This window comes from Nymphaea colorata, chromosome 6 (genome assembly GCF_008831285.2).
Source record: "Nymphaea colorata isolate Beijing-Zhang1983 chromosome 6, ASM883128v2, whole genome shotgun sequence".
NCBI classification, from domain to species: Eukaryota; Viridiplantae; Streptophyta; class Magnoliopsida; order Nymphaeales; family Nymphaeaceae; genus Nymphaea; species Nymphaea colorata.
Window position 1 is genome coordinate 4,589,055 of NC_045143.1, and position 142,522 is coordinate 4,731,576.

The window sequence follows — 142,522 nt, forward strand, 5'->3', positions numbered from 1 at the left end:
GCATAAATTTGTAGAGATCAGATAAAAGGCATAACTGTTTCTGGAAATGCGCCTACAAGACACGGATTGTTATATATGAAAAATCGCCCTCTCTCACTTTTGACAATGAGATCAATTTCGTTGGAAGCCAGCTTAGGCTCTTTTTCATGGGCTTGGAAAGTCAAGTGCCAAGTATGCACCAAAACCTGATTATTATTCAAAGAAACGTCTGTTTTAACATTAGATGATTACTTGATGTATAGTATGATTTGTAGGCGTATTGAGGCATGCCACAGAAAAATTAACCTTGTTTCTTATGAACGCAACTTATTTGAGAAAATAGCTTAATTTCATGACGAACTGACAAGTGTGTCAAATATAATAGGTGGCTTCATTACCCACCAAGATGGGATTTACGACGGGAGAAAGAAAATCAAGAGGTCGAAAAAAGGAAATTAAATGATTAAGAAGGTAGTATGCATAGTTATAACGAGAAAACGAATGGTATTCTTCACTTTGATAAAAACTACAGTGCACGCTGCACACTTATTCTAAGAAGGCATCACAACTACTGCACCATATGTGTGCAATTACATTCACATCGTTATGCAGTTTTAGTTCATGCACAGCATTTATTCTCGAAAGAAATTATGCATATAAAACAGTAGGACAGCAAAGTTAATTAATCTAGAGGCGATTGAAGTATCCCAAATTGAGGACTGCTGGCTGGCCTGGTGCGGACAGGTCTTGGAACACTTCGATCTTGTATGTTTCCACCTTGTAGCCGTCGGAAACCTGAATGGTGAAATGGTAGGTGAAATGCTCAGTGCCGCGATCCAGCATTTGTCCATACACCACCTTCAAGAGCCTGAGAGAAGCATGGTTCTGGCTGTTGTATCTCTTCACAGCAAAGGAACACAAGTTCCAGGCACGTCCATCGTTAGGGATGGTGATCCAGTTAGGGTTTGGTTTAGGCCAGTAGGAGGTAGGGTTGAAGGAAGCTATGTTGAGCACCGGTGGCTGGTTGGGTGCCCCAAGGTCCTGCAGGATTTCGCTGGAGTAATATGTAGTGCGGGTTCCTTCTACAAGGCAAATGACCAGCTTGTAGGTATAGTGCTCAGTGCCACGGTCCAACATCTCTGCATACACAACCTTTATGAATTTGAGGTATGGGTTGTTCTGTTTTTCCACTGCATACCTACCCAAGCTCTGGACATGGCTGTCTTGTTCAACATTTGGGACGACGACCCAGTTGGTGGCTGCAGCCATGGCGGCCATTGAGGTCAGGACGACTAGAAGAAGAGGAAGGAAACGTCCTCCACCCATGGCTGCTTCACAAAATGGTAATGGCTCTCTTCTGGAAGGGAAAAATAAGAGGCAAGGTAAGGAACTTATGAAGCAGAAGGAGCTGAAAGGATGGATGAACGATTGTGGTGTTGACTCCGAATTTTTGATCAGGTATTTATAGGATGGGCGGGGTTGAATGGGTCTGAGATGGATGGTTGAATTAGCGTGCATTGATGTAACCTTTGTGCCCCAAGTTGTGTAGTTCATCCGATACGGAATGTTTACTTATTCAAATGCGTTCCTATAATTAATAAAGATAACGCGTTGAGTGTACCCACCGCATGCTTCTTATTCCCGTCTCAAGCTACACTTTGGGAAACTGTTTCATACATCAACTTCATTCACCCAAATAGTAAAAGTAAGAGATTCCTCGACTCTCTCTCTCCCTCTGTCACGATCAGTCTCTGAATTTGAAACCCATATTTGTTAAATATCCCAGGTGTTTACGTTCTCTATAGCAGGGAACGAAGCAACTTCTTTGAGTGCAGCTGACTTTTTCGTAAATTCTGTTGGCAGACGTGATCGCTATCATAACATGTAAAGGGTCGATAGGTACCTTCTTGACCATGGGGTATATAGTCTAAATATGATACCACCCGGACCGGTAGAATTCCGATCAAGAAGGTACCTATCGACCCTTTACATGGTAAGATAGCGATAACCTCTGCCAATAGAATTTCTGAAAGCCATGGTCAGTCGCCTTTTACGAAAAAGTCAGCCGCACTCAAAGAAGTTGCTTCGTTCCCTGCTTTAGAGAACGTAAACACCTGGGATATTTAACAAATATGGGTTTCAAATTCAGAGACTGATCGTGACAGAGGGAGAGAGAGAGTCGAGGAATCTCTTACTTTTACTATTTGGGTGAATGAAGTTGAGGTATGAAACAGTTTCCCAAAGTGTAGCTTGAGACGGGAATAGGAAGCATGCGGTGGGTACACTCAACGCGTTATCTTTATTAATTATAGGAACGCATTTGAATAAGTAAACATTCCGTATCCGATGAACTACACAACTTGGGGCACGAAGGTTACATCAATGCACGCTAATTCTACCATCTATCTCAGACCCATTCAACCCCTCCCATCCTATAAATACCCGATCAAAAATTCGGAGTCCACACCACAATCGTTCATCCATCCTTTCAGCTCCTTCTGCTTCATAAGTTCCTTAGGTTGCATCTTATTTTCCCCTTCCAGAAGAGAGCCATTACCATTTTGTGAAGCAGCCATGGGTGGAGGACGTTTCCTTCCTCTTTTTCTAGTCGTCCTGACCTCAATGGCCGCCATGGCTGCAGCCACCAACTGGGTCGTCGTCCCAAATGTTGAACAAGACAGCCATGTCCAGAGCTTGGGTAGGTATGCAGTGGAAAAACAGAACAACCCATACCTCAAATTCATAAAGGTTGTGTATGCAGAGATGTTGGACCGTGGCACTGAGCACTATACCTACAAGCTGGTCATTTGCCTTGTAGAAGGAACCCGCACTACATATTACTCCAGCGAAATCCTGCAGGACCTTGGGGCACCCAACCAGCCACCGGTGCTCAACATAGCTTCCTTCAACCCTACCTCCTACTGGCCTAAACCAAACCCTAACTGGATCACCATCCCTAACGATGGACGTGCCTGGAACTTGTGTTCCTTTGCTGTGAAGAGGTACAACAGCCAGAACCATGCTTCTCTCAGGCTCTCGAAGGTGGTGTTTGGACAGATGCTGGATCGTGGCACTGAGCATTTCACATACCACTTCACCGTTAGGGTTTCCGATCGATATTACATGGAAAAGACATACAAGATCGAAGTGTTCCAAGACTTGTCGGCACCTGGCCAGCCACCAGTCCTCAACTTGGGATACTTCCAAGCCCTCTAGATTAATTACTGTTGCCTAGAACAGTTCTATATGTGTCTGTTTCAAGAATAAATGCTGCGGCATAAACTAAAAATGTAATAAGTGATTGTAATTGCACATATACAGTGCAAGTTGTGATGCCTTCTTAGAATAAGTGTGCTGCGTGCACTTGGATTTACTTGAAAGTGAAGAATACCCTGCGTTTTTCTCGTGGTAATTGTGCGTACTGCCTTATTAATCATTTATTTATTTTTTCTCTCTTTGTTTTTACTTTCTCCCTCGATGTTGATGGGTAACAAAGCTACTTATTATATTTGACGCAATTGCCAATCTGTCGCGCACACTACTGGAATAAACTGTCTCCATGTGAAACGAACTCGTTGTTGGGAGCAGTAATCAAATAGATTGAGAGAAAAAAGAAAAGAATTTTAATCTATGTCTTGTGTCATTTTAAACTGGGCATTATCCATGATAATGCTCATTATGTCGTGTCTTTAATAAATAAGATTCATGCAGGATGTCAATATATCCAGTTTGGATCACATATTAGACCGGATCCTTCATAAAACGTCGGATATGAAAAAAGAAAAAAGATTAAGCAGTCTGGTCATATTCAGATTTGAGAAACAACATCCGATTGAATTTAGATTCAAATATACATAAATATCCAGTCTGGTGCGGATCAAATTTAATTTCAAATTAAATTTCTATGTCCAATGCCCTTACATTTTGAGCGTAAGCCATATTCGGTTTAAAATATGCATCCGGGTTCGGATGTGAATTCAAATATCATATTCGGGTCAGATTCAGATTGTGAATCAAATTTTGTTTTCAAATTTGGATATGACTTTTCCTTCATTCACATTTGAATCTGTATTCGAATCTGAATATGTGAACATTAAAAAAAAAAAAACCGAAATGCTTAATAGTGAATCCAATATGTATCCATCCGGTGGACATCCGTATATTTGTATACTTCTTTTCTGTGCCTTCCAAGCTAAGTCTTTGTTAGGTGTGTGTAGTGTTGCTAGAATTAAGCTTTCTCTACCACTCTCTATGTTCAGGTCCTTTACGCGTCCCTATCCACGTTTTCATCTTTTCCCTTTTTAATTAGTTAGCAACTAAAAAATAATTTCTATTGACTACTTTAGTATACTACTCTTATGAAAAGAAAGTGAAAATGATCAATAAATAGTTGCCTATCTTATTTCTTGTATGATATGCTGAAGATAACAGCACATAAACAAAAAAAGCGAAGCTAACAATGAAAACAACATTTTTAGTCTTGCATCCCTTATTGCTATATTTTCGACAATAGATATAGAAATATTCTTGTATATATAGTTTAAAAAGCGTTAGTGAGCAACACTAACCTAACCAAATTGGTTGCAAGATTAAATTAAAAGTAACGACGACATTAGTTTTTCACAAGAAAATAGTCATAAACATTTAGAAATGAGGTTATTAAGTTCCACAAAATATTCAAGAAAATCAATAAAAATGCATCTCTCGGTAACAAGATTTGAAAGTGATGTTATTTCTCTTTTTCTAAACCATGCCAATCTTTGATTTTTGGTTTCTATGCATAATATCTAACATTGACTTATTCATATCTACTGAAAAATTTATATTTCCCAAGGCAAAGAGATGAGCTTCAAAGACGCGGCCGTAAAGCGTGTCAACTAAACTGCAAACGGTAGAATTCCCACCCGCCAAGAAGCTGTATCTGCCAATAGAATTTGTGAGAGGACGGCTCTCAGCTCGTCAGCCGCCACTACTTTCTATCATCGTTCCCATTTTGTGGACTTCAGCAGCACACGGAACATTACTAAATTATGGTTGAGAACTCATCAAGAGGGAGAGAGACAGGGAGTCAAGAAATCACAAAACACGCTTCCTTCATCAAGAGTCCCTTTGAAGATATGCATATGACCGGCGCACATCATCAACTACATACAACTTAGAGCACACGATATCTACGGTCTTTAATATTTTATAGACATCCATTTCAGACCCATTCAACCCTCCCATCCTATAAATACCATATCAAAACTTTGCATTCGACACTACAAACATTAATCCGACTTCCCTTCAGCTCCTCCTGCTTCAGAAGTTCCTTCGTTTGCCTTTTATTTTCTCATTAGAGAAGAGAACCAATACCATTTTTTAAAGCAGCCAGCAGCCATGGGTCGACGCTTCCTTCCTGTGCTTCTCGTCGTCCTGACCTCAATGGCAGCCATGGCTGCAGCCACAAACTGGGTCGTTGTTCCAAATGTTGAGAAAGACAGCCATGTTCAAAGCTTGGGCAAGTATGTTGTAGACACACAGAACAACCCGTACCTCAAATTCATAAAGGTGGTGTATGCAGAGGTGTTGAACCGTGGCACTGAGCACTATACCTACAAGCTGGTCATTTGCCTGGTAGAAGGAACCCGCACTGCATATTACTCCAGCGAAATCCTGCAGGACCTTGGGGCACCCAACCAGCCACCAGTGCTCAACATAGCCTCCTTCAACCCTACCTCCTACTCGCCTAAGCCAAACCCCAACTGGATCACCATCCCTAACGATGGACGTGCCTGGAACTTGTGTTCCTTTGCTGTGAAGAGGTACAACAGCCAGAACCACGCTTCTCTCAGGATCTCGAAGGTGGTGTTTGGGCAGATGCTGGATCGTGGCACTGAGCATTTCACCTACCACTTCACCGTTAAAGTTTTCGACCGATATTACATAGAGAAGACATACAAGATCGAAGTGTTCCAAGACTTGTCGGCACCTGGCCAGCCACCAGTCCTCAACTTGGGATACTTCCAAGCCCTCTAAATTAATTACTGTTGCCTCAAACAGTTTTATATGTATTTGTTTCAAGAATAAATGCTGTGGCATAAAACTTAAAATGTAATAAGTGAATGTAATTGCACATGTATAGTGCAATGGTTGTAATGTCTCCTTTGAATAAGTGTGCTGTGGGTGTATTACTTATCCGACCTCTTTGTTGCCGTTATAATTATCCCAACTGATTTGAATTTTTTATTGGTTACTTTCATTTTCTATCTCCTTTTTATTTTCAATCCCGTTGTAGAATCATTAATGTTGATGGGTAATCAAGCCGCTTGCTCCATTAGGCCGACTTGTCAATGTCGATCAGTTGATCGAGTGGGAGAGAGGTTATTCTAAACAGATGAGCATAGTTGGTGGTTGGTGGTTTTTCTACTGATAACAGTAGAGGTGAAACCCACAATCAACTGAGTATATTTGGCTTATTTTCTGACAATAACAGTAAAGGTGAAACGCACCATGTATAACTTTTTCTAGAAAACGAGTACATAAGACTAAAACCTCTCAAAAAGTCGTCAAAATTGTAATCTTGCCAAAGATTTGTCATTTAAGAAGACAAATTTACATCGAAAAGATATCAAATTTTAACACTACTCCAATTCCGCATATGTAGCAACACGTTTTCCTTTTTTTTTTTCAAGTTCTTTCCATTGTAGTACTTTTTATGTGGTCAAATTTCCCGAAACTGCTTCTTTCAATTATTTTTCATGTCAATTCTTACCTATTTTTTACGCAGGCAGGCCAATGGGAGCATGACGCGGAGCATAGCTCCTACGTGTTCCCTCCTTAGATGCAAGTCATCCTCAAGACCCCAACATTTAGATCTTTGGGTTATAAAGTTAATAAAAATGCTAAATTAATGTGTAAAAGATCCTCCGTCTTACACTTTGTAAAGGATGGGTTTGCGTAAAAGACAAAAGATAAGTTTGATTTTGGAAACCAAAAGACAATGGCAAGAAAGACCATGTGGGATTTGAAATGGACAAAAGAATAATTTGGTTAACTTGCATCCGTCTGAACTATATGTATTATTAAATGGACATGGTCTTAGAGGAAAAAAATATTAAAATTTTGCCACCAAGAGAAGGGATACGCACCTTTCGTTTGCTTACTTTATGAATAATATTTTTCGAATAAACTTGATAACCTCACATTTAAATCATTAGGAATGTTAACGTTGTTGTCATTTTATCAGATCTTACTATTATATATTCACAATTTTTATCAGATCTTACTACTCTTATATATTCACCCTTAGAAAGAGCTAATAAAAATGCTAAACTAGTGTGTAAAAAGTACTTTGTCTTACACTTTGTAAAGTATGGGTTTGGGTAAAAGACAAAAGATAAGTTTGATTTTGGAAACCAAAGACAATAGCAAGAAAGACCATGTCGGATTTGAAACGGACAAAAGAATGATTTGGTTAACTTGCATCCGTCTCAACTATATGTATTATGAACCAAAGTTATTAGATGGTCATGGTCGTAAGGGAAAAAAAAATTAAAATTTTGCAACCAAGAAAAGAGATACGCACCTTTCGTTTGCTTACTTTGTGAATAATATTTTTCGAACAAACTTGATAACCTCACATTTAACTGATTAGGAATGTTAACGATGTTGTCGTTTTTATCAGATCTTACTAATGCTCATTAGCTTATATACTACTCTTGCTAGCTAACTGATATTATTTAAACTGTACGTATTAGGAAATGTGAGTATACCACCGGAAATCTAGCTTAGAGTCGTCATTCGTGAACTGACTGAGATGCCGAAAGCACTTCTATACAGGCCAAAGTTGTCATATGGTTCTCCTGGAAAGCTTTCCGTGTTAGCTGGCTAACATGTTCTACCATTTTATCAGAGGGGCATTTTCACATTAATTTTATCAGGGGACATTTTCTAAGATCCCATTTTTGCCCTTATAAAGGGCGATCTTCCATTTGAGAATGAAGGGCATTTTCCTCATTTGTGGCCCCTAACTCTTCACATGCATGCACTGTGAAGCTATCTGAGGTAATCATGCATAAGTTGTGGCCACACATAGTTTTGTGCTCTTATTTAGTTCAAAAGATCGGACGATACTTATAAACGTGTAACTGCACTTTGTCACTTTTCTTCTGCTACAACATGAGCAAGTAAGACCGCAGCTATGAGCAAACATAACTTTACGGTGGCAGCTTCTTGTTTATAGGGTTGTTCAACGAGTTGAACTAACTCGAGCTTGACTCGAACTCATTCGATAAACTTGACTCAAGTTTGAGTTAAGAAATGAACTCAACAACCTAAACGAGTCGAGCTCGAGTTAAGTGAGCTCAGCTTGGTTAAACTCGGTTAATCTTGAGAAAGAAAATATACAAAGTACGTCTCATAAAATTATAAAAAAAAGTAGATTGCTTAAATGGGTATACACGTGAGTGATAAGCCGATTGCGGTCAGCCACGTTAGTAAATGAACTATTGAGCTTTACAAATAAAATCAGCAAGCGGCACGCGAGACTGGATATTTCAACAGTCTCAGGCCCTACCTGATCGATTTGATGCATACATGTCGGCTTCTACTTGAATTGATTAATATAATTATGAAGATTTTTTTTAGCAATATCAAAAGTAGGTACGATATGCTGCACAATATTATAAGATATAAACACTTTCTAGCTACCCTTTACTTTCTGGTTTCCTAAACCTGACTTTATGGTTCTACACTGGAACTCATACCGACCATGAAGCTGCCTAACTTGTTTTATATATCTTGACCAGGAAAACCGCTCTCCAGCATAAATAGATTGCTTGACGCCATATTCCGTTCTTTCCTTCCTCTTCTAGGTAGAGGTAGAGGAAAATGTCTGACTTTTTGAACTGAACTTGGTAGTATGTAGAATGAGAGGGCGGAGGGGCTACAGATGATGATCAGAAAGTCAAAATCAAAGAGTAATATGCTTAGCTCTACTATGGGTGTGGAAGAGGATTCGTTTCTGAATTTGAATAAAAAATTCAAGTGATACTTTATTATAATGCAGACAAGATAATATATCCGAACAGCCCATGCATTGTTTTTTTTCTTTCTTTTGAGTTAAATATTATATCCCGTTCATTGCCAACTCTGCAACTTGTAGAGGACAGCAAAATATGTGAGGCGAGCAGATTCTTCACGGAAAGCAAAGCATAAAATCCCGCACTACAAATAGTGGCCAATATCCATGCATGTACACCATCGCCATTCATATCCCTTCTCCTTCTGCATCATAAACTCCATCGTCTTTCCTCCATTAATCACAATACCCAACTTATAAGCATCCCCATACCGCCATGGGGCTCTTTCTTCCTATCCTTCAGCTCGTTCTTACCTCAATGGCAGCCATGGCCGCAGTCACCATGTATACCATATTGCTAACATTACTACATAAATATGTTTAATCCTAACCCAGCTTAATTTAGTTACACCATACGAATTTTAGCCATTCAAAGCGTTTTGAGAAAAACCATTCAGACGAATGAAGTGACTAAAACGCCTCAAACACAAGAAAAAAAAAGTGAAATAACTAAAGGCATGGTACCTAAGGATGAAAACTAAGGTGAAAAATAACTTTCTACAAATATTAAAATGTCCCAACGTAGTCACTTGTGAGGATCGAACAAATGAAGTATATTCAAACCTTGAACACTCCACCACCTTTCATGGAAAAAAGATCTAAACTTGACTTATTCATATTTGTTGAAAATTTCATTATTGTTTGGGTAAAGAAATGAGTTTTAAGAAGCCTAACATAATTGGTTAGACTAACAGATTAATAGAAGTTTGGTCATCAGTTTGATACTTATAGGTGTTACTTCTCTATACTATAAACGATGGTTATGTGATGTTTAATTGATAGGTGTTCCACCTTCCACCCAAACCTCTTTCTAAACTTTTTTGATGAGGAAAACGGGAAGAAACTACGGCTTTCCTAAGGTATTCTCTCCAGCAAGTAGATGAGGTTTCTAAGAGTTGACCATTAAGCTTGTCAACTAAACAAAAAAGGGCGGAATTCCCCACCACCAAGAAGCTATACAATTTACTGCCAACAGAATTTGAGAGAGATGCTTCTAAGCAACCACTACTTTTTATCATTGTCAGCGCCACTTGGAAAGTTATCTTGTGGACTGCAACAACACAAGGCTAAATTATGGCTCGGAACTCATGAAGTAGGAGAGAAAGGGGAGCAAGTTCTATATGCCACTTCATGTATATAATGAGCATATGCTGGATGTGGACCTTAATATCAATATATATATTTACTTTGATACTTAAACATTAAATATGCATGTGCCTGATATAACAAATATGTATAAAATAACTAATAAGAATGAGATAATGTTTATGAGATAACAAAAGATTTACAAGATAACAAGATAAGAACATATATATAAAATAACTCCAAATGTAAGTATGATATAATGTTTGTTAGATAACAAATGATTTACGTGATAACGAGATAGCAGACAAATATATGAGATAACGTTAAACATAAGTATGAGACAATGTGTATGAGTTAATAAAATAATTATGAGTTAATTAGATAAGTGACAGATGTATAAGATAACGCTAAGCATAAGTATGAGATAACGTTTATGAGATATTAAAATAATTATGAGATATTAAAATATTTATAAGATAATGAGATAAATCTATGAGTAAGACAAAAAAAATGAAAATGTTTTTTACTGCTTAAATGAGTATGTTGGTTCATTATGTATATAAAAACTGATCAATTTTACTTTTATCGAATTCTCAATTTTTTTGGTTTCTTTTTTGTCCCTACAAAAAATTTATTTTTGTATTCAATATGAGCATTTTTTATTATTATTAAAATGATGTATGTAATTTCATACACGAGTTCAAAGTGTGAGAACAACAAATCAAAAGAGGAGGCTACAATCAACACGCTTCCTTCACGAAGAGTCCCCTTGAATATATGTACATGACTGCCGTACATGGTTAACTACTTAGAACTTAGAGCACACAGTATCTACAGACTTTAAATATTATAGATATCCATTTCAGACCAATGCAACCCCTCCCATCCTACAAATACCCGATCAAAACTTTGCATTCCACACCACACAGTCATCCCTCCATCCTTTCGGCTCCTAGTTTTGCTTCATAATTTCCTTAGCTTGCCTTCTATTTCCCCTTCAAGAAGAGAGCCAGTACCATTTGTTAAGCAGCCATGGGTCGACGCTTCCTTCCTCTGCTTTTGGTTGTCCTGACCTCAATGGCAGCCATGGCTGCAGCCACCAACTGGGTTGTCGTCCCAAATGTTGAGAGTGACGGCCACGTCCAGAGCTTGGGTAGGTATGCAGTGGCTAAACAGAATAACCCATACCTCAAATTCATAAAGGTGGTGCACGCAGAGGTGCTCGACCGTGGCACCCAGCACTACACCTTCAAGCTCATCATTTACCTTGTGGAAGGACGCAGCAACACATATTACTCCAGCGAAATCCTGCAGGACCTTGGGGTACACAACCAGCCACCAGTGCTCAACATAGCCTCCTTCAACCCTACCTCATACTGGCCTCAACCAAGCCTCAACTGGATCACCATCCCTAACGATGGACGTGCCCGGAGCTTGTGTTTCTTTGCTGTGAAGAGGTACAACAGCCAGAACCATGCTTCTCTCAGGCTCTCGGAGGTGGTGTTTGGGCAGATGCTAGATCGTGGCACTGAGCATTTCACCTACCACTTCACCATTAGGGTTTTGGACCGATATTACATGGAGAAGACATACAAGATCGAAGTGTTCCAAGACCTGTCGGCACCAGGCCAGCCACCAGTCCTCAACTTGGGATACTTCCAAGCCCTCTAGATTAATTACTATTGCGTAGCACAGATTCATATGTATCTGTTTCGCTGCGGCATAAACTTTAAAAGTATAGTCAAGTACATGTAATTGCACATATAGAGTGCAATAGTTGTAATGCCTTCTTAGAATAAGTGTGCTGCGTGCACTTGCATTTATGCGAGAATGAAGAATCCCCTATTGTTTGTCGTGGTAATCATTTACTCTTTTCTCTCTCTCTCTCTTCTCTCTTTGTTTTTCCTTTTCTCGTTTTCAATTCGATGTTGATGGGTAATGAAGCCATTGATTATATTTGACGCACATTCCAATCTGTTGCTCACACTACGGGAATAAGTTGTCATCATGTCAAACACGGATAATTTTCTGTAGCATTACATACGTTCTAGAGATCGCATATGTCAAGTTACTTTCTCATCAAGTTGGGACGTGGCAGTTCGTCCTTTGAAGCCCCTGAAAATAGAATATGACTCGCCCATTACTCAAAAAGAGTGAGGAAAAAAAAATTCTGTGCATTGGAATCTCAGTCATATGGGCATCCATATTTCCAGAAACAGATCTGTTGTGTCTTCCAAACTTATCCCTCCTTTTTCAAACTTTAGGATAGCTTCATCCTTCCATATGTTTTGAAGGGTCCATTTCATAATTGCGAAGGCTCAGTGATCATATTTTTTGTAGAATGACATTATCAATAATGTCCCTCTTATCTCTTTTTCTGTCCATGTTTTTCGTTTTCACATTACAAACGCAGTGTGATGAACCGGTTGAAATTCCAAACTTCTTAATAGATGTGAACTTTGTTGTGTGATGAAGAAGACACCATAACTTTGTTGCATAATGAAGAAGAGACCATCGATCATCTGTTTTATTACTGATCATTTATGCAGCAGTTACATGCAAGTCTGGTTTTCACCTCTAATGAAGACCACCTATGGAAAATTTGGCCTTTCACAACCTAGGTCGTGTCACTCGGGTGCTTAATCTTCAGTTGTTCATCACAATTTTGGTGGCAATCCCAAAAATACCATTAATATGAAATTTGTTAATATGAAATTTGTGTAGGGATGTCAATAATTTTGATTTGTATCCCATATCAGTCCAAACACTTCTAAAAAAATCAACTATGAAAAAATTGTTAGTAAATCATAACAGATTCAGACTTGAGAAATGACATCCACTGGAATTCAGATATACATAAATATTCAATCTGATTTGGACAAAATATTGTTTTCCCTTACATTTTGAAAGTCTGCCATATTTGGTTTAAAATTGAGATCTGAATTTGGATATGAATTCAAGTATCAGATTCGGGTCGGATTTAGATTGTGAAATTGAATTTTGGATTCAAATTTTGGATTCGGGTCTAAACATACGAACGCCCAAATTAAAAACCAGATATGGTTAAAAGTAGTATAGATCCGTTGTCAGCCCTAGATTTGTATACTTCTTTTCTTTGCGTTTACATTTTGTTAGTTAGGTGTGGGTAATGTTATTAGAATTCAGCTCTCTCCCTCCCTCTATGTCCACGTTTTCATCTTTTCCCTTATTATGAAAAGAAAGTAAAAACGATCAATAAATATTAGCCGGTTTTATAATATGACATGGTGTAGATAACAGCGCAAACACAAAAAACCGAAGCTGTCAATCAAAACTACGTTTTTAGACATGCATCCCTTAGTTTTTTTTTTCTTTTACAATGAAGATAAAAATATTCCATCCCGGCTACATTCTCTTATATATGGTTTAAATTACGTTAATGAGCAACACCAAGATAATTGGTAGCAAGATAAATTAAAAGTAACGACGACATTAAGCTTTCACAATAAGCTATTCAAAATCATTTAGAAACAAGATCATTAAGTTCAACAAAATATTCAGGAAAATCAATAGAAGATGCATCTCTCGGTAGCGAGATTTTAAAATTCATGTCACAAAAAAAAACTATGCATATCAGGTTGTCGCAATTGTGTTCTCGCTATAAAAGTAAGAACAAAAACTAACACATGAAAAAAAGAGCAAGTAAGTGAAGACACTCTATGTAAGAATAAAATGCCCCCGACACAATAGCGTGGTCAGTTCTGAGGGTCAAACAGATGAATAGTGTTTTCAAAATCTGAACACCGCACCAGACAGAAAGGGAAAATACCTAACCTTGACTTGTTCAAATCTATTCTAAAATTTTATTATTCTCAAGGCAATGAGCTGAGGTTGTAAGGGGTGTCCACTAAACTGCAAACGGTGGACATACCACCCACCAAGAAGCTATTTAATTTTTTCTGCCAACAGAATTTGAGAGAGGATGGTTCTCACGCTGCGACACTCGGCAAGCTCTAATCTTCGTTCCGAACACCACAAGAAATACTAGTAAATTATGCTTCCTAACCAATCAAGAGAAAGAGAGAGATGGTCATGAAATCACAGAACAACTTTTGCAGATAAGGCTACAATCAACACGTTTTCTTTATCAACAGTCCCCCTTCAAAAATATGTATGTGGTTTGCATTTATACCTGAAGATCCATTCAAGTACTTTTTCCCATCCTATAAATACCTCATCAAAACTTTGCATTCCACACCACAACCATCCCTCCTTCTGCTTCAGAAGTTCCTTCGTTTGCCTTTTATTTTCTCACTAGAGAAGAGAAACACTACCATTACCATTTGTTAAAGCAGTCATGGGTCGACGCTTCCTTCCTCTGCTTTTGGTCGTCCTGGCCTCAATGGCAGCCATGGCTGCAGCCACCAACTGGGTTGTCGTCCCAAATGTTGAGAAGGACGGCCATGTTCAAAGCTTGGGAAAGTATGCAGTGGACAAACAGAACAATTGTACCACAAATTCATAAAGGTGGTGTATGCAGAGGTGTTGGACCGTGGCACTGAGCGCTATACCTACAAGCTTGTCATTTACCTGGGAGAAGGAAGCTGCAACGCATATTACTTAAGCGAAATCCTGCAGGACCTTGGGGCACCCAACCAGCCACCAGTGCTCAACATAGCCTCCTTCAACCCTACTACTTACTGGCCTAAACCAAACCCCAACTGGATCACCATCCCTAACGATGGACGTGCCTGGAGCTTGAGTTCCTTTGCTGTGAAGAGGTACAACAGCCAGAACCATGCTTCTCTCAGGCTCTTGGCAGTGGTGTTCGGGCAGATGCTGGATCGCGGCATTGATCATTTCACTTACCACTGAGATACTTCCAAGCTCTTTAGATTAATTACTATTGCGTCCAACAGTTTTATATGTACTTGTTTCAAGAATAAATGCTGCGACATAAACTTAAATTGTAATAAGTGAATGTAATTCCACATATACAGTGCAATGGTTGTAATGCCTCCTTTGAATAAATGTGCTGCCGCATGAAGTACTATTGGTGTATCAGTTATTCGACCTGTTAAATATCTCTACTGATTTGAATTTTTTATTGGTTACTTTTATTTTCTCTCTCCTTTTTATTTCCAATCCCGTTGTAGAATCATTAATGTTGATGGGTAATCAAGCCGCTTGCTCCATTAGGCGGACTTGTCAATGTGGGTCTGTTGATCAAGTCGGAGAGAGATTAACCCACAATCAACTGAGTATATTTGGCTTCTTTTCTGACAATAACGGTAAAGGTGAAACGCATCATGGTCTGTATAATTTTTTCTGGAAAACGAGCACATAAGACTAAAACCTCTCAAAAAGTCTTCAAAATTGTAATATTGACAAAGTTTTGTCATTTAAGTAACACAATCAAATTTTAACATTAGTCCAGTTCCGTGTATGTAGCAACACATTTTTTTTTTTCGAGTTTTTTTCCCTTGTAGTACTCATTGTGGGATCAAATTTCCTGAAACTGCTCTTTTTCAAATCATCCTCCTTAGATGCAAGTCATCCTCAAAGCCCCAACATGTAGATCTTTGGCTTTAATATATATATCCACCCTTAGAAAGAGCTGATAAAAATGCTAAATCAATGAGTAAAAAGTACTCTGTCTTACAGTTTGTAAAGGATGGGTTTGGGTAAAAGACAAAAAATAAGTTTGACTTTGGAAACCAAAGACAATAGCAAGAAAGACCAGGTGGTATTTGAAATGGACAAAAGAATGATTTGGTTAACTTGCATCCGTCTGAACTATATGTTTTATGAGCCAAAGTTATTGCAATCGAGTCAAGCTCGAGCTACCTTTGTAAAGCTCGACTCGAGTTCGAGCTCGAGCTGACCAAAACAAGAGTCGAGCAGAGATCGAGCTGGCTGAGTTGGGGCTCGACTCGGCTCGCGTTCAGCCCTAGCTGGGTGCCACAGTCCAACACCTCTCCATGAACCACCCTTATGAATTTGAGGTATGGGTGGTTTTGTTTAGCCACGGCATACCCACCCAAGCTCTGAACATGGCTGTCTCTCAACATTTGGGATGACCACCCAGTTGCTGACTGCGGCCATGGCTGAAGGAGAGGAAGAAAGCGCCCCATGGCAGTATGAGGATGTTTATAAGTTGGGTATTGTGATTAATGGAGGAAAGACGATGGAGTTTATGATGCAGAAGGAGAAAGGATGAATGGCGATGGTGTCCATGCAAGGATTTCAGCCACCATTTATAGTGCCGGATTTGCTGCTTTGCTTTAGGGGAAGAATCTGCCTGCCCCACATATTTTGCTGTGTTTTACAAGTTGCAGAGTTGGCAGCTAACGAGATATAATATTCATCTCAGAAAAAAAATAACGAAAAACAAAGCATGTGCTGTTGGGATATATTATCTTGTCCACATTGTAATAAAGTATCAGTCAAATTTTTTATTTGAATTCAACAACGAATCCTTATCCACGCCCATAGTAAAACTAAGCCTATACGTAAAAAAAGATATTTCACGATTACTCGTTGATTTTGACTTTCTAATAATCGTCCATAGCTCCCCGTCCCACTCAATTCTATGTACTACCAAATTCAATTCAAAAGTCGACCTTTTCCTCCACCCGAAGGAGGAAGGAAAGACTGGAAGATGATTTCCAACCATGATCTGATGGTACACGTTAGGCAGTACTCTATATATGGAAGGAACAACAGTTTTCCTCGTGAAAATACAAAACGTTAGGCAGTACTCTATATATGGAAGGAACAACAGTTTTCCTCGTGAAAATACAAAACAAGGTAGGTAGCTTCTTGACTAGTTGACTAGTATGAGTTCCAGTGCAGAACCATAAAGTCATAAGTCAGGATTAGGGACCTAGAAATTAAGGCTGGCTAAAAAGTAGAAAGCAATAGCTTGTATAGCATATCGTAAGTACTTTTAATATTGCATGTGCAATTGAAACTTCTTTATAATTATATTAATCAATTGAAGTGGACGCCGACACGCATACATCTAATCGATTGGTTACGCCTGAGACCGTTGAACTGTCCCGTCAGATCATTGCGTGCTGCATGCCGATTTTGTAAAGGTCAAAACAAGACGCTGCCATGGTAAAGTGAGGTTTGCTTGTGGACCTTGCCTTACTTACTCGTGTTGTAGCAGGAGAGAAGTGACGAAGTGAAGTTACTTGTTTATAAGTATCGTCTGATCTTTTGAACTAAGAGAACAAAAACCATGTGTAACGTTCAGTTATGCAAGATTACCTCATATAGCTTCACAGTGCAGCTATGTGAAGAGGGCGTCGCCATCATTTAAATTTAGTTTGGAAGGAGAACAGCATATGAACGTCCGTGTGCCGAGAACCACGAAACGGTCTGTGTTATGGCCCATAACAAGAGTTAGCGGTCATAAGTGAGAAAAATGCCTTTGATGTTCAAATGGAAGAAAAGTGAGATCTTAAAAAATGTTCCCTTATAAAATTAATGACGAAAATGCCCCTCTGTTAAAATTGTGGAACATGAAAAGCATTCTCCGAGAACCATGTGCTGAATTTGGTCATGCTTTCAGCATCTAAGTCAGGCACAAATCGGTGATGAGCCAGGCTAACCTTAACTCGTAGCCAGGTTTCTGAGCGATCCGAGAACTCGGGTGATTCTTAAGCCAACTGAGCGAGTCAACTAACTAAGCCTCAGGATTTTATTATAGGCTGAACATAAGCCCAAAAAAATTTCTAACGCCAACCTTCCTTGTCCCTTGACCATAAAAATTAGGTCTTCCTGAACGGTGAATTCCCACCGAGCAAAAAGGTATCTATGGACCCTTCAATTTAAGAGAGCGACAAAACTGGATGAATCTGAAGTTACTTTGTATCGTCGTGATTAGTCGCCTTCTACGAAAAAGTCGGCCACACTCAAAGTAGTTGCCACCGTTCCGTGTTTGAAAGAACGTAGACGACTAGATCAACACGCGGAATAATATTATTTAACATGGGTTTCCAATTCAGAGAGTGACCATGACAGAGGAAGAAGACTCGAGAATAGGAAGCATAATGTGGGTACAGTACTCGACTCCTTATCTTTAATAATTTTAACAACGCATCCGATCAACTAGACAACTTGGGGCACACTGGTTACATCAATGCACACTAATTCAACCATCCCTGTCAGACCCATTCAGGCCCTCCCATCCTATAAATACCTGACCAAAACCTTGCATTCCACACCACAACCGTTCATCGATCGTTTCAGCTCCTTGTGCTTCGTAAGATCTTTAGCTTGCCTTTTATTTTCCCCTTCCAGAAAAGAGCCATTACCATTTGTTAAGCAGCCATGGGTAGAAGTCGATTCCTTCCTCTGCTTCTGGTCGTCCTGACCTCAATGGCAGCCATGGCTGCAGCCACCAACTGGGTTCTCGTTCCAAATGTTGAGAAAGACAGCCATGTCCAGAGCTTGGGTAGGTACGCAGTGGAAAAACAGAGCAACCCATACCTCAAATTCATAGAGGTGGTGCATGCAGAGGTGCTCGACCGTGGCACCGAGCACTACACTTTCAAGCTCATCATTTACCTTGTAGAAGGAACCCGCAACGCATATTACTCCAGCGAAATCCTGCAGGACCTTGGTGCACCCAACCAGCCACCAGTGCTCAACATAGCCTCCTTCAACCCTACCTCCTACTGGCCTAAACCAAACCCCAATTGGATCACCATCCCTAATGACGGACGTGCCTGGAACTTGTGTTCCTTTGCTGTGAAGAGGTACAACAGCCAGAACCATGCTTCTCTCAAGCTCTTAAAGGTGGTGTTTGGGCAGATGCTGGATCGTGGCACTGAGCATTTCACCTACCACTTCACCATTACGGTTTCCAACGGATATTACATGGAGAAGACATACAAGATTGAAGTGTTTCAAGACTTGTCGGCACCAGGCCAGCCACCAGTCCTCAACTTGGGATACTTCCAAGCCCTCTAGATTAATTACTGTTGCCTAGCACAGTTTTATATGTATCTCAAGAATAAATGCTGCGGCATAAACTTAAAATGTAATAAGTGAATGTAATTGCACATATACAGTGCAATAGTTGTGATGCCTTCTTAGAATAAGTGTGCTGCGTGCACTTGGATTTATGTGAAAGTGAAGAATACCCTACGTTTTTCTCGTGGTAATTGTGCGTACTAGCCTTATTAACCATTTATTTATTTATTCTCTCTTTGTTTTACTTCATTTCTGTGCCTTCCAAGCTAAGTCTTTGTTAGGTGTGTGGTGTTAATAGAATTAAGCCCTCTCTCCCACAATCTATGTCCACGCCCTTTACGCGTCCCAATCCACCTTTCCATATTTGCCCCTTTTGGTTAGTTAGCAAGTTAAAAATATTCAAAAGCATTTAGAAATAAGGTTATTAAGTTCCACAAGATATATTCATCTCTCGGTAACAAGATTTTAAAAATCATGTTATTTTTCTTTTTCTGAAACCATGCCACTCTATTGGTTTAGGGTTACTATGAATAACATCTAACATTGACTTATTCATATCTACTGAAAATTTTATTCTTCCCAATGCAAAGAGATGAGCTTCAAAGAGGTGGACCGTAAAGCTTGTCAACTAAACTGCAAATTGTCAACTAAACTGCAAACGGTAGAATTTCCACCCACCAAGAAGCTGTATCTGCCAATAGAATTTGTGAGAGGATGGCTCTCAGCCCGTCAGCCGTCACTACTTTTTATCATCGTTCCCATTTTGTGGACTTCAGCAACACATGGAACATTACTAAATTATCGTTCAGAACTCATCAAGAGGGAGAGAGAGGCTGTCAAGAAATCACATGACAGCTTTACAGAAGAGGCGACGATCAACACGCTTCCTTCATCAAGAGTCCCTTTGAAGATATGTATATGACCGGCGTACATCATCAACTACATACAACTACGTATCTATGGACTTTAATATTTTATAGACATCCATTTCAGACCCATTCAACCCTCCCATCCTATAAATACGTGATCAAAACTTTGCATTCGACACCACAAACATTCCTCCTTCCTTTCGGCTCCTTCTGCTTCATAAGTTCCTTAGTTTGCCTTTTGTTTTCTCCCTCAAGAAGAGAGCCACTACCATTTCTTAAGCTGCCATGGGTCGACGCTTCCTTCCTATGCTTCTGGTCGTCCTAACCTCAATGGCAGCCATGGCTGCAGCCACAAACTGGGTCGTCGTTCCAAATGTTGAGAAAGATAGCCATGTTCAAAGCTTGGGCAAGTATGCAGTGGACAAACAGAACAACCCATACCTCAAATTCATAAAGGTGGTGCATGCAGAGGTGCTCGACCGTGGCACCGAGCACTACACCTACAAGCTCATCATTTACATTGTAGAAGGAACCCGCAACGCATATTACTCCAGCGAAATCCTGCAGGACCTTGGGGCACCCAACCAGCCACCAATGCTCAACATAGCCTCCTTCAACCCTACCTCCTATTGGCCTAAACCAAACCCAAACTGGATCACCATCCCTAACGATGGACGTTCCTGGAGCTTGTGTTCCTTTGCTGTGAAGAGGTACAACAGCCAGAACCATGCTTCTCTCAGGCTCTCGGAGGTGGTGTTTGGGCAGATGTTGGATCGCGGCACTGAGCATTTCACCTACCACTTCACCATTAGGGTTTCCGATCGATATTACGTGGAGAAGACATACAAGATCGAAGTGTTCCAAGAGCTGTCAGCACCAGGCCAGCCACTAGTCCTCAACTTGGGATACTTCCAAGCCCTTTAGATTAATTACTATTGCGTCCAACAGTTTGGTATGTATTTGTTTCAAGAATAAATGCTGCGGCATAAACTTAAATTGTAATAAGTGAATGTAATTCCACATATACAGTGCAATGGTTGTAATGGCTCTTTGAATAAATGTGCTGCCCGCATGCAGTACTATTTAGCATTTTTATGAGCTCGTTTCAACTTATGGTGATCCACTCGATCAACTGACCCACATTGACAAGTCGGCCTAATGGAGGAAGAGGCTTGATTACCCATCAACATTAATGATTCTACAACGGGATTGAAAATAAAAAGGAGAGAGAAATAAAAGTAACCAATCAAAAATTCAAATCAGTAGAGGTGAAACCTACAATCAACTGAGTTTATTTGGCTTCTTTTCTACTGATAACAGTAGAGTTGAAACCCACAATCAACTGAGTATATTTGGCTTCTTTTCTGACAATAACAGTGAAGGTGAAACGCATCATGGTGTGTATAATTTTTTCTAGAAAACCAGCACATAAGACTAAAACCTCTCAAAAAGTTTTCAAAATTGTAATCTTGACAAAGTTTTGACATTTAAGTAACATAAATTTAAGTCGAAAAGATACCAAATTTTAACATTAGTCCAGTTCCGTGTATGTAGCAACACATTTTTCTTTTTTCGAGTTTTTTCCCATTGTAGTACTCATTGTGGGATCAAATTTCCCAAAACCGCTCTTTTTCAAATCGTCCTCCTTTGATGCAAGTCTTCCTCAAGGCCTCAACATGTAGATCTTTGTGTTTAATATATATATCCACCCTTAGAAAGAGCTCATAAAAATGCTAAATTAATGTGTAAAAAATATTCTGCCTTACACTTTGTAAAGGATGGGTTCGGCTAAAAGACAAAAGTTAAGTCTGTTTTTTGAAACCAAAGACAATAGCAAGAAAGACCATGTGGGACTTGAAATGGACAAAAGAATAATTTGGTTAACTTGCATCCGTCTGAAATATATGTATTATCAGCCAAAGTTATTAGATGGTGATTAAGATTTTGCCACCAAGAGAAGAGATACGCTCCTTTAGTTTGCATACTTTATGAATAATATTTTTCAAACAAACTTGATAACCTCATATTTAAAAGATTAGGATTGTTAACGAAGTTGTCGTTTTTTTAAGAATTTTGTAAAGCTCATTAGATTATATACTACTCTTGCTAGCTAACTGATGTTATTTATATACTACTCTTGGGCTTTACAAATAAAATCGGCAAGCAACACGCGAGACTGGAGATTTCAACAGAGTCTCGGGGCCTACCTGATCAATTTGATGCACGCGTGTCGGCTTTCTTCTACTTCAATTGATTAATGTAATTATGAGGATTTTTTTAGCAATATCAAAAGTAGCTACGATATGCTGCACAATATTATAAGATATAAGTACTTTATGGCGACCCTTTGCTTTCTAGTTTCCTGATCTTGACTTTATGGTTCTACACTGGAACTCATAACGACCATGAAGCTACCTACCTTGTTTTATATATCTTGACCAGGAAAACCGCTGTCTCCTGCATGTATAGACTTAAAGTGCAGCGTATTGTGTACCATCAAATCATCCCTTGGCGCCATCTTCCAGTCTTTCCTTCCTCCTCTACGTAGAGGAAAATGTCGACTTTTTTAATTAAATTTGGTAGTATGTAGAATCGAGAGAGCCGAGAGATACATATGATCAGAAAGTCAAAATCAACGGTAATCGTATAATTGATCTCTTTTATTATGTATATGCTTAGCTCGACTATGTGTGTGGAAGAGGATTCGTTTTTTAACTTGAATAAAAAATTCAAGTGTTACTTTATCATAATGCAGACAAGATTTTTTTTTTTTTTTTTTTTGGAGATAAATATTATATCTCGTTCGTTGCCAACTCTGCAACTTGTAGAACACAGCAAAATATGTGAGGCGAGCAGGTTCTTCACGGAAGGCAAAGCATAACATCCACGCACTACAAATAGTGGCTAATATCCATGCATGTACTCCATCCCCATTCATTCTTTCTCCTTCTGCATCATAAACTCCATCGTATTTCCTCCATTAATCACAATACCCAACTTAAAAGCATCTCCATACTGCCATGGCGGGCTTTCTTCCTCTCCTTCTGCTTGTGCTGACCTCAATGGCAGCCATGGCTGCAGCCACCAACTGGGTGGTCATCGACAGCCATGGCCGCAGCCACCATGTATACCATATTGCTAACATTACTACATAAATATGTTTAATCCTCACCCAGCATAATTTAGTTACACCTATACGAATTTTAGCCATTCAAAGCGTTTTGAGAAAAATCGAAGCAGGTAGGTTTAGCGTTGGCACCTCAAACACGACCATTCAGACGAATGAAATGACTAACACGCTTCAAACACGGGAAAAAAAAGTGAAAATAAGTAAAGGCACGGTACCTAAGGATAAAAATTAAGGTGGAAAATAACTTTCTACAAATATTAAAATGCCCCCGACAAAATAGCGTAGTCACTTGTGAGGATCGAACACATGAAGTATATTCAAACCCTGAACACTGCACCACTTTTAACGGAAAAAATATCTAAACTTGACTTATTCATATTTATCGAAAATTTTATTATTGTTTAGGTAAAGAGATGAGATTTGAGAAGCCTAACATAGTTGGTAAGATGGATAGGCTAATAAAAATTTGGTCTATCAGTTTGATTCTTATAGGTGTTACTTCTCTATACAGTAAACAATGGGTATGTGATGTTTAATTGATAGGTGTTCCACCCTCCACCCAAACCTCTTCCTAAACTTTTTTGATGAGGAAAAAGGGAAGAAACTATAGCTTTCATAAGGTATTCTCTCAAGAAAGTAGATGAGGTCTCCAAGAGTTGACCATTAAGCTTGTCAACTAAACAGAAAAGGGCAGAATTGCCACCAAGAAGCTATAAAATTTACTGCCAATAGAATTTGAGAGAGATGCTTCTAAGCCGCTACTACTTTTTGTCATTGTCAGCGCTACTTGGAAAGTTATCTTGTGGACTGCACCAACACAAGGCTAAATTATGGTTCGAAACTCATCAAGTAGAAGAGAAAGGGGAGCATGTTATGTATTGTATGTCACTCCATGTATATAACGAGCATATGCTGGATGTAGATCTTATTACTATCAATATGTATGTTTACTTTCATGCTCAAACATTGAATATGCATGTGCATGATATAACAAATATGTACAAAATAACAAATAAGAATGAGATAATGTATATGATATAACAAAAGATTTATAAGATCACAAAATAAGAACATATGTATAAAATAAATTCAAACATAAGTATGATATAATGTTTGTTAGATAACAAATGATTTATGTGATAATGAGATAGCAGACGGATGTATGAGATAATGCTAAACATAAACATAAGACAATGTTTATGAGTTAATAAAATATTTATGAGTTAATTAGATAAGTGACAAATGCATAAGATAATGTTAAACATAAGTATGAGATAATGTTTATGAGATATTAAATGTTTATGAGATAATGAGATAAATATATGAGTAAGACAAAAAAAATGAAAATGTTTTTTTACTGTTTAAATGAGTAAATCATATGTATATAAGAACTCACAAATTTTACCTTTATCGAATTCTCAATTTTTTTGGTTTCTTTTTTGTCCCTACAAAAAGATTATTTTTTGTATTAAATATGAACTTTTTATTATTATGAAAATGATGCTTGAAATTTCATACACGAGTTCAAAGAGGGAGAACAACAAATCAAAACAAGAGGCTACAATCAACACGCTTCCTTCATCCTTGAATATATGTATATGACGGCCGTACATGGTTAACTACTTACAACTTAGAGCACACAGTAACTAGAAACTTTAAATATTTTATATATCCATTACAGACCCATTCAACCCCTCCCATCCTATAAATACCCGATCAATACTTTGCATTCCACACCACACAGTCATCCCTCCATCCTTTCGGCTCCTAATTTTGCTTCGTAATTTTCTTAGCTTGCCTTCTATTTTCCCCTTCAAGAAGACAGCCATTACCATTTGTTAAGCAGCCATGGGTGGAGGACGATTCCTTCCTCTTCTTCTGGTCGTTTTGACTTCAATGGCAGCCATGGCTGCAGCCACCAACTGGGTCGTCGTTCCAAATGTTGAGAAAGACAGCCATGTTCAAAGCTTGGTCAAGTATGCTGTGGACAAATAAAACAACTCATACCTCAAATTCATAAAGGTGGTGTATTTTCATAAAGGTGGTGTATGCAGAGGTGTTGGACGGTGACACTGAGCACTATACCTACAAGCTAGTCATTTACCTCGTAGAAGGAAGCCGCAACACATATTACTCCAACGAAATCCTGCACGACCTTGGGGCACCCAACCAGCCACCAGTGCTCAACATTGCCTCCTTCAACCCTACCTCCTACTGGCCTAAACCAAACCCCAAGTGGATCACCATCCCTAACGATGGACGTGCCTGGAACTTGTGTTCCTTTGCTGTGAGGAGGTACAACAGCCAGAACCATGCTTCTCTCAGGCTCTCGGATGTTGGCGTTCTCCCGCGATTCACACTCAATCCCTCTCTTTTGGTAATGGCACAATGAAGAGAGGGGACCGTAGGCTGCAACACACCAACGAGGGAAAGGGCAGAGAGAGGGAGCAGCTGTACACGGGCAGAGAGAGAAGCAAGCTGCGTCTAGGGCAGCGTGAGAGAGAGAAGGAAGCTGAGTCTAGGGCAGCGTGAGAGAGAGAGTCAAGGACGGCAGGAGAGAGAGAGTAAAGAGCGAGAGAGGGAGGGAGAGAAAGATGGAAACTTTCTTTTCCTCTTTTGGCGTTAACTTCTCAACATCTCATTTTAGTAAAAAAGGCTAACATTTAAAGAGAATAAAAAAAAACTGAAAAACTTAACGAGTAAGTTTAGCAACTCGTAGATCGTGCTTTCTCACGATCCCTCCGCTTCAACTTTTTCAGCTTCCACCATTTTCTCTACTCCTTATTAACTGCCCACGATTTGAAACCACACACACTTTCTCTTGTTTCCACTTTTCACTCCTTCACGCACTCATGCTTTTCCCATGAGCTCCACACGTTCTCATGAGCTCCTCCACTTCAGGAGTTAGAGCAACAATCTCCCCCTTAATCCTGATGTGGCCCGAGCTCTCAAACACCAAGTACGTGTCGCATTGTTGCCAACTTTGCCGCTGATAATGCCTTTGTCATAAGATCCGCTCGTTGTTCATCTGTGCGTACAAAATCCACAATAATATGTCCTCTTTCGACACATTCTCGAATGAAATGGAACTTTGTATCAATGTGTTTACTACGTCCATGAAAAACTGGGTTTTTCATCAGTGCGATTGCAGACTTGTTGTCCACATACAACTTCACCACTTGCGGCTCTCTCCCAATCAGTTCGGCCAAGAGTCCTCTAAGCCAAAGTGCTTGACATGCCGCCGCAGTTGCTGCCATGAACTCATTCTCACATGAAGACAGAGCAACGGTCTTCTGCTTTTGCGAGTTCCATGAGACTAGGCTTTCATTTACATAGAACGCCATGCCTCCGGTGCTTTTCCGATCATCGACGTCGCCCGCCAGGTCACTATCCGTGAACCCGACAATCACTTCTTCTCCTTTTCCTCTGGTGTATACAAGACCGAAGTTGATTGTGCCTTTCAAATAACGCAAAATCTGCTTCACTGCTTTGTGGTGCATCACTGTCGGTCTCTCCATGAATCTACTAGCTATACCGACAGCATACGAAAGATCTGGTCTTGTGTGGAGAAGATACCTTAGACATCCGATGACTCGTCGATACTCAGTTGCATCCACCGGTTGTCCTTCGGGATCCTTGTTCAACTGTGACCTTGGTTCCATAGGGATTTTAGTAGGATTGCAATCAAACATGCCAAATTGAATTAGTACCTTTTTGGCATAGGCTGCTTGTTTGATCCAGATACCGTCTTCACCTTTTTCCACCTCAATCCCAAGGTAATAGGTGAGCAGGCCGAGGTCGCTCATCTCGAACTCCGCCATCATCTGCTGCTTGAATGATGCGATTGCCTCCGAATCCTCCCCTGTTACAATTAGATCATCAACATAAACTCCGACGATGATACCGGTACGGTCTTTTCTCCTCGTATACATGGCTTGTTCAAGCGCACACTTTGAGAACCCAAGGTGCTTCAGGCTTCGATCCAGCCGCATGTTCCAAGCACGAGGTGCTTGTCGGAGGCCGTACAATGCCTTGCTTAGTTTGAGCACCATATGCTCCTTGTTCTTCACCGTGAAACCTTCTGGCTGAGATACATAAACCTCCTCCTCAAGTTCGCCATTGAGGAATGCTGATTTGACGTCGAGGTGATGAACTTGCCACCCACGGTTGGCTGCGACGGCAAGGATGACTCGCACGGTGTCGAGCCTGGCGACTGGTGCAAACACCTCATCGAAATCGATCCCTTGCCGTTGAACATAGCCTTTTGCGACTAGTCTGGCCTTGTGCTTGATCACCTCTCCGTCTGAGTTTTTCTTTAATTTGAACACCCATTTGAGTCCAATTGCTTTGGTTCCAACCGGTAGGGTTGTCAGCGTCCAGGTCAAATTTTTTTCAATGGACTCAATTTCCTTGGCCATCGCATCCACCCATGCCGGTTGGCCCATTGCCTCTTGGTAACACGATGGCTCCTCTATTGCCGCAAGCATGGCCTCTTCTTCGACGTCTTCATCATCGAGCTCAACATGCCGAGCGTCTCGCATGATATCATCGATATGTCTATACCGAACAGGTCCGTCATTACTGTCCTCCATCTCCGAGGTTGCGGCAGTTTCATCCGCCAGCAATCTCTGAGCCGGCGTCACCACCGGCGTTGCTTCGCCACCCATCGGTGTCGATGAAGAAGTAGGGTAGCCTAGATCCATGGATAGCAACCTTCCTGCTTGTCTACTTGCAACTGAGTTGTCCACTGTTAATTCATCCTCAACAATGAAATTCAACGAATCACTGCCTCCTGCATCCATGTTCCAATTCCACTTTAATTTTTCTTCAAATTTAACATCACGACTTACATGGATTCTCCCGCGCCACGGATCGAATAATCGGTGTGCCTTGCAGCCATCCTCGACGCCGAGATACACCATTGGTTGGCTGCGATCATCAAGCTTTTTGAGGTGTGGTGTTGTCACCATGGCATGCGCCGTGCAGCCGAACAATCGAAGATGTGCAAGATCCGGCTTCCTATGACTCCAAGCTTCATACGGGGTGCGCTCGCCCATGGCCTTCGTAGGCAAGCGGTTCAACAGGTAGACTGCGTGTCGTACCGCCTCTCCCCAAAATCTTCCCGGCATGCTCATGCTCTTGAGGAGAGATCTTGCCATCGCCATCACCGTCCTGTTCCTCCTCTCCACCAGACCGTTTTGTTGTGGTGAGTATGGCGCAGTGAGGTGTCGCGCAATGTCCGCCTGTTCACACACATTGGCGAGCTCAAGAGAGAGGAACTCGCCTCCACGATCGGTCCTGAGCATCTTGACGCGATGCCCGCACGCGTTCTCGGCCAGCGCCTTGATCTTCATAAACGCTGAGCATGCCTGGTCTTTTGTTCTGATCACGCACAACCACATCCAACGAGTGAAGTCATCAACTATTAGTAAGAAATAGCTATTACCGGCAGGGGTGGGTGGCATGATCGGGCCGCAAAGATCAGCGTGCAAGAGTTCGAGTGGCTCCTTCGCTCGATAGATGGCTGCCGACGGGAACGACTGTCTCGTCTGCTTCGCCACCAAACACTCCCGGCATAACTGAGCGGGATGAGAGATAGGCGGTACCCCGGTTGCCATCTTCTTGTTTACAAGCATCTTCAATGCTTGAAAGTTGACGTGGCCGAGACGAGCATGCCACAACCATGCCGGATCCTCGAGGTTTGCCAAGAGACACACTGGCCTTGCAATCTGCAGCTCGATGCGATAGAGACGATTTGGCGTGCGTCTCACCTTCATGATCAACTGCCCTTGATTTTTGACAAATACATCTAGTTTGTCTTCATCCATAACCACCTTGTGGCCCACCTCAGTGAGTTGCCCGAGACTCACGATGTTGCTGCGAAGCCTTGGAATGTAGTATACTTCCTGTGATCATCATTTTTGCATTTAAAAAGAATTGAACCTTTACCCATGATCTGCACCGATGAGCCGTCGCCGAACTTCACCTTGCCGGTGATTGCCTCGTTCAACTCCCGAAACTTGACATTGTCTCCGATCATGTGGTTGCTGGCACCGTTATGCAGGTACCAGGTGTCGGTAGTTTCTTTACCGTGTTCGGTCCCATGCAGTTCGGGCCATACTTGCTCTTCATTCAGCAGGACGGCTTCCTGTCGTTCCTGCCATTCTTGTCTCTCAGGTGCAGCGGGCACTGCTTCTTCCAACTCTGCAAGCAACAGAGTTGGTTCGGCGTCGCCAGTTTGTGTGAGATGCGCCTCTTCCTTCTTTTTGGGAGCCTTGCACCGGTTCGCATAATGCCCCAATTCGTTGCAATTGAAGCAACGGATGTGACTCTTGTCACGACCATCGCCTCCAGAGCCACCTGCTCTGTCTTTCAGTGGGAAGTCGCCTCGTCCGCCTCTCCCGCGCCCCCGACAACCCCGGTTGCGAGCACCTCCTTCCCTGTGACCCGTCTCCCTTCGGGTCGACGACGTGTCGCTGTCGCTTCTCTTCTGTCGTGCCTCCCACTCAGCCTGAGTGAGAAGCAGTTGTGCATCGCCATTGCCACCGGTACCGAATGCTCGGGGACGAGAGCGTTCTTCGTACGTCTTGAGTCGTCCCACAGCCTCTTCAAACAACATTGTGTCGAGGTCGCAAAATTGCTCTATGCCCGCGATTACGCTAAGAAACCTATTTGGAACGGTGTCAAATAGCTTCTTGACTAAGGCGGCATCGCTTAGGGTGCCCCCTAAGTTGGCATACCTGACGGACATTCTGGTGAGTCTGCCCGCATATTGATCCAACGACTCTCCTTCTTGCATCCTCATGGCGTCAAAGTCACTCTTCAACGTCTGTAGGCGTGCATTCTTCACGCGATCTGCCCCGACAAATCTCGTCTTGAGGCAATCCCAGACCTCCTTCGTCGTCGCCTTCTTTGCCACTTGAATCAGGAGATCCTCTGGGAGGGCTTGGAGAAGATGCGACCTCGCCTTCTTGTCCTTCCTCGTGTCGACAGCCACACCGGCCGTCGGCTCGACTGCCTCCCAGACGCCTTGATCTTCCATCATGGCTTGGACCCTAATCACCCAGCTGGTGTAGTTGGTCGCCGTGAGCAGCGGATATTGGAACGTACCGCTGGCAATCTCCCGCACTGCCTCGTTTGTGATGATCGACATCGGCTTGAATCGAGGGAGCTTTGGCATACAACCTGGCTCTGATACCAAATGTTGGCGTTCTCCCGCGATTCACACTCAATCCCTCTCTTTTGGTAATGGCAAAATGAAGAGAGGGGACCGTAGGCTGCAACACACCAACGAGGGAAAGGGCAGAGAGAGGGAGCAGCTGTACACGGGCAGAGAGAGAAGCAAGCTGCGTCTAGGGCAGCGTGAGAGAGAGAAGGAAGCTGAGTCTAGGGCAGCGTGAGAGAGAGAGTCAAGGACGGCAGGAGAGAGAGAGTAAAGAGCGAGAGAGGGAGGGAGAGAAAGACGGAAGCTTTCTTTTCCTCTTTTGGCGTTAACTTCTCAACATCTCATTTTAGTAAAAAAAGGCTAACATTTAAAGAGAATAAAAAAAAACTGAAAAACTTAACGAGTAAGTTTAGCAACTCGTAGATCGTGCTTTCTCACGATCCCTCCGCTTCAACTTTTTCAGCTTCCACCATTTTCTCTACTCCTTATTAACTGCCCACGATTTGAAACCGCACACACTTTCTCTTGTTTCCACTTTTCACTCCTTCACGCACTCACGCTTTTCCCACGAGCTCCACACGTTCTCATGAGCTCCTCCACTTCAGGAGTTAGAGCAACATCGGAGGTGGTATTTGGGCAGATGCTGGATCGCCGCACTCAGCATTTCACCTACCACTTCACCATTAGGGCTTCTGATCAATATTACATGGAGAAGATATACAAGATCGAAGTGTTCCAAGACCTGTCGGCACCTGGCCAGCCACCAGTCCTCAATTTGGGATACTTCCAAGCCCTCTAGATTAATTACTGTTGCCTAGCACAGTTTTATATGTATCTCAAGAATAAATGCTGCGGCATAAACTTAAAATGTAATAAGTGAATGTAATTGCACATATACAGTGCAATAGTTGTAATGCCTTATTAGAATAAGTGTGCTGCGTGCACTTGCATTTATGCGAAAGTGAAGAATCCCCTACGTTTTCTCGTGGTAATTATGCATACTGCCTTCTTAATCATTTACTTACTCTCTCTCTCTCTCTCTCTCTCTCTCTTCGTTTTTCCATTTCTCGTTTTCAATTCGATGTTGATGGCTAATGAAGCCATTGATTATATTTGATGCACATGCCAATGTGTCGCTCACACTACGGGAATAACTGTTAGGAACAACACAATAAACACTCATCTCGCACTCTCAAGAAGGGGTTAGAAGTAACAAGGAAGAAGACAACGATTTAGTGGTTCGGAGCAATAATCTCCTACGTCCACGGTCGCACAGATCTCTTGTATTCTCTCTTCTTCGAAAAACACACAGAACAGACACTCTCAGCGGCGGTCATCCTCAAAACATAAGGATTAGGGCAAACCCGCATTTGTACAAAATAACCTATATGCCCTTCTGCTCCCCTTCAGTCCTGATAATTTCTCCGACCGATGCAAAAAAGGTCTCCCCTTGAAGGAAGCGTAAGCTCATAATGGTCCATGTACCTCACCTGCTTGGCTTCGACAGTACTGTGGTCCATGTGGCGATCCACTGCAATTAACTTAAAGAGATTAGGCCTCCATCATCTGAATTTGTTCGTTTCTCAAAGCAGTCCGTATCTTCCGATGCCGATTAAATTAACCGTGAACCGATGGTGCGGGGTTCAAGATGGAAAGGCGACAACCATTTTCTTTTCTAAAACACGTCCTGCTTAGTATCACGTTTATTGACAGAAGTCAGTTTTTTAACCCGTTAGTGACGCGCTCAAACGCTTCATTTTCTTAGCCTTTTGCTGCAAGGGTCCTGTTTAAGATGGATGTTTGGTCGAGGTCTCCACCTCTCCACTATTTTTTTCTTCCCGGACTCAAACTTTCACCTACTGATGAGATGTGTGGTCTTCTCTCTTTTTGTGAATGGAACTCACCAAGAAACAAAACCAAGCACCCGAATATGGCTGCTACTTGGGTGCTTTGTGAGGCAACGTTTTGACGGGGAACTTGAATATTTCTTTCAAGGGATGCATGGTTTCTATTGATCCCTGAAGACCGAAACTCTTCATCATCAGGTTTGGGCTAAAACTGATTTAGTATTATTTTAGGGTCTGAGCATCAAGGGTTAGCCCAACTGGGGAAGGGTGCAAACCAGGTGTGCTGCAACCTCTTACAAGCAGCTAGCCCACATTTATGTGCTAAGTCTTTGAGCACCTAAAGATTGATTTCTTGTTCGATTCCTGGATGCACCCTATAGGGGTGGGGTGGGGTACTTAGTTGACAGGGACACCAGTGATGCTGCCGATATAGTGAAGGGAAACAAAAAAAGAAAACAAAAGATCTTTTTTTTAAAAGTAACCCTCGAAGTCCTAGAGGAAGCTTTCAAAGTGCAGCATCGTCTCCCTTCACATCATTTTTTTTAAGGGTATCAGCCAAAGCGATCTCGAGCCTGCGCCGGTTGTCGCTCAATTAATGACGTTTTAAATGTTTGTAGTGAGATGCTTAATAATTTCTGTCTGCAATTGAAGAAGTAAATAAATAATTAATCCTGACAGCAACACATGGTAGGAGTCATAACTCGATTGCACGGCGACCTCTTTATCTTAGCAGCCGTGTTGCTCTTTAGCTATTATCTCTTCCTTCTTTTAGCAGCCACAGTAGGCTTCGTCCGCCTCTACTCTTCATACAAGTTAGTGCTGTAAATATACAGGTTGAAGTGGAGACCAGTGTTGGGAATAACACAATAAACACTCCTCTCGCACTCTCAAGAAGGGGTTAGAAGCAACAAGGAAGAAAACAACGATTTACGTGGTTCGGAGCAATAATCTCCTACGTCCACGGTCGCACAGATCTCTTGTATTCTCTCTCTTAGAAGAACACACAGACAGACACTCTCAGCGGCGGCCATCCTCAAAACATAAGGATTAGTTGGATCCGCGGTATTGCAAATGAGTGTCCAGTATGGATCAACTTCCATACACCAACAATCTCCCACTTGGAATTTGATCCATCCAAGTGCTAGTACATCACATACTCAACCTGTGCAACGTCTCCTCATCAATCAACCTTGGAGACCAACTGAGGTTAAACATAACCTCAACTTCTCAGCAGTCACTGGCTTTGTCAACATGTCTGCAGGATTCTCTGTTCCACGAATCTTTTCAAGAGATAGTATCTTCTCTTCCAACAAATCTCTAATGAAATGATACTTCAATTCAATATGCTTTGTTCTAGCATGGAACACTGGATTCTTGGCTAAATGAATTGCACTTTGACTATCACAAGAAAGAACACTCTTATCTTCCTTTACATGCAATTCTTTTAGAATAGTCTTTAACCAAATCATCTCCTTGCTGGCTTCTGTAACTGCAATATATTCAGCTTCTGTGGTAGACAGTGCAACAACCTTTTGAAGCTGTGAAACCCAACTGACACAGGTTCCTCCTAGGGTATAAATGTACCCGGTAGTACTTCTCCTACTGTCAAGATCACCACCCAAATCTGCATCCACAAAGCCATGCAAAAGTAATTCGTTTTTCTTAAAACAAAGGCTCATACCTGAAGTTCCTTTCAAATAACGTAATATCCACTTCACAGCCTCCCAATGTTTCTTTCCAGGCTCAGCCATGTATCTGCTCACTGCTCCCACTGCTTGTGTTATGTCTGGTCCAGTGCATACCATAGCATACATCAAGCTACCCACTGCTGAAGCATATGGAATCTTTGACATTTCTTCATGTTCTTCATCTGTCTTGGGTGACAAATCCTTGGACAGTTTGAAATGACTAGCAAGAGGCGTACTAACAGGTTTAGCATCTTGCATCTTAAACCTGCACAAGATCTTCTCAATATAATTTTGTTGAGACAAATTTAACGTACCTGTCTTACTGTCCCTACTAATTCTCATCCCAAGGATTTGTTTCGCAGCGCCTAGATCTTTCATTTCAAACTCTTTTGATAGTTGTTCTTTCAGAGAATTAATCTCTTGCAAATTTGAGCCTGCAATAAGCATATCATCCACATATAATAGTAAAGTGATATAACAACTATCAAGGTTCTTAAAATAGCAACAGTGATCCATATCACACTTTTTAAAAGCATTTCTCCCCATGAAGTTATCAAACTTTTTGTACCACTGTCTCGGTGCCTGCTTTAGACCATAGAGACTCTTCTCTAACTTGCATACAAGACTTTCTTTTCCTAATACTTGAAAGCCTTCAGGTTGCACCATATAAATGTCTTCCTCCAAATCCCCATGAAGGAATGCAGCCTTTACATCTAGTTTCTTTAAATATAAATTTTCAGCTGCAACTAAACTCAATACCAATCTTATAGTAGTTAGTTTTACAACAGGAGAAAAAATTTCTGTATAATCTATACCTTCTTTCTGTTGAAATCCTTTCACTACTAACCTTGCTTTATACATTTTCCTTCCATCTGCTTCTTCTTTAATCCTGTATACTCATTTGTTTTGCAATGCCTTCTTCCCACAAGGAAGCTCAGTTAATGTCCACGTTCTGTTAGCATGTAGAGAGTCCATCTCCTCTTTCATAGCTAACTCCCACTTAACCGAATCTGTAACCTGCATTGCTTCATCAAAACACTCGGGTTCTCCAGCATCAGTTAACAACAAGTAATGTAAGTAAGGAGAATACCTTCGATTTGGTTTTGGCCTTCTACTTGATCTCCTTAATGGAGGTTGGGATGTGCTTGCTTCTTGTTCCATCTGACTGTTTCCATCTTGACTCTTAATTGCAACATCATCTTCAGAGACATCTTGAAGTTTTACAATGTCTTCACTTGTGTCATGATGTTCATTCTTCTCAAACATAAGACTATCCTTGTCTTTGTACAGAGCCATCTCATTAAACACTACATCATTATGTCTAATAATCTTCTTCGCTTTATCATCCCAAAAGCGATACCCAAACTCATCATTTCCATAACCAATGAAATAACATTTTCTGGACTTAGGATCTAATTTATCCTTTTTATCTGAGTCTATATGTATGTAAGAAACACAACCGAAGACTCTTAAGTGTGCAAGATTTACCTCCTTGCCAGTCCAGGCTTCTTCAGGTATTCCATAGTCCAAAGGAACAGAAGACCCACGATTTATCAAGTATGCAGCTGTACTGATTGCATCCGCCCAAAACATTTTTGGTAAGCCTGAATGCAGTCTCATGCTTCTTGCTCTTTCACAAAGGGTTCAGTTCATTCTTTCAGCAACCCCATTTTGTCGTGGTTTTTTAGGGACCGTTCTTTGTGTTCGAATCCCATGATCTGCACAAAAATTTTTAAATTATTTACTGTCATACTCACCTCCATTATCTGACCGTAGACATTTAATCTTCTTTCCGGTCTGATTTTCTACTTATGCTTTCCACCTTTTGAAAACAGTAAACACGTCAGATTTATGTTTGAGAAAGTAAACTCATACCTTCCTTGTACAATCATCAATGAATGTGACATAGTATAGGGATCCTCCAAGAGAATGAACTGGAGCTGGTCCCCAAACATCAGTATGCACCAACTCTAGCTTTTCTTTCTTTGGAGGCCGTCCAACTTTGGAGAAAGTGACCATTTTCTGTTTTCCGAAAACACAGTCTTCACATAGCCCAATGTCTACAGATTTCAAGTCATGCAACTTGTTATTTGTTGTCATGATCTTCATTCCCTTCTCACTCATATGCCCAAGCCTGTAATGCCACAACAATGATTTATTCTCACATTTCGCCACAGCCACTGTGTCTTTCACATCTGCAGTCATGTACAAAGTGCCAAGTTTGTGACCTCGTGCTATAACCATAGCACCTTTGGTTATCTTCCAAGATCCGCCAACAAAGGTAGTAACATAGCCTTCGTCGTCTAACTGTCCGACCGAGATGAGATTCCTCTTCAACCCTGGGACATGTCTGACATCTTTTAACTTCCATACATGCCCATTCTGCATTTTAATGTGAACCTCACCTTTCCCTACAATATCCAGAGGTTCATCATCTGCAAGGTATACTCTACCAAATTTTCTTGCAACATAGTTATGCATACTTTCATTAGAATACGTTGAATGGAAAGATGCGCCAGAGTCTAAAATCCAAGACTCTATAGAGCTGTGTACACTCAAGGCAAGTGCATCAGCTATATCTTCTGTTGCTGCATTTGCTGAATCATCTTCACGATTTGGGTTCTTCTTCTTCAACAACCTGCAATCTCTTTTCCGATGTCCTGGCTTACCACAGTTCCAACAGCCATCACTTCGAGGTTTGGATTGACTCCTTCCCTTAGATTTGGACCTTCCACGCTCTTGGTAGCGTTGATTAGTTCTGCCCCTATTTTGAACATTTAGGGCAGAACCGAGGGGCTCTCCTGCCTCTCTTCTGCGAATGTCCTCACTAAGTATTAAATCTCGAACACCACTGAACTTCAATTTGCTTGACCCCGATGAACTACTCACGGCGGTCACAGTGGCACTCCAACTCTCCGGTAGAGATGACAGTAAAATTAAGGCTTGAACCTCATCATCAAACTTAATATTGACTGAACATAATTGAGAAGGAATAACATTGAACTCATTTATGTGATCCGTAACAGAGGCACCTTCAACCATTTTCAAATTAAATAATCGACGCATCAGATATACCTTATTCGAAGCAGAGGGTTTTTCGTACATATCTGTTAGCGTCTTCATCAGACTTGCTGTCGTCTTCTCGTTAACAATGTTGAAGGCGACGTTTCTGGCCAGCGTCAACCGGATGACTCCAAGGGCTTGTCTATCCAGCAACTGCCAATCTGCATCAGCCATTGTTGCAGGTTTCGCTCCCATGAGTGGTTCATGCAGTTTCTTCTGATACAAGTAGTCCTCGATCTGCATCTTCCAGAATCCGAAGTCTTTACCGTCGAACTTCTCGATTCTGACCTTTCCTTCTTCCAGCGCCATTGTTCCTACCTCGAACGAACCTGGCTCTGATACCAGTTGTTAGGAACAACACAATAAACACTCCTCTCGCACTCTCAAGAAGGGGTTAGAAGCAACAAGGAAGAAAACAACGATTTACGTGGTTCGGAGCAATAATCTCCTACGTCCACGGTCGCACAGATCTCTTGTATTCTCTCTTCTTCGAAGAACACACAGAACAGACACTCTCAGCGGCGGCCATCCTCAAAACATAAGGATTAGGGCAAACCCGCATTTGTACAAAATGACCCATATCCTCAGTTGGATCCGCGGTATTGCAAATGAGTGTCCAGTATGGATCAACTTCCATACACCAACAATAACTTGTCTTCAGACTTCAAGGTTAATTTTTTTGGGCATTACATATGTCAAGTTACTTTCTCATCAAGTTAGGTTGTGGCAGTTCGTCCTTTGAAGCCCTTGAAAACAGAATAACTCTTGCTCATTCTTCAACAAGAGTGAGAAAAAAAATAATTTTTTTCTGTGTATTGTAATCCCAGTCATATGGGCATGCATATTTCCATATACAGATCTGCATTTTCTGTCTTCCAAACTTATCCCTCCTTTTTCAAACTTTAGGACAACTTTATCCTTCCATATGTTTTGAAGGGTCCATTTCATAATTGTGACTGCTAAGTGAGCATATTTTTTGTAGAATAACATTATCAATAATGTCCCTCTTATCTCTTTTTCTGTCCATGTTTTTCGTTTTCACATTACAAACGCAGTGTGATGAACCGTTTGAAATTCCAAACTTTAAATAGATGTGAACTTCGTTGTGTGATGAAGAAGACACCATAACCTTGTTTCATAATGAAGCAGAGACCATCGATCATCTGTTTTAGTACTGACCATTTATGCAGCAGTTACATGCAAGTCTGGTTTTCTCCTCTAATGAAGACCACCTATGGAAAATTTGGCCTTTCACAACCTAGGTCTTGTCACTCGGGTGTTGTTCATCACAATTTTGGTGGCAATCCCAGAAATACCATTAATATGAAATTTGTTGTATCGGATATCAGTCCAAACACTTCTAAAAAAATCAACTATGAAAAAAATGTTAGTGTTCAATTAATAAATCATAACGGATTCAGACTTGAGAAATGACATCCACTCGAATTCAGATATACATAAATATTCAATCTGATTTGGACAAAATATTGTTGTATATATGAATCCTTTATATGTCCAACGCCCTTACATTTTGAAGTCTGCCATATTTGGTTTAAAATTTGGGATCTGAATTCCTATATGATATCAAGTATCAGATTCGGATCGGATTTAGATTGTGAAATTGAATTTTGGATACGACTTTTCTTCATTCACATTTGAATCCAAATTCCAATCTGAACATATGAACGTCCAAATTAAAAAACGGATATGGTTAAAAGTAGTATAGATCCGTTGTCAGCCCTAGATTTGTGTACTTCTTTTCTTTGCGTTTATATTTTGTTAGGTGTGTGTAATGTTATTAGAATTCAGCTCTCTCTCCCTCCCTCTATATCCCCCCGTTTTCATCTTTTCCCTTCTTATGAAAAGAAAGTAAAAATGATCAATAAATATTCGCCTGTTTTATAATATGACATGCTGTAGATAACAGCACAAACACGAAAAACTCTGTCAATCAAAACTACATTTTCAGACATGCATTCCTTAGTTTTTTTTTCTTTTACAATGAATATAGAAATATTCCTTCCCGGCTACATTCTCTTGAATATGGTTTAAATTACGTTAATGAGCAACACCAAGACAATTGGTAGCAAGATTAAATTAAAAATAACGATGACACTAGGTTTTCACAATAAACTATTCAAAATCATTTAGAAACAAGATTATTAAGTTCAACAAAATAGTCAAGAAATTCAATAGAAGATACATCTCTCGGTAGCGAGATTTTAAAATTCATGTCACAAAAAAAAAAAATATGCATATCAGATTGTCATAATTTTATTCTCGCTATAAAAGTAAGAACAAAAACTAACACAAGAAAAGAAGAGCAAGTAAGTGAAGGCACTCTACGTAAGAATAAAATGCCCCCGACACAATAGCGTGGTCGGTTGTGAGGGTCAAACAGATTAATAGTGTTTTCAAAATCTGAACGCCGCACCAGACAGAAAGGGAAAATACCTAACCTTGACTTGTTCATATCTATTGTAAATTTTATTATTCTCAAGGCAAAGAGATGAGGCTGTAAGGGTTGTCAACTATTCAATTTTTTCTGCCAACAGAATTTGCGGGAGGATGGTTCTCATCATCATCATCCTCATCCGACCGCGCTGCGGCACTCGGCAAGCTGTAATCTTCGTTCCCAATTTGTGGGCTTCAACACCACAAGAAATACTATTAAATTATGCTTCCCAAGTAATCAAGAGAAAGAGAGACATGGTCAAGAAATCACAGGACAACTTTTGCAGATAAGGCTACAATCAACATCAGCAGTCCCCCTTCAAAAATATGTATGTTACCGCACACAGTATTTATGGACTTTAATATTTTAAACATGCATATCAGACCCATTCAAGCACCCTTTCCCGTCCTATAAATACCTGATCAGAACTTTGCATTCCACACCACAGCCATTCCTCCTGCTTCAGAAGTTCCTTCGTTTGCCTTTTCTTTTCTCATCACTAGAGAAGAGAGCCACTACCATTACCATTTGTTAGAGCAGCCAGCAGCCATGGGTCGAAGCTTCCTTCCTCTGCTGCTTCTGGTCGTCCTGACTTCAATGGCAGCCATGGCTGCAGCCACCAACTGGGTCGTCGTTCCCAATGTTGAGAAAGACAGCCATGTCCAGAGCTTGGGTAGGTATGCAGTGGAAAAACAGAACAACCCCTACCTCAAATTCATAAAGGTGGTGCATGCAGAGGTGTTGGACCGTGGCACTGAACACTATACCTACAAGCTCATCATTTACCTTGTAGAAGGAAGCCGCAACGCATATTACTCCAGCGAAATCCTGCAGGACCTTGGGGCTCCCAACAAGCCACCAGTCCTCAACATTGCCTCCTTCGACCCTACTTCCTACTGGCCTCAACCAAACCCCAACTGGATCACCATCCCTAACGATGGCCGTGCCTGGAACTTGTGTTCCTTTGCTGTGAAGAGGTACAACAGCCAGAACCATGCTTCTCTCAGGCTCTCGGAGGTGGTGTTTGGGCAGATGTTGGATCGCGGCACTGAGCATTTCACCTACCACTTCACCATTAGGGTTTCCGATCGATATTACGTGGAGAAGACATACAAGATCGAAGTGTTCCAAGACCTGTCGGCACCAGGCCAGCCACCGGTCCTCAACTTGGGATACTTCCAAGCCCTCTAGATTAATTACTGTTGCCTCAAAACAGTTTTATATGTATTTGCTTCAAGAATAAATGCTGCGGCATAAACTTAAAATGTAATAAGTGAATGTAATTGCACGTACACAGTGCAATGGTTGTAATGCCTCCTTTGAATAAATTTGTGCTGCCCGCAGTACTGATTTGTTGATTATTTACTTTTTATGTTCTCTCTCTTTTCTTATTTTTATCCCCTTGTAGAATCACTAACGTTCATGGGTGATCAAGCCGCTTGTTCCATTTTCTAAGTATTAGACATCCAATCAAGTGATTTTCTAATGTAAAACCAAAATATTTCTTTAGTAGTAAAAATCAGGCTATGCCACATACTCACAGACGCCGGTTGCGCCACATCTTCTTCTCCATGCACGTCTTTTATGGCTCCCTTCCTCTCCGTTACCTAAAAAATAAAGTGACAGTCGACAAGATTTTGTTAATTTCGACTAATCTTGTATAAATGACATCTACTTGGAAAAAAAAAAATTAAAAATGTTACTCCTGAAAGTACATAAATATTTGAGGTTGCACCCGTTTACGATTAATATCGGAACATCCATGCGGTGAATACATATAGTTTAAATATGATTATTTTGCACGTGTAAGGAAACCGTTAACAAGAATAAAAATTCCTACAGCACCAATTTTGACAACGAACCATTTAAAAGAGTGATTATTAAGTTGTAGAAATAGTAACGAAAGTAAATAAAAGGTAAATCTGTTAGCAACATGCTTAATTAAACATGTTTTTTTTCTAAAACCTTTGCCAATTTATATATCCCATTTTAGCTCATCATGCATATGCTTCATTCTTTTCATTATTTTTCAAAATTAAGGTTGGGCATAGGGCCAAGTTACATCAAATAATGAGCCAAACCCGCCAAACTCATGTACCAAATAACCAACCCAAACCCAGCCCATTACGTTGACGTACCCGGTCCATTTCCCACCCTTATTCAAAATCATTCTTTCGAATTGAATTAATCTAAGTGATGGATGTGCTTCGTGAAACTCAGTATGTCCACGCCACTGTGCATGGAAAATTTATGTACATGGGATGTATAATAATACATAAAGTAGAAGGAAGCTTATGAGGGTAAAAAAGGATTATTAAAAAGTTAAAATTTTAAAAAGTATAATTTTTTATAAAAAATAAAATAAAATGCCCCAAACTTCTCTTTGTTTTTGCTTAAGTGTATGCACGCACCTCAATCTCACTCCCTGGCGGTTTTCTAAATTAAATTAATCTGGTCATTCTAGCACTTATGAAAGGGTAAGCTCTTCAAACTTTATCTATCTTTTAGGTTTTACCCTGACTCACCACGCGAAAAAGTATAAAATATGTTAGCTATTCACAAATTTAGTGAAAATGCATGAAATAAGTTATGACTATGGCTGTAATTATCATGGAAAGTCAATGCTGCCGTGTTCCATGACAAATATGTTATAATTCAATATCATTGTTTGTTACTCGTAGCGTATGTTAACCCCCAGACCTATCTCCTCGGTTAAAGAAAAGGCAAGCGCTGACACGCCTGAAAAATGATAAAAGAAGCTTTGTTTTTATAAATATGACCTTATAATAAGGACTATACAATAGATAGTCAATAGGGAGAAAACTCAAACAGGAAAAAACCTGACGCTAGTAACCTTGGTTTTATGCATGGTTGAAAAATCGATCACCAGGTCTACAAATGCTCGCTATACTGTACTTCTTCCAAGATGAATAGATTGAACTGAAGAAGCCAACGAGGTGCTCGCATGGCTGCCATTGTAGTATACAAATTCATGCATGGCATGCACCTCGCCGATTATGTACTCTTGCATAATTTACGGCTATGAATCATTTTCTTCTCTTAGTTCAGAGGAGACGGTGAACGAGCAAATTGATATTCCTTTTTGAAGCAAATCCAGATAACAAATGACCATGTTAAGAATAATAAAACGCGACCTCTTTCGGGTATGGAACTATATTCATGCTCTAATTTTCTACAGCGGTTTGAATATGTTTTCCAAAATTTTCACAGGAGGCGAATTAAATTTTTTAAAAATTTTAAAAAAATTTCCATGGCTGGCACTATGAGCGAACCTATACCTTTATGGTAGCAGCTTCCTGATTATTCATGACAATTTGCATCTGGGCCGACTAACTCTTGGGGCTTACGAAATGAGCAAACTGCACGCAATGACATATCTCACTGGACATTTCAACAGTCGCCGGATTTATCCGATATATATAATTCGTGTCGGCTTTGCATTTCTATGGATTAGTTGAGGCCTCAGTATAAGAATTCTGCACATTATAAAAAAGCACGATGACTAATCTTAGATATGGTTCTGTGAATATATATATGTATATATGTAACACACCACTAGTTTCCTTGGCAAGAAAAACATGGTCTCTTCCATAGTTCCCGTCTTTCGAAAGAGAGGTCAACTCCTTGAATTCAATTTGGTAGATAGGTAGTACCTGGATTTTGAGAGAGAGACAAAGAGTCAAAATCAACGAGCGATCGATCGGGTGATCTCCTTCATTGTATGCTTACTTTGATCCTGGGTGTGGGCGAGAATTTATCATTGAATTCAAATAAAAAAAAGATGATACTTTATTTCAACGCAAACATGATAGTATATCCATGCGACCATCCAGTAGATTGTTTTTTTTTTTTGCTTTTTGAGATACATATCCAATGCGCTACCAACTCTGCAACTCGTATATCACGCGGCATTAAGAAATGTGAGGCCGATTCTTCCTTCAAATTAAAGCAAAGCAGCAAACACCTCCCTCCCCTACAAATATCGGCTGAAGTCCATGCATGGACACCATCCCCATCCATTCCTTCTCCTGGATCACAAACTTCCTCCTTCGTCTTTCCTTCCCGGCTTCAGACGCAAAGTATACCTAGCATCCCCTACAGCCATGGGCCGCTTTCTTCCTCTCCTTCTGCTCGTCCTGACCTCAATGGCAGCCATGGCCGCAGCCACCAACTGGGTGGTCGTTCCAAACGTTGATAGAGACAGCCATGTTCAGAGCTTGGGTGGGTATGCCGTGGCTAAACAACACAACCCATACCTCAAATTCATAAAGGTGGTTCATGCAGAGGTGCTGGACCGTGGCACCCAGCATTACACCTACAAGCTGGTCATTATCCTTGTAGAAGGAACCCACACCACATATTACTCCTCTGAAATCCTGCAGGATCTTGGGGCACCCAACAAGCCACCAGTTCTCAACATAGCCTCCTTCAAGCCCATCCCCGACCCTACTCCATACCAAAACTGGGTCACCATCCCAGCTGACCAGCACGCCTGGGACCTGTGTGCCTTTGCTGTGAAGAGGTACAACACACAGAACCATGCTTCACTTAGGCTCTTGAGGGTGGTGAACGCACAAGTGCTGGATCGCGGCACACAGCATTTCACCTACCATTTCACCGTTAAGGTTCTGGACAACTATGCAGTGAAGAACTACAAGATTGAGGTGTTCCAGGACCTGTCCGCACCTGGGCAGCCACCGGTTCTCAACTTGGGATACTTCCAAGCCCTCTAGATTGGCTCGCTACCTCCTGCAATTGCATGTCTTCGTTAATATTTGGTTATGTAAACGTATGCCGCAGCAGAATAAGGCCTACCCAAGTGAATGTGATTACACAATGTGGTTATTAAACCAGCTTGTGAGAATAAGTGTGCTTATGAATTTATGTTGTAATGAAAGATAGGCCAAGATTCATGATCAATATTTATGCAACTATCTTTTTTTAAATTTAGTTTTCTCTCCATTTTTCTACTTTTGCTCCTTTCCATTGGATAACACTTTTTTTTATTTAAAGATTAAAAAAAAACATATGAATCAAATTGCACGAGCTGGAATCATTTAAAGATCGATCTGAAACGAGCGACCTCGATCCGAGCCAAGCAATAAATGACTCGAACAAAGCTCGAGCTCAGCTCACTCTAGTATATTCTTAGCTATACGATAAGGTACCAACAAAGATAGGAACTGTTTACATGTAAATTATAAATTTCATTTCTCATGCTGGCTAGTCGGCCCAAAGTCGGTTTTAAAAAATAAGGGACCCCAAGTCCAAATCCAAATCCAATTACATAGTATCCGATCAAATCAAATTTGCTAAAGGCTGGATCCGATCTGAATTGTAACTGGGCCGTGTTAGATCTCCAAAACCGAACTAGTGTTGTATGTTCCCTGATGGCAGAAAGGAACCATAATCCATGTTTTCCTGCAAACAAGATCTGCCTTCCCCTGTGGATCCAGTCCTGCAATTCTAGTGATGAATAGGATTGGATCACAAATATTATTGTGTAAAATAGAAGAAAAGATTGGTGTAATCTAAAGTTTGCCATCAATTTTGTATCCCCATTGTTTAATTTCCAAATGGGACATTGAAGATTAGGTGAATGCGTTGTGGACATAAATTTTCAATTGTTCCCTGGAGAGCTTTTTGTAAAATGCAAAAAAAAAAACAAAAAAAATCCACGAAAATGAACCCCAAGGATGTCTTACTTTTGGATAGGAAGTTTTTAATTTTAAACGTATGGAAGATTTAGGTGACATACTTATTATTAACTCACCGAATATTTTTCTAGAAAAATATAACGTTTCTTGTTTTTATGTAGTTTTTATAATTTTATGTTTTAAACTTTAATAACCTGTTTTCACTCTCGAGGGTTTTCAGAAAAAAACCCGAAGAGTCCCGTTATCTCCCTATCTCTCTGCAATAGTGAAAGTTCCATCTCCTCACCGCCTGCCAGATTGCTGTTGCCTTCAGTTGATCCCCACTGCCGGCGAACCAGCTTCACTACCATAACTCTTACTTTGGAAGAGGGGGCGTATGACAGTCTCTCTCTCTCTCCCTCCCTCCCCAGATTAGCATTCATGTCGCAGCTGTTGCTTTCTAAAACTTGAAATTAAGGGCATGTTTGATTGTCGGGTGAAATTTAACGTAGTAAATTTACTATGGTAAATTTTTCTGGAAAAATTTACAGGATGAAATTTCTCCTTCTTCCAACCTGAGGCTCTGTTTGATGCACAGCAAGAATTTAACGTGTTAAATTTAACCCTGTTTGATACACAGAAAGAATTTAACGTGTTAAATTTAACCCTGTTTGATGCACAAGAAGAATTTAACGTGGTAGATGTTTTTTTTTCTTCTCGTCCCACATGATTTTACTGCAACCACTAGCGAAGATTCTTAATCCATAAATTAGGATTACCAAGGAAAAATACAAGCAATACAAAATTCATTGAGTAAAAGGACAATCCCAAGCTGACTCGGGCAATTTTTGAGTCGACTCATGGAGTATGCCAACAATGATTATATTGCAACTTCTAGCATTTTCTTTGATTTATACAAAGGTTTTCTACTTGAGTTGTGCTTGTGGACTTTATGTTTAGTTCCATACATCTGTCTGGCTCCAGCTTGAAGAACATTCCATTTACAGGTTTCTCCAGGCTATTGTCGAAAGTAGAAAAGTCTCCTACCCAATTGACTGGGCAGATTTCATCTCTTTGCAGTAATTACAACATACTAATGAATGTTTCGCAACTTGGTTTTATGGATGCTACCATGGTATGCATTTTACGAATTTTCTCAAAGCAACGCAAATTTCAGCAACTTGAATGCTTTTGGTACAGATAATTAATGTTTGCTTACCAATAAATCCTCTTTCTCATCCTTCAAGTTATTTCAACTTGAGTGAAAAAAAAAATCCGCGCGGTGAATAGGAATACTCAAGCAGGTGATCTTTGAACTATCCAGTTATTTCAAGTAACTATTGCCGCAGATCATGACAATCAAATAAGAGGAAAAGGCAGAAACTCTCGAAAGTGGCTCTGTTAGGTATCCAAAGGGGCTCTGTTTTTTCCATCCCTCCATTACGCAATATAGCAAAAAATAAAATTGAAACAACAAGATAAACTCAAGGTATAAGAGATGACTACAGAAATCAATCAGCAGAAGCACCAAGAAACGAAGGAATTCAAAACTATGATGAATTAGAAAAATTAAAAACAAAGAGGAATGCCCTAATCGGTGGTTCAGACGTTTGCCCTGACGTGAGAGAGAGGAATTTAACTCGCAGATGTCCCTCCTGCTCGTCCCTGGCAATGAAGGAAGGTTAGAGAGATGGCTGGCTTGCTCGATCTTCTCACGATAAAAGGCTGCAGAACGGTGGCGAAGGCATCAGCAAGAGGGAAAGGGAGAAAGTGAATGCATCAACAAGAGCAAGAGAGAAAGGGAGAAAGCAAACTGGCGGAGGAGCGGAGCAGCGACGGCGGAGTGGCGACGCCTCTGGTGCGATGGTGAGAAGGCACAAGGCCGAACGAAGAAGAAGCTGTGGAGGTGAGGAGGTTTGGGGAGAAATGAGGTAAAACGAAGCATTGTCGAGCGGGTGAAAGTTCACCCGCTCCCTTTTACATTAAACGGGTGAAATTTCACCCTGTTTGATGGTTGTTTAGTCGGGCGGGTGAAATTTCACCCGCCCGTACATTTTTCACCCTCTCCCAGTGATTTACCCTGGCAATCAAACTGGGCATAAGGGGTATGGTTCCTTGGAAGACTCTGAAAATTTGACCCTTCTTTCGTGCAGTCAATTTGGTTCCTTTGTTCATAAGCTTCCATGCAATGGCACAAGTTTTTTTGGGTTGGTCGGCTGAATGGCATTGCCTCTGCGGATGCCCAAAACATGTTTGTGGAAATGAAAATATGGTACAGTTAAAGATAATTTTGTTTTTCTTATATGCCAGACTTGGCAGATCTGCACGGCTCTTTTGAGTGATCGTTCTCTTTCCTCAAACCGGCAAAGGGTGCTATTGCCACTGGTAATTTGACTCTGTCTTAGAACGGGCTGTGAAACTCAAGTAGGCATGTTCAAGCTTAGTTCACTAATTCAATCAGAGTGACTTAAAGCTTGGTTCACGTTCTTGGGCAGGCGAGCACAAGTTTCTTGATAATCATAAACATATACCTTCTCCAAATTTGTTTCATAAACTATTTAAATTAAATACCAGCTTCAACGAGTCATGCTTGAATTTGAGTTAATGCATGTGAACATGACTGACTGAAGTTAGCACGTTAAAAGGTGGAAATGGCTGAGCTGAGAATGATTTAGGGGTTGGAATTGCGCAGATAAAAGAAGAGAGAGAGTTTATAGAGTTGTTTTATCTATAATAGATATGTGTGTTTTTATTGTAACATCTTTTGTCATGACTACCAGATCTGTTCATGATAGTCTTAGCACAATTTAGTCGACTAATCTCTCTATCATGATTTATATTTTTTTCTCTTACAATTTAACGTCCCGTGGTGATCCTGGTGGATCCTTTTGCCTTGAACCATTCTTTTTAGGCTTTTAATGATATTTGAGTGAAATTGGTCCTTATGAATGTATTTTGCTTATAAGAGGGTTTCTCGGTTCTGAAGCTTAGGCTGCACTACGCTTCACAGGCTTTAACTTATGGCTTCGCCTCATTGCTTTTAACAACGTTCGTCAGGTGCTGCGACAACTGGGTTCGAACCGTGGAAGTGTTTTGCTGGCCTTGTCTGCTAAAGTTGCCCTTCCTTTCCCCAGGAAGGCGGGAGGAACCCAGAACCGGTTCGTGGTCTTCAGCGAGGTGTTCGGCGACATCGTTCGATCCTCTCCGACTGTCAGCTTTCTCCGGCTAACATCCTAGTCCAGGAAGCTCCATTCCTCTTGTGAACCAGGTACGTTCTCTCCTCTGCCGCTTACCCTCTCTCTTCTTCCTAAACTTTCCCCCTACCCTTTGTCCAAGTTAAGCTGTTCAGGTTTTGATAATCAATAGTATTTTCTGGGCATACTCTCCCTTTTCCAGAGTGTCTTTCTCTTTCTCTTTCTCTGACAGTTTGTTTGACCCTGCAAGCAGCACGAAAATGTCTAAACATCTCACCGGTTCTGGTTTTTTTCTTTTTGTTTTTTGGCTGAGCTGTCTTGCTGTGCATTGCACATTGTTGCCTGTTGGGTTCGTTAGTTTTGTATGTGTGACTACACCAAAAGTAATTTCTGGATTTCCTATTGCATGTATAGTAGTTATTTTAGATATTATTTCACATATTACATGATTATCGGCAAGTTGTAGTTGTCAATTAGTCACCAATCTGGTTTTGCTTCGTTATGCGTTCTTCTTAATCAAGAAATTTGTTTGTCCTTTCCGAAACAATATCAATGGAATTTATGAATGTTAGTCGTATCTAGTGCCATCCCGCTGCTACTCTTTACCTCTGGCGCATATACAACTAATTTGAAAATGGGTAGGTTAATATGGAAAACACGACTTCTTCCTATCTCCAGTTTGTGGATCACCTTTTATTTATCCTAGTTTTGGACCCTCATTAGATAAGCCATGAAAGGATAGATTGCGGCCAGTTAATTCTGAAATTTGATTTATTATAGTGCTAATTTCCTATTTAGAGTATTTCTTGTTTAGGCGGTTGTAGTCTATTAAGCAACCTTATCCAATCAGGATGCTAGGAGCCACATGACGTTACGTCTGTGTTCTAATGTTATAGGCGGATGTTGGTTTTCACATATCATCTGATTCCTTTATACCAGTAATTTATTGGATAATTACTGATTCGATCATTTTGACATCTGAATGCGTGTAGAAATATATGTATGTACAACTCAACTCATATGACTTATAAATTATAACCAACTGGAAAGTTATACTTGTATCAGCTTTAAACATGGTTGGCAAATCATCCAAGTTGACTTGGTTAACCAATAGCTCTGTTCAAGTAATGAATCAAAATGACTCCACAAATTTGGAACTGCATAAAATCACCTTCTTTTACCACAATGTGATGCACAATAATCTCTGCTGAAGCTAGACTTGCTTATACCATGAATGAAAATGAAAGAAGACATGCCCAGAAATCTCAGTTCTGCTGTTGCGGAAAATCTTTTTTTATGAGATTGAGAAGGTTGCTGCTAGACCATTGTTGCATTATTCATAATTATTATCTATTTAAATGTCCTATAACATGGTGGCACATGCAGTGCGTTATGTAGAGTGAGTTATGGAGTTACAACTTACAGGTAAGTGCAAAACCACTGGGCTTGAATGCACAATGAATCAGGGAATTACAGATAAGTGCAAAAATCTGGACTTTGAAAGGCCACCTACAGACACTTTATGCCCATTATAGCACTTGCCCCCAGAATAAACTTCTTAATGGTTTTCCTTGACATGTAGCCACGGCCTCATATTGATATGAGCCAATTTTTTTTTACAGTGAACAAGAAGCCATACAGGACGATCTTTACCACCATGAGCATGGCAAGATCGTTGTCAAATTTGATCTGGAAGAAAGTTATGAGCTCTGGAGCAACCTATTCTCCAAGAAACCTAGTATAAAATGCTCTCTCTCTCTCTCTCTCTCTCTCACGCACACACACACATACTCACATCCATATATTTATCTTGTTTCTATGCCAAAATGATGTCTTTTTCTCCCTTGTAATTATTCTTAGCTGATTATTTAAATATGCTGCTTATGACATCCATACAAACACATAAGACTAGGTGGAGATGTATATAGGAAATGGACTGTTCCTGACTCTTTTTATCTATTCAACTCTTTGTTTTCTGTTTTCACTTAGAGGTTTCATGATATTCATGTGAATACACAGGTAGAAGCTGGCGTTTTGACTGAATGCAATCGAAAATGGTATGCATCAATGCCTGATGACCCTGATTCCCATGATGATTTTCAGCCAAAAAAGAAGATTGTAGATTCTGCTTCACTAAAGGACATCGTTGAGAACGTAATAATTGTTTCTCTATTATGATAAAGTCAATTCAAACAGCAAGACAAATGCTGATTCACCCTAGTAATGTATTTGCTTCTCATTTTTTTCATTCACATGGTATGTAGGATGTCAAAAGTAATCCTGTGATGATATATATGAAGGGAGTTCCTGATGCTCCACGCTGTGGATTCAGTGCCCTTGCTGTGAGAGTTCTTCAAGAATATGGTAGGTTTCTATCTGGCATTGTGTACATTAAAGGTTTTTATGTTTTTGTCCGCATGTGTTGGCTTGATATGTACGTTAAGTTTCAGTAATTAAAGGTCGGTGTTCTTTAATTGAGGTGTAAGTGTTTAAGTTTTCACTTTGTTCTGATTCTATTATCTACCAGAAAAGCTTTTAACCTCCTTCATGGCAAATGAAATCTGCAAGTTCAGTCCTGATTATCTTTGCTTCTTTTTGGTTGCTATACATCATTTGATTTTTTCACGTTCAAGTTTGATCATTGTTTTCTTGGAAAAGCATATGGTCAGTATCATACTCCAACTTCATCTGTTTCACAAAAATGATAGACTGTATGACACAAACTTTTTAAGGAGGTCACTGAACCCATCTGAAATCTACACTGCATGTAGTGCAGGTGCATATTTTCTTATGAAATAATATGAGTGATGCATTTAGGGTCCATCTAAAACTTTTCTCTCTTTTCTAGCACAAAAGCAGTTATATAGTGATTGGGTGCTAATTGCTCCAGATTTCCATAGAAAGAACTTGTGGCCATGTTAACTCTCTGACCTTTGCTGTTGAAAAAGTTATCCAATTTTGATACAAAGTCTCCAAGCAGCATTACACCTAGGTGAAGAAACACTATCAAATTGGTTTACTTGAAAAAAATTTTGTCGCTTGTTAGGTCCATAAAGCATGGTTCCACGCCTTCAGTTGTGAACGTCTGTTAAACATTGATAATTTTACTTCTTCACTTACAAATAAAGAATATAAATATCCTTTTTTTTCCTGGATTTCCATTTGTTATACTTTATTCTTCATAAGGTTTTGCTTTTATGTTGATGATGCCAATGGAGAAAAAGGTTGTAAATTTTTTTAGTGTCAAGCTCCTTTTTTAGCTTTTGCTCCTTTGATTGTGTAACCATCATTTATGAAGCTCTGTCCTGTCCTTAATGGATGCTTCATGCAGGTATTCCTTTACATGCCAGAAATATTTTAGAAGATTCTGATCTAAAAAACAGTGTAAAAGCTTTTAGGTAAGCCTTAATTTTATCCTATTTTATTTTATTTGTGTTCTGTCTTGTTTATTTGCATGGTGTTATTCCAGTTACAGACATGTAACCTTATCTGTCTTGTATCTACCTGACATTCATGACTCATGAGCATGTTAATTTTTTTGTTGCAAGTGTATTCTTTCTTTTGGAGTGTGCCTGGATGTTGCCCAATTTCGACACCTTGTGTTGCTATTGGGACTCAGATATTGCTTACGAAAGCATTTTGCTTTCTTTGGTTACAAACTTACAATCTATCTTGAACTCCAAATTCCATATAATTGCCAAATACCACTAAATTCTATGTTTCCTTTAATGAGTTTTATACATTTTCATCTACTGTGCTTATCAATGTTATAAAGTGCTTAACATATGTCTATTAGTCAGACCAATAGTGAGATACATAATCTGATCTAAAATAAAACAGCACAACAAATTGTAAATTATTTTTAAAATTTTTAAAGTATGAAAATATTAAGAAAAATCAGAAAAGGTGTAGACAAAAAATCAGAAAATATTTAGATTCCTATGAAAAATAAAAAAATATTATTCATAAATGAATGAAAACAACAAACTGATAAGTATCAGTTTCACATCCACCATCCATCAATTTAAATTAAAGTGTTAAAACATCAGCAAATAAACCTCTCAGTACAAAACATGAACGTGAATTATCATTCATCATCATCATCATCTTCTTCTTCTTTATTTTCTTGTTTAAAATTCTAGATCGTACTGTGAGCATGTACAGGCTGTTCATCATCAGCATCTTGTGCTCAGTGTTAGTTCATTCTACATCTGACCATTGAAATGTCACATCTGGTTATTCTTCAACATCTGCATCAAGTACTTTAAACTTTAAAGTGCTCCAAGCTTATTAGATCAACCCACTCTTTAGTCTTTCCTGTTGGTGTTTTTTCCAATTGCCTAAACATGTGAAAAATATTGAGATATACTATCAAATAAGTATGTATCAGTGCATTAACTCGCAAAATAAATGCATATATTAGTTATTCCTTCTGCCCTAATCACATCTGATATTGAACATAAGCAAGGCCCTTCAACTTCTTATAGGTCATCCAACTATATCCACGTACATAGTTTCTTATCATACTCAATGAATGAACTACTTAATTTCGTCCAACACCATTAGAATATGAACTAGTTTATCTCTCCCCATCATAAATGTTTTCACAGTTCAAGATGCCCTTTTATTGCTCGTCTAGATGATAATATCATGTATTTGTTTATCTTGACATATGGGAAGCATTCAGGTGTACCAGCTGTTTGTAGGATTTCCCCTAAGTACATTGCATGGAATTTTATTTTCTATTTTCCTTTTTTTCTCAACTATGTGAATCACATTTTTTGAATGGTTCAGATAACTTTGCGCAAATTCTAAATCTTGAACTTGGTAAAATTTGTTAGTTCACAAGCCATGAGATGCTGCAAATATCTTTTCCATACTATCTGAAGCTATCATGTCATGCAATTCACAAAAAATAATCTTCCAACAAGCACTCTATCCACCTGGTGAGTTCAGAGTTATGAAATGCAAGTTGGAGGATGTCGGAAGTTCACAACTTAGGCATGTTTCGTCTTCCTTGCACTTGAGCTATGTCGTTAACTCGTTATAACTTATAGTTGTTACTTACCTCAGCCAATACTTAGTTAATCTTTTTTGTCTCAAATCTTTGGTTGATAATACATGAAATTGGTACAACTTTTTCTCTAATGTAGCAAGGAACTAAAATGGAAAATAAAGCAAGTAAGGTGAGGTTGGTTTCTAGTTATGGACTTTAAGAGTTTAAGCTAGTATAACAGGCTTCATTTGCATGACAACATTGAGATGCTTTCTTCTTCTGTTCTTTAAGCTGATCATGTGAAGCAGATTCCCTGCTTAAGCTTGGCATAGATGCTGAACTCGGTTTTGATACTATCTTCTTATGTAACTTTGTTTTTGTTTTTAATGAATGAATAATTCTGGCTTTTGTTGTGTTATTTAAGTTTTGAACATCAAAGTAGAAAGTTGTATTATAACAATCTTAATGTTGAATGCAAAAACTGCAGCAACTGGCCAACATTTCCCCAGATATTCATAAAAGGGGAGTTCATTGGTGGGTCTGACATAATACTGAACATGCATCAGGTAAGTGCTCTTTTGCTGGATTTTTCTTTTCCTTTTTTCTGTTGGTGGTGATGGCTGGTTGATGGGGCTGTCTTTCTGACAGGGAAATTTTCAAATTTGCTCTTAATATTTTGGAAATAATAAAGAATGCACTTACATTTGCAACATTAGGCACGTCTAACATTCTGCATCATTAATCAGAAGAGCATTTTACGCATTTTTATTTAGTTATCCCGGTCTATCATTGGCTTGAGTTAATTGAGTTGCAATGCCCTGAAGGTGAGTTCTCATGTTCTGTTCTTTCCCATGAGATTCTTGCTTAGATGTTCATTCTATTTGGTTAGGTGCTCTCGATGCATCTAAATTAGTTGCGTGTACTCCTTAACAAAGTAAAAAAAAAATTACATGTCTTCTATTTTCACCAAAAATTAAGGTGCATGTCTGGAAGTGTGTTAAGCACTAACTATTTTGGAAATTTATTTAAAAAAATGAGCTACATAAATATGGAAAACAAAACCATGTCTTTTCAGCTGCTGCCTGACCAAAAGAAACTGATGGATCATTTTGAGTTTTTTGTTGATTATCAACAAGTAACACGTCCTATTGATATGGAAATCCAAAGTAGTGGTTTTGTTTATTGCTGAAACTATATGTGCACTTACTGAACATTTCCCTTGACATTGCGAGTGGAACTCGTCTGGAAACCATATTCTCCTGCTGCACTGTCATGAACAAAAAACAACAATGGACTTTGTTACTGATAGATGTCCAAAAAAGTACCTTAAATACTTGTGAATCTCATTTTGCTTATTATTGTTGTAGTCGGGTGAATTAAAGGAAAAGCTTAAGGACCTCAAAGAGCAAAGTGATGCACCAAAAGAAGATTAAAGCGTATGCAAGCAACTTAAGGGATTCGGCAAATTGGTCTCCGAATGTCATCTTTTTTCTGGCTTTGTTTATGCATTTTCTATTGAGATAAATGCAGTACTCAGGGTGGGTTTGTATCACATCTTAACTGTTCTTTCACTTTATCTGAAATTGGTTCCATAAACAGCCAATGGTTTGAGTAATAAACTCTTGGAGTGCAATTGCCCTCCTTGTAAGCCTGTTAAGTCCCGTAAACTCTTCATCTGGGTTTCAATTTCTGAAGGATAAAGTTAAATTATTGCATATGTGCGTCTGTATGTACGCATCAACATCTGCACCATTGCAGTCCTGTTTTGCGAAAACCGAAAAGTTTGATGCACGGAAGATTCTCTATATCTGAAGAAAGTTTTCTTTGGGGGGAAAATCTCTCCAGAAAATATCATTTTTAAAATTAACAAATGAGAGAGAGAGAGAGAGAGAAAGAGAGAGAAATCTGACATGCATTCTGAGTTACGCAGTTATTTTTAAGGAAAAACGTTGCGGATCTTCCAGATTCAAATTTTTATGGACATCGACTTTAATTTTAAGGAACTGGCTTTATGCGCAATTTCTTTTTACTTAATACTTGATCTGTACATATCTTAGATGAACATGGTCCATTTACATTGGATTACCCGTAAAACGTTTCTTTCTCTAGACTCCACTCTTAGTTAGACTTCTGAGAAACTTGTTCATTAGAAAGGCCACGCATCATCTAACAAACAAAAGAGAGACAGAGAGCCAATAAAATGAAAATATATAATAAAATTTAGGGACAAGAAGTCTCCTAACTACAAGAACAAGAGAGAGAGAGAGGAGTAAAACTGGAAAGAGTCTCATTGCTGAACTGCCCTTGCAGAACAGCAAGTAACTACAAGAACAAGAGAGAGAGAGAGGAGTAAAACTGGAAAGAGTCTCCTTGCTGAACTGCCCTTGCAGAACAGCAAGTCAAGAAAAAAGTGAGCAAATGAAATAGAAATGCCAGCAGAAAGCTGTTGCATAACTGTAAAAGAAACAGTTAATGCTAGCATTTCTAAACTATAATCCCTTTGTTAAGGAAAACGATTTAGAGTGCTCTTAGACCCAAATTCAATTGAACGTCTGTCCTACCTTGGTGTACAACCCGCCTTGTGATCAGATCCAGTTGGATATATTTCATTCCGTAGCATATTTTACGCATAAACTTGACAATGGATCGTGTGTCATTTTAGAGTGGAACAAAGTAACCCAGATTAAGGACTGACTGGTCAGGGCCTGACAAGTCTTGGAACACTTCAATCCTGAAGTACCTTAATAGATAGCTATCTAAAACCACAATCATCAAACGGTAAGTGTAATGATCGGTACCACGATCCAGTACCTGCCCATCCACCACCTGCAGTAACTTAAGAACGGCATGGTTCTGTGTGCTGTATATTTCCACAGCGAACAGAGCCAAGTGATGTAATCGCTCGTCATTTGCTGCATCTGGGATGTCGCTCCAAGTCGGAAGCCAGGGAAGGTGAGGTACCGATGCGAACGAGCCTAAGTTCAGTACTGGAGGTTGGCTAGGTGCTGACAGATCTTGTAAGACTTCACTCCAGTAAAGCCTTGTTTCAGTGTCGTCCAGAACCTTAATGGCCAATCTGTACGTGTAATGTTCACTGCCACGATCCAGTTCTTCTCCTTCCACTACTTGTAAGAACTTGAGGTACGCATGGCTCTGTTGGTTATACACATCCACAGCAAAGGCCCCCAAGTCTTGTGCATGGGGATCTTTATCCACATTGGGGATGATAACCCACTTGAGGGAAGTGGCCTTTATGGCCATTAACGTGGCCGCTAAGAAATGGAGAAGAAGGAAATGTTCCATGGCTGGATGATAATCAAGCACTAACTAAGACAAACTCTTTGGAAGTGGAGACTAATTGAGAAGGATGGGGACGAAACTTCTGAAGGAAAAGGTGAAAGCAATGTTGAGTGACTTTGTCCACGCATCTAGAGCCAGATATTTATAGACAGACAGAAGTCTTGACCAATCTAATACATATACCGTAGTATTTCTGGAAGAGGGACAACAAACTGTAACGTTTTGGAACTGAGATCATAGTTGAAATCATAGCCCAAATTCACTTTTCTATTTCTTTTTCTCTATTTGGGAGAAGACCCTTCGATTTATAGGTCAGTAAAAAGACTTATAAAGAAGCAGAGATCGCTGCTCTTGTCGAGTACCCATGTTCAATGGAGGATTCAGTAGCCAATTCACATTGTAAACGACAGCCATGTGTTCAAAATATGGTAGGTTGCAGACTTGCAGTAGCCCTTACAACACATGGTGTTCAATGGGGATCAAACTTGAACGTCCCCAATTTAGAAACTGTGCCTGCAAATGTGTGTTCATTATGCTTCTAAACAGGAAGCGAAGATGCTGCAGCATCTTGTTGGAGTGCAGACAGTCAAACTTCTCCATAATGGCACGACAGTTTCTCTGGTGACTTTGCTTCATTTGTAAGTCAGGAGAGCTAGTTTCTTGGTGTAGAACTCAATGACTGCTACTTCCTAGCTTGGCAATGCTGTCATACCAATCACTGCGCCACTCATAATCAAGAATTTAGTATTGCATCCCGGCTAAGCTTTTCTACTATTCTGCACACACTAGTTGGCTAAGAGAGTCTCGAAATCTTGCGTCCGATGTGCTTGAACCATTAAGCTGCAAGTTTGCCATAAAGATGGATATGGTCATATAGCTCTTCATAAAGCCATTGAAGGTCCATGTGCAGACATCTTTGCAAATTATTGCCAATTATTTTTCCTTCAGACATCATCAAAACCACGTCGACTCACCATACTTTCTGGAAAGCCTATGGCGACCCTATGATGGACGCTAAGGCCATGTTTGATTGCTCGGAATGTGCTTCCTGGGTGTATATTCACCCTAAAATCAGGTGAAAAGAGTTGGAGTTCTCCCCCTCTCATTTTCTTGGCTCAATTTCAAGGCTTCAATCTGGCGTTATGGTGAAAGAAGCACTAAACTTCCTCACTGCATGTTTGGATCGCCTTGTCTGCTACAAATATTATTTTTACCTAAAGTTAAGTTTATGCAGACAATCAAAGACGAAGTTCAAGGAGAGAATAGGATGAAAGAACTATATCTGTGCCGGGAAACTGCAGGTGAGTATTGGGCTGTGCTGTCTCAAAGAAAATTGTCCTATTTGACACATTGCACATTGCCAACATTGGGAACAATCACGAATTTCGTTTGACTGGCCAAGCCGCTGAAGTAGCTAAAGAAGTGATAAATCCTGCCAACAAAATGGGTCCTATAGATCACCGTTTATATCGATTCAGAGTCTCCAGTGAATATCAAAGAGATTTATCCAGTCAATCTAGAACCAGCATGCCCATGATTTTGCTCGTATATAGACATTCTCATGAATGTCACATTTATATGCTTTTATGGCCGCAGTTGGCTGGAACTGAAATTGGGTCACCTGGTGATCATGAAACAGAAGAAACGAAAGGATGACTATGGAGAAGGACAAAAGGATCTTTTCTCTACGAATAAGTGAGGTTCTTAAGTAGAACTTTTCTTGTCAAAATACTTTAAATCTATCAGCTTTTAACACGGTTCTCATCAAATAATATAGCGGGTGCGTTTTCTTTTTCTTTTCTGATGACGAGAAATCCTTCGAAGCCCAGACTGTTCACCTGATCACATGCTTCTTGAGAGGAAACTCTCGGTTGATCTCCCACCACGACGACAACTCATAGATAAAAAGGAAAAAAAACCCACTTGGGTTGCAGAGAAACATAGAAAGGCAATCCAAAACACTTAGAAAGTTGGCTTCATTTTGTTGGCCAAGGGTTTGCGTGATCTACACTTCGCTGCAAACTCACGCTACAACGCCACTGACAGGGTGCTATCTTTAATCATAATGTTGTAAAACGTTATCACTCTGCAACATTTTGCTCATAGGTCCAAATCCAGAATTATCTATAAAAGGTTTACAAGTTGATAAGAGTGCATGTGGTTGAAGTAGTGGGCAATTTGAATCTCATCGTCCACGGTGATGGTATACTCCTACCATCCTTATGGTATGGACTATGTTGATTTCGAATCCGAACATGAAATATGATTAAGGATGAACGGTTTATGTCCCTGCATTAAATGAAGAAATCATATATAATCAAGTTGCAGGAACATGACTAGAGAGAATTGAACCAACAAACGCATATCAAAGTTGCATAATACTCTTGTCATTGGAGGAGCGAATTTTACACCGATAACGCATATCAAGTAAGTTGATCGATGAGTTAAATTTGGCACTAATTGAAGAAGTACACATCTTTAGCGGCACCATTATATATAAAATGAGCAAAAAACTGAATGCAGCAATATAACAATAAAAAACTTTTAAGGGGCTGGTGTGGGCAATTGCTCACCCAGTTGACATCAATGTTGTTAATTAATACCGGTATGGGCACTATATTAGCTTAATCATCCGTAGGGCATTATCTGGGGATGTGCATCCGCATTGCCTTAAGCTTTTTTCTTTTTTCTTTTTTTTTTAAATGTGACGTCTTTTGAATGGATTTAAAGACAAAGAAATAGAAAAATATAAATCTGCATGGGCCATGCATTGTATTTGCTTACTCATACGCGCCAACACTAACAACATGGATCGACATATCATGGATCGTAGCATGATTATGATTTACAAATTTTTGTACTTTCAAGAGAAGTTTATTTTTCCTCTTAATTCAACCAGTATTAGCAATTTACTACGTTATTATAAAAAATTTCTTTTGGAACAAACGTTTTTCAAAACTGATAAAAAAAACTCAAAAAACTTAATTCTCAAAACTAAATGTTTTAGTGTGTCATCCTGAAAAAAGTTATTTTCCAAAAAAAAAACAGAAATGCCCTCATCCACACAGCCCAGCACAGGGCTGGTGTTAGGACCGAAGAGGCGAGCTGCTTTCGTCAAGATTGAGTTAATAATAAGTTAAATGAAAACATACTTAGGATGGATTGTTAAGCTAACATTTTTGTACAACGGCTATTGCCTCATTATAAGTGCTGAAAAGTTAGTGGAAATTTTTCTTTGAACGTACACTGCACTTCATCAATCCAAGGCCGAGAAAGGTCGCAGATTTTTCTTAAAAAAAAAATCTTTTGTGATGAAAGGCAGTTCTATGATTGTAAGGGTGTAGCATTGTTGGTAGCAAGATTGCGTAGAGTCACTGTCAATTTGATTCTTATAGATGCTGTTAAATTATAAATAATAGAATCACAACATCTCAGTTGACCGTGTATAATCCCTAGTTCCGATGCAATACAGAACCTTGAAAGCTTATTACATGTAAGAGTTTTCGGTCTTCTTTTCCGACGGTTAGAGTTTCCAGTCTGCACTAATTGGGAAAAAAGGAAAGGCCAGACATAAATTTGTAAATAGCAAAAAAGGCAGACATATATTTGTATACAGCAAATAAGGCAGCCATAAGTCGTATGAATTATTTAGGATAAAAATGAACGTGCTCAGTATAGTGGATCCTGAGCGCTGCGACCCACCAAAATTGAGTTGCAGATATGATATAAGCGCGTAAACCGCGATTTAGTCGCGGGCATGTTGAGATTAGACAGAGCAGCGGTCGTCCTAGATTCTTGTTTGGCTAATGTGAAGTAATTTCCAAGCGAAGTCGCTTCAATTGCAAGAGATCGAACAATAAAACAGAAAATTTTCCGAAGAAGCAAACTCCTTTCACTCATCACGCTTCTGTCTCGCGCCAAGTTTCTTTCGACGCTCCCACATCTGCGATCAACACTTCTTGTGCTATTTCTTTGACACAGATGGAGATCTTGGGAAGTTCTCATCCTTTTCGTTCTCCGTAAAAGTTTCTTCTCCTACATTCCAGGTAAGCCTTCTTGGATCGCTCTTTGTTAGCCATAACGTTTTTTTTTTTCGCAGATCTCCTTCTGGCGTTATGGTTTTGTTTTATGGATCTCGGTGTATGCGTGTGGCAATTACTGCTGCCATTCAGGGTCTCGCTTAGTGTTTTAATTTTGCAGAGTTTGTAGCTTTAGTCAACTCTTTTTCAACATTCGTGCAGTTCTTGTTGGTGATTTCTGGTGAACTGAGGGGGAGAGGTATCGACCACCATGGCCAGGATGAACCAGCAGCAGTATGGTTATAACCTAGAAACTTCCCCAACTCATGTACACCGATCGAGGGATCTGGACAGCATGTCCAGGTGGACTGAGTACCTCAGCTCGGAAGCGGCTTCACCTCCTTCAGTAACCTCGAGTTCAAAGCACGTCGTCTTCTCGATGATGCCTCCGAGTGTTGGCAGCTTTCACAAGGGCCGGAGCATGGAATGCGTCTTTCAGTTGACCCAAGTCGCGGAGGGATTGTTGGCCAAGATGCACAAGTTTGTCCAAATTTTGGACCATCCCGATCCCACACAGTTCGTGTTCTCGGATTCTTTCTGGAAAGCGGGGGTGCTCCCTGATTTCCCGAAGTTCTGCGTGCACCTAGCGAAGAAGTTTCCGGAACATCCCAGCAGCCTTCAGCTTGAGAAGGTACAGATTGCAATTTCTCGTTGCTGCTTGTGCTAGCTTGCGGTTGAAATGTATTGCTAGGAACATGGTTAACTCAAACTGCCAGCATTGTACTTATTCGACCGGGGTTCTTCTAGGTGTTGGAGCTGATGGTGCCATATATCAATATGTCACACTGTTTGCTGTTATCAGTAGTTATCTTCTATTTTTGTACTTTTGATTTCTAGTAGATACATCACATATCGGATGTGTGAATATCTTCTCAGCCGACATAGCTTATAGAACCCCGAGATATTTCTTTGGAGAACTATTGTGTATGTTGAATGGTGGACCTGAGGCATGTAACGCACCTCTGCACCTATTCCTGTTTTATAGAATACGGATTCTAATTTGATGTATGGGTTGATTTTGTAATGCAGGTAGACAAGGTTGCATTGGAGACTTTGCAAGAGACATCTGGAAGTTACTTGCAAAATTTAGAACCTTGGATTGAAGTAAGGACTTGACCCTACTGAAAACCTCTTAGACTTTGAGGCTTTTGCATTTCAAATATAGCAACCACAGAAACCAGATAAGGTTCTGAGCACTATATTACTATTGGTTGGATGCTTATCTTCTCTATGAGATTATGTCTTGGCACTATTAGTTATGGGATGAAACATGCAAATCATAGGAACTAACTGTATTTTTGAAATAATGTGTAAATGAATATTTTTTGGGATATACCACCTTCTTAGCTATTGCTAGGTTATGAGATATGCTGCTTGCACTACAAACCATGCATGAAAAATCTTTGTGATATTTCATACTGTTTGGTAGATTATAAAACTGTCTGTGTTCTGAATAAATAAATAAATAAATGAAAACATACATGGAGAGGGAACACAAAGAGCTTCCTTCTGAACCACGATAATGATACTGTTACCTACTGAGCGTGCATGTGTTGCATTCTGGTCATAAGCAAGCACACAGTTACTGTATAACCATCATTAGCATGCAATATAAAGATGACAAAGACAATGTTATGCATGATTATCTGATGAGGAAGAAATAGTATATGCCTGAAGGAAGCAGTGTCGATGGTTGAACTTCTATGTCACCATTCAGCCACTGAATCACATGATGCTCTTGCTGAGGCCAAGGAATGATGATAAAATAATCTCGACTAGCATGCTCCAAATTCAGCATAAATCACTTGGCTAAATTTCATTGTGATTATCTGATAAAAAGACACTATGTGTCTGACAGAAGTAGATTCAATGGTTGAGATTCTGTGTCACCATTCAGCTACCCAATCACAATATGCTCTTGGTGAGGCCAAAGGTTGGCAAAAAAATAATCTTGATGAACATGCTTCAATTTCACTAGAAATCATTTGAATGAATTTCACTTGATTTATTTTTTTTGTTTTGTTTCTGTAACATTTGCATCCAAGTTTTAGTGCAAAGCAATTTATATCTCCTTTCTTGCGTTCTAATGAAATGTTGCTTCTTGCTACTTTGGTTTCTCAATATTGTCTGGTTTTGTGTGTGTGTGTGTGGCTCTTTACTGTATTTTGTAAATGCAAGCACATGCTTGCCCCTCATATTCAAAGTTTTTCTTTTTTAACTGGAAGTGCTCTGGTTTTAATCTGAAGTCTGAACATTTGTTTATCTGTTTTTTTGTTGTCTTTGCTATGGTGGTTGTGTGGAATTTATTAGCTTCTCGTAGATCTTATGGCCTTCCGGGAACAAGCTTTGCGGATTATCTTAGATTTGAGCAGTACAGTAATCACATTATTGGTAAGTTTTTCCTTTTCTTCTTTGGTTTCATAGGTGAGATAAGATTGTAGTCACATCCTATCAGGCTATTGTGGATAACCATTATAAAGTTTAAGTTTGGTTGACAATTTTGACACTAATTTTAAGCTGTTCTAACATATATTTAAATTTGCAGCCACATCAAAATTCCTTAATTTTACACGCATTTATGGATCTTTTTTGTGCCTTTGTTCGTGCCAATCTTTCCTCTTCAAAGGCAAGTATTGTCTCGATCATTTGATGTTATTATTATTTTTTAAATCCTTTACCTCATGCAGATTGCTGATGTATCTGCTACCTTGTGAACTGCTGCTGTTCAATTCCTTTTTCATGACTTACCATAAACTTGAGAAGGCCTATTTGTATGTGACAGATTCCATGGAAAATGATTCTGCAAGTGTACAATCTTTTGCATCTGTTAACAAAAGGGGGGCGTGATTGCGAATTTTATCACCGGTGCGATATACCTCTTTCTGTTTGTTGTTCAAACTTAATATTCATGGAGCGGAATTCATTATTTACTTACAGGAATGACATTTATTTGTTGAACATGCTACTGTTTCATTTTAATATTTGGAACATCAGGACCTTTTCATAGTGCCTTGAACATGCAACCTTATTATTCATTATCCTGTTTTACAGCAGCCATGAGAATATCATAACTTGGTCTATTTAGCAACTTATTTGTTTCATATTTTGGCTTTTCATTCCATTGAGATGGAAAAACCATGAAGTGTAAGTCAAAGGTCAAGAAATGCATAAACACCTACTAATGTGGTTGTAATCTTGAAACAAGAAAATACACGGACATTCTTGGCAAGATACCGCACATGGGAGAGAGAAAACTCTGTAATTTACTGTTATGAACCATGGATTCTCACTTCGGGGTTAGGAGTGACCCTCCACAAGACCTGAAAATCCCTAATGCCTACCCTACCCCTAATTTAGCCTTTTTACAAGGCAGAATGGATTGCATCCAACTCTTGGAATTTCCAATATAGACCTGGGGTCAAACCCAACTTTTGAAGTTAATTGTCTTTCTTCCCACTTTTGGTTTTGTCCTGATGACTCTTTCACCCTTTAAGCTGCATCATCCACCCCATCCCCAAATTCATCAAGTTGAAAACAACAGAAGCCTGTGTTGTTACTCTCTAGAGCTCTCTCATGTCCATATTTCTGGTCCTTCATGAACTCATTCAGCAAACCACTTGGTTTTAACTTTTAAGCCTGTGATCCTTTGGGACAAGCCACTAATCAATCACTCTGTGAGGTTTTGGTCCGATATTTCCCTTGGAAATATTACAAGAGCCTTCATTTCCTTGGAAGGGATTAAGGTGGGGAACATGTGACAAAATGAATTAGAGGGAATATTGCATTACCTACCTCGATGATAACCTTGAAGGGTGCCTTTCCATGCTGACTAATTTTTAAACTGAACCAGCTCTTTCAATAAAAATTGCAATTCTGTCAGTTGTTATCGTAGAAGATAGAACTGCTTCATCAGATTCCTTGCATGCTAAGTTGTCAAAATTGGAAGTGGGAGACAGGTCATTCAGCACCCTAAGGCGATTAATAGGCATTAGTCAGGTCTAGTCAATTTGAGTTGGTCCAATTCAATTTACTATAATTAAGTGCATGCATTTTCACATCATAGCCACAAATATCATGATATTTTTGAAAATATCATGATATTAACAAAAAAAATGAAGAAAATGATAAAAACAGGAAAATATTACGATATTTGGAAAAAATCATTAAAAATCAATTTGTCACAGTTTTTTCGTTTATTATTTATTTTATTTTCTGTTTTTAATTTTTTCAATTTTTTGTTTCATTGTTTTATTTCCTCTTGTTTTCAGTATTTAACATGGCCTCTTAATGCAATACAATACTTATTACCTTATCATTTTTATCATTTTAACTGGATGGTTTTTTATGTCTGCTTATTCGTTTTACTTTTTCATTTCTTGTATTTTTGTCGGCAAAATTTTCCCAAAAAACAATTTGGCTGAAAAATACCTAAGAAAAACCTTGCTGATAAAGACCTGATTACGTTGTTTTTTTTGGCTATGCTTCACATATATGGAAATAAAAACAGAAATGTCTGTGCAAATGCACACATATATTTTATGGGTCAGGGAATAGTCAGCTGAGTGCTTATGGTAACTACTTGACTAGTCCAACCATCTAGTTGCTGGCTTGAACTTGAAGCACACATTCACCGGTAATTGACTTAGCTGACTAGTTGGACTAGTCAGGATTTGGATAACTATGCTTGCATGTCACAAATTATTACTTGATGATTCAAGAATCTCTTCTCTGTAATGCCACACATTATCATATGTGATATGAGTACTCAGACCAAGAAAGATATTTAATCTGATGTAAAGTTGGTATACAATAACAAACATAGGATTTGCAGTGTCCTATTTATCATGTCCTTTTTCCAATCATTTTCCAGGCAATAGGCTGAACTTGTTTTTAGTTTGGTACCTTGCAATGCGGAGTGTTCTTTCCAAATAGATATCAAAATCAGTGTCTGTATTGTTGGCTATTGTTCGAGGAATGTCATTCCATTGTTCAATGTGATTATAGGAAGCCTTTGCTACTAATCGTGTGGCATATGGGTGACGGAGGAAAACGAAAAAGCTGCCTTTTGACGGGCCATCTACTACCACCAGAATCACTGTCTTCATTTAGGCAACCCTTTGATAAAGTCTAGTGAACAAAACATGTATACATTAAGGAGTTGACAAAGGTTTGCCTTGGAAGTTGGATAGCCTCATATTGCTTTTCCAACAGGCTTGGCCATTCCTTACTGACTTCTCTATGTCCTGTTGCATTCCTTTCCAGTAAAACACACAGAACATGCGCTTGCAAGTTCACCCTGCACTTGCATGTCCAACTTCAGGAGATTCTTGGAATTGCATCAGTAAATCCGTTATTAGAATGGAATTTTTGAGGATGTATATTCTGCCATCTTAGGTCAGGAATTGAATTCTGCCATCTTAGGTCAGGAATTGAATTTTCTACCTTAAATGGGCCAGGTGGTGGGCTTACATTCTATTTTCTGTTTTAATTAGTTGCAGCTCTTCAGATCATTGGTATTTGGCACTAATTTTTCCCAAATTTCTGCTTGGGAAGGCATGGGATACAGAATCGCCTTGTTTCTGCTCAGGTTGCCTTGACTAATGGCTGAATTTATTTGTCTCCTTTCTGTACCTGAACTTAAAATTATACAGTAGCAACTTAGCTCACCACCTTTTCTAGCTGGGTGTTTTTTTTGGTCCACCAAGAATTGAAGGTTTTGGTGGTTTTCTTGAAGAACAAATTTCTCATTTCTGTTCTAGTAGTCAACAAAATTACGTAAGCTCTCCTTCATGGGCAGGCAAGGCTTTAAATGGTGTCTTTATTTGTCTTGTTGAAATAAGAATCAAATGTCCCTGCTGTAAGAGAACGATCCCCATTCCTACATTACAGGCTTGAGTGTTGAATTCTTGATTAGAATTGGCGAATGCATCCCGGGGGAATGTCACCACTGTCTCCTTGAGCCTCCAAAATGCATGTTCAGCTTTAGCTCTCCACTAAAATCGATCCTTCTTCAATAGCATCATCAAGAAGGCCACTATTTGTCCATATTGACATACAAAGTGCCTGTAATACCAGTCCATCCTAGAAGTCCATGTAGCGCCTTAATGGATCCTGATCTAAGCCATTGTAGTAGTGCTAATGCCTTCCCTTCTAGATGAATTATGGCTAGAGTCAATCACTGATGGTAGGCAATTGCTTGGAAACCCAAGAATTGCTTGGCTGTAAACACCCAGTTCGACGGGTCCTCACCTGAAAATTTAGGAAAATCAAGTTTAGTAATTCTTACCTTAGGGTCCCGGCATCTTCCTGGCATCCACAGATAAGATCTTCCGACCATATTGAAGATCTCTTTTGATCACCATCTGGATGCTGCTTATCCAGGTCCATGCCTCCTTGTTGTGGTGTCTGTCTCTGTCACCATCATTGCCTGCCTTGGACTAAACCTGTTCAAACCAGCTGCATGATTGGCATGAGCGTTTTCTTGATTCAACAACCACCTTATCATTTCCTTTTATTTCTTTCTGATTGGCTTGAATTGTTGACATGAAAGCATCAATTCTTCTAATTGACAGTCAAGACCTCCTCACTGCTGCCCCAAGGTTTCTACTTTCTAATCTTGCTTCCAAACCCAGGAGAACCTCATCCATCTGATGCCAGTGAACCATTTAAATAGCACCGGTGTCTCAAGGCTGGTCCAGTTTACCCAGCTGCGATGTCTGCCATTTTTCTTTTATTCGAAGTTTGGCTTTAATACCAGATATTGATGTGCTGTCTGCAGGACTGACAACTTGCACAAGAAACAAGAAAAACATGCATGCACCTTGGCAAGATACCACATACATAATAGAGAAAGCTGCCTACAATTTACTTTAGTAACCATGGTTTCCCACTTTGACTGGAGAAGCAGCCTTCCACAAGATATGCAATGCCTGCACTAACCCTAATTAAGCATTTTTATTGGGAGGACTTTACATGGATCAAATCCCCACCTTGGGAACTCCTAAATAAGAAACATATCCGAACTCCATTCTTAATGCTTATTGCCTTTATTCCTACTATTGTTTTTCTACCAATGACTCATTTAGTTTTTGAGCTGCACCACATAATAATAAACAAAATAGTGCAACAAAGTGTAGGATATAACTGCAAATATGCTATTAACACATCCCCTTGAAGTGAAATGATGATGCTGTTATATCATGATCTTGCTTTTACAATAACAGCCTTGACGTGACTCCTTAAAAATTCTGATCATGTGAACTCTTGATTTAACAATTTATAACGTCATTCCGACCTATGTCCTAACTAGAACCTGTGCTCCAAGCCTCCAATCTTGTCAACAAATATAGGTGAGGAGGTAGGAGCTCTTTTTCTGCAACAAGTGATTGTAATAGTAGTTACCATTTCAACGAGACAAGATCAACCTCAAACATGAAATATTGTTCTAGGATTGCTTTTCAGGTTCCTGAGTAGCGTTGTTTTAATTAGTGAATTAGCATTCAAATGTTAAGCTACTAATAAATTGAAGTTTATAATGTTTTTCTGGATACAGGCAAACAAAGTAATGCTTTTATGAATGAGCTGTATTGCTAATTGATTGTATATCCTGAATGACAGGTTAGTGCAGTTTGTTGACTCGTATGACCCCCCACTTAAAGGACTACAAGAAGACCTCAATTTTGTTAGCCCACGTGTTGGAGAGGTTGTTTTCTTAACAAGAGAGGAGTTTCTTCTTCTTGATCCTGATTTATTGAATTTTTAGTTTTTCTCTTTATGTGATAAAAGAGCTGAAACTTTTTTGTTGCTAGATCGTGATTTTTCACTTTAAATTATTGATCTTTTTGCATTTTATTTTGATAATTTAGGTTCTTTTTGTTTCTTGTCTCTTTTGGTTTTTGTAAATCTTTTTTATTTCCATCTCCAAATCCTGGAACTGAATGCACATATAGAAACTTAGGGTTCTCCAGATTGGATATATATCTTCTGAAATATTGAGATCGATGATTAAAAGTTAAGAAATGTTGCCAGGAGTATCTTAGATATACAAAACAAATATGGAGATTGGTTCCTAGAGAATAGAGAGCTGTTAACTGTAAGATTGATGCATAATAAGTTTGGGTCAAATATTAATAGGCTTGAGAACCTTTTTTGATATTATATTATATTTATTCAAATTGTTCGTTAAATATATACATATATGTTCTTTTTTTGAAGACTCTGTGGGCATATTTGATTGCTCCAATAACCTATGTTTAATTTAAAGGTTATTTTCAATGTACTAAAGGCAGTCAAAGACATGGTGACTTCCTTCACCATCATACATCTTTTTACACTTGAAATCGAGTGGAGAGAGTTGGTGGAGGAGAGTCTGACTTTCTTCACCCAATTTTAGTGTGAAAGTCATCCTTGTGAAAGTACAGTCATGGAACCATTATACAGGATCAAATGTGCCCTAGAGCTTTGTATGCTTTCAGCAATCCCTGGAAAAAAAAAAGGCAGGAAAATAAAGTTCTCACTGTATGCAGTTCATGGGAACCCAAAACATACTATGCAAATATTTATTTGTATTATGATCCAATCATGTCAACAAGCTTGAATTTTTACGTGAATGACCATATACAACATCAATAATAACTGTAATAACAATGACAGCTGTAATATCCTTATCATCTCAACAAGATTTAACTTATCAGCAATTTTATGTGGTCAAGCCGACTGTATGTCACACTGTCGGTCTTTTTTCATGTTATTAGTCATGTCATTCCCTTAAACATAACTTACCTTCTACTTGTTATGGCAGGTTCTGGAAGCTGTTGGACCTATTATCTTTTTGTCTACAGACACCAAAAAGTTGAGAAATGAAGGGTTTTTAAGCCCATTTCATCCTCGGTATCCAGATATACTTACAAATTCTGCTCATCCTATGGTATCATGTGTTATAAGAAACTTTAACTAGCTTCATCATTGTCTTATTGAAGTCATTGCACTCCTCTAAGATGACATGGTTTTTGAAGCATTATTTGTTCATTTTGTTTGTTGTTGCAGAGAGCTCAAGATTTAGCAAATGTTATGGCCTATCAGGAGTGGGTTTTGCTTGGTTATCTTGTCTGTCCTTCTGAACTACTTCGAGTTACTGGCATTGACATTTCAATGGTTGGTATTATAATCTGTTCTCTGAATCATATCATGTCGCAAATGTTTTATGTATATGTGTGTGTGTGTGTGGCAAAATGAGTTGTGCATACTCAAACTGCTTTCCTTCAAGAAACTGTTTTTCCTTGTCAGGAAGGGGCACACGGTGGGCCATACAGATGGTTCAAAAGCATTAGACACAATAGGCACAATTGAGTAGATATATATGTGTGTGTGTGTGTGTTACAAACTTACAATGCATCTATAGGTGTTTGTCATCACGAGTTTGTATGTTTGATATGTATAATGAGAGAGAGAGAGAGAGAGAGCAGTTATTGGTTCTCATGATTCCTGTCCAACAGTAGTGCCTGTACAGTTCATATAATAAGGTACCTTCCTGAGTTCAGCTGTCTACTGCATTTTTGTCTTGCTACTATATGCTGATTTGTAAAGTAAAAGAAATCAGCTCCTGTAAGACAAGAAAATTTCTTCTAAAGCTACCCTAATCTCAAAAAATGTCTGCTAACCTTGTCATATGAGTCCTGGTGTGGGTGCAGACACCACTGTAGAACATTATCAAAAACCTTGGGTGCAGGGACAGAACTGCATAAGCAGGTGTGTGGATATATATACCTTAGCAAATAATAATTTAAGCAAATGAATGCATATATTCAAGGTCTCTATAGTAAACTATAAATTGACAAATAAAAAGTACCATAGTATACCAAAAGCTACCAGATATCATTTTTCCTTGTCCAAGCTGTCTCACTCACCTGTTCCCATGTCCAGCTATGTCAAGAAAGGCAAGAACCCGTGTCGACATAGCTGCTAGCATGTTCAGTTGATAATGTGTTGATTTGCAGTAAGAATAAGCTAATAACATTAGGTTGTTAACTCTATGATAATTGCTCATAATGAAAAAGATCTTTCAGACTTTATTTTGGAATGCATGGTGAGGTTAAAAGCCGCTTGAATTCTGTTGACACCCTCTTAATGTGTATGCTTGCTTTCTTCTGCTTATGCACCATTTTCTACATATCTAAACTTTGCTATAACTGATTCTTTTGTGCATTCATGAGTATTTTGAACTTTAAATATTCTCCAATGTTGTGTGGCAGGTCGCACTCAAAGAAAACTTCATCTTGCCTTTGTTTAGGGATGAGGTACTGCTCAGTCTCTGCATATGTGGTTCGCTGTAGTACTTCCCAGTGACAATAATTCTTCCTTTTTGCTATATACATCCTCAACACTCAAACTCTCAACATTTGATTTTTCACAGTACTTTCCACTAACAATATTCTTCCTTTTTCAGTATATACTATTGCATGAAGAATACCAGTTGTATGTTCTTCCAAGAGTATCTGAATCCAAGAGGATGGCCAAATCTGGGCGCACAAAACAGAAAGAAGCAGATCTAGAATACACTGTTGCCAAGCAGGTTGAGAAAATGATTTGGTATGGATTTTCATTTACTGTAGCCCACAATTTTCATAGTACCTTTTCTATTGGAGTTTGATTTGTTCTGTTTGTCATAATATCTGTTGAATTACAAAATGGTTATATACTGTGGTTGGGCGGTTCTCTTGTGTAATATAGTTGTCTGAAAGTTCTTATGAATTGCAGTGATGTGCATGAACAAGCATTGATGACCTGTGATGCTATCCATCATGAGAGGCGAGTTATGCTAAAACAGGAAATTGGTCGGATGGTTTTATTTTTCACAGACCAGCCTAGTCTTCTGGCTCCAAATATTCAGGTTCCTCTTTGCATGAAGTGTGAATTTTATTTATACCTTCTTTCTGCACTCATCTCTTTCCCATTTTAAAAAATATTGATGGGCTTTGGTCATTATCTCATTGTTTAATGCACTTCCATTGGAAAATCAAAATTGTCTTCCAGATGTTACAGAACCTCTATTTTTGAAGACTTGAACATCTGTATGTTAGTTTAGTAGCATGTTTGTCATTTTATGGCACTCTTTGTTAAATGCTTGTGTTAAGCTCTCAATCCAGATTATGAGAAGAATCCATAAACAAAACATGGAACAACTGAAAAACTAGAAGAAGAAAGATGATAGAAAAACAAGAATGGAGGGGAATTGAACTGAATCAGAAACTCGTAGTGTCAGACTAGATTATTATGTTAAATCAAGTCTGCCGCCAGGAGAATAAAAGGCTGGTTGCATTACAACTTGATGAACGTGGAATCCAAGAACAGAAGACATGTACAAGAACAGAAGACGTGTACAGACAGGTAAAATAATTCTGATTTCATGGCCACGACCACGAGCGTTTAGTACAATAAAAATAAAGAAAAGCTGATATGAAGAGATCTGGTTTCTTGTGAAAAAATCTTATTTCACATGAACAGATATTCAAATATGTGCAGATTGAAAAAAGAATATATATATATTTATACACACACACACATATATGTGTGTGTGTGTGTGTGTGCATATATATAAAGAACCTGATCAGACATAAAATCAGGGAATGAAGATAAGCAAAGGAAGCACAACATTGCAAAAGGAAACAAATTCAGCATTGCGGAAAGGAAGGGACATGAAGAAAATAAAAGGGGAGAGAGTGTGTGTAACACCCCATAAATTTAGTCCCGTATTGAAGATTGTGAGATCTTCAAACGCTTATAAAAGTGGGTCATTAATGAGATGATTGTCCTGGTTCCTAGCCTTTTTAGGGCTGGAGCCGAAAATGCTAGGGGGCGGGTTGGGATCCGAACCAGGAGCCCGAGCCCAAGAGTGGGTCAGGTTGTTACAGTGGTATCAGAGCTGGTTCAGCACTCGGACCTAGGGTCCCACACGCGCGGACGCATGTGCCTTAAAGGGGGTGGATTGTAACACCCCGGAAATTTAGTTTCGTATTGAAGATTGTGAGATCTTCAAGCGCTTATAAAAGGGGGTCATTAATGAGATGATTGTCCTGATTTTTAGCCTTTTTAGGGTTGGAGCCAAAAATGCTAGGGGGTGGGTTGGGATCTGCCCAATCAGGGACCCGGGACCCGAGCCCAAGAGTGGATTAGGTTGTTACAGAGAGAGACAGAGAGGAAATCAGAAGTAGAAGACTTGGAAATGACACAAATCTGTTGAAACTTGAAAACGCATCTTTTGAGAGGAAAATGCGGCCCTGGGTTCTCAACACCACTCCGGTATCATGTTAGAAATCTGAAAGAACATTCTAGAATCAGTCTTTAACAAAAAACAGAGAGCACAATGAAGGAGAGAGATAGATGCCGTTGCATTAAAAAACACTTAGGGGTGGTAACCTAATTGTGCTTCATTGTAAAGTAATTGTTTATTTTATAAAGGACAATTATGTACCTAATAAGTAATGCGTAATAGTAGCTACAGTAGGACAGAACAAACATGTCATCCGATTCCGATCCCCATAAGTCTTAATGCAAAGCTGCACTTTTTTCAACATAAAAAAGTTGCCAGAAAAGGTCAGTTGATGTCATTTGCTAGCATTTTATAGTTTTCTTTTATACAAACGTTCCAGCTTACTGCATGTAAAGCCCATTTCCTTTGTTTTTATACCTGGAGATGTTGAGGAGTCAAAGATAGTAAAACCTCACCCATTATCGAGATATTGTTCACTTTAGTCACCTGAAAAAAAGAAGACATAAAGAAACTCTCTTTCAACTCGCTCTCACACATACAGAACCCATACACACTTGCGAGCATTTTAAATAGCCATGTCATTTTGTCTTAACTTTAGTTCTGATTGATGCAGTTTGTACCACAAGCAACATCTGCTTGTGTAAAGTATCCTGCTTTCTCATATGCACCTGTATGTGCGTGCAAAATGTATGTGTTACGTGTCAAGTTACGTTTTTCCTGCATTAATAATTTAATTCATGTCATGTGTTCACCAGTATTCAACTATTCTCACAACTGGTTTTCATTAAACAAACTCTTCTTGGTGGTCATTAATATATTTGTCATTTGGAGAATGTGTTCCTGCCCTTGTGAAAATGGTCATTCCAGTTATGCTTTGTTCTGTTGACAAACTTGTGCATTTTATCTAGTGAAGTGATGTTTGCTGCTGCATTTTTCTTATTTCTTTGCCTGGAATGCTGAGTTCTACTGAAATAAGCTCATTGTGGTTGTCTTTTCTTTTTATACAGTTGTATATTTTCTTTTGTTTTTTTTTTTTAATTTTCATTTAAATGTGTACTGATTAAATGTTACATATGCATGATGTTAGATGGTCTTTTCTGCATTGGCTTTGTCAAGATATGAAATTTTGTGGTATTTCCAACACATTGGAGTTTCATCCTTGAAGTCCAAAGGCACAAGGATTACACCAATCGAGATAGTGAGTATTTTGTTCATGTTCACTTGATAAAGCTGGGTCCACATGAATACAGTTCCTTTATCTTTGAATACATTCATACTTTTGTGACAGGATGCAACTGATTCTACCATTGGATTTTTACTAGATGGAATGGACAGACTATGTTGTCTGGTACGGAAGTATGCCACAGGTGAGTTCTTATCTTTTTCTGAATTAATATTTTCACTCTGCTCCATCAATCTCATTTTATTAACAATATTTTAGATCTTAAGCTTATGTTTCCAATTTGGATGTTCTGGCAGCAATAAGGGCGTATGCATTGTCTTACTTATCATCATCAGCAGAGAGAATACGTTTTCTGTTGGGTACTCCAGGCATGGTAGCGCTTGACCTAGATGCAACTCTAAGAGGGCTTTTTCAGCAAGTCATTCAGAGTCTTGAAAGCTTACCGAAGACACCGGGTGATAATGCTCAGTCAGTATCATCCTCCCTGTCGGTAAGGATAGTTGCATTTGATTCCTCTGTTAAAGGAAATATTACTCTCATCTGTTTTTTTTTCCCTTAAAACAAAAGGCATGCTCTTATAGTTTAGACATTAGTGAAAAATAGTTGGAATTCTTGCAGGGAGCATAGGGACAGGTAATGATAACTTTGATTTGACAGATAATGATAAGTTTGATTCTGAAAGGAGCTCTCTCTCTCTCTTCTTAACTAATGAACTGAAATTACCTTATTTTCTTTTTTGTGAATAAAAGATGCAAATATTGTATTTCAGCAGGAGAGAACTAGAATGATTCCAATGCCAAGAAATCCTATCAAAGCTAGGTAGAGGCAGTAAGACCTGATAAGACCTTTTCTTTTGGTACATAACCATATTAACAATTTTATTTATTTATTATCATAGACAATGTTCTTCACATGACATGCTTTATCAGTAAACTAAGTTCTTGAACAACTCTAGTATAATGGCATGGCTAATCTTTTTATTGTTTTCTAAATCAAGTTAGTGCTACATTCTGGTCTTGTCAAGACAGTTTGTTCTAATGTCAATACTGTTTGTTAAACTAGTTCAGATTTTTTTTGCTTAATGGATATTATATCTTGGATGATGCTATTGGTGATCTTAGCTCAGATAACATAAGCAACTTGTTGAATTTAAAGAGCAATGGAGCAAAATTAAAAAAAGTGTGACTTCTTATCAACTAGGTTTAAGACAATTTGTCTGTTTACTTTTTTCATTTTTGATCCCCTTGAGTTTTGGTTCAGCATAAGCAAATAACAGAGGTTGCCAATGTTCTTGACATTATGTTACACATAGAATGACCATCATTTTACTGCCTCTGGAAGCTCTTTGAGCTTCATTTTTTGGAAGATATAGATGGAAATCATCTATTTTCTTTCTGATGTTTTCCTATATATATTTCTTTTACAGGAGTTGAGAAAAAGCTGGCTTTCTGTACTGATGATAATCACTTCTTCGAGATCATCAATAAATATCAGACACTTGGAGAAGGCTACAATGTCCACTGGGAAGGAAGGATTAGTTTCTGAAGGAAATGCTGCCTACATGTGGTCCAGGTTGGTGAACATTATAGATCTTAAACCTTTTCCTTCTGAATATTGCAATAGTGGCCCTTCTTTTTTCTATTGATCCAACCGGCAGTTTCATACTATTGAGAATGATGTTTGTGAGACAAATGTAATTTTTTTTCTGAGGTGGCTGGCTTATATGTTTTAATATGCAGCTATGAATTTGTGGGGAGTCATATTCATGTTTTTCTTCATTCTTCCCCATTTTTTCCTTCTTTTTGAAAAAAAAGCTGTTCATTCAGTATCAATTGCTATTCCTGTCAGTCTTCCTTGTGAGCCATGTTCTTGTCTTGGTTATTGAAAATTTGGATATTACAGACTTCCTTAGTGCTAGGGACATAGCACTTTTTCCATTTGGGGTCATGGCGTTGAAGAACATTTAGATGAGTCTATTTAAGTTACTCTTGGATAGACTATAATCAAATCATGGCTGAAAATTGCTTAGGGGCCATTGAATCCTTCATAAATTCAACAATCCAGATCATGTTGTTTAACAAACAACTAGGGTCAGCAGCACAAGAGGAGCCTGGATCCCCATGTGCACTGTGGTAACCCAGCTGCATTGCTTCGGGCTCTCTTTCTCTCTCTCAGGGTGCATGTGTCCCTTCCATAATGCCACCGGCCAAAACCTGGCTACGGCACTCCAGGATATGTGTGTGTGTGTGTGTGTGTGTGTGTGTATGTATGTATGTGTTGTGCACTTTGTTTTTTATTAAAAGGTACAATTATTTCAGGTGTATTGATGAGCTCGAGTCCCAGCTAAGTGAGCATGGAAGCCTTCACAAGCTATACTTTTACCATCACCATCTTACGACTGTAAGCACTATTCTTGTTATATCATTCACAATCAACTTTCTGCATGGCATCCTGTGTTAGATTTCTTTATTAAACTGATCTTTGTGGTGGATCTGCATGTATAACCCTGAAGTCTTGGTTTTTGATGACATCATGTTGGATCTAGAAGAAAGATTTTGTGGAATCATTTGTTTGAAATTTTCATGAATTCAGGTTTTCCGAAACACTATGTTTGGGCCAGAAGGACGTCCACATCATTGTTGTGCTTGGCTTGGAGTTGCTAGTAGTTTCCCGGAGTGTGCTTCACTAACCCTGTCTGATGAGGTACACAACTGATTTTATTTGAACATTATTTCTGATGTAGATTTTCATAGATACAAGATGCATCATTTTTGTAAGTGAAACATGATTGCTCTTTTACTTTCCATAAAGGGAAAGTTCCCTTTCCCCTTGCTTCGATTATAGCGGATGGTTGCTTTTCCTCCTTTTGTATGGGGAACTTGTTTGATGTTTCTTTCTCTTCTTTTTTTTCTTTTTTCCTTCTGCTGTTCACTCATCTTTTCTAAATTCTGTTGCTGTTTGATTTCCACTTTGTTTTCTAGCTGATTCTTGAGAGAAACTTACACTTTGTAGAAGGGAACTACTTGGAAACCTAAGTTAAGTTGTTCCTTGATGCCTCAAACTTAAAATAGAACATTTTCTATGCTAATTTGGCAAGTCATATGCCAAAGAATTCGGTTATTGGACAAGGATGATTCTTCTAGCGGAATGGTTCTGTGAGTTTAATTATTTAAAACCTTTGTCAGTGCATTTTAAATGGCCATAAGTAACGGGACCATGAGTGGCTGATAATGTCTAGACTTGTATGGTAGACAAATGTTGCATTAGGATCCCTATCAACCTGGAGACAAAATGGCAGTAGCTTGGTATATCATGTGATTTGTGATGCTTGATTAAATTTCATGTCATTTAATTGTGAAACTTTTGTTTAAATGCTGAACTCTTGTTAGTTCATTTTAGTTAGCCATAACTAACTATCATGAGTGGCTGATAACATCTTGACTTGTATGGCAGACGTAAAATGTTTCACTGGAATCCCTGTGAAATCCTGACGATCATAAGGGTTCTGTATTGAAAACTTGGCATCTCATTAATTTATGATGCCTGATTGCACGTCATTTTATTCATTTATTGTGACATTTGTACTTTTCCAGATCACTAGAATTGGAAGAGATGCTGTGCTATATGTTGAATCCTTGATTGAGTCTATTATGGGTGGTTTGGAAGGTCTAATTAACATTCTTGATTCTGATGGTGGATTTGGTTCCCTTGAACACCAGGTTTGTGAATTATGATTTCCTTAGTTTATTATAATGCAATGTCATAGATCAAGACTTATGCTTCAAGGAATGTTTCAGCTTTTTCCAGAACAAGCTGCTATCCGCATGAATTATGCATCAAAACTCTCAAATTATGCAGCAAAATCTCCAAAAGGAATAACCATATTGCCATTGCCTGGTCGTGAGAGCTTTCCTGAGAATAATAATTCTGTAAAAATGTAAGTTCCTGAAGATTAGTTTCTTGTAAGATGGATGCATCAAACAGTCGAATTAAGTGTTTATTCATTTTTGCTTCTGAATCAGGCTAGAAGCTGCAACACAGAGATTGACAAATTTATGTTCAGTTCTCAATGAAATGGAACCAATATGCGTCCTGAATCATGTCTTTGTTCTCCGGGAGGTAGTATTCTTTTAACTTCTGTAGCTAGCTCACTTTGCATCTTTGTCAAAATCATCTGACTAGTATCATGTGCGAATGTATATGTTGCCAGTTACTCTCTCTTATTCTAGTTAACGGATTGACACAGAGATGGGTTTATTTTTCTGTAATGTCTGGAATATCCTACCGTTTGGCATGCTACTTACTGTTAAATGAAAATTTATCAAGATATACCTGCATAAAGCTCTTTTCAGATGAACGAACTTGTTACAGCCAGGTCACCTTGTTTAGCAAGATCTGAGCCATTCTTCTTTGACATACAAACCAATTTACTTTTTTTCATACAAACCAATTTACTTTTTTTCAGTTTATAGATGCATCTTGCATATTATTATCTGACATAAGAATGACTACTTTTGTTAACTTACATGGAGATGAATGTGGGAATAATTTCATTTTAATTCCTGCAGCCAATTGTGTTCTTCTTAAGCCGACACTACCACCAAGCAGCTTCATCAATCATCACCCACTTTGGAACCTAAGATTTTGATTTTCCAATTTCCTCTCATGTAGGTCAATGTTTAGTGTAGACCAGATTCAGTTGGATATCGGTCAATTACAGTTCATACCTAAAATATTACCCTATGTCACCTGAGTGCCGGGTGCGGGTGTAGGTGCAGGTGCTGGAGCGGAACATCCCAAAAAATTTAGGTGTGGCGGTGCCCCGAGGGTATTTTATTATTATTATTATTATTAATTTATTAAATATATAACAGAATAAGCATGTATATGTTACTATTACAATTTAGTTATTAATGTATATAACATACTTGAATAATTGTATTGCATAGGAAAATATCAGAACAACATATGTTATATAAGTAATTTAGTCCAGTGCACACCCGACTCGATGCGACTCGGGTGCGGCAGTAAAATAGAAGAGTCCGGGTGACTTAGATATTACCATTAGATCTAAATGTGCTTATGGATCTTAAAAGATTTCATTAGATATAGATGAATCCTAGCCAGCATGGAATTTACATCTATTGCAATGGCTTAAAATTACACTTTGTGTTTTTTCTGGTATATTTTGATATTTATTGGTTAGTAATTCATGTTCTATTTAAATTGTAAGTGCTTTTATGGTACATTGGGAGCTAGAGATGCATTTAGGTCATCCTGTTTTTCACTTTTTTGAAACATAAATATCTTTTAGTGCTAATTTACTTAGAAAATGTTGTGCAAGCCTCACTCTTTTTAAAGGGTTTACAGTGCACGTTGTTTGGAAGAGAGAGACGTGCATTAGTTGAGGACCTCAAGTCACCTTATTAAACATTTTTCTGGAAACTTAAATATCTTCCCACCCTTTATAGGTCGTGGCAGAGAAAGGTGGTGGGGGGAGAGGGGAGGGGGGGTGGGGAGGAAGGGGTGGGTTAGAGAGGGTTCTATGTGGTCGAATTAATTAAAAGAAATGAATTTTATAGTGATTCCAATGAAACATTTAAATACAGCCAATGGAACATTTGAGCTTAATTAGCAAGAAATCTAATTATGTTCTGTGTTGGGAACTTAAGTTTCTTTTCCTCATCCAACTGAAGTGTTAAATATAAATAAATGAAAGTACATTGTATAGTAACAGCCACAAATATCGTTCTCGGGAAAATATTGGCAACGTTTTTCTCTGGTTTTTTTCGGCGAAGCTATTTTTCTCAGAAAAATCTTGGCAATTTCTAATTTAAATAAAAAAAATTATGTAAAAATAAAATAAACAAAAAAAAAAGGAACTTGAAGGCGTAAAGCTTGCTCTTCTTCTATTGAATAGTTGAAACTTAAAAGATAGAAAGATAGGTGGGAGTAAAGGAATGCCCAAGCCCCAAAGGCCTACTGCTGGACTGCATGCCCTCTTCCTTCTCACGTCAGCAATGCCCAAGCCCGAAACCTATCATGGAGGGAAGAAGGGCTTAAAAGCCCTAATTCTCTTTCCCTTTTCCGTTTTTGCCATTAAAAAGAAGAAAAGAGTTCAAAACTGTCCTGCTAAAACGTTTTCATTACAAGACTACCTACCCCTTTTAAAAATGAAATGGAGCACGTGCAGTTTAAAAGTTTTAAATTTTTTGAAAAATACCAACAATGCCCCTGTTTGACCGCAACTTTAATCAGGGACGAAAAATGCGATAAAATCGCGTTTTTATCGCGATAAAATCATAATATGTCTTTTTTGGCGATACTTTGAAAATATCATGGCATTTTTCCTTTTTTTTTCGTTTTCCTTGTTTTTATCGTAAATATTGCGATATTTGTGGCTGTGTTGTGTACACATGTGAATGAGCGCATACCCATGCACACACATGGCCATGTCACCGCATTCAAATTTTCTAAATAATAAATATGCCCCATAACAGTGTCTGCACCCACATCCTGTGACATAGGCCCTGGTCATCATCATTATTGTGAAGTGGAGGACTAGTCACTCAGGAAGACAAGAACTTTGTTCTTCGTGAAAAGGATGAATATTTTCCGTCTGTTTTGTGCAAAGGACTTACAAAAGAAATGCTATTAATATGTTGCTTCCATCAAGTTCCTCGTCCCCCCAGAAAAATAGCATCCCGAAAGTGAGAAATGCAGCATGAATTCTAGGATCCCATGCAAACCATAGAGAGACCATCATGTATGTCACATTGTAAAACTGGTAGCAAATGCTTCGTAGAAATATTGATGCTGTAATTTTTGGTGTGTTTAATGGGCAAAACTTCTTGAATTCATGAATTGAATGTGACATAGCTTTGTTGATGTGGCAAAAGGTTCACACCAAATTCTAGATTCATCAAATTAAAGAATTGATATGAAACCTAAGGTCCGGAGTTGTGCTCCCCACTTTGCTATTCTCACTGTCAGAACATCAGATCTAAGACCGGGGAGGGTCTGACATTAAATCCACGGCTAAGTATGAGAGACTATCCTTCAATTTCACATCTCTCGTCCATGATACAGTAAACTGCAACTCATTGTTGATATGATGCAAGTTGAGACCACAATGCAGATGTACTTTCTTATTGTTGTGGTGCGGTGCTGCATACTTCTGTTTATGGAAGAATTTGTTTCTGTATAGACAGCACCCAATAGATCTAACCTTTCTCCTTTACAGTACATGAGAGACACTATTCTCAGCAACTTCAGGAGAAGAATGCTTGCAATACTGAAGACTGACAATGATCTTCAAAGGCCTTCTGTGCTTGAGACCTTGATACATCGTCATTTGAGGATTATCAATTTAGTGGAGCAGCATGTCAGCATGGACCTTACCCAAGGAATTCGTGAGATCTTTCTGAGTGAGGCATTCTGCGGCCCCTTGCATTATTTGAAACCTTCTGTTAAGCTTGCAGAGTATGCTACTGGCTCTGCAGTTCAGATTGTTTGTGACTGGTACATTGACAACATTATCAAAGATGTAAACAATGTGGGCATCCTGTTTACTCCAAGTCACAAATGCTTCAAAAGTGCAAGGCCTGTTGGTGGATATTTTGCAGATTCAATTGCTGACCTTGCAGAGTTAAAGGCTTTTGTTAGACTTTTTGGAGGTTACGGAGTTGACAAGCTTGATCGATTGATGAGAGAACATACTGCTGCTCTTCTTAACTGTATTGACATTGCTTTACAATCAAATCGTGAAGCGCTTGAAGCAATCTCAGCTAGCTTCCATTCTTGTGATCCAGTTGAAAAAGAATGCAGCGTGAAGCAGATTGTTGACATGGAAACAGTGATTGGTTTCTGCATACAAGCTGGGCAAGCACTGGCTTTCAGTTCGCTTTTGGCTGAAGCTGCTGGAGAAGTTTTGGATGAGAATGTTCCGTTGCTCTTTTCTCTTATGTCAGGGTTGACAAGGCACTTGCCTGTGGAGATACCTGAAAAGGCTGAAATAGGTAGACTGCGAGCTGCTGCAAGTAGCATTAATGTGAGTTTTGATCATGATACAGATTGGGTGCGATCAATTCTTGTGGCAAGTGGATGTGCTAATGTGGGAGCACTGAGTCTCTTGCCATATCTATTTGCATCGTTTATGACTTCCAGCATTTGGAGCATAACCAATTTTAGTATTGATACTGGAGGATTTAGCAACAATATTCACTGCCTTGCCAGGTATTACACGTTCTGTGCATATTTTATGTTTCTGAACTAATAAAGATGTAGTACTTCCTGTTAAGATGCATTTCAAATTTATGAAATACTGGCTATAAGAACATCTGCTTTAAAAACGTTCTTAAATAGTTTTGAGTCGGCCATCCAAAAATTATTAACTTGTATTAGGTTTCCTCTGTGGTTTCTGTATTTCATTTCTTTGGTCAAAGGCAAAACTTAACTTCTGTGTCATTCTTTTGTTGAAGTATAGAAGATATATATGCATAAACTCATCAACAGCATTCATGCCACTGAGTGTTGGTGTATCTTTTTTGGTCTATCCAAGTTTGCCCATTTGTGAGAGATTAATGGTTCAATACTGGAAACATGTTTGTCTTTTAAAAATTTGTGCTTTCAAGGTGCTGTTGTGCTGGCCTGGTAGAAAATTGATTCCAAGGAGGTCAACAAATTTACAGGTGGCTCTTAAGTAGCTGGACAAATTGAAGGGGCATGCTCTTTTTAGGCTGTTACTGTTTACTAGCGGTAGACATGACATAAGGCACAGATTGAGCTTTTGGAAAGCTGAACCTGGTTATGTTTGGACTCACAAAAATTTCATACGGGTGCCTGGATAACATTGCACCTGGTTTGGCGTCAAGTGTGAGGCTTGATTTGACTTCAGATTTCAGTTGACATGGTCAGGACCAAAAATAGCCTGTGGCATGTCATGGCCAGGCACGAGAGGAGCCTGTAATTGAATTTTTTCAGGCATTGTTTTTTAGGATTCTGGATTTTGCTGGGCTTCATTTGCAGGTTATCATATAGACACCAATGTGAAAAATAAGATGAATAAAAATAGGATATGAAAGTGGTTGATTGGACTGAGGTAAACATAGGAAATATGAATCTCTGTCATTGACATATAGGGCAGATAGATCAGAAGACACCCAAGGCCACTATTAATTTTTTAATGGATAATATTCTATTTCTTCTTTGATTCTTGGCCTTTACACAGCGTATGATACAGTGGTAGCCAACATTGATCTCGGGATTCGAGAAGGGAAAAATCCTGAAACATGTCTTCTTAATTCTTTAGTCTTTGTTAAAGAGACCCAGGGTATATTTTGTTTGACTTAAACACAGGAAGCTTCACAAGTTCATTGGATGTCCTTTTGCTGTATCTACTTGTTTATCCCGTTGGTTGGTTGAAAGTTTGTAAGCTTATTACTTCTGGTAATAAAACTTGACAGACTATAGAAGTCAACAAGAAACCTGTGCAGAACTCTTTTTTTTATATAAATAAATAAATGTTCCTCAGATTTTTTGCTATTAGCATTTCTAGTTTCATATAGTTTCTTAATACCATATTTCTTGTTGTCTTTTGTTCTTGGTTGCAAAGTAGGATTAAAAGCATTGTGAATGTATAAGTCTGCTTCATCTGTCTCATCTACTGTCACAGGTGCATCAATGCGGTAATTGCAGCCAGTGAGTTTGTTAGGTTGGAAAGAAAAGAGCTTCAAAAGCAATCTCTTTCAAATGGTCATGCTAGTGAAACTTCAGATCCTGAAATCCAGAATCTTTTATCTGTTGAAGCAAGCATAAAATCGGTCATGCAACTCTATGTGAAATGTGCATCTTCGATGATAATGGATTCGTGGAATGAGACTAGCAGGTTTTTCCTTCATCATAGTTGCTTATGTTATTTCATTTAAATTAAATCTCTCCCCTCTTGGCTATGTTCTCTTTCATATGGTTCAAATCAGAGGCTTTTCTTTCTGAAACTAATCATAAAGATGCTTACAACTTTCTTGTTCCTAATATAAGTCTTTTATATTCATTGAATGAAGTTATAATAATCGTGTTACAGCTTTTTCTCATTGTCATGGATTACTGAACTGTTTAGCTAATTTATCTCGTCATGATTGTGTGGTATGATGAAGGTCCCATCTGGTTCCCAAATTGATCTTTCTGGACCAGCTCTGCAAGATATCCCCATACCTACCGAGAAGCACAATCGAAGTGCATATTCCTTACACAATCCTCCGTTCAATTTATCGACAGTACTATGGAAACTCACAGGTCTCACAATTGGCTTTGCTGAGCCCATCCCCACGCCAATCCCCAGCAGTACTTCTCAGCCACGCATCATCACCTGCAGCCAAACTCAACAACGTGGATGCAAACCCAGAAGCTTTCCTAGGCATTTCACCTGCTCTAAGAACATCTGGTCCAATACATCAGCAACTTATTGAGCCTGAGAATATGGACACGAGGCAAAATGACAATAAACAGCGAAATATGCGTCGATCTGGTCCCCTGGAGTATAGTTCAAGCAGGAAGGGGAAACATCCTGGAGGACCTGCTTCTGGCAGCAGAGGCGTCAGTCCACTGCCAAGAATGGTTTCCAGATCTGGTCCATTGTCGTACAAGTAGATGATACTATTTGATTGTTTTTGTAGAAGCTGTAGTATGCCTGTGTCTCTTGGTTTTGTGCCATATGCATTGCCTTCCATGTAATCTGTAAATATCAAAGTCGGCTCCAGTTCCATCTTAAATTTAATGGGCCTCTTTTCTCTTCTTCGTTTTTGTATTCTTGATGAAGCCCAACATGAAATGAGAAGGTTAGCGTGCAGTCTCTTGCTATTATCAACTTTCGTTCTGCTGTGTTCATTGTTATGAATTATGATGATGTTATATTCGATTAAAATTTTATCTGAATTGACTCTTCGAGCCTGCAATTTAGGTTACCTTGCACATCACTCAACACAGGAAAGCTTCTCATCTTGAAGATCGAACGGCTTATAATCCCACCTCAGAATACCAAAATAATTTCAGCTGCCCACGTTTGACTCTTAATGCTCATTTAATATAAAGCCTTCAAGCCTTCGATATCTTGGGAGAATTCTCTGGGAATGGGAATTAAAAAAAGCGTGGGGCATGGAAACATGTAAGAATATACTGGTTTAGAAAACATAGACAAATTGTCTTGGGTGCACTCGGGTGTTGACCAGGTTATTCGTGTGGAATTTTTTTGGCAGCATGAAAGTTGTTTTAGTCGCAGCTATCATGAACTCGCCTCTAACATGATTAGCTTATATCACTGTATCTGATGGATCTAGAATCGCTGCCGTTCGTTTTCCAAGATCAAGGGTCAATATCGTGAACATGAATGATGCGCGTCTTTTGGTGGGCTTCCCCAGTTGCATAGTGAATGGTTGGATGGAATCTGGTGGGGGCATGGCTTCCCATTTTCGGCAGACGTCCTGAAACCACCTTTGAAAACTCAGCCCACGGCAAGCGGACGTCGTTATGCCTGTAGGTTTGGACCAACCAAAATGGTCCTTACCTAATCATCAGACAACTGTGTTCCATGAAGCAGCAGCAGACAATGAGTCTTCTTCGTGGAAAAGACAAACTAATCGCGTTGTTCAACACGAGTAGGTCATGTGTTCCTGGTGTGTGCGTTGGACGAACCCAGAAAGCACTCTTAGGAAAGGCAGAGCCACATGTGGGCATGTGTGGGCATTTGCCCACACAGACCCACAAATGCTAGTCATTTTCATATTGGTGGTTTCCAATAATTCATTTATTCATGGTAATATACCATGTGCCCTTTAATTGGTTGGCTTGTGTTCTTTAATCATTTTCTTATGTTTAGGATTTTTTTTTTCTTTGCTGTTAGGATGGAAGACTTGAAAGTCTAAGTCCAGATCAGGCATCATTAAGTCGGACAATATATTTCTTCCCTATGACTAACAATTAATGTTAACAGAATTTTTGAAAATTTTAGTTAGACTTCAAGTTTTTGCTGTAATTTGAAGAACGTACGCCTGTTTGCGTGTAGTAGTACATGCCTAACTGTTGCCAACGTAACATTTTGTACTTCTCTTTATTGCATTTCAAGTTATAACTTGTTTGCTTACTCTACAAGAAATATACAATATGTTCATTATATTTATTCATCATGACGAAGTTTTCAATGTGAATTAGAACAAAACATTTAAGATAAGTGGCAGGAACTCTTATTTAACAGTTATCAACAAAAGTAGGGTCCGTTCTAAGAAATTCAGAAACGTGAGTTTTTTTTTTTTAAATACAAAAGGTGGGCTCCTGAAAGAAGGTCAGATGGTGGCTGCACGCAACTCCCTTCCTTCTTCAGCCCTGCGGGGATATTAAGACCAAAAGCATACGATGCATGGTCAATTCAACCAATCCCTTTCACACGATTCAACCTTCAATCTCCTCTCCTATAAAGGTTCTGCAAATTTGGTATGAACTTCATCTTCCATCCCTTCACCTTCTGCCCTTCATAAACCTTTTCTTCCTTGTTTGGTGCCTGATCAGTTTCTACTTCCGTCCAGGGAACGAGGGGGCAAGAACATACCACCCACCGCCATGGGACGACTTCTTCCTCTCTTTCTGATAGTTATGACTTCAATGGCAGCCATGGCTTGGGCTGCTGCCACTTGGGTCGTGATCCCAAACGTCGACAAAGACAGCCATGTCCAGAGCTTGGGTGCATACGCAGTGGCTAAACAGAACAACCCGTATCTCAAATTCATCAAAGTGGTGCGTGCAGAGGTACTGGACCGCGGTACCCAGCATTACACCTACAGGTTGGCCATTCAGCTGGTTGAAGGCAGCCAGAAGAAGTACTACTGGAGCGAGGTCTTGCAGGATCTAGGAGCACCTAACCAGCCGCCGGTCCTGAACATCGCCTCCTTCAAGCCCATCTCCGGCCCAGCTTCGACTCCCAACTGGGTCACCATCCCGGATGTGCAGAAAAATCTGCATGTGAGAAGCATAATCACATATGCAGTGGAAAAATTCAACTCACAGACTCAAGCTTCTTTCGAGTTCATCGACGTGCTCGATGGACAGCTCCTGGATCGTGGTGCTAAGCATTACACCTACCACCTGACGATCAGGGTTCATGATCGCTACGGGGTGAAGAAATACAAGATTGAAGTGTTTGAGGACCTTAACACTCCAGGCGAGCCGCCAGTCCTCAATTTGGGCTACTTTATTTTGGTTTAGGTTGGCGTGGGATTGTCCTCATAGTATTTTTTTTATTCTTTTGATGAATAAATGTTGTGGCAGAACAGGGCTTCTGTATGCACATGAATTGAGCCGCAAGATACCATGTGGTTGTAAAATTACTTAGATATGATGTGTGTGTATTTTGAACAGAGAGGGAAGTTAGTTGCAATTTTTCTTTGTTTGTATAAAACGTGGATGTGAAGCGTGTGTACTTTGAACCGAAGGGGATCTTGCAATTTTCGATTTCTTTGTTGGGATGGTTCTGCGAAGTTGCAACTTGCTTTTCTCTTTTGTTCTTTTTTTGTTTTCCTCCTTCTCCTCTTTTCCTTGCTTGCAAGTTTAGTAGGAAAGATCCAGAAAGTGTTGATTTTATCGTTTTATAATAATATTTTTTATATTTGTTAGAGATCACGAGTTGACTGCTGCTCGTCACAAAGTATATATATATATATATATATATATATATATATATATATATATATATATATACACACGCATTCATGTTTAAGCCCTTCACGCTTCCTTGAACGGGCATGATCTTGGAATGGACTTTTCCTTTTTTCCACTGGGGACCCTTATCTCATCACCTAGTTTTGGATCAACTTCTTTTGTTTTATTTTCAAAACAACTGTTTCTAGTATTGGATATGGCACATATTGCCCATCTTGTCGATACCATACATTAATTCAGAGCGTCGTACGAGTTTATATTTTTCATCTTTAAGAACAGTTTAAAATAATTTAAAAAGTTAATTTTTAGATTCAAATAATAAAAAATAGACGAAATACGGGCTGATACATCATACATCCTATTGGTGAGCAAACAAATATGGCGCCAATATAACCCTTACTTACAACACTAAATCGATCTCCCCTTCTTAATTTTCACAGTCAAAAGCACAGACTTTTTCTTCAAATCCGTTGATCTCCATCCAAGTTATAACTATAAACTCAGTCTGTGAAAGAAGAAATGGAGTAATTTGGAGAATATAAGTTAGGCATCCATCCTAAACTTAAATTCTTCTATATAATTAAGAAGCCCTTCCTTTTCTGTCAAATCCATTAGGTAGTATTTGATAGAAATCCGAGGCTGCATTAAAAGGTGTATTATTAGATCCTCAATTTAAACAAACTGAAGATCTTAGTAGCATTCAAGTTGTATGTAAAAAAAACAATGGATTTACAATATAGTCACAAAAAATGCGTTTTTTTTTAAATGAAAAAAAGTGCTGCATTAAATTGCTGTTTAAAACTTTAAAAAATGCATTTTTTTTTTTACTTTTTTCTTTTTTTAATGCCAAACAGGTTTTTTTATTTTCTATTTTTTTATTTGTTGCAAATTTATTTATCTTTTCATGTTTGTGTTATTAGTTTCTCACTTATTTTATTTTTTTCTTATTTTTAGTTTTTAAATTTTTAAAAATTTACCATATTCTTCTCGTTTTTTCAAGCTCACTATATTATACTCGAGACAATCAGATTTGGGGAAAGAGGCCTCACCCTAAAACCACTGTTCTGATCTTACAGTTCTCATATCGATGGTGACAAACACACCCTTAAGATCGGCTTTACTTAACGGTGTTCTGATTCTTGGATAGAGTTAATGCACCTTTAACTCAGTGCCTCACTCTATTTCCATGAATGCTTATGAGAATCAAATTAGTGACTCACTATTAAGTAAGGAGCTATGCTATACTATGCTTTTTGAATATGATCAAAAAGAACTTTTCCTCCTATTTTTGTCATTTTAGAGGGAGGGTGTTTCCTTGTCCTTTTGAGGGTATTTTAGTCATTTTAAATGTCAAACAATGGTCCAATTCAGGACGGAAACATATATATATATCACCTTCTGAAAGAAAATTTTTACAATTACCTAATAAAAGGGAGATTATTATAGAAAAAATTTTAAATATGATTTCCATCAAACGAAGACAAAATTAATTTCTAGTATGTTACAGGGAAACCGGTAAAAAGGCACTGGTCCAAGATCGTTATCATCCTTGTTCATCTATAGGGATCCGCCTCCCTTATCTCTATTCACTTCAAAATGGAGGACAGAATAATTCCCCTCCAAATGAAAGGTTATATCAACTTTTCTACTTTTCAAATGGTAAGCCCATAAAACTTAATTTTGGATAAGTTTCTCCTCCTACATATCCAAGACCGACCTAGGGGACCTACTGAACTTACTCATGAACCTTTTTTTTTTTTCGGCTGGATGCGTTGAAGATGAGGCACCTGAAGTTCCTGCACAGTTTCTTCGTATTAGATAATTCTTTTTATTCTTTTCGTATGTGTTTTCTTGTTCTTTAAAATATGGTCCCAAAAGTGTGGGAAAACATAGACCAACTTCAAGAATCTTTCAAATTCTTGTTGAAATGCAACGAAGTGGAGCTCGATTACATCATGTATCAACTTCACGGTTGAATAGAAGATCACCAAAGAAATATGGGACAGATGGTGAAGGGTTTGTTCTCTTTGGCATTGTTGGTATCTGTGATGAGGGATCTCTGTCCTCGGAACACTTGGACAGAGATCTTCGTATCTTTAGTAAGATAAGGATATGAAAATATCTGGACTAACAACTAAGCCGATCTTTGTGGCCCTGCAGGAGGCTTGAAGATGGATAGTTCCACCTTTCCTCATCGGAGAAAAGTAGCCTATACAACTTGGGAGTCCGAAAATGGAGAGGGTTTGCACGAATAGTTCCAGTTTCTTTCCCTTCCAATAACCAGAGATGTAAATGGCTTGAATTCGAGTGTTGATTGGTCTTTAACAGAATAATTTCTTGTTCTGTTAAAGGTTAGCCCAAAAACTTTCTTGCCATTGAAAGAGCAAACAAAAGAAAAAGACGAAATCTGATAGATTTAATTTATTGCGAAAGTTTTAGCCTTTTACTGAGCAAAAGTTCAGTCTGTATGTGCTTCTGCACATAGCTGGTGTTTTTCCAAGCATTACCCCAAAAAAATGACGAATTATCAGTCGGTTTATGAGGTCTACACTAGTCAAAAGTAAATGTGATGTGATCGTCGTCCTGTTCAGGTCAAGATACGTCGTCTAGTGAGATGATGCCATTTGATCAACTAAACTAGAATGTGTTGCGGTGCCCATCATGGATTTGGTGGCCTATCCACTACAGTATAGAATCAGGTCACCTGAAAAAGTATGTGACTTGAAATCACAACTGTTCTTCGCCACCGTCCATTATGATGTTGCCCACAAAAGACCAATTCTCTGGTTATTTGATAAGGGGCACTGGTGATAAACAAAACAGGAGATGGTATTTTCAAAATGATGAAATATTTTCACGTACGCGTTTTGTCAAATCCGGGGGTGCAATTGGTCAAGTTAATTTGCACATCCGAGAATGGAAAAGTTTAAATCAGATCCATCCTGTTCGACAGGATGAGTTGACACCGGAATCAGATTCGACGATGATATTGAATACAATCAGGACAGTTGATATTATTAGTTAAATGATCTGACGGCCATTGCTCTTAGTTACGATTGGTTTTGTTTTCTTCTGCAGAATTTCCTTTTAAGAAGATGCTTCTTGTCAATGCACACGTAAGAAACAGGAACCCAAATCGCCAAATGGAAGGATGGTCTTGGAAAATAGTCCTGGCAATGCTGGACAGAAGGCAAACAATTTGAGATGAATGGAAAGAGAACAGCTAAGAAGCTCTGTTTGCAGTAGAATTCGGTGACTGATAAGGCCGCTTGCCTAAACAGTAGTAGAACTTCCTAAAGCATCACCTGTCTTCTCACTGCACTCAAATACAGCAAGTAAATGTGCAAAGCCATCCATCGTTTCATTATGGGTTTCTGCTGCCGAAGCGTCCACGAACAGATGACATGGAAGTCCAATAAAGTCGTGATCAAAAGCATCAAATTTGATGGAACTATCAAGTTTTGGATAAGCTTTACCAATTTGTCATCTTCCTCCTCCAACCTTCACGGGGAAATAACTACTAGGAGAAAGTATAGCCTTTTTTTAATAAACCAAACATGACAATGCAGATCATTCTGAACAAGAGTCCAAAAAGGCATGATTTTAATACCCAAATCCGTTTCTTCTCAGTAAATTAAGAGACCAAGTGCCATTAATTAACATTAAAAGACCTATCAGAAAGCAAACAACTTTTCAATCTCTAAATGGTTCCAGGGGATTGATTGTAGCTCCTAGATCTCCCTCCCATTCATCAAAAGACTGCAACTGATATTCTCAAACCATATATATGTAATCTCTTCTGGCTTCCTGTAGAGCAAATTAAGTCTCTAAATCCTGCCATATAAGATTCCTGAAGCAACGTGCTTGTTTGAGCCGAGAGCTTGCATCCACAAATGCATAAGGAGAAAAACCAAAAACCAGCAACCATTTGCTGATTGTGAAAGGGACAATTGGGATATACTCGAGATATGGAGGGAAAGGAAGGAGGATATACTTTTTTCCACCGTTGCCCATTATTTTTTGTCGCGAGGAGTTGATCTAATCTCGGGATCCTTTACAAGCCATGCCATGACAGAAGCATAATATGAGCCTCAACTTTTTTCCTTTTCTTCCTCCTTCACGCCAATGCACTAACAGTGCAGCTGGCTTCGTGATCCTGGTCGCCCTTTGCTTTCCATCAAAGTCACCTGTGAAAGTGGGCCACGGTCCACGGGGGAGAATCTGCTGCTTTAGGAGCAGGAAGGACTACGAAAGTGTGTGGCAACATCAACCCCATGCGACCCCCTGGTTGGAGGTTTTGTTGGCAATCTCTCTCTCTCTCTCTCTCTCTCTCTCTCTCTCTCTCATGTTTTCTTGCTTGTTTAATTCCCTTCTATTGCGTCATTAATCTTCAATTTTCGATGTTAAAGAAGAACCTACTTACAATCTAATGCTAATGTAAATATATAGTATTTTTTTGAGCTTTCGATTGCTATTCTATGGTCATGCCTTTAATATTGCGATGTAATACGGCTTTTGATTTCAAATTTTATAAAAATTTAGGCACATGTACACTTAAATATTCACACATTGTATGTGTGTGTGTGTGCGCGCGCCTTTGGTGACATGTATGTGTACTTTTAAAAGCTTTAGAAATCGTCTTATATATCAAACGCTTTACTTAAAGAGTAATTTTTTTAGTGGAAGAGTCTAAATCTCACCAAAAAATTTTCAATTCTAATATTTTAGCTGAACTTATGGCAGGATATCCTCATAACTTTGAACCTTCAATATTCTTCCATTCCTTTAATTTTATCGAATCTGCTTAGATTTTATTCTTAATAATCAAATTCAACCAAAATATGGGTATACCCCACATTAAATAGGAAACCTGTCTCACTAAAGCTTCTTCCAGGTATGTAACTACCCAGGATAAAAATACAAGGGCAGATAAAGCATGTATCTGTGTATATATTTCCAAAGACGTCCAGGAATATGCTTGGAAGATAATAAGGTTTAGAATCTCTCTCTCCCTCTACACGCACACACACACACACACACATGAAAGCACCCACGCACGCACGCAGCTACTGTGTTTGTCTCTTTCTCCATGCTACATGGCTATGCGATCATAAAAATAATTGCTTATACTCCACTGATGAAGAAGAAGGTGCTGAGTTCAATAAGCATTCTTTGTGGAAAATATGTCATACATGTCTTGCATATCTGATTTTATATTATCTATGATTGATTAATGTTGTTCCCCTAAAGTCATGCTTGCTTTTGCAAAAATCATAAGAAATCCATGTGGTACCTAATGACAACCATAATTTGGACTAAGCGTATCTTGCCACCTGCGATTTCTTTAACGCATCTCAAATAGTAAAAGTTATCTCACTAAAGACAGAATTCAGCGTAATAACTTATTTTTTTTGTTATCGAAACGAGAAGAATTATCTTGCTGTTCTGCAGAACTGCTTATACAGAGGTTAGAGTTAAAGAGCTTGTAGTTTCTAATAAGCATCACAAAAACATAGAGCTCGATTTAGCGGTGCAAGTTGCGGCTATCAGAAGGGGAGGAACAGAACTTGTGGACGAGAGGATCTATTCTGAAGCTGAGTCATCTTAACAAACCGATCTGAATCTACTTTTAGTCGATTCGATCAATCTATCTGGCACTCAGGATTTGAGAAAGACAGATTTAAATCTTACAGTGAAAATAATCAGAAGACATCCAGAAAATATCAATGGTGCAAAGAAAGATCAGTGCTTGAGTGATGGAAGCTGAGAACAGGGTAGACATCTCCTAGCACCCTATTCACCAAGGATTCCATATTGGAACTCGCATATCTGAAGACAATATCATTATGGTGAATCGACACCACCCACCAAGCTGTCAAAAGCACAGACACACACACACACACACACACAGAGAGAGAGAGAGAGAGAGAAAAAGAGAGAGAGAGATCATACATACCATCGAGTTAAACCTAAAAGATGGAATTAACAGAGAAACTTTTCACATAACAAGCTTTTGATTCAGAAACAGACATGAAAAGAAAAAAGGAAGACACCAAAGCACAACCAAAACAGTAAGCATGCAGTCCGACTAAAAGTTTGGAACATATAACAACATCTAAACATATCGTTGAACTTGAGATGCTCTCAGTTATGAGTCTTCCGTCGACGACGACGACGTCCGACCACGGCCGGAAGCGTTAGGTGCCCCTGGCCAGCATCTGCTGGTAGTTCTCGATGGACTCCATGCGCTGGATGAGCAGCTGCTTGCGGAACCTCTTGATGAAGGCGTCCGCGCACTGGTCTATGTCTTCTGCCTGCTTCCCAGAGTTGGTCTCTGCGGCCTTGGGCGGCTTGGCCTCCTTACTCGCCTGATTCCTGGCCTGAGCCATGGCACCCTTCTCTGCTCCGCGGCCTCGGCGATGATGGTGATGGTTGGTCGAATCAGGGAAAAGGGAGGAGATAGAGATGTGCTTCATGGTCCTGAACTTGTCCCCGCTTGTCTCAGAACAAGAGCAGTGATCCGGAGTTGGGTGCCTGACAATGGCGTCCCCCGAGCCATTTTATAGAGCGGGAGTGGATTGCTGAGCAAGTTTATTTGGCTAAGATTTGGTTCTTGGTCTTGGAAAGTTTGTGGGGAGTAGAAATTTTCAAACTTGCTTTGTTGATGATGGCCGTCCTGCTTGACCAGGGCGGTGGATTCGCGTGCGATCGACGGTGTAGAGAGAAGCCGAGATCGTCCGAGAAGAGACGCCGGCTTAATCACTCTGTGGTTAGCTTAAAGGAGACGCGCTTACCTGAAATTAAGCCACTGATCAGTAAGCTTTTGGACTAGTGAAGAGGAAGCTGCCTTGATTTTTTGGGTATTTACAATAATGAGCTTTGGCTTTTAATTATTTGCATTTAGACCCCACCTCACATGAGGTTGATATGTCCTTTCTTTTTGCCGTTGACGTGATTCAACTCATGCCTCTCATGGTTTGAATGCAAATCAGTGGATATGGATCCAGATCTTGGATTTGGTATTGGAGGGTGTCACTCACCTGCATAACCACTAGGGCCAGATGGATCTGGATCTGGATCTGGATCTGAATCCAATTATATGCTACTAGCCATGAATAGACCTATCTGGGCATACCATAGGGAAGAATATACCTGCTTCCTATAACATCACCTAAAGTTAGCCCTACCACACTTGGTGGGAGAATATTTTGATCATCTTAAGTGTTGTAGGTTGAAGAATATGCAACCTGTTGAATTGTCTAGTAATGGAATTTTCCACAATCCCATCTCGTTCGGTTAAAACTTGAATTTCAATTGGGTCGGTTCTTTCTCACCATCAGATCTGGATCTGCCATGTTCTTAAGTTTTAGCATTTGTATTTTACATCTTTGTAATCTGTACTTCACTCTCGCTTCAGTATGCCTACAAAAGGTTGAAGTGAAAAAATGGACAAAAAATTTGCAAGTAAGAAGGCTTGGAATGCAAGAACCCGTGACTTTCTTGAAAAACAAAGGCATAGTCGGGCAAAAAGCCTTTAAAAATTTGCATAATTCCAGCAAATCAAAGTGTCAAACTTAGAGCTATGGAAAACTTTAATCACCAGCATGAAAAGGAACACTTTATAATGACATATCATGTGCATTATATTTGCAAGTCCATGGGTCTCGTCATGTCAGTTAAGTGAGAATCCCAAATATCAATATTTCAATAAGCGCAAGATCCGAGCCGAAAAGTCTGCTCGAAGCAAAGCCATCGCCGTTGTCCTTTCCTTACCACTTTGTTAAGAGGTCACGTCTCTCCTCTTACATGGGCAGATGTAATTAATTTGAGTTTTTACTTTGTTCATATTCGAGCTTTCACACCCTCTAAAATTGGCTCGTGGTAGAGCCAAGACATTTTAGTGAATATTAATTGAAAAAAATCTTACAGATTGAAAAGATATAATAAAACATTTGAGGCGCACTAAGTAAATAAATGAGAGACCAATATATGAAATAAATTTCATGAAACTAGGTATGCACATCCTACACAAGCTCATATATGGTTCCACTAGCATTTCACTTCTGCAATAACGAAAAGAGTGAAACTGAGATCAATTAAAAGGTTTCAGAGTTTGATCAAGAGAAAAAGTTATTTAAGAGTGCAGAGAAAGTGGAGGTCGAGTGTGACATATCGGAAGCCAAGTTGCAGTATCATGAAGAGACGTTGGGGCTTAAGTTTCACATAAAAGGAGTGGCCGTCCCACATGATGACATGAATATATAATACATCATACATATGCACATTGGATTCACATTTTGAGTCCATTATATGTTTGTTGCATTTACGTCAATATTGCTTCCGAAGTAAGCTTCCAAACCAAGCCAGCTAACAAAAAGGGCTCGGCAGCAGTCGTAAAATTCAGATAATAAATTGTACTTGTGCTAAATTACAGCTTTGACGTGATCATTTATTGGGATGCTCGTCTGTATATTGATTCTCTTTAATGTATGCAGGAAGGAAAGAATGAAATAATATCATCTGCTTTTTACAAGTGCAATTGGTTGAAAGTAAGGTGCTGCTTTTGTAGAGAGGAGCCAGCCGTCTGGCCAATTTCACCAATCTACATAAATTATTTATTCGTTATTTAATTTTTGCGTGTGCAACTTAATTATTATATAGAAAAATTACAAAAAGCTGCAACTTTTGAATGAGTAACAAATGGCCGTCGAACTTCTCATGCTTAACTAATAATTTTCCCATAATTCCAAAACCACTACTTCAAGGTTAAAAAAAACATGGAATGCAAAATATTTACAAAAGATACCTAACATTGAAAAATTTAGTATAAAAAACATAAAAACAAGCTACAGTGAGGGGAAAGTGGTGAAAATTGAGTTGCTTGCACACCTATGTGCATACAAGAAATATGCATTAAAAGGGGTTGGGGGTATTTTTGAAAATTTTTATAAAGTAATAGATATCTTAGACTTTTTCATTTTTTTCACAATTTTTTTTTCATTTTAAAAGTTTTTTTTTGTATTTTAAAAAGAGCCCCTTTTTGCATAATTTTTCATTCGCAGGAGTGTTCACATAGGACACTACCTCCTTCATTGTTTGTTGGGATCTTCTCTAGATAATAATTTTTTTAGTAAATTTCTTTTAAATATTTTATTTTGAGCCATATAATTTTTTGAATAGTGTGGAAAACATGGGAAGACATGTTTCTACCTATGGTCAAGGGGTATTTTCGTAATTTTAGACATAAAATTTCTACCAAGAGCCGTAATATATAACCTGTCCTACATTGCTCCTCTAATGTCAGAATTCTTATGTAGAGGTGAAGATTTGAGAATTATAAGAAAAACTTGAGCGCAATTGTTAGATATGAAAAGTTTAATAACTTTTTTGCCCAAAACTATAGCAGCTTCTTTAAATTTTCTATATGTATATATATTTTTTGTATGGCTCTCATACTTTTCTAACGCCGATTCTCTTAGAGAACAAAAAAATCAATACGTCAAGGAATTCCCCCTGTGAACTAATGACCGATGGCATTAGTTTCTTGACCAAATCATGCGTATTTACCATTCTTTAATACGTGGCCGCGGCACGCCAGATTCCGTGCCGAATAACAAACCTAACTCTCCGCGCTTATCAAAAGAGACGAGCGGCCTACCGCCCGACCCGGTCAAGTTTTTATCTTTATATCTTGACGAACAAAAAGCTAATTCGGAAACTGTTGCTACATCCTTACCTAAAAGCCAAGTTTCATCCAGCACAAAGTTTATTTATGTTTGCTTTTAGTTTCAACTTTTCGGCTGTTTGGGTTATAATTAGAGCGATTGACCAACCATTTTGGTGTTCATTAGCGGCTAATAGTGGAGTAATCGACCGGCAAACTCAACGCCGGAACTGACCGGCATATTCAGCATTTTCCAAAAAAGTTCAGATACCTTGTGCCTTGCGTTCATTCTTTAGGAGTAATGTCATCGGTTTAGTTTTAAATCAGGCGGCCTGCGATTTGTTTTCCGGCGAGCGAAGAATCCGGACAACCAAAACCGAGCGCCTGACATATCTAAGACATATTTTATGTCTGGCTTCTATCATTCCGCGAATCACCAGCAAGGAATTAGGCTCAAGCCCTTTGTTACCAAAAAATAAAATTATATATGTCTACGTTAAAAAATTACAAATCCCAATAAGAATCTGATTAATGGCTGAAACCCCAATCAAAGTTCGTATTTTCTGCATTCAAATCCAAATCCACCAACATCTCTAATTTTCATCAGTTGCAATCATTTACAGCCCCTTAATTTCATCCTACTTTGAAATTAAAATAATGGTAAAATTATGCTTAATTAATTATCAATAATCTGATATGGCCACCTTTTTATGGTACACAAGCAGGAATCAGAAAGCCGCATGCAGGTAGTGCCCATGTGTGTATATGGTAAAGTAGAGGCATGCACGCAGAAATGGTCGAAGAAATTACGATGATATATCAAGGTAGGGCCAAGGCCGGCGCCGCGGCTCTGTGATTCAGAGATGGCCGGCCACGACAGATGTTAAACGGCCGGCCGGCCGGCCCTCCGGTGACGGAATCCGGGAGGGAGAGAATATATATATGGGCTCCATCCTCTCGCTTGGTCGTTAAGGAAAGATCTTTTTTGCCCGCTATGGGTGTAGAATCGAGATTGGTGGCAAAAGGCGACACAGAAGAAGACTCGAGAATTCCTTCCTCCTTCCCGGTGTAACGCAAAGTGGAACTTAATTCTATTAGTAAGAGCGCGTCTAATTTGGCAGCAGAGTCACGTCGCACACACAGTTTGCTGGCTGCTTCCTTTTCTTTGTGGACGTAAAAGAACGATCGAGTTGGGAGCAATCACTAATTCGCTGACATTATAGACGGCTTGTTTCGCGCTAATGACACGCTAGCTAGAAGCTTCTTCCCAGGCAATATTCTTTTCTTAGGAAGGGAAGCTACCACAATTTTTCTAGGGACTGAATAACTACCCAATCGTATGCGGATATTAAGCCTGCTTGCGTAAATAGTCGCAGTTTTTCAAAAAAAAAAAAACGAAAAAAAATGATAAATTAACTGGTCATTTAAAACTTAAAAAAACACGTTTTTTAAAAAGAACGTTAAAAATGAAAAAAAAACTTTTTTAACGCATTTTTTCATGTTTTTTTAGTTTTTTCACTTTCCTCATTTTTTCAATTTTTTAACGTCAAACTGTTTTATTTCTTTTCTATTTTTTGTTTGTTGCAAATCTACTTTATCTTTTGATGTATGTATGTGTTATTATTTTCTTCTTTATTTTATTTTTTCCTTATTTTTATGTTTAACTTTTTTCATTTTTTTCAAGTTCATCGTATTATATCCGAAATAAACCTCACTTTTAAAATTCCGAGACCTTATTTATAACTATGTCAAGTAAATTATGTAGTACATACATCTAAAATGAAAAACTTTACAAAAGAAAGCCTCAAGTTTTATTGAAAACATTTCTTTTAACCACGTAGATTATATGGACTTAAATGAAGAGATCTAAGGTCATGAATATTCTTGTTATATCACTAAATCTCGCGCATGTTTTTGTGAAAAGTGTACTTTGAAGTCCTAATTGGAGGTAATTATCTAGAAAATTTATGTAAGAAGCTGGGTGGTTCATCATTCGTAAAACTTCAAGCCATTTTTTTTTTAAAAATCGCTACAGGTTCTTGTGCAAATCAAATATAAAAACATACATGTTATGAAGTGTGGCATTGGAACATATTTGGATGTTTAATTGAAGGCAAAAGTTTTGTTTTCGGCAACACCTTTGCAAGGGGCGTACCCATTTTGCTTATAACAAAAAAAAAAAGACCGAAGATTTGAATCATGGCTGCAGATCTTGTTTTTGCTTTAAAAATAAGGAAAAATGTTTTTCCCTTCAAAGAGAAAAAGAAGAAAAACTTTTCTCTGCAACTTTTACCGGCAAAAGTTTTCCCATCAGTGAAATAACTGGTGTTATGTAGACTTTTTAGAAAATAATGCTAATATAAGGACATATACATCCTGATGCAGAAAATGAATATATATTGGTAAAAAATTAAGGTAAGCAAACCTGATAAAACATATTTCCCACTAGTAAAAAATCTAAACATCAAGTCAGAGATTCAGGACCTAACCCGGGCTGGTGATTTCTTGGTTGCGATCCAAATTTCCCGATTAAGCCCCATGAAACCGGGCCATGTCGGCAATGGTATACTCTTGAACCGGCCGGGTTTCAGTACCTCAGATGACTATTGTTTTGGATCGGGCTCAGTCTGGCCCTACCGAGGTCGCTATGGGTTCAAACAGACCAGGCCAGCCTGAATCCGATCCAAAATGGAAGATCCATAAGTTCATCATTAATTTTTTTTCAAAAGAAGGGGCAAGGTTAAGAACCAACCCTAATAAAAGGTTAGAAAAGTTTTTTTTTTTTTCTCTCTCTCTATCTTTTAATGTTCATTTAGAGGCCTTCAATTTCATGCCCTTATGCCGCTAAGGTTCTGTCTTGTTTTAGAGCTTGGGTAGACCCATTGTATATATCCTTTTAACTTGGGTGTTGCGATCGCCACCGTTTATAGTAACATAATAGCGACCATGAGATTTGAACCTTTGATTCTGTGAGTGCGAGTCGCATTGCCACTTGGTTGCATTTTTTGACAAAAAAAAAAAAAACCTTCCCACATCAGAACAAATTTCGTTAAGATTGGGATCAGACATTTCTAAGAACCGGATCCTATTAGTGAAAGACAGGAACAAAGACCGACTGTTAATATGGTTTGACAACTACTGGTTGATATATAATTTTATTATATGATATCTCATAATTATATCATGCTTATCTGGTTTCCATGGACCCGTTGATGCAAACGTTCGAAAGTGTTGTGGATGTTCAATTCATGACCCGTAGCCGAATGGTTCGTCTCCGGCAACTCACATGAACTGGCCCTTGCAACATTTCTGATATTTCTTTTGATTTGTTTGAATTGATGAAATTATTTGAAACTTATACGATGGTACTCCAAGATAGAGAACTTGGTAAAAGATTTTGGACATAGCTCAAAGATTTTACATAATATGTGAATTATATTTAGGAGAAGATTTTACCAATGAAACAGTGGGGACGAATCATTTTAACCAGAAAGCAAAACGGACAAGGCCAAAACTTGCTGCATTTTTCTTTCGCAGAACGCAGACAAAATCCAATGACCAAACGAAATTAAGAGTCCCACGAGGAGTTGAGGGTTGACTGGTAGATTTGAGCTGAGCAACAAATTTGAGATGGAGGCACCAACAAGAATTTCAAATGGCTCAGCTCGAGCCTGCCAAATACATGGGAATTTGAATTCTAGTTAAGCTAAGTGAATGCAAGAAAAGAGCAAAACTCTTATACCAAAATCCAAAATCGACCTCATTGCAACCTGAAAGATGAGCTACCCTTTAATGCATATGATTGACGCAGGAATTCTCCTGCACTTCCCGCATCTCCACTTGAAATTTGGATTTTGAGATCCCTCCTTTGTTAGAGATCAAAAAGCTTAAATACTGAGATCTATGATCAAGATATGATCATCTTAGGTAATCAAACTCCCTTACCTTCTTTCTTATAAGCCGATCAAGAAAATGAGTTGTTTTCAGGCAAAACACTTTCCTGAAGCGGTTTCTTCTATCTTTTCTTTAGGTACATGGGTTTTATCTGTCTTTTGTTGTGTTTTATGTGCAGATTTCTCTGTTCTTCTTCCATGGAAGGTTCAAGAGAACTTATGAATAACGATTTTAATGGGCCACGTAGAAACCAATTTTCGTTTCATCATGGCCACCCGTCAATTCCAGCGCCGGAAATTTCGAGCCGGAGTTTAGGCATTAGGCACACATGTCATGTGCTTGGGCCACCAACACGGTCTTTCTCGACGTCCCATTTACCGATCTTCAGGTTGGGAGCCCGGCCCGCCCGGATAATCTCGCTTCCGATTCACCGGAAAAAATTAAAAAAAAAAAGAGAAAGCAAAGCTTTAAAGGGCAGGAAAGCATCATTTTCATCTTGCTCTTTTACCTCCCATCCTTGACACGAGGACTACTGTTTCTGTTCCACCTATTCTAAACCGACAGTCTTGATCGAAGTTCAGCAGATCAATTTTGCTCCGAACCTCCAACTAGCCGAATCTTTCTCTGTCATTCTCGGTTTCGTTCAATCGCTTTCAATTTTATAAACTTTTTAGCCGTATCCAGACAGGGAAATGGATTCTGCGCCTTGAGCATTGAGTTGACAATCATTTTCTTCAGGGGCGTGTCGCCTTGGAGTTTATTGGCATCATGTGATGCGAATGAATGAACGTGAACTTGGGGAATTTGATCAAATACTCTGATGAATTGTTATGTATAGGAACGAAGATTTAGGTGGTGCTGTTTCATTAAGCTGATCAGGGAAGGAAAAAATGAACAGAGAAGACGGAATGGTTGGGGTCTGCAGGGCTACCACTTTATTGAATTACTTTGTCAATTCCTTAGTCTATATTTTAGTCGCTTCTTCTGTAGAATGCAGCACCACCAGCGAGTTCGAATCTCTTCTCGAGCTCCCTCGATCTCACAAACGGCCACAGGACCGTGTCAAATCGGTGACCCATGTTTCTGTAAAGGATTTCGGAGCAAAAGGAGATGGGTACACGTCTGATACGGAGGTAATTCGTGTCTTTTCTCGTCGTATTCCCTTCCCTGAATTGCCGTTCTCTCTTAATGTTTCTGACTGTTTTGATCCGCCGTGAATCTCTTGGTTCAGGCGTTTAAGCGAGCTTGGAAAATCGCTTGCTCCTTCTCCCCCGCGGTTCTTGAGGTCCCAAGAGGAGAGACGTTTGTGGTTGGCCCAATCGACTTCCCTGGAGGTTGTTCATCTAAAGTTTCTCTGTTGGTATGTCAGAAACTTGTTCTGCAATGATCTTCTTATTGATTTTGGCCTTCCGTTCTTGAGGTTTTGGTTGTCGGGCATTTATAAGAAATAGTTTAGCAACTCTTTGAAGAACATTAGTTTGGGACACTGTCAATTTCACGAGTCTCGTACGGAGCAAAATCGGCGCGCGTGATAGCGTGGAAAGCATTTGGAAAATCTGTTCTCTTTCGGGGAAAATCTTATGAGTTCTCAACCCATTCTCCCTGTTTCTATCTGAATGGTTATTGTGACGTGAATGGGCTATTTGAATAACTCACCATTCCTTTAAACCAGAATGTGTGCCCCTGAGATGACTTTCACTTTGTTGCTGATCGTCCTGCAGAGCATTCTTGAGCCAAGGGGAGAAATGAGTAGCATGAATTATGTTTTAAAGATTCTTCATGGTGTTGCGATAGAACACTATATTTTAAGAAAAAATTGAATTCCCCGAACTTTTCTCATTTCTTTGAACGTTAGCTTAGCGTCTGAACCGAACCGAATAAAATTTATGCTATTTGCAAATTTTCTGCGATATTTGTTATGCGGAGTGGTATTAGTGATCAATACCTTGAACCTCACTGTGCTAGATTTATGGTAAAATAGTTGCTCCAGAGGAGCCAGGTTTGTGGGAAGGATGGAATCCGAGGAGGTGGTTATACTTCCATGGGGTTGATCGCCTTACTATTAAAGGAGGAGGAACCATAAATGGCAGGGGATCAAAATGGTGGGACAGATCTTGCAAGATCAATTCCAGCAATGTATGTTCTGGATCGTTCTTTTTAAATGAATTATGCTCCAAACTCTTTCCTGCAACCAATTTTGTGTATAATTCCATGTTCTATTTTGCAGCCATGTGAACCTGCTCCTACGGTATGTGAAGTTGGTATCCATGGTTTTTCTTCCTAGGAACTCATGTTCTTCTGCAAGAACAGGTAAAGCTTCTTTGGTTTAACTGGTGGGCCAACATGCAGGCCATAACTTTCCACAGATCAAAGAAGTTGTATATCAAGAATTTAGAACTTCTAAACAGTCAGCAAATGCATATGGCATTCACAGAATGTTATAATGTGAAGGTTACTGGTTTAAAAGTTACAGCTCCACCAGAAAGTCCCAACACTGATGGTATCCACATAAGCGCATCCAGCCAAATTTCAGTAAAAAATGTGGCTATTATGACAGGTAGGGATAAAGGAAGATTTTTATTGTTCTTGTTTGATTGAATGTCCTGAAAAAGTACCACATTTTCATTTTCTGTTTTATGAGATATTCCAACCTTTCTTCACTTCAGCCGTCTGAAACACTTCAAAACTGTCTGGACAATTCAGTTAATGTGGGTTTTCATTGTTGTGATGTCAGTTTCTTTCTTGCTTTTTTTCAAAACAGTGATTCAAGCAGAGTAGGGTCTGTTGAAATATAGGAAAATTTTCATTATGACTTGTTCTCCCCTGAATCTGTTAGTCCACGGTGTAAGAAAATAAAGCAATGATTGGTAGACATGCACAAACAATTTATTGTGCAGATAATGAAATACCATGCTACACATTCAAGGTTTTAGGTCTATCCTTGCAGTACATTCTCAGAGCATGTGCTATTCATTTTCCTACATTATTTTCTGTCTTTCTTCTTTAGCACTGCTAGTATCAATCACCTTATGAACAAAATAATCTTTAAATGTTGTTAGAACATCAAATTACTGTAAGCTTCTAAGTTCTAATAAAACACGCCAAGCACCTTCCTTTTATGGTGGGTCCTCTTCAAGGTATCTCCTTCTGTTTAAGGTCTATATTTTAAAATACAAGTGCAAATTCCCAATGTAACCAAGAGAATAGCATGTGATGGTGGCAGTACTTTATCATATGTCAGAGAATTTAAATTACAGACTTTTATCTTCTGTAAAGGTAAAGTATGATGTCTTCAAGAAAAAGAAAAATATGTGCAAGATGTGCTTCAGTTCTCTCCCTATTGATGAAAAACACACTTCAGAGGATCTTGACCTTTCTACCTCCATCTACGAGGCCTGACTGCATTTCCTTCAAACCTAACTGCAAATGTCTACGCTCTATGTACAAAGAGCTTTCCAGGAAAGGGATCAAGTTTCACATTCTTCAGCATGCCAAAATAAACTCCTCAGATCTTGTGCTTTTGGAACTACGTTGACATGCATACAACAGAATTTGTGCCTTCCCAGAATTACTTTCTTGATCTCCGTATGCATCATGAGATCAAGCTATAATATTTTCCAACTTCTTTGATTTATTATCTCTCATTACCGAAGCACCTGCTTGTCAGTTGTACGTAACATGAACATTACTGGTCGTCCCTCCCTTGGAGGCTGTGCCAGTTGACTAAGCTACTATCACTAGCATGCTCATTCCATGATTCTGCTTTGGTTATCCATTCACATCAAAGTAAAATATAAAATATAATTGAGTCTTGTTTTCCCCGACTTTGCCTTGATATTCAATTCATCATGTCTGGCATTTGATTGGTTTCCCTGCAGTTTACTGCAATACCATTTTGACAGATTCAATCCCATGTCTCGAACTTGTCATGCTCATTGAAATATTTCATGCTGCTGCTAACATCCCTTCTAGCCATGTTGCACTTTCTAATATATTTTTTATTTTTTAGATTTAGTGGTCTGAAATACTGTACTGTTTGCATAATGACATTGAACTGAATAACAGGAAACATCACATTATTTCTTGATCCTAGTTCGCTCTTTCTATCATAGCATTTCCTTGAACCTTATGTTATTAAGTCTTCAGCGATAAAGAACATGTTCCCTTTGATCACATTTGAGATGTGGGTAAATTCTGTCACCATCTGCTGTGGAGTATTGAGTAAGCATCTTGTTGGCATCCCTTTTTTTCTTTTCAAGCCATTACTGGCTTCCTCATCTGACATCTGAAACTGAAGCAAAAGTGATTGCATCTTGGTTCTACTTTTGAATGTTAATCTGTCATTTGTTTGATCATTTGCTGACATCTGAGACTAAAGCAGAAGTCATTACACTTTTTTTTGGGGGAGATGTTAGATGGGTCACTTGTAGGTCATGCATGTTCCTCCTTGTCCAGGTATTTTGTGTTATGATACAGCCGTCTCTTATTCTTTCGTTTAGTACAATGAGTTATCCTATAGGACGTGTATAATGGAACTTCATCTCTATCCATATACTTTCATGACCTAGACAAGAATGTCTTCAAAGTAAATTGCGGATAGAATTACTTTTATAGTCCTTTTTCTAGTAATCTTTAGCATGGACTTCCTACATTTCAAACAGCAATTTATGGCATAGTTATCAACCTAAAAGAAGAACTATGAGATCTTGATGCTGCTAAATCTTTATCAGGTGATGATTGCATTTCCATAACAACCAATTCTTCAAAGGTTCGACTAAGAAATGTAACATGTGGACCTGGCCATGGTATAAGGTGAGTGGATCTTGACATTGATAACAGCAAATTTCAGTATTCTGAAACGTGAAATACCAACTAAAGGCTACACCATACAGCATTGGGAGCTTGGGCAGGAACAATTCATGGGCCGAGGTCCATGATGTGCTTGTTGATGGAGCCTTTTTGAACAACACAGACAATGGCGTCAGAATCAAGACTTGGCAGGTCATTTTCGTTCCACCATTAACTTTTCCGTGATGTTTGTGTCTCGCTAACTTCCTTTGTGATGCTTCTGTTGAAGGGAGGCACTGGTTTCGTCGAACAAGTCACATTCAGGAACATAGTGATGGAGAACGTATCAAATCCAATAATTATTGACCAGTATTATTGTGATTCATTTGTTCCATGCCCCAACCAGGTATAGAAGGCACCAGCGCCATGTACATGTTCATGGATGTGGGAATATGTCTTTGTTAGGACTAATTATTCCCTGGTTGATGCAGACCACGAATGTAAAGGTGAACGGGGTTACCTTTTCTAATATCAATGGAACATCAGCCACCATTGAAGCAATCAGGTTCACATGCAGCGACAGTTTTCCTTGTCAAAATCTGTATTTAGAAGATATTCAGTTAAAACAAGCTTTAGGCGAACCTGCAGAAGCATTCTGTTGGAATGCCTCAGGGCGAAGCTCAGGGTCTGTATGTCCTTCTCCTTGTTTTGATATGCCTTTTATAAGTACATTTGGAACATCCGCCCGTCATAGCTCTCAGTAATTTATTTTTAGAAGCAAAATTACTCTCTCTCTCTCTCTCTCTCTCTTTTGTTCTTGTAGTTAGGGACTTCTTGTCCCCAAATTTTGTTATATATTTCCATTTTATTCTCTCTATCTCTCTCTCCACTCGCCAGTCAAGTTCAGGGAAAACAAAAAGAAAGCAGATTTGGCTCATTTGTGTAAATGTGGATCAACCTACCACTGAGGAATAACGGTGAAGCATTACTATGAATGTGATGTAAACCATCACGCTGAACACTCGTTTCCAATTCACAGTGTCATCATAAGAACACTTATAATTCTACCGGAGACATATGTATGTACCATGTTCATTACTGCATATTATATATTGTAAAACATACCAGGTGACAAATGTCAATTCCAGTGCAAAATGATTCTTCATCCTCTTAAGGAGGTTTTCTCTGTCTTTGTAGATTATGTTGAGAAGGTACTGCTGAATGGCACAGCATATGTATTTTGGCATGGAGAGATCATTCAATGCTTCTAAAGCTGGAGGCAAGAGGGCCAACAGTTGAAAAAGTTCCCAAGTTGAGAATCTAGCTGCCAAAATCTTTTCAAAGAAATGTTGGGGGAAAACTAGGGGAAAAGATTCTTCAAATGTCCTTAAAAAATTATTCCACAAGGCCATGGACTCAATCGTTTGAAGCAGTCCATCAAAGTTGCGAATTTGCCGAGACATCACTAGTTCAAAACTCAAGAAACATGCCACTCACACATTGGCATCCTGAAGTTCATCGTGCTTCGGTTGTGAGTTCATGATTAGACTAAGGGCGGAACCAGGATTTTTTTCAGGGGCGGGCCGGCCGACAGTTCAACCTCTGAATCCACGTAGGGTCAAGATTCAGAGGGTCAATTGAATTCAAATCCAAAAAATACATTGCGTAATTAAAAATTTTTATTTTTTTCAATATAATTTTTTTTATTGGGCGTGCTGTGTTCGGGGCGAACCTACTAAGACAACAGGCCACGTTAAGGAAGGAAAAGACATTTTCTTTGTTTTCTATTTTGTTAGTTGCTAACACCGGGTCTGATACCTATCCTTACTTTATTTCATATATGGCGTCCCTATTTTATTATTATTACACGTATAAAAATAATTCATGATTTAAATTCTATGGTCCTGCATGTTGCCTGTTAGTCCATCATAATTTCCCTAATTAATATCCGTCTTATCATTTCTTCTCTAAGGGGTCATAACTTATTAGGTATATAAAAGATCATTCTAAAAGAAAATTTATGTATGTGCAAATGGCGGTCAATGTTTATGGTTTACATGTCACAGGCTTTATAACAAATATCCGAACTACCTGCGCGTCATTACACAGATGTGCATGTCTCATGGCCACAACTGTTGGTGATGTTATGAACATTCTTCTTTATCACGATAATCTTGAACCTTATATATGAAAACGTTATTTTTCATTTTGAAGGTTTTAAGAATTATTGTGATGTCAATGAATATGGGTCCCTTTGTGTGTGTAGTGTAAACGCACATTTTTTCCCCCACAAATAACCACATGAATGGATGTGAAATATTGGAAAAACATAGAAACGAGAAGATCCTGGAGGACCCATAATCAGTTCCATTTTTATGAGATGAGTAATCTATTGCTATTAATCTTAGAATTTGTATAAAACCTGACCTCGATATTGGGTTTTCTTATTCTTTCAACATAAGGTTTTGAAGATTATGCATCCATTCCCATTTCCCAGAGATGAATTTGCATTGAACGACCAAAAAATGAGTAAAATGGTCGAATGCCCAAGAATGCACATAAAAATAAACCGCCGGATTCATATATCCCTTCTAATGTACAATGCCTCTTTTTTATACTTCAATACTTCAACTTGCATTGAAAAGACAATTTGATCATGTAACGGACATTTTTTTATCTTGCCATTTTTTGCTCTTCTATGGAAGAAGTGTTCTATTTAACCAACAGGAACATTTTAGTAATTGCTAATCCATCATGTAACCGGCTCTGCTAAGTATCTGTTACTGGGATCAAATGGAAAGAATGGTTGGCCCCTACTTGTTCAACTAACTTCAATTTAATGCGAGGAAAAGCATTCTCTGGCCTCCGAGAAAAAAATCAGGAAATAGCCGAGAGATACAGAAGTGGTCGTCTTCCTGTTCAAGTATGCAGGTTAGATTGGTGCTTCCGAGCTTACTCGGAAGCCAAAAATATATAACCTGCTTAGACCAGTAAATGACGGGCTTTCCATCCAATCACACTCCACTTCGTCATTTGACGTAAGTAATGGGAGAAAAGCAGGTATCGTGCTCTCGCCGTTTTGTCCCTCCCATTTTCTGTTTTTGTTGACCCGTCACTGTTGTGTTAATCAGAGGGGGATTTGCGCTGTTTTCTCTTTTGGAAGACGCGCGCCTGTTGGGGGCAGGCGAGCCCGCCGATTTCGGAGGGGAAGGGATACTGTCTTCGGCTGCCCCTGCCATCTAGGGTCTTTAGGTTTGAAAATCCCAACCAATTTTGTGCTTTTCCATTTCGGTCACGGACTGGCGACGAAAACAGGAGCAGGAGAACGGCGGTTGTTCTTCTTTTGCGTCTTTGTGGTAGCAGGACTGAGGTGAAGGGGAGCCAAGATGTCATTGACGGGAGTGAGAATGTCTGAGGAGGTTTGGCTAACGTGCCTCACTCATGCATTGTCTACGGAGAAGGAGGAAGTCATGGGCCTTCTTCTTGGGGACATTCAGGCATGACTCTTGAGCTTCCTGCTTCTTCTTCTTCTTCTTCTTCATTTATCCTGTCTCCTCTCTCTCTTTCCTTCTTGGCATCTGTTTTTAACTAGTGAGGGATCGAAGGGAACGCATCAGCACTTGTTGGGACTTATTGTACTCATTGGTGCGTTTTTCTTGATCAGCATTAAACTCAAGGAAATACATGGGCAGCGTTTCCGGTTCATCGTTGGTACATTGGAATTGGTTCATTCATATTCTTTTTCGCTTTGCTTGTGTTGCCGTTTCTTGGCCCTGGGCATTTTCTTCATTGGATCAAACGGAAGAGGCAGCGCCTCTTTTGACCAGATGTTTGAGTAGCTTATGATGGCTGATTCAGCTTAATTGGGTGTGTGGTTTTTATTGGAGATTCGCTTTCTCAAAGTATAACTTTTCTGTAATTCCAATTGTTTTGGTGGTTTCCAATTCTTTTCGTTCTTGGCTATTAAAAATGAGACGGAAAACTGTTCTCTCTTGCTTGGCACAGTCTATTATTGGAATTGCGTTTGATTTTATGGTATGACAGGGTAGGCCTATTGCCAAGACGCTATGAATAGTTCTTGGGTGCGGTTCAAGATTTTAGTTAGGTAGTGGGAACCGGAATTTACTGAGCAGTTTTTCCTGATGCAATGTGCAATGTTGCAGTATGGTAGAAACGGTAGTGCAACGGCTCTTATATGGGGAGCATCGCCACAGCCTAGATCTGATCGTCGGAAGGATAGAGTGGAGACAAATCCTGAACAGTTGGCAGCCGCATCAGCTCAGGCTGAAATATCCTATACAGATAGATTATAATTCGTTGTCCTTGCCCTTCTATGTGTTTTCTGAATTTAAACGCTAATATAATTGATGCTTTTGGCCTTGACCTACAAGCACAGAATGTCCTTGGCAACAGGGAAGACGACACGTGTAATTGGATGGTATCACTCACATCCTCATATTACAGTTCTTCCATCCCATGTTGGTAAGCATGACTTTGCTAGGTAGCCTATAATGTCTCGTTTCCTGTTGGCATTTTTTTCTGTTTCCCTTGCATTTGGACTTACATCTCATGAGCAAGGTGATTCACATTTCATTATTGTGTATGCCTCTTAAAAAAGAAGTGCACAAAAGTGGCATATTTTTCATTACTCTGTACGCCAAATGCATTTTGATTGAATTAATTTAGCAAAACTGTTTCATGGATATATTTGTATATTCTTGCTTCTCGTAATGATATGCTTCAGTTGATGAAATCATACTCTTTTAGTTGTTCCTATTTGAAGCAACATACGTGCCTCACATATGGAGGTGGCTCCTGAACCTCGTATTTTTATAATCAGTAGCAACTATCCACAAAGAATTTGACAGTTTCTCTTCCTTTAATGCTTCATTGTGCTCGATCAAATAAGGAATAAGCATATCTGCTTTAGTATAATAGATAAGCTCCTCCCATGACTACCTTGTCCACTATTAACTATTCAGTGAGGCTTTCTTCTTCGTTGCATATTCCGAGTAGAACATTATATCACATTTTTTTACCACATCTCTCCTCTTAAATATCTATCTTGCTTTGCAATTTCAACTCATTAGCATGACCATAGGCCTATGTCGCATAGGTGCGGGGGCACAAGTATGAAAATTTGAGACACCAATCAGAAGATGTGGCTACAGGGTGTATCAATATATATACTCCCTCTTTCAGACTGGCTGAACCACCTCTTGCTCTCTCGCTTGCCCATTTTCCACCTTATCTCTATCATTCAATGCACAACTACTGTGAGCAGTGAATGAGGAGAGAGAAATAGAGAGAGAGAGAGAGGTGGGCTTTGGCCAATCCCATGGAGGGACTAGCTGAAAGCATTTCTTTATGTTTATATGTTCGTGCATAATCCTTGGACCATGTGATAATCCATGTAGTTGAGCAAAGTAGTTTGTAAGTTCATATTCTCAAAATACATGGCATGACTTGATCCACATGACCCTCCACTTGCAGGTTCCAATCTACTTATGAAATCCTCCATGTGAACCACCTTATCACTTGGACCTGTCAGAAGGCATTGATACACATGCATATTCTTTGAATTTATTTTCCTTGTTATTTGACCCCGACCATCATAAATTCATAATCCTATACCTCAGTCTGGATATAAGATTTAAGACATAAGATTAAGGTGATTGGGACTTATGAATGGATGCTACTAGTCGATAACCTTTCGAATATGTTGGTACCTCCATGTTTCATGAAGAAAAATGTGCTTAATGACTTTCAGCACCTTTACGAGCATGTTACTAACCTTTTATATTATTCCTATACAAATTCAAAATCTGTGCAACTTCATAAAACATCAAAACTGGATGGCAATAGAAAAATATCCCTAAAAGTTTGGATAAAAAATTGCAATGTACTTTGGGGAATCATGAAATTGTGCATGAATACTAGGTTAACATGGCTTTCTAGCTTCCATGTATTTGTTTAACTGTAAATGAGTTAGTATGGAGAGAAATAGTGATAGAAACACTGACAAGGCCACAAGGAAGAGTAGGATGATGGGAAAGAGCAGAGACGGTTTGAAGACATTAGGGCAAAATGAGAGTTTTACGCAGAGTTGCCAAATGTGTAAGTGGGAGCAGAAAGGGGGTGAGGCCCTTAAAAAAATTATGTAATGGAAATCTGGAAACATGCTAGACATGAACCTGGAATTGAACCAGAAGTGAAAAGAGAATGAATTAGGAATCAGCTAGAAAGTGAAAATTATGACATTTTCTAAACAAAAATATATTACTTATGGTTCAAATTAAGTCATGAGTTACTAAAAGATATATGCTCACATACATAGGTGCATGCATGAAGGTGGATTCCTCTGGCCAGATGGGATCCCCTGTGATCAGCATCAGGTGACCTCCTTTCACGCTGGAGGAATCCAGTAATATATATATATATATATATATACACACACACACACGCACACACACACACACACACACGCACGTACATGATTCATACATATGTATATTTATGTATGTATATATGTATAAGAAATGCATATATAATTCAAGGAAGCATTCCTCACTTCCTCTTGCATTGGAAGCAATCTTCCGTTCTCAATAAGGCACATTCTATTGTGTGAAGCATGCTTCCTAAGTGGTTGTAGTGCTTGCAGTAACTTTGGCCCTATCCCAGAAAGATTAAAAGTCATTAGAATATCCTATCTGTTGCTTAGAATGTGGACTGGAAATCAGCATGTTTAGGTACTAGTACGTCCTTCTTAAAAGAAATGTATTATTGCAGAATTAGATCCTCGTCAATTATGTGTGATTCTCAGATAATACTTTTCTATTGTGGCCCTCTCTCTCTCTTTCTCTCTTGTGCGCTCACGTGTGCACATTAAAGGTCTTTCTCTTCTCCCTGTAAAGTCTTGGTTTTCCCTTTTCCCTCTTATTTTCTTTGCAGCAAAATTTTATCCTTGTAATTACAACGCTGCATCTTTAGTAAGTCCGCCGCTATATTCTTCAATCTTCATCCATCTCAATGTTATTACTGCACTTCACCTAATCACCAGTCTCAACCATCCATTTTTTAGGGTAGTAAATGACTACAATTGATATGTCTTACAACCTTTTTTATAGATCAGTGTGTTTTTGCAACTGTTAAAGTCTAGTACAACATATTCATGTCTGTGTATTGAGCTTTTCTGAAGGCATTTCCTTACACCTGACTGTTTCTATTGCAGATGTTCGAACTCAGGGGATGTATCAACTTCTAGATTCTGGCTTCATTGGCTTGATATTTTCATGTTTTAGCGAGGATGCACAGAAGGTAGGTCAGATAACTGTATCTGTTGGTATAGTATATTTCAATTCTATGACTCTCATTTGCGGGCAATTGCAGGTGGGGAGAATCCAGGTTATTGCTTTTCAATCTTTGGATGGTAAGCAAAAAAGCTTTTCAAGGTCTCAAAATCCTAATCCAACCAGTGGGGGCCCGATTATAAATGTCGAGTCATCTTGGAGCTCATCAGAAAGTCTGTCATCGGCATCTGCATCTGCCCGGGATGAAAGTGCCTTCCAAGATACTTCTGATTCTCGAAATGTAACTAGAAGTGCTAAGGTACTTCCTTTTGTGTACGGTTATCATATTTCTTTGCTTGTGATGTCATCAAACTCAACATGGATTTTAACTAAATAAGTCCTATTTCATCTTATTTCTTGCTGCTGTCACCATACCATATTAATGCTATTGGCAAATCTGTGACCTTCAAAATGGAGATAAACAATGTTATCTTAAAAGTTATTTGTGGAGAAAGTAAGTTGCCCGGGATGAAAGTGCCTTCCAAGATACTTCTGATTCTCGAAATGTAACTAGAAGTGCTAAGGTACTTCCTTTTGTGTATGGTTATCATATTTCTTTGCTTGTGATGTCATCAAACTCAACATGGATTTTAACTAAATAAGTCCTATTTCATCTTATTTCTTGCTGCTGTCACCATACCATATTAATGCTATTGGCAAATCTGTGACCTTCAAAATGGAGATAAACAATGCTATCTTAAAAGTTGTTTGTGGAAAAAGTAAGTTGCACGGTGTAGGGGAAAACGCTAGTTGGAACCTGAATAATAGCTCCTAGTCCACAATAGTGATCCAATACTCAAATGAGTAAATTATTTCTTTTAAAAACCCAAAGAAGAGCAAGGAACAAAATAACACAAATTCTTCTAAATTTTGTTGGATTATAAAGGAAACCAATATTTTCTTTTTTCTAATCCCCCTTTTAAGCAGTCATCTGCTGGCTAGTTATTGGTTTGGTGCTAGGTGAGCACGCGAGAGAGAGAGAGAGAGAGAGAGAGAGGCACTAATTCTTAGTTTCAGAACATTAAGCGATCAGCCGATCACAATTACTAGCTGTTAAGGCCCCCTGAGTGTTGGGTGCCCTTCAAATGGACAGTTCGTTTGGTCAATATGCAAATGAAGTTAAAAAATTTACTTTGATATGTAAAGAGGATATAACTATGGAAAAAAACTTTTAGGAATTTTGCGTCATTCTTTGTGTTATGCTGTGTTATTCATTGTTTAGGAATTCTCTCTTTCTTCCTTCTCTTTCTGTGTCTGTGTTTGTATGTGTATGTTATGTTTTACCCATAACCACTTCTTTGCCCTTCTTCATTGTATCACATTAGGGTGCTGGGAAGAATATTTCTCCATCAGATTTGGAGGAATTTTTTGCTCATGCAGATGTCAATCAAGCAGGGAGGGGAAAGCTAAAATCAGAGCCTCTCTCACCTTATACCCACAATGACACCGTACAACAAACAGTTGATATTGATCCTATGGATATGACCGCTGGTATGCAAGAGGCCATGCATCGCTCAAATTTAGATATGAGGTAGTGTAAATATAATTTTTATGTGTTAATTTGTTGTGTTCTTTTTGTGGCTGTCCTGGGAGACATGTTATGGTCTTTCATTACCTGAAGTTATGGAACATGTTGTTACACACACACACACACACATCCACCCCCACACCTACATAATTATTTTTATTCGAAAAAAATAGTCTTATTTTACCCTATAAAGTAGCTAAGCAAAATGTTACCATCTTGCAGGGAAATGGTTGGTGGCCTAAGCAGCAGAAATTGTACTCCTTTTTTATCTCTAAATTGACGATATTGATGAATATTTAATTTTATTAAGATATGAAGCTGATAATTGGTATTCATTTGTCATATTTGAACAGCTTTTTTTTTTAGTTAATCATCATTTACATGGAATATTCCAGCAACTTCAACATCCACAATGTAACAATGATGATATTCCTGACATCCATGTATGGTGTCAATGTTTGAGACAAACTTGGTTTTCAGAGATCTAAATAAGCTCTGTTGAACTTTCATTACCAGACCTTTTTATAGCATATGAGCATGTAACAGAAAGAAAGAAAAAATTCTATCCAGTGGCTTCTTAGATTCTATTATAGAATCTGCATCCTCTTTCTTGCTAGGTAGCTGACTAGGGGTGTATCGATCCAGTTCATGTGATCTTTTCATGTCTATGTTTAGTACACCCTTCCCGTGTTTATTCCACTTATACCTCCAGCCTTTATGTTCTCGTCATCCTTTTGTTGCTGAATTGTGACCTTTTGTGGGTGAGACATACTTGCCATGACCAATCTTGTTGTGCAAGTATGTGCCTTCAGAATATACCGCTAGCTATCCAACTTTTGTCCCGCTCAGCTTAGTCAACCATGATACTTTTGTCTCTTTGATCATTCTCTTGAGCATTCTAGGGACTACTGTAGATTTAATGCATAATCTCTTTTTTACTTGTTATTTTTCATTAGAATCTGGAAATTCTGTTCAAGTGCTTTCTAAGCAAGTACTGTCTTCAATGCCAGTGGTGCTGAGTACACGAGGAAAGAAGTTCCTCTTCAAGTTGTTCCAAGCTCTTCACTTCTGAAGCTTGATTCTCCTTTGACATCATTCATTGATATGCAAACCATGTTGTTTGAGGAAGAAAAGACAGCATACAATCAAGCAGTTTCTCAGTGCAAATGGTGATCTTCTCTCCCTTTCGCCCCAGAAGCTGTCAATTGACTTAATTTCTTTATTTTGCTTGGCTGCTTTTAATTTTAAGTACCTGAGTGTTGGCAGATAATGAGAGTCCTCGACATAACATGATTGTTCTTGTGTTATTTTACATCTTTTCTTTCTTCTTCATCTTTGAGATTTTTAACAGTCCTTTTTTTCTGTCTAGGGACGGGAAGATTCATCCTCTTGCCTTCATTCACCACACCTCAACCTACCATGCCTCGTTATGCAAATTGATGGAGTACTGGTTGGTCTGGTGCTTTCTTTAGTTTTGCAGCTATCTTCTAATGACTGCCTTTGGTTAAACGTAGCCTTGAACTCTTGCAGTTTGAGTCCTGCTATTGTTTCACTACAGCACCAGTTGAAGGAGAATGATGTTAGGGTGAGTTTGCAATTTTGGTTGATTGTTGTTTCCTTGGAGCATATATGACGACTAATGCACACCATGAAACAGCTATCGTTGCTGAAGGAGGAAGCAGAGGCTTTAGAGATTGAAGCTTTAAATCGAGCTGGTAGTCCTATCCTGAGTGCTGCTGGGTCTTTGACGAGTGGTGTTCGGATGCTGCCTTCAGTTGGGAGGGAACAAAGTGCTTCACCTGAGCGTGCTGCTAATGTTAGGAGCCCTGTTGGCATGACTTCTAGTCGAAGTAGAAGGGGTTACTAGCAATCTGAAGATTTTTAGGGTCTTGTTCATGTATGTCCATGCTTTGTTCCCTGTAAAGCATCTTATGCGTTTTTTTCTCTCAATGTTGTAAGATAACAGATGACTGTAATTTTGAAATGCATCAGATAAATCTTTGTTGAATCCTTGTTAATATCTTTTCTGGTTAAGTATTTGGAGTACTTGTATAGAATTAGTTTTTCAGGCCTACGGGGGGGGGGCTTGATGTAGGATTTGATGGCTTTTGACTCAAATTTTTTGAGAGATTCAATAGTGGGTTGATGCAACACCATATATTACACGATGCTGTGTGTAGCTTACCACCTCCCAATGCTTCAGCAGGGCAAAGCTTTGATAAGGTTGGTTGAACAATTGTTACAGATATCATTTTCTGGTCTTTATTGACAAGGTTTTTTTGGGTATTAATTAAAAAGCTGGTTTTTCAAATAACAATGTCCGAAGTTCAAAAAAATAGACATATGTGACAAGTAGAAGACGTTCTGACTAAGCAACCCTGCTGGAGGATGACGTTCGATTTTATTAGCCAAAATCTTTACAGCAAAAGCAATACAGCAGGCCAAAAGACTATTAACAAATTGCCATATAGAAAAGGAAAAGGCCAAGATTCTAGGGTCCGATCTGATTCAATAGAAATAAGATGGCGATTGTTTACATTATGGAAGCCAGAGTGGGTCTAGAATAGATAAAGCTTTGCATCAAGGGAAATCCATCAATGCAGAAGCAATTTCGATGGCGGGGTCATCGTCTAAACAATAATCTTGAAAGCCACTATAGAGAGACTGGGGAACCTCTGGACAGACTGCTGATCTTTGTAGTCCTCAGCCAGCCAGTTCATTCTTTTTCATTCGAAACCAGAAAAATGCTGGAGACCTGGTCAGTTTAATTAGCAAAAAATCGGTACATCTTGAACCAGCTGGAAAAGTAAGCACTTGTTTTCGTCGGTCAGCTGGTTGTCGTCTCCAATCATGCTTCTCTAGCAAAGCGTTCTCGTGCAGAATTTTTCATCCGATTCATATTTTCTTCAGTTCTGAATCTAAGCCGCTTGGAAAGCTTTTGTTAAGTAGGGATAAACGGTTTCTATCAAGTCTCCGATATGCCCCACCTATAAGCTTTTTGCATTTCACTTGAATTGGATCAGGAAGACATTTCACAGTTATATTAATATGAATAGTTTTTTTCTCATTTCCAAATACGGGGATAGCTTGCACTGCGGCCCCTACATTGAAGTTGGTTCTTGAGATTAAATATAAGAGAGAGAGAGAGGAACAGAACTAACATTGTTCCCATGATCCCATCCACTCGGAGAGAAAGAAATTTTGACTGGTGGGAGCACTAGTTTAATAACCTTATTGTTTTAAAGGGCATTTATATATATCCATATATAAACAACCAAATATATGAAATTATTAACATAAAAATAATGGGCAACTGCCCACACTAGCCACCATGTGGCTCCGCCACTGTTTTCTTCAGATTGCCAATCAATCTAAAGGAAGATCCTGACTTCTGCAAATCCTGTCAACTTATCTCTGACCCTCTTCCCATCCCTCCTTTCAAATCACATATGAAGAGAAAGAAAGGGGAAGGATAGAAACAAAAACCCAAGATTGTCAAAATTGGTGACAATCAGAATCTGACATCCTTAATCGAGGGTTTACGATACTAAGATACAGCAAACTATGGTTTCCCGTCTGTTCAACTACTGTTTTGAATCGTCTCACTGGTGCTAAATCTTGGCAGTTTTGAACATGGAACGAGTTGTGTGCTTTGACCTGAACATTTCAATCACCGTCACTATCATAAAAACAACACCACATGACCAATAATAATGTTTTGTTAATTCAAATCAGAGACTAAATGTTCGCAATCATCAGTATGCAGTGTTGACCAGTGTGCTGCCTGTCATGGAAGCACGTAATTCAAACCTCCCCCTGGACTGGTAATTAAGGGAGAAAACTGAGGGCAGGAGAGTGAGAAAGGCGAAAGCGGCGCTCTGGTTTTGGAACCAATCCTAGGATTAGGTGGTAGATGAGTCAATCTTGTTCTTCTCAGGCTTGGCCAAATTCTTTGGTGAGTTGACTCTCTTTTTCAGACGTACCAACGTGAATTAAACTAATGACAGGAAAGTCGGCAGGAAAATGAACTGCCACCAGGCACCATCATCCCATAAACTTTGGGTTTTTGTAATCCAGCGACCAACTTGGGCTTTTTGAAAGATTCATATATACATCCAACACGATGGATTATTTTGAAGCGGTCACAGAAACGACGCCATTCTGCTTTGACTCCATAACCTCTCAAGAACTGCAGATCAAATTATCAAGCCACGGCAGCGACAGGGAATACCACGGCAGTCTGAAAGCTTAGCGAAATTGCTCTAACAATTTGTCAGCGAAGATAATCCTATTTTTGACAAAAGTTAAGGTATATATATATATATATATATATATATATATATATATATATATATATATATATATATATATATAACAGGAGAAATTTAAAACTTTTACTTTTTTAAACAGTTAAAAGTGATCAACCATTCCTGATATGAGACAAACGGCTTCTTCTTCGTTTTTGAATAACTCAACGTTACTTTTCAACGAAACGCATGTGCAAAGTTAACGTTTGGTGAAAAAAAATCATGAGACCGCCACAAAAAAGGTCTTCCACACAGAAGCTGGAGAATTCATGAAATAATCGTTTCTTGGAAGCTATGGGCATGCTGCTGGTTTTTCTGTCACCATCTTGGCTTTCGATGCTTCTAGATTGGACGAGAAGCGGCAGCCAAAAAATTCTCTCGTGGACTCTTTGGACTATTAAATAATTCAAACTTTTAAAACGGAGTTTCATAATCAGTGGGGTTGAGGGCCGCTCGGATAAGAGATTCCTCTGTGTAAGTCCTCATTTCATGCACCCAAGACATTCATAAACCAAAACAGATCAATTTCTCTTCTCAAATTGTTATGCTTTATGAGAACTAAAGCACAATGATTTGGAAGGAGAAATTGCTTAGTCCTGCTTTTTGAACGTCTTGTTCAAAAAATATATATTATGTATATATATTTATATATTTTTTATATTTAAAATATATATATTTTTAATTTAATTGGGTCCAGCTTGAACTCGGGTTTTAGGTGTTAGGCCGAGCTTGGGCCTAAGTTTCAAGTGTCGAGCCGACCCGATGCCCGGGCTTACTTCTCCATAGCACATATTAATCCAGTTACAGTATTTCAGATAAGGATCCAGGTCTAAATTAATATCTAAAAATTTATTGCAATAGGTAAACTGCTTGACTATCTGCTAACAATTATTGTATGTAGTTTTATTTCGAACTATTTTTTGTAACCGGATATGAGCGCGGTTTTCCTGATGAACTTGAAACCGGCTTCCACATAGAAAATAAATTAATAGCATGACTATTGAAAAGGATCTGCATGAAAGAAACCAAATAAAAAACAGACTAATCTTAGTAAGGAAAAGAAAAGGAAATTCCATAAACTGCGTTCATGAGCTTAACTAATGACCTATATGAAATGTTCAGTCACATTCTCAATCCTTTCAATATTTATTTTCTTAACAATAATAACCTTTAATGAAAAATCCTGTAAATATACTCATCTATTGACTTATATTCTCGTGATATATTGACAATGATTTTCATCTTCAAGAAAGTCTGGTCCTATGAATATTATCTCTAAGTCATAAAGTTTCAAGTCCTTTTGACAATGTCGGATTTGAGAACCTTAAGATTTAAGGACCGTGAATTGAAGATCAGATAGACCTTCCCTCTCTGATCTTAAATCTGACCTTTAATAAGAAGTAAAATAAGAATCTTAAGTGTGGATCTTAGGCCTGACTAAGATCCTTAGTTTGATGAAACATGGATAAGGCATGTCACATCATACTTACATCAAACTGTGGATTTCAAATCCGAAGTAATCAAACACCCTGTCGTTTTCAGTACTCAAATTTTGGGTCGAACCTAATGTCAAGCACTCCACGATGGACAACTGAGGAAAAAAAAAAACAAAAAAAACTCTAGTTAGTCAACATTGTTTGGGCTTAGTGGGCCACTAGATCCCTTCTTTCCGCGGCACATTATATATATTGCTAGTATTATCATTTCAAAAAGAACAGTAAGGGAAGGAAGTATCAACACCAAACTAAACATAAATGCTTTCAATTATCAGCCTTGTTGATATACACCTGAATAATTTGGATGCATAAAAACCAGATCAATTCCAGATATCCCAGTGCATGGTGATCAAAAGTCTGACCTAATTAAGTCAAGCAGATTGCTACCGGGTTATGGAAAGGATAGATTTCAATATCAAAATCTTGATCTCCTAAACTAAAAATGAACGAATAACTTAACGTAAGCTATGTTTTGAAAGAGTTATAAAATCTCCCAACATCCATTTTGATTTAGATGGTCAATGGTAGGAAGTTATTATACTTCTGGTGGCCCCAAAGCTTGTATTTGAGAATATTCCTTGGATCAAACTAAGGGAGCAAGGGCTAGATGTTGTATATGTCCGTTTAATATATAGATGTTCTCGTTGGTAAACTAGAACACATTTAGCATAAAATTTTTCACGTATGCTGTTTCATGTATCAATTTTCATGCCGTCAACATATTTTTTCACCTACAAGCATATCTGAAAGAAAATAAAGGCACCATCATGAACACTGTAATCGGAGGGTCCAAACTTTTCCTTTCATTTCGACCTAGTTATACAACATAACCTTAGTTTAATTCTTTGATAGCTTCATCAGATCGTCCGTCAAATTACGTCAGATTCAGAAAATAGTCCATGATATCTCCAGTCATCACCAACATACTTAATTTTTAAAATTTTAGTAAGCCATGGACAGGCTCGGGCCGCTAGCCTAGGTCAGGTCACAACGTTGACCTAAGCTAGATCGGTGGCAGTGGCAGAGCCAGAGGGCCGGCAGGGGATCATATTTATGATCTCTAAATATTTTAATTTAGCATATATAAAAATTCTAAAAAATACAATCCAACTTCTATCAATATTTTGAAAACATAGTTTGGTTCCTCCAATGAAAAAATTCCAAGCTCTGCCCTTCTTGACTCCAGGCCCATCCTCATCATGGGGCCGAGGTTAAGTCGACCAGGCGGTGATGGCTCGGTTGCAATACTGATCAGTTTCTGGCTGGCTAGCCTTCCCACAGCCAGTGGCAAAGCGTCATATAGGCCTGGTGTGTGGCAGTTGCTCACACCAGGTTCTCAATTTTCTTTCATATTAAGATTGTTTAATATTTACTTTATTATACATGTAATTGTTATGTTAACATTGTTCAATATTTAGTTTGTTATACATGTAATTGCTTCTGTGCCGACAGTTCTACTCGTAATATACAAAGTCTATGATCTGATTAGTTTAAACCTATGGGTTAGCCGAACATCATCATGATCATTTGTCTGGCGTTGGAGTTTGCGACAAGGAGACGTGCCACCTAACTCTGAACTTAGCTTGAAAAATGACGTGATGCAGTCAAATACCTTGTCTCTTCGCTCAATCTTTATTAACATTTGAAGTCGGTCGATTCAACTAATTGAGTCCCACGGAATGGTTCAAATCAGCCGATTCAACTAAGCACTGTATCTCAGCTTCGTGGTTGAACCCAGTTTTATGATCAGGACTTTTCGCAAGATACGGTAACAACGTGTTAATAAATTTCAGAGCCCTTTTGTGTTCAAGAGAAATCGTGAATTCCTTCTGAAGATCTTCTCTTATAAGGATCTAAAGTTTCATCTTTCCACCAGAAACCAAGGGAGAGCAGTTTGCGCCGACCACGGGGCGGACCTCCAGATTGCCTTCGGCACGTTGCCAATATTCTCCACGCCGAAGTTTTGGACTTTGGGAGCTCGATCTCTCTTCTGCCATCATAAATAGCCGAGCGCCCTTCTTCTGATCACCACCATAATCTCATGGTCATTACTCACTCGTGAACTACAAGTTCCCATCTCTCTCTCTCTCTAGCTATCTCTGTATCAATGGCTGTTGATCGGTCTGCAGCTAAACCAGGAAACCCTAGTACCGGCACCATTTCGTGTCCATTGGAGATGAATACTGGTTTAGGATATTACATGGACCAAAGGGTTGCCCGGGCGAGGCGCTATGCTCATGGTATATTGTCCATGCCAATTCCATGTACCATATATGCATCGTTTGATTGATTTATTAACATTTTTCTACAAATTGCTATAATTCCTAGCTGCCTTCGCAGCTAGATCATGAGATGAAAGCTTGCCGAGTGCAGGCACAACAGTCTCAACAACTAATTCTTCGTTCTGCACCAGCAAAGAATTGGACAAACTAAGTAAATGTTGTTCTGAGAGGAGCTCTGTAGTCCATCGGTTGCTGATTTTGTTTTCCTATTTTCTCCTGTTTTTGTGATGAAGAGGGAGTGGTCGCGGGAGCTAAAGCAGCTGTCATGGCTACTGCTGCCAGTGCCATCCCTACTGTAAGTCTGCCTCTCTCTCTCTCTCTCTCTCTCTCTTACAGAAAATGAAAATTGTTGAAACGGAAGAAGAGGACAAAGTTATGGACGGAAAGTAAGGTGCCAAGTCCGCCGATAAGTCTTGATGGACGCATGTTCACCTTCGTTTTTCTGACACTCCACCGTCGTAAATTTTTCTGTCTTTCTCCATGCAGTTGGCCAGCGTAAGAATGTTCCCTTGGGCCAGGCGCAACCTCAACCCCACGGCTCAGGCACTCATCATATCCACTGGTAACTGATCTCTCTCATTCTTATATAATATTGCATACGTTAATGAATTTTTATATCTAATTTTCTTTGTATTGACGAGGCGGGATGTTCAATTTGGTTGCAGTGGCAGGAGCGGCATACTTCGTTGTAGCAGACAAGAAAGTGCTGGCTTCTGCAAGGAAGAACTCCTTTCGAAATGCCCAAGAATGAGCTCCCGCTGCTTGATCCTGTTTCCTGCCTATGTTAGAGCATCAGTAATTTATAAAAGATCGACTTCTTCCTCTTTCCCATTGTAACTTTATTATTATGAATACTAGTCTGGAGTTGGGTAGCGCCTGTCCAGGATTGAAATTTATGGAATTAATAAAAGAACTGAATGAAGTTCATTAGATACATGACGTTTTCATTTTCCGATCGACTATTGTTTCTTTAAGTTCATTCATCCCACAAACGTGGGCAGTAAATTTATGCGTTTGAAACATCACACCTGTGTTGCAATAAAAAGAGCGAAACCTTTTGCAATAAAAAGAGCGAAACCTTACTTTGAATCTTACGCTGCCCAGAAAATGGCAGAGATCAAATCCAGTACTCTTCTATAAACCACATCGCTGAAACGCTCGTACATCTCCGGACTAGTATGCTGATTAAGACTAAAGGTTTTCCTAATTACCGCAATTATGGCCGCACTCCAAAATTGATGGTGAATATTTAGAAGTTCCCAAAAATATTGCGACGGATTAGAACAGAGTTGACGTAATCAAAGTTTCAAAACGACAAATTCAAAGACATTTCTGCATGATCTGAGCAATCATCCTTAATAGGTAAACATTCAACCTACAATATTAGCTCGATCTAATAATACATTTCTAGGGATTGAAATTAATGAAGTGACCATATTATGAAGTAGGATTAAAGTTTTCAGGAAGCACACAAAAAAAGCCCATATCGTCAAAGGCGATCGACATTTGCTCGGCCAGTTTGCTATACGCAATCATGTTCTTAGATGGGACAAACACGATATTGGTAAGTCTGTCCTCGACCTAAACAGACCCAATCACCGGTCACTGTCATGAACGTCATGACTCATTTCTTTGCCATTCTTCACCAACCTGACCTTGAGTGCAACTTTTGACGATGACAATCTTAAGGAACAGATGGATCGAGTTGATCTTGGTCATCGATATGAAACATAAACATATTTGAAAAAAACGCACCATCATAAACACTGTAATCCGAACGCTCAAACTTTTCTCTTTAATTTCCACCTCATTATACAACATAACCTTAGTTTCTCCTTTAATCTTCGGTATCTTCTTTAGATCGACATTTAAATTATGCATGCAGAAAATAGTCCGTGAAACTTGGAATCATCACCAACATACTTAAATTTTAAATTTAATAAGCTATAGACAGGTTCAGACTGCTTGCCCAAGGAAAAGCGAGAGACCTCGCCACCCACTTTGGCCTCGCAGAGTGGGCCGAGTTGTCTGACCTAAATCAGCGACCTTCAATGTTAAGAACTATTTAATGAAGTTACAACCTTGAGGTCTTACAGCCTGGTTCAATCTTTCTTAAAGGTGGTGTAACATTGAAGATTGTGAGTGATCTTCAATGACTTATAAAGATAGTTATTGAATAGATGGTTGTCCTGATTTCTAACATTTTTGAGGTTAGAGCCCAAACTGTTAGGGGGCGGGTTGAGATCCATCGAACCAGGGGCCCAAGCCTAGGAGTGAGTTTCTGATTGTTATAGTGGTATCAGAGCCGGTTCAATATTCGGACGTGGGGTCTCACATGCATGAACGTGTGTGCCTTAAAGGGGGTGGATTGTAACACTTCAAAAATTTAGTATTGTATTGAAGATTGTGAGGGATCTTCAAGGGCATATAAAAGGCGTTAGCCTTTTTGCAACACTTGGATCTAAGGTCCCACATGCGCGGATGCTTGTACTTTAAGGAGAGTGAACTGTAGCAGTCGAAAAATTTAATCCGGTATTGAAGATTGTGAGTGATCTTCAAAGACTTATAAATGGAGTTATTGAATAGATGGTTGTCCTAATTTCTAGTAGGTGCAAAATGAGATCCACCGAACCAGGGGCCTGAGCTCAGGCGTGGGTCTCTGATTGTTACTTTGGTATCAAAGCCAGTTCAATATTCAGACCTAGGGTCCCACACGCGCACCACACACGCGAATGCATGTGCCTTCAGACGGGTGGATTGTAACACCCAAAAAATTTAGTGTTTCTAACCTTTTTGAGGTTGGAGCCAAAACTGATAAGAGGCAAGTTGGGATCTGCCGAACTAAGGGCCCTAACCAGGAATGGATCTTGATTGTTACAGGTGGAGGGGGAGTACAATTTGGCTCCTCTCTTCTTGAAAACATAGTTTGGCCAATTAAAATTGTTTCCAAGCCCCACCCACCGGTAACAAAAATTCCAAACTCCGCCTCTCTTGACTTAATGCTCATTTTCATTGCACCGAGGTTGAGTCGGCCCCCCGTGATGGCTCAGTTGCAATACTGCGCTGACCAGGTTCAGGCTGGCTGGCCTTCTCACAGTCCAAATCATTATATGTATAAGTCTAGATCGATTAGTTTAAACCTATGGGTTAGCAACACGGGGAATACTGTACATCATCTTGATCATTTCTCTAACGCTGGAGTCTGCGATAAAGTGACGTGCCACCTAACTCTGAACATGGCATGAAGAATGACGTGATGCAGTCAAATAACTTGGGTCTTCAATCAATCTTTAGTAACATTTATAGTACGTTTAGCACAACATCGGTCTGCCATTTTAGCTTGCGAATGTCACAGTACTAACCGAGTTCACGGAGTGGTTGAAATCAGCTGGTTCAACTAAGCACTGGGTCTCAGCTTCCAGATTGAAACCAGTTTTACGATCAGGACTTTTCGCAAGACACGGTAACAACGTGATAATCAACTTCAAAGCCCTTTTTTTGTTTGAGAAAAAACGTGAACTCCTTGTAAAGGTTTTCTATCGTAAGGGTCTACAGTTGCATCTTTCTACCAGAAACCAAGGGACAGCAGTTTGCTCCGACCAGGGGGCGGACCCCTAGATTGGCGTCGGTGATCCTCGATGTTGCCAATATTCTCCACGCCGAAGTTTTGGACTCGAGCACTCCCATCTCTTTTCTGCCTTTATAAATAGCCGAAGGCGCCCTTCTCCTGATCACCACCATATTCCCATCCTCATTGCTCGCTCGTGAACTACAAAGTTCCCATCTTTCTATCTCTCCCTATCTTTGCATCAATGGGTGTTGATCAGTCTGCAGCTAAACCAGGAAACTCCAGTACCTGCACCATTTCGTGCCCATTGGAGATGAATACTGGTTTAGGATATTACATGGACCAAAGGGTCGCCCGGGCGAGACGCTATGCTCATGGTATCTTGTCCTTGTCAATTCCATGCAATATATATATATATATATATATATATATATATATATATATATATATATATATATATATATATATATATATATATATATATATATATATATATATATAACATCACTTCATTGATTTATTATCATTGTTCTACAAACTGTTATAATTCCTAGCAGCCTTAGCAGCTACATCATGAGATGAAAGCTTGCCGAGTGTAGGAGTAGCAGTCTCAACAGCTAATATTTCTTTCTGTACCAGCTAAGAATTGGACAAACTAATTAAATGGCGTTCTGAGACAGAAGCTCTGTCGTCGATCGGCTGCTGATTTTGTTTTTTTTCGTTTTTTTTTTCTCCTGTTTCTGTGATGAAGAGGGAGTGGTCGCGGGAGCTAAAGCGGCTATCATGGCTACTGCTGCCAGTGCCATCCCCACTGTAAGTCTCTCTCTCTCTCTTTAAATTGAAAATTGTGGAAACGGAAGAAGACGACGAAGTTATGGACGAAACTAAGGCGCCAAGTCCGTCCAGAAGTCTTCACCGATGCATGATCATCTTCGTTTGTCCGACACTTCCACCGTTGTAAATTTTTCTCTCTGCCTTTGTCCATGCAGTTGGCCAGCGTAAGAATGTTCCCTTGGGCGAGGCGCAACCTCAACCCCACGGCTCAGGCCCTCATCATATCCACTGGTAACTGATCTCTGTCTCTCTCTGATATATATACATATATAATATTCATATGATTTTTTTTCTAATTTTCCTTATATTGACGAGGCGGAATGTTCAATTTGGTGGCAGTGGCAGGAGCGGCATACTTCGTTGTAGCAGACAAGAAAGTGCTGGCTTCTGCAAGGAAGAACTCCTTTCGAAATGCCCAAGAATGAGCTCGCCCTGCTTGATCCTGTTTCCTGCCTATGTTAGAGCATCAGTAGTCTATGAAAGATTAACTTCTTCGTCTTTCCCATTGTATACTTTATTATTATGAATACGAGACTGTAGTTGGCTAGCGCCTGTCAAGGATTGAAATTGATGGCATTAATAAAAGAACTGAATGAAGTTCACAAGATACATGACGTTTTCATTTTTCGAGTGGCCTACCTTGTTCTGGTTTTGGAATCAATGCTTGGGTTAGGTAGTAAATGAGTCTACCTTGTTCTTCTCAAGCTTGGCCAAATTCTTTGGGGAGTGGACTCTCTCGTTCAGATGTAACAACGTGAATTAGAATAACGACGGGAAAGAAGTCCACCAGGTTTTTGGTAATCCAGCGACCAACTTGGGCCCTTTGAAAGATTCATATATACATCCAACACGATTATTTTGAAGTGGCCTCAGAAACGACGCCATTCTGCTTTGACTCCGTAGCCTCTCAAGAACTGCAGATCAAATAATCATGCCATAGTTTAAAACATTTGAAAGTGATCAATCATTCCTGATATGACACCAACGTCATCTTCTTCGTTTTTGAATAACTCTAACTTTAACTTTTCACGAAACGCGTGTGCTCTGTAAACGTTTTAGGAAAAAAATCATGAGACCCCCTGAAAAAGGTCTTCCACACAAAAGTTTCGATAATTCATGTAATAATTATTTCTTGAAAGCTATAGGCATGCTGCTGGTTTTTCTATCACCATCTTGGCTTTTGATGCTTCTAGATTGGACGAGAAGCGGCAGTCAAAAAATTCTCTCATTGACTCTTTTGACTATTAAATACTCCAAACTTTTGAAACAGTGTTTCATACAATTGGTGGGGTTGCGAACCGCTAGGATTAAGAAATTGTTGTGTTAGTCCTCATTTCATACATCCAATGCATTCATAAACCAGAACATACCAATTTCGTTTTTCAAATTGTTGTGCTTTGAATCATATATGATTTAGACACTAATGCACAGCAATTTGGAAGAAAAATCACGTTTATAAACCAGAACAGAGCAATTTCTCTTTTCAAATTTTTGTGCTTTACTGTCTAAATCATATATATGATTTAGAACTAAAGCACAACAATTTGGAAGGAGAAATTGCTCAATTCTGCTTTGTGAACGTCTTGGATGATTGAAATGAAGACTAACATACCAATTTTTTTATCCATTTCCTTGTAAATTAGGTAGATTTTGACTGCCGCTTTCTTTTGGGTGTACAGATAGTTAACATGGTCGTTTCCGGGCATGGTGGCGGATTAAAGGCTGTCCATAGAGTGGGAACGAATCATATTATCAGTCGTCCTCAATCGGCCTATAAAAACCGATTTAATGCAGCTAGCGTTCAATTAAACAGTGCCACATGTTATCTTTAGTAGCTCTGTCATTATTTTCCATTTTCAAAATTTCCCTATTTTTTCTTTTTGTATAAATAAAATATTACTTTGTTTTGCCTATTCAAAATGATTCATTTAATCTATCAATCGCCTGAGGAGCATAATGTAGCTTATTGGCCTTAATATTAGGTTGACGATGTATTTTGAGTTTGAATCTTGTAAGTGATACTGTTTTAAACTGCAAGTGATAGCATACGTGCCACTCGAATTGAAAGATGTACCATAGAACCACCCAGATCCCAAGTTGAGGGTGGGAGAAGATGGGAAGGGAAGAGTTGGCTTGGCCTCTCATGAACTGCCAGTCTATCTGCTCAATCTTACCTTCCACAAACCCTGTTAATCATATATATTGAATCCAATAAGATCAACCTTCATGTGACTGCCACATAGCAAAAATTAATCCAGTTATAGTATTCCAGATAAGGATCCAAGTCCAGGTCTAGATGAAGATATAAAAATTTCTTGCAATAAGAACATTAAACTGCTTTACTATCTGATAACAATTAGTGTAAGTAGGTTTATTTTTAACTATACTTTGTAACCGGATATGGGCATGGTTTTCCCCATATAGATCCAAGAACTTGAAACAGGCTTCCCCATAGAAAATAAATTAATTGCATGACTACTGAAAGGGTTCTGCATGAAAGAAACCAATAGAAAACAACCTAATTTTAGTAAGAACATAAAAGAAAATTCCACAAACAATTTCTTCTTATCATGTGCTTAATTAAGTTTGGGGCTTGGATGCTATATAAATAATTTCAGTTAGTTTATTCCAAGTTGGATAAGAAAAACCCTGATTGGGTGTTGATTCTATGGTTAGTCATAAAATATGCATAATATGTGTCTTTCTCTCTTGGACGGACTATGTTCAGATAAGCTATATGGTCACCAAATTTCATAGCATGTCTGTTTATCATTTTAACCAAGATCAGAGCCATATAGCTGTAATCTACATGATTAATTTCTTTTATAGGTCAACTTGGTGACAATGTTATTCAAGGACCAATAAATTAAAACATTGCAGTAAATAGAAAAACAGATGATCCAGCAGCTTCTGAATCAGATCTTCGTTTTTCATCTTTCAGTTCTTCAGAATAATGTTGTAACTGGATTTTCAATTTGGTTGCAGTGGCGAGAGCTGCATATATACCTGGTTGTAGCAGACAAGACGGTGCTGGCTTCTGCGAGGAACAACTCCTTTAAGCATGAACAAGAATATTGAGTGTCCCACTGTGATACAGACCTTGTACCTACCATACACCTTGACGTACCCTACTATATGGGGATCTAATTATATATTTCTCGCACTGTACACTTAATTCATAATATAAATTGGCCTTTAGCTGCAATCTGTTACATGTATGGATGCTTATGAGATCCCATATAAGAACTTTTTCATCTTTGAAGCATCAAATCCTTCAACCTTTTAGAATTTCATCTTTGAATTTATTACCTAAAAAACTGCGTTCATGGAGCTTAACTAATCATCTCTATGAAATATTCAGTCACATTCACAATCAATTAAATATTTTATTTTATTAGCAATAATAACCATTAATGAAAAACCCAGCATATATACTCATCTATTGGACCATATTCTCGGGATATATTGACAATGATTTCTTCATCAAGAAATTAGTGTTTGGTCCTATGAATTGGAATCTCTAAGCCATATGGTTTCAAGTCCTTTGAACTCCAGTCTTCATAAAAGTTTAGACATTCGAGAAAAGGAATTAAGGGGCTGTTTGACATTCATAACAGTTTGTTACTGTCCAATAATTCTGCCCTAAAACTTAGAGTTGATTCAAGAAACATTATTATATTATAGGGTTTCATGAATCTGCCCCAATTCTTGAGCAGTTTCATTGGACAGTAACAATTTGTTTCTAGTTTCAGATGACCTTTTAGAGTTCTTATCATATTAACTTAGGGTCTAATCTAATGCCAAGCAACCCACAATGGACAAGTGAGGAAAGAAAAAGTTTGTTCAGTTAGTCAACATTGTTAATTAGGCATAGTGGGGCCGGGCCACTAGACCCCTTTTTTCAACGGCACATATTGCCAGTAAAATTTCAAAAGGAACAGAAATTGAAGGGAGTATTCAACCAAAATAAACAGTAATGCTTTCAATTATCGGCCTTGTTATTAAAATTGAATAATTGAGTTGCATAGAGATCAGATTTGAGATGGTAAAATATTTAGCAATTCCAGATATCCCAGTGGGCAAACAAAAGTCAGTGACATCCAACTGTTCTTATTAATTGAAAGTTTTGTTAGTGACCTATGTCAAGCAGATTTCTACAGGTCAGGTTATGGAAAGGACATATTTTAATACCAAATTCTTGATATCCTAAACTAAAAATGAAGGAATAACTTAATGTGAACTATGTTTTGAAAGAGTTCTAAAGGGAGTGGGACTGTACTTGCAAGTTGAAGCACATGGAGATCTCAACACTTGCTACCGATGTAACTTTAAAGGACACAGGAAGACTTTTCCTGATCGGACGGACCCAACGTGAAGCCTAAGCCCAGGCTCAACTGTAAAATTGAAGGGCTCCAGCAGCCAGAAGGCAGTGGGCGATACTTTGGCTAATAACCACTGCCTATTCAGTAAATACCAGCTAAGTGCTAAAGTAGAGCACGTTTAGATTAAGACTCACATGTGCTGAAGTTTCACGTTTAAAAAATACAATTTGGTTTCTACCAAAATTTTGAAATTATAATTCTATCTCTCCAACAAAAAATTTCAAGATTCAGCCAGGTTGACTCAGTGCCCATTTCCATCATGCCGAGCAAACTGTGAGGGCTCAGTTGCTGACCAAGTTCTGGCTGGCTGGCCCTCCCACAGCCCTATTCTTAATGTATAAAAACTACGATCGATTAGCTTAAACCTGTGGGTTGGCAACAGGGGGAACGCTGAACATCATGATCATTTTGAGTTTGCGACAAGGTGACCGGCCACCTAACTCTGAACGTAGCTTGAAAAATGACGTGATACAGTCAAATACCATGGGTTTTCGCTCAATCTTTAGAAACATTTATAGTACGTTTAGCACAACATTGATCTGCCAGTTTAGCTTGTGAATGTGAAAGTACTCACAGAGTCCACAGAGTGGTTGAAATCCGCTATTCAACTCAGCAATGAGTCTCAGATTCCTGGTTGAACACAGTTTTATGATAGAGGACTTTCGCAAGACACTGTAACAACGTGATGATGAACGCTAGGGCCCTCTTTTTGACCGAGAGAAATCGTGAATTCCTTTCAAAGATTTTCTGTCCTAAGGATCTAAGGTCGCATCTTTCTACTGGAGGGAGAAAGCGGAAACCAAGGACGAGCAGTTTTGTGCCGACCAGGGGGCGGACCCCCAGATTGTCTTCGGCACTCTTCGACGTTGCCAATATTCTCCACGCCGAAGTATTGGACCCTGGCACTCGATCTCCTTTTGCCATTATAAATAGCCAAAGGCGTCCTTCCCCTGATCACCACCATATTCTCACCCTCATTGCTCACTTGTGAACTACAAGTTTCATCTCCCTCTCTTTATCTCTGTATCAATGGCTGTTGATCCTTCTGCAGCTAAACCAGGAAACTCCAGCACTGACACCATTTCGTGTCCATTGGAGATGAACACTGGCTTGGGATATTACATGGACCATAGGGTCGCCCGGGCGAGGCACTATGCTCATGGTATCTTGTCCTTGCCAACTCCATGTACCATGTATACATCACTTTATTGATTTACTAAAATTTTTCTACAAACTGCTATACTCTTAGCTGCCTTTGCAGCTAAATCATGAGATGAAAGCTTGCCAAGTGCAGGCGCAACAGTCTCAACAATTAATTCTCCTTTCTCCACAAGCCAATAATTTTTACAAACTAAGAAAATGTTGTTCCGAGAGGAGCTCTGTAGTCGATCGATTGCTGATTTTGTTTTCTTTCTATTCTTCTGCTGTTTCTGTGATGAAGAGGGAGTGGTCGCGGGAGCTAAAGCAGCTGCCATGGCTACTGCTGCCAGTGCCATCCCCACTGTAAGTCTCTCTCTCTCTCTCTCTTACAGAAAATGAAAAAAAATTGTTGAAACGGAAGAAGACGACAAAGTTATGGACGAAACTGAAGTGCCAAGTCCATCCAGAAGTCTTCACCAATGCATGATCATCTTCGTTGTCCGACACTCCACCGTTGTAAATTTTTCTCTCTGCCTTTCTCCATGCAGTTGGCCAGCGTAAGAATGTTCCCTTGGGCCAGGCGCAACCTCAACCCCACGGCTCAGGCCCTCATCATATCCACTGGTAACTGATCTCTGTCTCTCTCTGATATACATACATATATAATATTGCATAGGATCATGAATTTTTCTTTCTAATTTTCTTTGTATTGACGAGGGGGGATGTTCAATTTGGTTGCAGTGGCAGGAGCGGCATACTTCGTTGTAGCTGACAAGAAAGTGCTGGCTTCTGCAAGGAAGAACTCCTTTCGAAATGCCCAAGAATGAAATCACGCTACTTGATCCTGTTTCCTGCCTATGTTAGAGCATCAGTAGTCTATAAAAGATCGACTTCTTCGTCTTTCCCATTGTATACTTCATTATTATGAATATGAGATCCGGGGTCGGCTTGTCCTGGATTGAAATTTATGGAATTAATAAAAGAACTGAATGAAGTTCAAAGGATACAAGACGTTTTCATCTTCCGATCGAGCTCCAAAAGGCGCGATTGTTTCTTTAAGTTCATTCATCCCACAGACGTGGGCAGCAAAGCATGCGTTTGAAACATCACACTCGTATCGCAGTGAACTAAAGGTTTGAATCTTACGCTGACAAGCAAATGGCACAAAACCACAACACTCGAACATCTCTGGACTAACATGCTGATTAAATCTAAAGGTTTTTCCTACAACCGCAATTATGGCCGCTCTGCACAATTGTTGGTGAAGGTTTAGAAGATTGGAAGTATTGTGACGGATTAGAATAGAGTTGAGGTAATCAAAGTTTCAGCCCCCTACATAATTATATTGTGTGTCTTTACTTTGAACAGGTTTCAGCAATAAAAATAAAAACTTTCAAAGACATTTCTGCACGTTTTGAGCAATCATCCTTAATAGGTAAAACTTCAACCAACATTATTAAGTCGATCTAATAATACATTTCTAGGGATTGAAATTAATGAAGTGACCATATTATAAAGTAGGACTAAGGTTTTGGGGAAGCACATAAAAAGACGATATTATATGTAATGTATTATCACTATGTTGTGTACATACAATATTGACGAAGTGCTTTCTGAGGTATCTAATTCATATATATACTAAAGATTGTCTTCCACCCAGATGAGCAGAAGGTGATATATATATATATATATATATATATATATATATATATATATATATATATATATATATATATATATATCCTTGAGTATTTAGGGGTATATGCCGTCTTCAACTATGAATATATTTGTCAACTACAACTGGTGACCCAACAAAACGATCATATTAATTAACTCTTGGTAACTTATAACCCCCTGCATTAAACAACAGATACTAACAATAAAATGTTACATCTCCCCGCTATAGGAGAGTTATAACTCACGAGTTCATTATAATAAGCCTTCCATCTTTACTCGACCATTTCCATAATGTTTATGCTATCTGTAGCCTTAGCTACCAATGCATATAATAACAAAAAAATAAGACTGCCATTAAAATCTCTCCACGCCATTTCTTTGTCAGACTGAACAAATTTGTCCTTTGACTTTGTCTACTAACTCAAAAATCAAAATGCGTTTGCAATTTCCACAAAATTGTGGTGATTGTTGAATTTTCATATGTTCCTACGGTACTTGTGGTTCGCCATATAAAAAGACCTAATGACATGTATATATAAGCTGTAACAGAGCTGTCACTGTCCAAAATCAGCATTTTTTGGACTTTTTTCTTCACCAACCTGACCTTCAGTGCAACTTTCAACGATGGCAATCTTAAGGAACAGAAGGATCGAGTCAATCTTGGTCGTCCATATGAATAACTTAGCCAAATTAAGTCTATGGAACCTCCTATATTCATATGAATCAACGCAAATTAAGTAATACATTGTAGTGGAATGTTCAGGAAAATTAGTTCTTCTCTACCTTCATTATTATAAAATAGAGAACTGAATTTTACAATATTTTCAATTAAAGAACCGCAAATAGCAATAACTTTAGCTGCATTTTGTTGCTTCGAACTTTTTGGCTGTTAATTTGGCCAACAATAATTAATTTTTAAAGCCTCAAGAGTATAATGTAGCTGGTCAGGTTAAGAACTGTGACAAGGTAGGTATATATCCAGTTTGATTCCTGTAGATGTTATACCTTTACGGTATCTAAAGTTGAACATGGTATGGCTACCATCTCGACACAAATGCAACTCAAAACCTTTGTTTCCCTTCTGTTGTAACCGTAAATCAAACTATTGTTTCCCTTGTGTTCAACTGCTGTTTCGAATCGTCTCACTAGTGCTAAATCTTTCCAGTTTTGAACACCGGGAACAAGTTGTGTGTTTTGACCTGAACAATTCAATCACGGTCACCATCATAAAAACCACACCACATGACCAATATAATCCTTTGGTAATCCAAATCAGATACTTAATGTTCACAAATCACAATCATCGGGATGCAGTGTTGACCAGTATGAAACCTCTCCCTGGACTGGTAAGGGAGCAAATTAAGGGCAGGAGAGTGAGAAAGATGAAATGGGTGTTCTGGTTTTGGAACCAACTCTACAGTCAGGTGGTAGGTAAGTCGATCTTGTTCTTCTCAGGATTAGCCAAATTCTTTGGTAAGTCGACTCACTCATTCAGATTGACCAACGTGAATTAAACTATTGACGGGAAAGTGGGCAGGAAAATGAACTGCCACCAGGTTCTTGTAATCCAGCGACCAACTTGGGCTTTTTGAAAGATTCATATATACATCCAACGCTTATTTTGAAGTGGTCACAGAAACGACGCCATTCTGCTTTGACTCCATATAGCCTGTCAAGAACCGCAGATCAAATTATCAAAGCCATAGCAGCGACAGGGAATATCATGGTAGTCTGAAAGCTTGGTGAAATTTCCCTAACAATTTGTCAGTGAAGACGATCTTATATATTTTGGACAAAAGTAAAGCTTCTACACACATATTTCAAAAACCCGTCACCCAAATGGGCTGTAAAGCCCACGGCCATCTGATGGATGCTCGGCTACTTAAAGATAACGTGATTGAAATGCTTCATATTTATATATATAACACAAGAAATTTGAGAGTTTTACTTCTTAACAGTTAAAAGTATTGATCAATCATTCCTGATACGAGACAAACGCCTTTTTCGTTTTTGAATAGCTCAAGCTTACCTTTCACGAAATGCATGTGCACGGTAAAGGTTTAGAAAAGAAATAACGAGACCGCCACAAAAGATGTCTTCCACCCAAAAGTTTCGAGAATTCATGTAATAATCGCTTATTGGAAGCTATGGGCAGGCTGCTGGTTTTTCTATCACCATCTTGGCTTTTGATGCTTCTAGATTGGACTAGAAGCGGCAGTCAAAAATTCTCTCCTGGACTCTTGTGACTATTAAATAATTCAAACTTTTGAAACAGAGTTTCACCCAATTAGTGGGGTTGCGAACCGCTCGGACACAGAAATTGATTTGTATATCCAAGACATTCATAAACCAGAGAGCAATTTCTCTTTTCAAATTGGTGTGCTTTAGTGTCTGAATCAGATATATATCATTTAGACACTAAAGCACAACAAGTTGGAAGGAAAAGTTACATTCATAAACCAGAACGGAGCAATTTCTGTTTCTTAAATTGTTGTGCTCTACTGTCTAAATCATATGTATGATTAAAGCACAACAATTTGGAAGGAGAAATTGCTCAGTTCTGCTTTATGAACGTCTTGGATGTATGGAATGAAGACTAACATGACAATTTCTTTCTCCATTTCCTTGTAAATTAGGTAGATTTTGAGAGTTGCTTGCTTTTGGGTGTACAGATTGTCAACATGGTTGTTTCTTGGCATGGTGACAGATTCAAGATGGCCCATAGACAGACAGTGTGAAGGAAAAGGACAGTGGTGGGAATCACATTATCAAATCGTTTTTAGTTTCAAAATTTCCTTAATTTTTTCTTTTTTTTTTTTGAAAAATTAAGTACTACTTTGTTTTTGCTAATTCGAAATGATTCATTCAATAGTTTATCAACAGAATCATCCTGATTGACGTAGTGTAGCTGAGTGTTATGCTGATGACACGTTTTCACCTTGTTTCATATTTATTTTTTTTACTACAAATAATAAAATGTTCAATACTAAAGTTAAAAAGGTATATTGTGGGACCACCCAAGTCTGGAAGCAACCCTATACCATGAGTTGAAAAAAAATACATTTGAGACACTTTCACCAGCCACCTAATCTTGAAGAGACTTTGTTGTCTGGTTAGGCTCACGTGGAAAACCGATGCCTTATTGCCAATAGGCTTTCTTATTGCTGTTTAACTCAAAATTTTCCTTTTATTTATCGTCTTGAGTGGATGTCAAATCTTTCATATTTTTCATCCATCACCACCATCTAGATAAAAAATAAGTGGCTGACCAGCATTAACTAAAGCAACCTTTTTTTCGTTAATGGTTCTCTCTCTCTCTCTCTCTCTCTCTCTCTCTCTCTCTCTCTCTCTCTCTCTCTCTCTCTCTCTCTCTTACTATGGCACACATGCCTTGGTGGGAGGTTTGATGCCCATGAAATTGTTTTCTTTTACTGTGGCTTTAGTGTAGACACGAAAACAATGTGCCGCTCTTTTCAGGGGTCTTTAACCTTCCCAATAATTTTGGGTATGTACTTTTCATTTCCATGCCTTATGATGATTTTGTTCTTTATAACAAATTGGTAGGGACATAATCTTTAAAGGGGTTGGCACAATGAACAGGGTAAGACTGGTAAGTAGAATTTTTAGGGCATCAACTTCGCGCACTGCAAAAAAACCCATTGATACGCAAGTTAAAACACAGCTAGGGTTTAGGGTTTGTTAATGGTCCAACTTCTACGTCTAGATTAAAAGTCAAAAAGTTATTGAATTAGAGAACATTAAACTGCTTTACTATCTCCTAACAATTAGTATATGTAGGTTTATTTCGAACCATATTTTGTAACCGGACATGGCCGGGCGTGGTTTTCTCACATAAAATCTAAGGTGATGGAAGAAAGGGAGGAGTTCTGTTTCTCTTATTGAGCAGTAGAATGAAATACTCCTGCTCACCCAAATTGTTAGACAGCCTCAATGCAATGTGACAAGATGATTTGTGGTTATATTCTGAATCCAATAATGTTAAAGTTTCATGTGTCGCTGCCGAATAGCAAATGTTAATCCAGTTACGGAATTCCAGTTAATGATCCAACTTCTATGTCCAGATTAAGAGTCAAAAAGTTATTGAATTAGAGAACATTAAACTGCTTTACTGTCTCCGAACAATTAGTATATGTAGGTTTATTTCGAACCATATTTTGTAACCGGAGATGGCCGGGCATGGTTTACATAGAATATCCAAGAACTAAAACCATCTTCCCAATAGGAAATAAATTAATAACATTAACAAATTATGGGATTAAATGAAAATATACCCATGGATTTCCCATATAAGAACTTTTTCGTACGTCTTTGAAACATCAAATCCGTCCCCCTTCTGAAGTTTCACCTTTCCATTAATAACCTAGAAAAACTGCGTTCATGGAGCTTAACTAATCATCTCCAGGATTTTTCAGTCACATTCACAATCCTTTCAAAAATTACCTTCTTAACAATAATAACCATTAATGAAAACCCTGCATATATGCTCATCTATTGAAGTATGTTCGCGTGACAATATCAACAATGATTTCCTCATCAAGAAAATCTGGTCCTATGAATATTTTTATCTCCAAACCATAAAGTTTGAAGTCCTTTTGACAGTCTCAGCTTTGAGTGCTTTGGTATTTGGGAACCGTGAATTTAAGATCAGACCCTCCTCCCGCTAACTTTAAGTCCAACTTTTGAACGATGCAAAGAAGTAAAATAAGAATTTTCAGTGTGGATCTTAGTTCTGACCTAGGACCCTCAGTTTGATGAACCATGGATATCAGCAAAAGCATGTCATGTCATATCCACATAAGATCGTGGATTTCAAATCCGGATTTATATTTTGGGTACTCAAATTTTGGGTCAGACCTAATGTCATTTTGAGTAGTCAAATTCTTGATCTCCTAAACCAAACATGAGCGAGTAACTTGACGCAAACTATGTTTTGAAAGAGTTCTAAAATTCCCAACATCCATTTTGATTTAGATGGTTAATGGTAGGAAGTTATTGTACTCCTGGTGGCCCCAAAGCTTATATTTGAGAATATTCCTTGGATCAAATCGAGGAAGCAAGGGCTAGATGGTGCATATATCCGTTTGATATATAGATGTAATCGTTGGTAACATGGTGGGTCTGCAGACGGTTCGACTTCAGATCGGATTTTTCCTGACCGGACCCGACATGAATCATAAGCCCGGCTTGGCAGGAATTCAACCAGGCCAAGAGTATATGACTGGATGAAAGGGAACTGGTAGGTTAATAATATTTAAATATTTGAGTTTAACCTATATAAGAAGTTATAAAAATTAAGAAAACATAATTCGTTTTCTTTTCAACGAAAAATTCCAAGCTCTGCCTTTGTTGACTCGGTGCCCATTTCCACCATGCTGAGGTTGAGCCGAGCGGCCATGATGCTGACCAGGTTCTGGCTGGCTGGTCTTCTCACAGTCCAAATCATAATATATAAAGTCCATGGTCGATTAGTTTAAAAATATGGGTTAGCAACAAGGGAGAACGCTGAACATCTTCATGTTCATTTGTCTAGCGCTGGAGTTTGCAACAAGGTGACATGCCACCTAACTCTGAACGTAGCTTGAAAAATGAGGTGGTGCAGTCAAATACCTTGGGCCTTCGCAAAATCTTCGCTAACATTTATATATAGTACGTTTAGCAAAACATTGGTCCCTTATTTTAGCTTTGTGAACGTGAAAGTACAAAAGGAGTCCACTTAGTGGTTGAAATCTGCTGGTTCAAGTAAGCACTGAGTCTAAGCTTCCTGGTTGAACCCAGTTTTATGCTCAGGACTTTTCTGAAGACACGGTAACAACGTGATAATCAACTGCAGAGCCCTCTTTTTGCTGGAGAAGAATCGTGAATTCCTTTTAAAGATTTTCTTTCTTAAGGATCTGACGTTGCATCTTTCTGCCAGAAACCAAGGAAGAGCAGTTTGCGCCGACCAGGGGGCGGACCCGCAGACTGGCTTCGCCGATCTTCGACGTTGCCAATATTCTCCAAGCCGAAGTTTTGGACTCTGGCACATCATCTCTTTTCTGCCTTTATAAATAGCCGAAGGCGCCCTTCTCCTGATCACCACCATATTCCCACCCTCATTGCTCACTCGTGAACAACAAAATTCCCGTCTCTCTATCTCTCCCCATCTTTGTATCAATGGGTGTTGGTCAGTCTGCAGCTAAACCAGGAAGCTCCAGTACCGGCACCATTTCGTGCCCATTGGAGATGAATACCAGTTTAGGAAATTACATGGACCAAAGAGTTGCCCGGGCGAGGCGCTATGCTCATGGTATCTTGTCCTTGCCAACACCATGTACCATGTATATGCATCACTTGATTGATTTATTAACAGTTTTCAGCTAAATCATGAGATGAACGCTTGCCGAGTGCAGGCACAACAGCCTCAACTCTCAACAGCTAATTCTTCTTCCTGTACCAACTAAGAACTAGACAAATTAATTAAATGGTGTTCTGAGAGAAGCATTGTCGTCGATCGGTTGCTGATTTTCTTTTTTTTTTTCTCCTGTTTTTGTGATGAAGAGGGAGTGGTCGCGTGTGCTAAAGCAGCTGTCATGGCTACTGCTGCCAGTGCCATCCCCACGGTAGCTCTCTCTCTCTCTCTCTCTCTCTCTCTCTCTCTCTCTCTACAGAAAATGAAAATTGTTGAAACTGAAGAAGAGGACAAAATTATGGACGGAAATAAGGTGCCAAGTCCGCCGATAAGTCTTGATCGATGCACGATCACCTTCGTTTGTCTGATACTCCACCGTCGTAAATTTTTCTGTCTTTCTCCATGCAGTTGGCCAGCGTAAGAATGTTCCCTTGGGCCAGGCGCAATCTCAACCCCACGGCTCAGGCACTCATCATATCCACTGGTAACTGATCTCTGTCATTCTTATATAATATTGCATACGTTAATGAATTTTTATATCTAATTTTCTTTGTATTGACGAGGCGAGATGTTCAATTTGGTTGCAGTGGCAGGAGCGGCATACTTCGTTGTAGCAGACAAGAAAGTGCTGGCTTCTGCAAGGGAGAACTCGTTTCGGAATAACCAAGAATGAGCTCCCGCTGATTGATCCTGTTTTCTGCCTATGTTAGAGCATCAGTAGTTTATGAAAGATCGACTTCTTCCTCTTTCCCATTGTAACTTTATTATTATGAATACGAGGCTGGAGTCAGCTAGCGCCAGTCCTGGATTGAAATTTATGGAATTAATAAAAAAACTGAATGAAGTTCATAAGATACATGACGTTTTCATTTTCCGATCGACCTCCAATGGGCGCGATTGTTTCTTTAAGTTCATTCATCCCACAGACGTGGGCAGTAAACTTATGCGTTTGAAACGTCACACCTGTATTCCAAGAAAAAGAGCGAAACCTTAGCTTTGAAGCTTACGCTTCCAAGAAAATGGCAGAGATCAAATCCGGCACTCTTCACCTATAAACCACATCGCTGAAACGCTCGTACATCTCTGGACTAGTACGCTGATTAAATCTAAAGGTTTTCCTAATAACCGTAATTATGGCCGCACTCCACAATTGATGATGAATATTTAGAAGTTTCCAAAAATATTGCGACGGATTAGAACAGAGTTGAGGTAATCAAAGTTTCAAAACGACAAATTCAAAGACGTTTCTGCTTGATTTGAGTAATCATCCTTAATAGGTAAACATTCAACCTACAAGACGTTTTGAATCTTACGCTGCCAAGAAAATGGCGGAAACTAAATCGGCTTCTCTTCACCTAAACCACAACGCTCGAACAACTCTGGACTAATATGTTGATTTAATCTGAAGGATTTCTTATTCAACAATGGCCGTTCAAAACAATTGATAGTGAAGATT

General features: G+C 39.0%; 10 protein-coding genes across 16 annotated transcripts; 9 read left to right on the forward strand and 1 right to left on the reverse strand.

Annotated features, from left to right (window-relative positions):
• Positions 1 to 5,244: 5,244 nt before the first annotated feature.
• LOC126410124 (uncharacterized) lies at positions 5,245 to 40,701 on the forward strand. Of its 3 annotated transcripts, none has more exons than XM_050078183.1 (2): positions 5,245 to 5,783; positions 40,345 to 40,701. In XM_050078183.1, the coding sequence occupies exons 1-2, from the start codon at positions 5,359 to 5,361 to the stop codon at positions 40,556 to 40,558; spliced, it is 639 nt and encodes a 212-aa protein (XP_049934140.1). In that variant the 5' UTR covers positions 5,245 to 5,358; the 3' UTR covers positions 40,559 to 40,701. The 3 variants fall into 3 exon arrangements, with proteins under 3 accessions (XP_049934140.1, XP_049934139.1, XP_049934141.1); XM_050078182.1 differs by lacking the exon at positions 40,345 to 40,701 and adding an exon at positions 20,730 to 21,060; XM_050078184.1 differs by lacking the exon at positions 40,345 to 40,701 and adding an exon at positions 11,644 to 11,876.
• A 6,045-nt stretch (positions 40,702 to 46,746) lies between these two features.
• LOC116256760 (monothiol glutaredoxin-S15, mitochondrial) lies at positions 46,747 to 54,865 on the forward strand. Of its 2 annotated transcripts, XM_031633241.1 has the most exons (9): positions 46,747 to 46,930; positions 47,335 to 47,409; positions 48,082 to 48,292; positions 49,841 to 49,956; positions 50,238 to 50,372; positions 50,483 to 50,582; positions 51,550 to 51,616; positions 53,702 to 53,780; positions 54,582 to 54,865. In XM_031633241.1, the coding sequence occupies exons 4-9, from the start codon at positions 49,876 to 49,878 to the stop codon at positions 54,645 to 54,647; spliced, it is 528 nt and encodes a 175-aa protein (XP_031489101.1). In that variant the 5' UTR covers positions 46,747 to 46,930; positions 47,335 to 47,409; positions 48,082 to 48,292; positions 49,841 to 49,875; the 3' UTR covers positions 54,648 to 54,865. The 2 variants fall into 2 exon arrangements, with proteins under 2 accessions (XP_031489101.1, XP_031489103.1); XM_031633243.1 differs by lacking the exon at positions 47,335 to 47,409.
• LOC116256783 (uncharacterized) lies at positions 51,625 to 56,613 on the reverse strand. 2 transcript variants are annotated; one of them, XM_050078460.1, is made up of 3 exons: positions 56,026 to 56,613; positions 54,422 to 54,481; positions 51,625 to 52,558 (listed from the first exon to the last, which is right to left on the reverse strand). In XM_050078460.1, exons 1-3 carry the CDS (start codon positions 56,515 to 56,517, stop codon positions 52,526 to 52,528), a joined length of 585 nt encoding a protein of 194 aa, XP_049934417.1. In that variant the 5' UTR covers positions 56,518 to 56,613; the 3' UTR covers positions 51,625 to 52,525. The 2 variants fall into 2 exon arrangements, with proteins under 2 accessions (XP_049934417.1, XP_031489126.2); XM_031633266.2 differs by lacking the exon at positions 51,625 to 52,558 and having other exon boundaries at positions 53,788 to 54,481.
• A 3,576-nt stretch (positions 56,614 to 60,189) lies between these two features.
• On the forward strand, positions 60,190 to 84,976 carry LOC116256009 (protein NAP1). Its single transcript, XM_031632123.2, has 24 exons — positions 60,190 to 60,560; positions 60,756 to 61,224; positions 61,623 to 61,697; positions 62,904 to 62,984; positions 63,139 to 63,219; positions 63,376 to 63,458; positions 68,211 to 68,295; positions 69,394 to 69,519; positions 69,639 to 69,746; positions 70,844 to 70,888; positions 71,038 to 71,180; positions 71,349 to 71,481; positions 73,949 to 74,059; positions 74,150 to 74,228; positions 74,341 to 74,534; positions 75,471 to 75,616; positions 76,363 to 76,444; positions 76,637 to 76,747; positions 77,638 to 77,763; positions 77,842 to 77,981; positions 78,067 to 78,163; positions 81,288 to 82,279; positions 83,718 to 83,930; positions 84,199 to 84,976. Exons 2-24 carry the CDS (start codon positions 60,805 to 60,807, stop codon positions 84,689 to 84,691), a joined length of 4,164 nt encoding a protein of 1,387 aa, XP_031487983.1. The 5' UTR covers positions 60,190 to 60,560; positions 60,756 to 60,804; the 3' UTR covers positions 84,692 to 84,976.
• A 16,107-nt stretch (positions 84,977 to 101,083) lies between these two features.
• Positions 101,084 to 106,965, forward strand: LOC116256828 (probable polygalacturonase At1g80170). 3 transcript variants are annotated; one of them, XM_031633324.2, is made up of 10 exons: positions 101,084 to 101,339; positions 101,485 to 102,439; positions 102,538 to 102,666; positions 103,272 to 103,442; positions 103,534 to 103,554; positions 103,656 to 103,863; positions 106,037 to 106,118; positions 106,199 to 106,307; positions 106,384 to 106,500; positions 106,586 to 106,965. In XM_031633324.2, exons 2-10 carry the CDS (start codon positions 102,197 to 102,199, stop codon positions 106,856 to 106,858), a joined length of 1,353 nt encoding a protein of 450 aa, XP_031489184.1. In that variant the 5' UTR covers positions 101,084 to 101,339; positions 101,485 to 102,196; the 3' UTR covers positions 106,859 to 106,965. The 3 variants fall into 3 exon arrangements, with proteins under 3 accessions (XP_031489184.1, XP_031489185.1, XP_031489186.1); XM_031633325.2 differs by having other exon boundaries at positions 102,145 to 102,439; XM_031633326.2 differs by lacking the exon at positions 101,084 to 101,339 and adding an exon at positions 101,352 to 101,442 and having other exon boundaries at positions 102,145 to 102,439.
• Positions 106,966 to 108,967: 2,002 nt separating this feature from the next.
• On the forward strand, positions 108,968 to 116,979 carry LOC116256774 (uncharacterized). Its single transcript, XM_031633253.2, has 11 exons — positions 108,968 to 109,132; positions 109,226 to 109,591; positions 110,258 to 110,383; positions 110,489 to 110,576; positions 113,326 to 113,411; positions 113,484 to 113,702; positions 114,769 to 114,974; positions 115,982 to 116,140; positions 116,341 to 116,421; positions 116,502 to 116,556; positions 116,629 to 116,979. Exons 2-11 carry the CDS (start codon positions 109,481 to 109,483, stop codon positions 116,836 to 116,838), a joined length of 1,341 nt encoding a protein of 446 aa, XP_031489113.1. The 5' UTR covers positions 108,968 to 109,132; positions 109,226 to 109,480; the 3' UTR covers positions 116,839 to 116,979.
• Positions 116,980 to 122,818: 5,839 nt separating this feature from the next.
• LOC116256396 (early nodulin-93-like) lies at positions 122,819 to 123,848 on the forward strand. The gene is made up of 4 exons (XM_031632754.2): positions 122,819 to 123,014; positions 123,290 to 123,351; positions 123,543 to 123,618; positions 123,722 to 123,848. The coding sequence occupies exons 1-4, from the start codon at positions 122,882 to 122,884 to the stop codon at positions 123,805 to 123,807; spliced, it is 357 nt and encodes a 118-aa protein (XP_031488614.1). The 5' UTR covers positions 122,819 to 122,881; the 3' UTR covers positions 123,808 to 123,848.
• A 2,963-nt stretch (positions 123,849 to 126,811) lies between these two features.
• LOC116256395 (early nodulin-93-like) lies at positions 126,812 to 128,069 on the forward strand. Its single transcript, XM_031632753.2, has 4 exons — positions 126,812 to 127,001; positions 127,376 to 127,437; positions 127,614 to 127,689; positions 127,798 to 128,069. Exons 1-4 carry the CDS (start codon positions 126,869 to 126,871, stop codon positions 127,881 to 127,883), a joined length of 357 nt encoding a protein of 118 aa, XP_031488613.1. The 5' UTR covers positions 126,812 to 126,868; the 3' UTR covers positions 127,884 to 128,069.
• A 4,744-nt stretch (positions 128,070 to 132,813) lies between these two features.
• On the forward strand, positions 132,814 to 133,851 carry LOC116256531 (early nodulin-93-like). The gene is made up of 4 exons (XM_031632921.2): positions 132,814 to 133,002; positions 133,282 to 133,343; positions 133,529 to 133,604; positions 133,722 to 133,851. Exons 1-4 carry the CDS (start codon positions 132,870 to 132,872, stop codon positions 133,805 to 133,807), a joined length of 357 nt encoding a protein of 118 aa, XP_031488781.1. The 5' UTR covers positions 132,814 to 132,869; the 3' UTR covers positions 133,808 to 133,851.
• Positions 133,852 to 140,798: 6,947 nt separating this feature from the next.
• On the forward strand, positions 140,799 to 141,748 carry LOC116256414 (early nodulin-93-like). The gene is made up of 4 exons (XM_031632776.2): positions 140,799 to 140,964; positions 141,216 to 141,277; positions 141,475 to 141,550; positions 141,654 to 141,748. Exons 1-4 carry the CDS (start codon positions 140,832 to 140,834, stop codon positions 141,737 to 141,739), a joined length of 357 nt encoding a protein of 118 aa, XP_031488636.2. The 5' UTR covers positions 140,799 to 140,831; the 3' UTR covers positions 141,740 to 141,748.
• Positions 141,749 to 142,522: the final 774 nt, after the last annotated feature.

Excerpts from the sequence above, each read along its gene's own strand:
- LOC126410124 (XM_050078183.1), top strand. The coding sequence starts at position 5,359 with ATGGGTCGACGCTTCCTTCCTGTGCTTCTCGTCGTCCTGACCTCAATG. Across the intron at positions 5,784-40,344 it reads TGTTCCTTTGCTGTGAAGAG|GTACAACAGCCAGAACCATG; the intron begins GTACAACAGCCA and ends TGCTGTGAAGAG.
- LOC116256760 (XM_031633241.1), top strand. The coding sequence starts at position 49,876 with ATGAGCATGGCAAGATCGTTGTCAAATTTGATCTGGAAGAAAGTTATG. Across the intron at positions 50,373-50,482 it reads TAAAGGACATCGTTGAGAAC|GATGTCAAAAGTAATCCTGT; the intron begins GTAATAATTGTT and ends CATGGTATGTAG. Across the intron at positions 51,617-53,701 it reads AACAGTGTAAAAGCTTTTAG|CAACTGGCCAACATTTCCCC; the intron begins GTAAGCCTTAAT and ends CAAAAACTGCAG.
- LOC116256783 (XM_031633266.2), bottom strand. The coding sequence starts at position 56,517 with ATGGAACATTTCCTTCTTCTCCATTTCTTAGCGGCCACGTTAATGGCC. Across the intron at positions 54,482-56,025 it reads TGCAGGTGGTGGATGGGCAG|TGCAGCAGGAGAATATGGTT; the intron begins GTACTGGATCGT and ends TGTTCATGACAG.
- LOC116256009 (XM_031632123.2), top strand. The coding sequence starts at position 60,805 with ATGGCCAGGATGAACCAGCAGCAGTATGGTTATAACCTAGAAACTTCC. Across the intron at positions 71,482-73,948 it reads TTCTGGCTCCAAATATTCAG|ATGGTCTTTTCTGCATTGGC; the intron begins GTTCCTCTTTGC and ends GCATGATGTTAG. Across the intron at positions 76,748-77,637 it reads CACTAACCCTGTCTGATGAG|ATCACTAGAATTGGAAGAGA; the intron begins GTACACAACTGA and ends GTACTTTTCCAG.
- LOC116256828 (XM_031633324.2), top strand. The coding sequence starts at position 102,197 with ATGAACAGAGAAGACGGAATGGTTGGGGTCTGCAGGGCTACCACTTTA. Across the intron at positions 103,555-103,655 it reads CATGTGAACCTGCTCCTACG|GCCATAACTTTCCACAGATC; the intron begins GTATGTGAAGTT and ends GCCAACATGCAG. Across the intron at positions 103,864-106,036 it reads AAATGTGGCTATTATGACAG|GTGATGATTGCATTTCCATA; the intron begins GTAGGGATAAAG and ends AATCTTTATCAG.
- LOC116256774 (XM_031633253.2), top strand. The coding sequence starts at position 109,481 with ATGTCATTGACGGGAGTGAGAATGTCTGAGGAGGTTTGGCTAACGTGC. Across the intron at positions 110,577-113,325 it reads AGTTCTTCCATCCCATGTTG|ATGTTCGAACTCAGGGGATG; the intron begins GTAAGCATGACT and ends TTTCTATTGCAG. Across the intron at positions 113,412-113,483 it reads TTAGCGAGGATGCACAGAAG|GTGGGGAGAATCCAGGTTAT; the intron begins GTAGGTCAGATA and ends GGGCAATTGCAG.
- LOC116256396 (XM_031632754.2), top strand. The coding sequence starts at position 122,882 with ATGGCTGTTGATCGGTCTGCAGCTAAACCAGGAAACCCTAGTACCGGC. Across the intron at positions 123,015-123,289 it reads GGCGAGGCGCTATGCTCATG|AGGGAGTGGTCGCGGGAGCT; the intron begins GTATATTGTCCA and ends TTTGTGATGAAG. Across the intron at positions 123,619-123,721 it reads GGCACTCATCATATCCACTG|TGGCAGGAGCGGCATACTTC; the intron begins GTAACTGATCTC and ends ATTTGGTTGCAG.
- LOC116256395 (XM_031632753.2), top strand. The coding sequence starts at position 126,869 with ATGGGTGTTGATCAGTCTGCAGCTAAACCAGGAAACTCCAGTACCTGC. Across the intron at positions 127,002-127,375 it reads GGCGAGACGCTATGCTCATG|AGGGAGTGGTCGCGGGAGCT; the intron begins GTATCTTGTCCT and ends TCTGTGATGAAG. Across the intron at positions 127,690-127,797 it reads GGCCCTCATCATATCCACTG|TGGCAGGAGCGGCATACTTC; the intron begins GTAACTGATCTC and ends ATTTGGTGGCAG.
- LOC116256531 (XM_031632921.2), top strand. The coding sequence starts at position 132,870 with ATGGCTGTTGATCCTTCTGCAGCTAAACCAGGAAACTCCAGCACTGAC. Across the intron at positions 133,344-133,528 it reads CTGCCAGTGCCATCCCCACT|TTGGCCAGCGTAAGAATGTT; the intron begins GTAAGTCTCTCT and ends TTCTCCATGCAG. Across the intron at positions 133,605-133,721 it reads GGCCCTCATCATATCCACTG|TGGCAGGAGCGGCATACTTC; the intron begins GTAACTGATCTC and ends ATTTGGTTGCAG.
- LOC116256414 (XM_031632776.2), top strand. The coding sequence starts at position 140,832 with ATGGGTGTTGGTCAGTCTGCAGCTAAACCAGGAAGCTCCAGTACCGGC. Across the intron at positions 141,278-141,474 it reads CTGCCAGTGCCATCCCCACG|TTGGCCAGCGTAAGAATGTT; the intron begins GTAGCTCTCTCT and ends TTCTCCATGCAG. Across the intron at positions 141,551-141,653 it reads GGCACTCATCATATCCACTG|TGGCAGGAGCGGCATACTTC; the intron begins GTAACTGATCTC and ends ATTTGGTTGCAG.